The 144,179-nt window shown below is 44.2% G+C and overlaps 1 protein-coding gene across 1 annotated transcript; it reads left to right on the forward strand.

The window, feature by feature from the left end:
- The first annotated feature begins 31,747 nt into the window (after positions 1 to 31,747).
- SLC38A1 (solute carrier family 38 member 1) lies at positions 31,748 to 94,419 on the forward strand. The gene is made up of 16 exons (XM_074942165.1): positions 31,748 to 32,427; positions 58,043 to 58,254; positions 68,194 to 68,269; positions 68,719 to 68,834; positions 77,175 to 77,248; positions 78,888 to 78,980; positions 79,306 to 79,387; positions 80,996 to 81,078; positions 82,888 to 82,946; positions 83,060 to 83,188; positions 84,297 to 84,376; positions 85,887 to 85,987; positions 90,891 to 91,009; positions 92,014 to 92,155; positions 92,248 to 92,345; positions 93,604 to 94,419. The coding sequence occupies exons 2-16, from the start codon at positions 58,136 to 58,138 to the stop codon at positions 93,703 to 93,705; spliced, it is 1,473 nt and encodes a 490-aa protein (XP_074798266.1). The 5' UTR covers positions 31,748 to 32,427; positions 58,043 to 58,135; the 3' UTR covers positions 93,706 to 94,419.
- The last annotated feature ends 49,760 nt before the right edge of the window (positions 94,420 to 144,179 follow it).

Here is a 144,179-nt window from a genome sequence, read left to right on the forward strand (position 1 = left end):
TCTTCTGATGAAGGACTGGCCCGTATGGGAGTCACAATGGAACATAAAATCAAAAAGGTTGCAGAAGGTTTTTTAAACAAAGGGCTGGGGGAAAGCCAAAAAGGTGTGGAGGAGCACATGGTTCAGGGAGAGAAGTCTGTTAGGAATGAATTTACTAAAGAGAGAACTCTATATCCTAGTAAAGAGGACAGAAAAAAACTTGGTAAAGTACAGGTAGGAGCTAGTGAGGAACAGTCAAACAAACTAAAGTCCCATTTAAAAATAACACATGAAGGCAAACAACTGAATATTGACCAAAATGTACCTGTACTTATATACAAATGCTAGAAGTCTAAATACTACTCGAGGTGAACTAGACTGCCTGGCACTAAATGAGGATATTGATATAATAGGCATCAGAGAAACTTGGTGGAATGAGGATAATCAATGGGGGGCAGTAATACCAGAGTATAAAATATTATTGGAATGAGAGAGTAGGTCACCCTGGTGGGAGAGTGACACTATATATAAAAGGAAGCATATAGTCAAAATCAGGAAAAAAAATCTTAAATGAAACAAAGTGTACCATAGGATCGCTATGGTTAGAAATTCCATGTGTGAATAAAAAGAGTACAGCAATAGGATTATATTACTGACCACCTCACCAGGAAATGCTGAGGGAGGTTAGAGAGGCTACAAAAGTAGAAAGTCCAATAATCAGAAGTGATTTCCACTATCCTCATATTGACCGGGTAAATGTCACTTCAGGGTGTGATGGCGAGATAACATTTCTAGACACCATAAATGGGTGCCTCTTGGAGCAGCTAGTCCTGCAATCCACAAGGGGAGAGGCAATTCTTGAGTTAGTCCTAAATGGAGTACAGGATCTGATCCAAAAGGTAACCATAGCTGAACTGCTCGGTAACAGAGTCCATAATGTAATTAAATTCAAAATCCTTCTGGGGGGATTAATACCAAAAAACCCCACCACAGTAACATTTAACTTTAAAAAGGGGAACTACACAAAAATGAGGCTGTTTGTTAGGTGGAAATTAACAGGAGCTGTCACAAGAGTTAAATGCCCACAAGCAGCCTAGGAGCTATTTAAAAACTCCATAATAGAGTCTGAGACTAAATGTATACCCCAAATCAGAAAAGACAGGAGGAAGACCAAAAAAATGCCCCCATGGGTAAACAGTAGAGTAATGGAGGCCATGAGAGGCAAAAAACCCTCATCCTTTAAAATTTGGAAGTCAAAACCTAGTGAGGATAATAGGAAAGAGCACAAATTTTGGCAGATTAAGTGTAAAAATATAATAAGGCCAGCCAAGAAAGAATTTGAGAAGCAACTTGCTAGAGATGCAAAAACTAACAGTCAGAATTTTTTTAAGCACATCAGAAGCAGGAAGCCTGCCAAGCAATGACAAAGGTGCTAAAGGAGCACTCAAGGAAGACAAGGTCATTGCAGAGAAGCTAAATGAATTCTATGCATCAGTCTTCACCTCAGAGGATGTGGGAGATGCCCACATCAGAGCTATTCTTTTTGGATGACAATTCCGAAGTACTGCTTCACACTGATGTGTCAATAGAAGATGTTTTAGAACAAACTGATATATCAAACAGTAATAAGTCACCAGGACCAGATGGTATTCACCCAAGAGTTCTGAAGGAACTCAAATAGGAAATTGCAGAAGGAAAGGTTACTCACCCTTGTGCAGTAAATGTATTTCTTCAAGATGTATGTCCCTGTGAGTGATCCACTTCAAGTGTGCCTATGCCCCAAGCGCCTTCAATCAGAGATTTTCATTAGCAACATCCATTCGGCTCACACATGCACTCTAAACATCCTCATGCCCCGTGCTGAAGCTCTATAGGGCTGCGTGGGTGAACTGCCCTCAGTTTCTTTACTACTGCGAAGTCCCACCAAGAAACTCTGAAGCAGAGGTGAAGGAGGGCGGGTAGTGGAGCAGCCATAGGGACACACATCTTGAAGAACTACAATTACTGCAAAGGGTGAGTAACCTCTCTTTCTTCTTCTTCAAGTAGTGTTGCTTTGGGTGCTCCACTTCAGTGACTATGCCTGGGAGGAGGGAGCTTCAGAACAGAGACTAGTAGAGAAGTCAGAACTGCACAGCCCACTGCCATGTCAGATCTACAGGCATGGACCAAGGCATAGTGTTTGGAGAAGGTATGTACTGAAGACCCATAGCAGTCATGCAGATTTCAGATACTGGAAAGTCCTTCAGTAAGGTCACAGATGTTGTCTGCAACCTAGTAGAGTGGGGCCTGGTCTACACTATAAAGTTAGGTCGACGCATACTGTGTTAGGTTGAGTTAATAATGTACGTGTCTACACTACTGAGTCCCTTCCACCAATCTAAAGGGCTTGTAAAGTTGACTTCTGTATTCCACCTCCGTGAGAGGCGTAGTGGTTCAGTTGACATCCACACATTAACATGGGGATAGTGTAGACACTGCGCTGTGTAATTTGAATGAATTGCTCTTCAGGAGGTGTCCCCCAGTGCTCTGCTGTGACTGCTCTGGAGAGCACTTTCAACTCCACTGCACTTCGGCCAGGTACACAGGAAACAGCCGCCCCCCTGTTAAAGCCCCGGGAACATTTGAATTTTCATTTCCTGTTTTATCGGCACGGAGAGCTCGTCAGCACAGCTGACAATGGATGCTCAGGGCCGCAAACATGCTCCAGCATGGAGCACACAGGAGGTGGTGGATCTTATTTCTGTTTGGGGAGAAGAGTCTGTGCAGGCAGAACTCTGAACCAGCAGAAGAAACACTAACATCTATGCCAAGATTGCGTGGGGCATGGGGGAGAAGGGCTACACCAGGGGGGCACAGCAGTGCCACGTGAAGAAAGAATTTTGGCAAGCTTACCAGAAGACAAGGGAGGTGAACAGTCGCTCTGGTTATGAGCCACAGACATGCCGCTTCTATGAGGAGCTGCATGCAATTCTAGGCGGCAACCCCACCACTACCCCAAAATGCTCCGTGGATACCTCCCAGGAGCCCCAGGCGACCTTGGGCAACAACTAGAAGGACATTGTTGACGATGAACAGGAGGAGGAGGAGAATGCATGGCAGGCAAACGGAGGATCCATTTTCCCCGACAGCCAAGAACTTTTAAAAACGCTGGAGCCCATCCCCTCACAGGACCAACTTTCGGCTGAGTGTGGTGCCAGGGAAGGCACCTCTGGTGAGTACACATTTTCAATCAGACTGTAGGGGTTACATGCTATTATTTTTAATGTTGAATCTGAATTAAAAAATTGGAATAGAAGTTATCGGCGGCCACTCCAGGTACACAGAGGGTGCTCTCTGGAAAAGACTGTTTATGTGCCTGGGGATGGCCCAGGAATCCTCCCTTGAGATCTCTAGGAAGCTTTCGTTGAGGTACTCTGCAATCCTCTGCAGAAGGTTTCTGGGAAGAGCTGCCTTATTTCTTCCACCACGAAAGGACACTTTTCCATGCTACTCCAGTATTAACTCTGCTGGCATCATTGTGGCACACAGCATTGCAGCATAAGGACCAGGTCTGTACACAGACGCTTGCAGCATCTGCTCCCTTTCTGCCTCTGTCACCCTCAGGAGAGCGATATCGCATATGGTCACCTAGGGGAAATGGGAAGGTTTTAAATGCTAGCCCTTAAACTGCAAGCAATTTGATAAGTAATCTGCCCCTGTTAGGTGAATTCTGGTCAAACAACCACACTTTCCCGAGCGTGCCCTGGTTGTGCTTGGAAGGGATCACTGTGTATTGCAGGGGTGGGAGGCATGACGCTGTTCATCTCCCTTCCACCCCAACCCAGTGCCACTTTTGTAACAATCAAACTATTTGTGGGTCTTTACGCTGGTGCCTGTCTTCAAGCACCATCCAGGTTGCTATGGGAAAGGGGGTTGTGCTGAGGTTGCAACCAGTGATCCCAAGGATGTCTTAACAAAAGCTACAGCACAAGACCTCTCGCCCAGGCCTCATGGCCTGATTCACCATGGCTGTAGTGGCAAACCGACTCTTGCAGTAGCCAGCAGTTCTGCTTAAGTTGTGGCTTGCAGGGAAGTGCACTGAGGGTTTTTTCTTTTATAAAAAGATTTAACCTTGCACCAGAAACAATGTATGCACTGTCAATATTACCCTTGTGCTTTGTATTCTTTGCAGCTGAAACCTTGTCCGTAGGCACATCCTCCATGCTGAAACAGAGAGTTTCCCAGATTAGAAGGTGGAAAAGAAGACTCGGGAGGACATGTTCAATGAGTTAATGCGTGCCTCCGAGAGTGACAAGATGGAGCTCAGTGCATAGAGGATTGCGCTGTCAGAGAGCCTGCACAATGACTGCGAGGACAGAATAGCATGCAGGGAACACATGCGTGACACACAGGACAAGATGGTACAGATTATGAGGGAGCAAACCGGTTGAGGTTCAAGAAAGGGAGCTGGACACTAGAGTCCCTCTGCAGCCTGTGCTGAACCTGCTGCCATTGTCGCCAAGTTCCACATCCTCCTCTCTCAGATGTCCTAGGATATGGGGGCGGAAAGTCCGGTATGCCTTGCACTCAACTCCAGGGGAGGGTGGGCGGACCAGAAGGTCCAGAAGGTGCCCATTCCCACACTTTTGATTGTTACTGCAGTGCAACTGTAAGCAAGCTGTCCTTGTTCCTCCTCCCCCCCAGTGTTATCAGCCCTTTTGCCCCAGGTTGTCTTACTTTTCTTTGCTGTTTCTCAAAGTTTGTGAGCATAATAAAAATCAATGGATTGAGGAGAAAAGACTCTTTATTCATTCAGCACACTGTGGTTAGCGGGGGTGTAATTTACAGGGGAGTACATGCAATGAAGGGGACAGCTAGGTAAGGAACAACACACGTAAGTGTCACATTACTGTGGGTCATTGATTAAACTAGTTTTCAAAGCCTCACGGAGACGCAGCGCACCTCGATGTGATCTTCTTATTGCCCTGGTGTCTGGCTGCTCAAAATTGGCTGCCAGGTGATCTGCCTCCACCCCCCACACTGCCAGAAACTTTTCTCCCTTTGTTTCATGGATATTATGGAGCACACAGCACGCAGCAACAATAATGGGAATATTGCTTTCACTGAGGTCTAACCTAGTAAGCAAACTACGCCAGTAGGCTTTTAAACATCCAAAGGCACATTCTACCACCATTCTGCCTTGTTCAACCTATGGTTGAACCACTCCTTACTGCTGTCCAGGCTGCCTCTGTACAGCTTCATGAGCCATGGGAGCAAGGGGTAGGCTGGATCTCTCAGGATCACAACTGGCATTTCAACATCACCCAGGGTTATTTTGCAGTCTGGAAAGAAATTTCCTTCTTGCAGCTTTCTGAACAAACAAGAGTTCCTAAAGATGCGTGCATCATGCACCTTTCCTGACCATCCTACGCTGATGTTGGTGAAATGGCCCCTGTGATCCACCAGCACTTGCAACACAATTAAGAAGTACCCCTTTCAATTTATGTACTCTTTGGCAAGGTGGTCTGCTGCCGAATTAGGGATATACATTCTGTCTATCACCCCACCACAGTTAGGGAACCCCATCATGGCAAAAGCATCCACTATGTCCTGTACATTTCACAGAGTCACTACCCTTCTGAGCAGAAGTCTATTGATTGCCCTGGCAACTTGGATCACAGCAGACCCCATGAAAGATTTACCGACTCCGAATTGATTCCACACTGACCAGTAGCAGTCTGGTGTTGCAAGCTTCCGCAGAGCTATCACCACTCACTTCTCAACTGTCAGAGCAACTCTCATTTTAGTATCGCTGCGCTTCAGGGCTGGGGAAAGCTCTTCACACAGTTCCATGAAAATGGCCTTGCACATTTGAAAGTTCTGCGGCGACTGCTCGTCATCCCATAGCTGCATAACTGTGCATCCCACCAGTCAGTGCTTGTTTCCCGGGCCCAGAAGAGGCACTCCACCATGTCAAGGTGATACACAATTGTTGTCCGCATCTGTGAATTGCTCTGCTGCATGGCTTCCAGCAAGACTGCTTGCATGGCACCACATTTTCCACATGGCGGCTCCTGCTTCAACTGAGCAAATAAGCAGGATAAGGCATGAGGTGTTGGTAATGCTCACAACTACTGTGTACAGCTGAGCAGGGTCCATGCTTGCTGTACTATGGCATCTGCACAGGTAACCCAGGCTTAGGGAAAAGGGCACAAAAAAGGCTTGGTTTGTTTGCCGTTGATTTCAGGGATGGAGGGAAGGAGGAAGGCTAATGCCATGTTCCCATAACCACCCGTGCAAATGTTTTGGTCCCATGGGGCATTGCAAGCCCAACCCAACATTCCACTCACCTCCATGCACTGGGGGATAGCTACCCAGAGTGCAGCGCTCCGTGAGTCGATGCAAGCCTTGCTAGTGAGGATGAGCTCTGCTGATACAATGTGCATAGTGGGGACATGCAGAATCGACTTGCTTAAATCGGAGGCTCAAAGTCAACTTAAATAAAATCGACTTAATTTTGTATTGTAGACATACCCTGGGCCAGAACCCTAGCAGGATATTGGGGGCATTGGCAACCTCATAGCAAGCAATAATACATTCCAAAATTCACTTTGATTGTCTCCAGGTGGAAGTGGTGGAACTCTTTGATCTGTCTGCAATGGATACAAATAGTCTAGGAGACTTCTGAAATAATTTGGTCCTATCAAGTTAGAAAGTCAATGCTCTTCTGACATCTAAGGTAGGGAAAGAAGCTTCCTGACCCAGGTTATGTGGTTTTGGAGAAAAAGGGCAGTAAACACATGGTCTGAGTCAGATGAAACTCAGATGATACCTTAGGAAGGAATTTGGGATCTGGATGTAGAAACTTTATCCTTGAAAAATACTGAAAAGGGAGGACCCCCATCAAGGTCCTGATTTTCCCCAACTCTTTAACCTGATGTAATGGCTAAAAAAATGTTGTCTTCATGGATAAGTATAATAATGAGCAGATCACTAAGGTTCAAAAGGAGGCCCTCCGAGAGCTCTGAGAACTAGTTTAAGATTCCAGATTGAAGTGGGGGCTTTTACTTGAAGGAAGAGGTTCCCCAGTCCTTTAATTAACTTCACACTTGTGCGGTGAAGGAATACTGAGAATCCTTCCACTGGAGAATGGAAGGCTGATGAACTTGATAAGCCTGTTTTCTGCTGTTGTATCAGGTAATCCAGCATAAGTGTCAGCAAGGCAGAATCAGGTGCAATTTGCCAGTATTCACACCAACAGCCAAATCTTTTCCACTTCTGAAGGTAGAACATGGGTAGATTCCTTCCTGCTATAGCTCTACTAAACAGGTGTACTGTAAGCCTGTGAACCATCAATGAGCCATGCTTTGAGGCAGAGAATCTTTAGTCTGGGATGAAGCACTCAGCCCGCATCTTGAGAGAGAAGATGAGGGAAGGATGGAAGATTGATCGCCGGACAAAGACAATCAAAACAAATAAGATACCATGCTTGTCTTAGCCACATAGGGACTATAAGGATAACCTTGTCCTTGTCCTGCCTGATCTTGTTCATCACTTCTAGAATTAGAGGTTTGGGGGGGAAATACATAATACAGCTCCTTCATCTAAGGAAGGAGAAAGCATCTCCCAAGGATTGAAGGCCTACGCATTCCCTTGAACAGATGAGGCAACACTTTTTGTTTGTGGCTGAGGCAAAAAGATCCACCTCTGGACGTTCCCACATTCAAAATATGTCTTCTAGGATCTATGGGTCCAGTGCCATTTGTAGTCTTTGGCGAAGCATCTGCTGAGACCATCAGCTGTGGTGTTTTGTACTCCAGGAAGGTACAGTGTCAAAATGTGAATACGATGGGTTGTGCACCAATTCCATAACTTTTATTGCTTCAGCATACAGAGAGAGGGATCTCGCTCCACCCTGCCAGTTGATATGAAACATGCAGGCCACATTGTCCATCAAGTTCTTTATAGACTTCCCTCTGATGAGAGGTAGAAAGTAGAGACAGGCATTTCTGACTACCCTAGTTCCAGCAGGTTGATGTGAAGACTGGTCTCCTGAAGTGACCATCTGTGCTGGACTACATGAAGACCGAAATGCACCCCCTCTCCCATCCAAGCAGCAATACATCTGTCCCAATCCTTCCATCAGTCTAGGGAATCTTTCACCTGACACAAAACAGAAACTTATTTGTCAAAGCTGTGTCCATTTTGTGAATAGACTGTTCTGAGCTATGCTTGAAAGGAGTAAAGGCATAATCTTGCATGATTATGATTATGATGAAAGTGCAAGCTGCCATGTGACCCAGGTGCTGCAAACAGAACCTCACTGAGGTTTGAGAGCTTGCTTGAATAGTCTTGATGAAGTTTAATAAGGTTACGAATCTCTCCATAACAAGATAGGCCCTAGTAGTTAGTGAATCCAAAGACACCCCTATGAAGTAAATTTTCTGCATGTGGGTCAATGCAGACTTGTTGAAACTGAGCAGGAGGCCTAACTGCAGACAGTAATAGGGCCCTCTAGGTGGCTGACAGCACTTCCTTATAAGACTGACCCTTGAACAGCCAGTTGTTGAGGTATGTAAACATGACAATTGCCTCTCAGTGAAGGGGAGCAGCCACCACTGCCAGAACTTTTGAGAACACTCTTGGAGTTGGGGAGGGTATCACAATATGGAAATAGGCATCTTGGAGGTTGAGGGCTAAAAAATAATCCCCTTGGTCCAATGAAGGAATTATCACTGCCTGAGTCACTATCCTGAAATTTTGGGACTTCACAAATTTGTTTAGTAAGTTTAGACCTAAAATCGGTCTCCACCCTCTGTTTTTCTTTGGTTGAGAAAGTACCTCAAGAACCCCTTTCCCCACTTGTAGAGCTGGGACAAGCTCTAGCACTCCTAATCAAGTTTGTCTCCTGTCTTAGTAGGAGCTCATGAGAGGGGTCCCTGAAGAGGGGGAAGAAGGGTGGGAAGGAGGGCGGATGTGAAGTAGATGACATAGTCCAGTGTAACAATCTCCAAAATTCATTTGCCTGTGGTAACGTGCTCTCATGCATGCCGTAAATCAGAGAGCTAGCTTCCAAATGGCGGGAGAAGGCAAACATTTGTAGTTGGCAGGCTAAAAAGCGTGGGAGGCTTCAAACTCTTAACCAGTCTGTCAAAACTGATGCTTTGAAGATGAAACTGTGTACCTGAACCAGATAGTTTTGTGTTTCCCTTCCTCTGGAACCTGTGCTTCTTTCTGGGGTTCGGTAGGTCTCTGGAACATGGAGAAATATATCACGTGGAAATCTCTGGGCAGTAGGAGATCTATTAAACCTTCTCTTGCTTGCAAGAATATAGATTCCCAGCAATAACAGAGTGGATCTGTAGTTTTTCAGAGTATGAAGGGACTAACCCATGTTCTCTGCAAACAACTTAGGCCTGTTGAAGGGAAGGTCCTCCATGGTACTCTGGAGCTTCTTTAGAAAGAAGCCACAATGAGCTGTACATGACTACTGCTGTAGAGATGGAACAGGCTGTTGTGTCTCCAGCATCCAAGGATGCTTGGAGGGATGTCCAGGCTAATAATTGTCCTCCAGCAACAATAGTTTGGAATTGCTCTCTTTGTTCTGGAAGAAGGTGCTCAAAAAACTCATTAAACTATATAGTTCATGTGATTGTGTTTGGACATAAAGGCCTGATAATTAGTGTCCCAAAATTGTAGGGTCACTGATGAATAGGACTTCCGTCCAAAAAGATGGAGATTCTTCTATTCCTTGTTTTATACGGCTGCCTTGGCATGCTGTAGTTTTCTCTGCTCATTTATTGCCTCTACCACCAGGGAATAGGAAACAAATGGGAGAACAAAAATTCAGAGCCTTGGTGGGAACATAGTCTTTACTATCAGACCTCTTGCAAGTTGGTGGCACTTTAGCTGGGGTCTGCCGAACCATCCTCATGAGATCCAAGATCACCTCATTAATTAGAATGGTGACTCTGGTTGGTGTTGCTGATTGGAGGATATCTAATAACTTGTGTTGCAATTCTTTGACCTCTTCAAGCAGTATCTGAAGGGAGTCTGCCATGCTATTTGAAGAAGAACTATTAACTGAAGTATGTAACCTCTCGCTGAAACAAGCCTCTGTGCCAGAGGACTGGAGAGTAGCTAACGTAACATCGATTTTTAAACATGTCTCTAGAGGCAATCCTGGCAATTAATGGCTGGTGAACCTAACTTCAGTACCGGACAAACTGGTAGAAACTGTAGTAAAGAACAGATCTATCAGACACCTAGATGAACATGATTTGTTGGGGAAGAGTCATCTTGGCTTTTGTAAAGGGAACTCATGTCTTTGAGAGTGTCGACAAGCATGTGGACAAGGGCGATCAAGTGGATATAATGTACTTGGACTTTCATAAAGCCTTTGGCAAGGTCCCTCACCAAAGGCTCTTAAGCAAAGGAAGTAGTCATGAGATAAGAGGGAAAGTCCATTCATGAATCAGTAGCTGGTAAAAGATAGGAATCAAAAGATAGGAACTAATTATCAGTTTTCACAATGGAGAGAGGTAAACAGCAAGATCCCCCAAGGATCTACACTGGGACCTGTGCTGTTCAACATATTCATTAATGATCTGGAAAAAAGAGTGAATAGTGAAGTGGCAAAGTTCGCAGATGGTACAAAATTATTCAAGATAGTTAAGTCCAAAGCTGACTGTGAAGAGTTCCAAAGGATCTCACTAAACTGGATGACTGGGCAACAAAATGGCAGATGAAATTCAACACTGGTAAGTGCAAAGTAACGCACACTGAAAAAAATAATCCCAACTACACGTGTACAATGATGAGTTCTAAATGAGCTGTTACCACTCAAACCATTAGGAAAGAGAAAATAAGACAGAAAATATCATAATGCCAGTATAAAAATCGATGGTGCATCCACACCTGGAATAGTGTCCAGTTCTTCCCATCTCAAAAAGAATACAGTGGAACTGGAAAAGGTTCAGAGAAAGGCAACAAAGAGTATCAAGAGTATGGAACGGCTTCCATACGAGGAGAGATTAAAAAGATTAGGGCTGTTCAGTTTAGAAAAGGTATGATGAAGGAGGGACATGACAGAGATATTAAAATCATGAATGGTGTGGAAAAAGTGAATAGAGAAGTGTTATTTACCCTTTCTACCATACAAAAACCAGGGGTCAACTAATGAAATTAAAAGGCAGCAGGTTTAAAACAAACAAGAGAAAGTGTTTTTTTCATACAATGTACAATTAACCTGTGGAACTCGTTGCCATGGGATGTTGTGATGGCCAAATGTATAACTGGGTTAAAAAAAGAACTAATAAATTCAGAGAGGATAGGTCCATCAGTGCCTCTTAATCAAGATGGTCAGGGACGTAACCCCATGCTCGGGGTGATCCTAAACCAGGAGGGGAAGTGTGACAGTATCCCCGGGGTACAACCTGGAACTGGGTTACCATTGTTCCCCCTTAACTCTCCAGCCTGGGCTGTTTCTCACAATGTTTTGTTAGTGACAAGCAGCAAACCCTCCAGGTGCTGTTATCACTCAGCACAACAACATGTGGAACCCCACACCCAGCTAGATTGCATGAAAGCTCCCAGAGCCACTCATGAATCACACAGAGAAAGGCACCAGAAAATCTCCCAAGCCCCCAGACTTGCACTCCAGAACTGTACTGTCTTGCCCTGGTCAGAAGCTTGACCAGTGTAAGTTTATTACCCAGTCTGCCCCTCCGTCAATGTGGAGAGGAAATACACAAGCCTTTGTAAACTAAGCTGAGATTTCCCAAGCACTTCAACCACGTAAAATATAAAACAAATGTATTAACTACAGAAAGATAGATTTTAAGTGATTATAAGTGGTAGGCACAAAAGATCAGAGATAGTTACCAAAGGAAATAAAAGGTAAGTGCACAGTCTAAATCTTAAACCTTATTACACTGGGCAGTGTTTGGATCAAGCAGTTTTCTCACCCCAGTGGATTTTATATTTCTTTATACACAGGCTTCTCCCTTAAGCCTTGGATCAGTCTCCTCAGTTGAAGTCTTTGTCTTCCCAGCGTTCTTGTTGCTTCCTGTGTAGGTGAAGGAGGAGAAAGGCAAAGGCATGATGCTACTGTCCTTTAATTTATACCCTCAGTCCATGTGCTGGGAAAATACTAGCCTAGACATGTTCTGGTGGGCTTTGCTGAGACAGAGTTGAGCAATCCCCCTGGTGTGGTCTTGTGCAACTGAGTCACAGAGTTGAGAAGTCCCCATTGTATGGTGCCTGTACAACAACTCCCTGCTCATTAACAGTGATTTAACAACCTTCTGGCCAGGGGTCACCACCCTTGTAGTGGAGACTACAAGTGAATATACTTACAACATATTTCACTAAAATCATATAGCAAAATATCATAACTTCATATACACTAATGAAATACATATTTTGACAGAACAATGTGTTTCGGCAGATCATGACCTTTCACATGATATCCTTCATGGCATGCTTTGTATGAAATATATCATAATTATATATGAATGATAAATATAGGGGTTACAGGGTGCTGCTCTGAGGTACAGAGTGCCACAGAAGACAGGAGTGGAGTGCTCCAAAATTTTACTGTTTTGTAGACTCTCCTTGAACCTCTGGTACTGGCCACTGTCGGAGACAGGAGACTGGGATAGACAGACCATTGGTCTGACCCAGTATGACAGTTCTTATGTTCCAATCATTAATTGGTGTCATCTTAGAAACTGATTACTATCGTTGTTGGCAGCATGCTCAGTACTTTACAAGACACAAAAGTGGAGATGGACTACGCTCTGAGGCATTTTTAGTCTAAAGTGTAGCTATACAGTCTAATCTTTGCATTAGCTGGACCACACATATTTCACTTCCAATCATTTTTATTAAAAATAACATATATTTTACAGTACTACCTGAAGTGACAATAAAAAATCCATAAAACACTGATAACTACTCTGATTAAACTTTCCACAGAGAAGAAGTAATGGCCATAGATTATTAAAAAGGTCTAAAAGTCAGACACCATTATTGTAAGTTTCATTATTACAGTCTGAGCTTGTTTTATTGCAATGTAAATATTTGTTCTCAATGGTACAGTTGATTGTGATGAAAAAAATCTAAGCAAATGTGGGCAGACCCAGCTCCCAGCTCCTACTACAAACCACTGGAGGCTTCTCCACAGCAAACAAAAGGAAATATAAACCTCATTCTCAGGGTAAGCCTTCACAGCAGAGGTAACTTGGGTGATCTGCACACAGGTCTGAGCACCAGGATTAGCCTATCCCAGGTGTGAGCAGACACAATGCAAAGTAGTACTTGAGTTACTGTCTCTTCACTGGTGCTCACTCAGGGGTGTCACTAGGATTTCTGGGGGCATATCCCCTGGTTCTTTGTGCTGCAGATAGCTGAGCTGCTCTATGATTCTTTCCCAGTGAATTGGGGAAGAATTTGTCCATTTTTCTGGGTACACCCGGGGGACTGTGGGAAGGCACTGGAGACTATCAGCACTCAAATGATTCAGCCTGCATCCTCACTACAAAGTGGGCAGGATATTAGCTCGAATGAAAGCAGAACCCAGGCTCTAACCCTAACCCACGCCCCCAGCTATGCCAGCTAGCCCAGGTTCAAAGCAGACATGCCAAACCTGCAAAAAAAAAATGCAGAAATTGGGCTTATTTTTGGCTTAATTGGCTTGTAAGTTGCTTGTTGGCTAGTTTTTGGCTTGTAGCTTGTTGCTTGTTTGGCTTGTAGCTTGTTGTAGCCTGTTGTTTCTTTTTTTGATTGGCTCCCGGCAAGGGAGGGCAAGAAGGAGCAAGGTGGGGAGAGAGTCATGGGTGCACAGCAGACCCACGACAGTCCCAGATTGCACGCCGGGGGATCTAGTCATATAGGGTGTTGGGGTTCTTAGGGATTGGCTTGTTTTGGCCTTGTTTTGAAATGGGATTAGCTTGATTTTTGGCTTATTGTGAAAGTCGGGGGTGCTTATTTACCGTGTGAAAATTGGCAACTGTGGTTCAAAGCTCCACTTTGAATGTTTTTTGTGTGTGGACAGGAGAGGAGTTAGGGGCAACACCCAAGTAAGAGCCCAGTGCAGTCTCTGCAGTGAAGACATTGCTTGAGAGTGACCTCACTTAGTTGTAGATATCACAAGACCAAAGGAATTGACTTTCAAATGCCCTGGTGATGGATCTGCTAAGTTGGGGATTATAACTCCAATCAGCCTCTTCAATGTACTTCCCCTTCTCCTGGGCAGGTAATGAGATGGGAAAGGTCCTGAACCAGCAAGTTGCCATGCTCTGGGGTGCAGCAAGTGCATAGCTAGCTAGGAGCAGCAGGGAAGCTGGATGCAGGGGCCGCATGCCTAGCCAGGAGCTCCAAGGAATCTGGAGGCAGCAAAGATTCTCCACGAACGATATGCAGAGCCATGTATGAAACAGGAGGTGGCTGACAGATATTACAGCTGTGTGCAGGTTTGTGTGGGACTTTTGGGGGAGAAGTAACAGTTGGGGAGGGAACAACTACAGAGGGGCCCCAATGAGAGACAGTAACTTAACCTGACCTAGTAAGTCATAGTAAGTTTTGGGGAGTTCAGTTTATATGTCACCAGTGCTTGAACCTGCTCCCTTTGAAGTTAATGGCAAAATTCACATCGACTTCAACTGCCTCAGGTTTGGACTCTAAAGCCCCAAACTAGCAAAGCATGTAAGCACATGCTTAACTTTAAGCAGGTAAGCACTCCTTTGACTTCAATGCGTGTGTTTAAGTGTTTCCTGGACTGGGGCCTAAATTAGGGATCATCTTCTATGCAAGTCATCTTACACACACATATGTAAGGAATGTATGTTAAAGTTTTATAAAACAAGGGTCCAAGTGCTTCCTCCAGTGCCTAGCAAGTAACCCAGCCAGCTGCTGCAGAACTCCACAGGGCAAAGCGAGAGTTGGGGAGAACCCTTCCTCAAAGAATGTAGTGGGTCACTACTCCATGGCCACTACTCCTGCCTAGCACTATTACAGAATTATGTCTGGATGATTACCAAAAGATCTGTGTGTGTGTGGTGTCTGTCTGTCTGTCTGTGTGTTGTATCACAACATGGTTAAAAGAACTGCTAATCCATGCAGGATACCTAACTTCCAACTGGCCAAATCAGACCAACCATGGAAAACCACGTTAAATCACGAGAATGCATTTAACAGGGACTGGGTGACCTAACCTCTCAGAACAAGCTGCGTTTTCAGTTTTTAATGACTCTTATAAATATTACCAGACATTACGCCAGCTGTGCCAGTAAAAGAATTCCTCACAAGATGGTCTTTAACAGTGAACATTTGCTTCTGAGATTGCCAAAATGAATATATTTATAGAAACATCTTCTCACTCTTAGAGGTTGAGCGTTCAGAACAGGGTTGAGCCTTAATGGCAGGATAGTGTCAGAAAGACTAAGACTATGATTATTATGATTTATTTGTATTATCATAGTGCCTAGGAGCCCAAAATATGGATGAGGATACCATGATGCTAGGTGCTGTACAAATACAGAACACAGAGAGTCCCTGCCCAAAGAGTTTACAATCTATCTGAACCTCAGTCTCCAGGACTAACCATCCATATCCTTCATGATTGCAGACAACAGTGATCTGGGGAGCTGGATAATTTGATAAAGAATAACAACATGTGCTATGTTTCAGAGTAGCAGCCGTGTTAGTCTGTATTCGCAAAAAGAAAAGGAGTACTTGTGGCACCTTAGAGACTAACCAATTTATTTGAGCATAAGCTTTCGTGAGCTACAGCTCACTTCAGCGGATGTGTGAGATGGAATCATATGATGTAATAATGTTCACAGTGCCTCTTGCAGTGCTTACTTACTGCTTGGCTTCACAGTCAGTGGCCAACTAAGATATTTCTATTCATATCTCAGAACAGATTTTAATAATTCCTGTATAATTATTAAGTAGTATGAATATGTAAAAATAATCACGAAATTTTCTGTCAGCTAACTTTCTCTTCTACATAGGAGACACTGTCTTGATATGCAGTATTAAGCATTAAAAAGGATCAAACGAAAAAAGATCAAAAATTCAAATGTTAGTCTTATTACAGTCCACTTCAGGGTTATTTTCTTGATTTTCATTTCCTGTCAGAACTTGATTCTCAGATGAATTTGACATATGCAAACTCTCTACACATGCAGTAATCAGATTTAGATTTATGATTAGGATTAGTGGGTGGAACTGGGGCTAGATTGGGATCATCAGGACTTTGGTTGCTAGTCTCCTTAACTCTGGGCTTTGAAGAAAGATCTGGAAGCAATACATATTTGATAGCTATTATAATTCTGTACCACAGAAGTATTATTGAAATAACACATCACTATTAAAAATGAAAGCATTTCTGTTTTCCTGAAAAGTATATAATTATCTCCTGGAAAAAAAGGAAACTCAATGCATGTTACATTGAATGTACACCAAAACTGATATGGAAAATTCCCTTGTATACTAACAGAACGTTCATTTTGAAGGGAAAAAAGCCCCCCAAAACTGCCATCTTTCTGCAACTTCTGAACAGGACTGTTTCAAAATTGCAGTATAGTATAGGGTCCCATACTTGCAGAAAAGGCCATTCTGAAGTCTGCAGGGTCCCTTTGGGAAACAATGGTTTTATTTAACAACTTGCCTTGGTGAACTTCAGAACAAGGATATTTTTTTCTCACACCATTTGTTTTTAAATCATATAGGATGAAAGACTGGAATGTGCCATCAAAACTATGTCATATTCAGTATGTACTTAAAGTCTGTTGACATCTCCTAAATCCATTTTACCAGCATGAATTGTGTTGCACAGTATTAATTAGCATTCTGTGTAACATATGGACTCAAATCATCCCAATGGATGGAAGCCAGAGGGCAAGATTTTCTGTTCCTAAGTGACAAAAAGTATTGATGCTCAAGTATAAATATAATTAACTTTGTGCTGATGTGAGTTATTAAATCCACTCCGTGTCCCTGGTATAAGAGAAAATAAATAATAGTTTAATCCCAAGAATTAATTTCTTTATAACTGAAGTACTATGATGCAAAACAGTGTACCTGCAAAATGCATATTATTGAAATCTTACATTGCCCAGTAAATTCAGTGTTCTGGAACCAGTTTTGTTAGTAACATAATAACTTTGAGATTAGGAATGCCAAAGTTAGGATAGTGCTATAAGAGACAAAGTCAGTGAAAGTGTTAAACATCATAAACAGCATATTCAAATTAAGTAACAAATATTCAGGATGCATTGATTTCTCTATATATATAAATCAATGCATATATAGACCATAGAATCATGGAAGTGTAGGACTGGAAGGGACCTCGAGAGGTCTTCTAGTCCGGTCCCCTGCACTCAAGGCAGGACTAAGTATTATCTAGATCTATTGATTATATAGCTCAGTCAATGCAAATATATACATTTGGTTAGCTTGTTACAAATATATTAATTAATTGTTACTACTCCCTCTAATTCTCACACACACACAGACAAATCTATATATATATTTGAATTTACTCTCCCAACGACAACATTTAGGATAGACTGTAACTTGGACTCCACATTTGCAAAGAAGTGTAAGAGAGAGTAAGAGCCCTCACTTACAACCCTGTGTGAGCTCACTAAATCTTGGGTCTGGGCCCACAGGGGTGCTGCACAAATTCCACTCCCACCTCCCAAGCAGGTAGATGAGATGTTGTGGGTGGAACCTTGCCTCTGCCTGCCTAATACGCTGGACAGCACAATTATTCAGACATGCAGACAAATCAGAGAAACTATTGCAGCTCTTGGACACAAATCTCTGATGTGGTCCAGATCTGCTCTCATATATTGTATGAGGTGCCCTGAAGCAAGAGAAAACAAGGAGGAAATTATGCCTGCTTTTGTGGTGGTGCAGTTTATGCTTCGCCCTTGCTAAGGATTATGCCTAAAGGTACAATCTAGCCCTTAGCAAAAAAAGAACACTGGGTTAAGAAAAATCAAGGAAGTTCCAAGGGGTAATTACAGGAGGATGGAGAGATGTGAAGAAACTCTCTGTTTAGGGCCAGTCTTGAAAGTCCTGATACAGGCATTTTTGCTTGTGAAAGGACTGTAAAACCAGATCGTTAGCAGGGTTCTCTTCAGGTTCTCTTTCTATTGCACTGTGTGTAAGATGAGTTTGTTGCTGCTTTTCCAGATAGCTAATTACCTAATTCTGAAATATGACACAGTGAATCACATGAATTTGTTAGAGGAAGTAGTAACAATTAATTAATGTATTTGTAACAAGCTGACCAATTACTGACAAGCATTAGTTCCTGTTTAACAACAGCTGTATATCAAGGAGAAAAGTAAACAGATATAGAAATACTGTATTAAACTTTGGCAACACGTATTCCTGCTTCCAGGAAAAATGAAAAGCAAACAAGTAGGGTGGAACTCTTATGACTATACAAGCTACATACGCACATGTAGGCAAAACAATGAGCTGTACAACTGAGAGCAACTATATACTCAGCATAAAAAAAATTACTTGGATTGTAATAATTATATAATGTTGGAAATATCTGGCTTCCAGGCCTTTTAAATTATTTATGGCAATTACATCTTCCCTGTAGAAGGTTTAGTAAGAGTAGGGTCAGGTTTTTGTTTGTTTGTTTGTTTTTATTATCACCTCTGGTGATATTGGTTAAATATATGTACATTTTTCATAAAATTTTATAGAGTGAAAGGTGTACGATCCGTCCGTGTGTACTATTTGTGTGTTTGGGTTTAAGATTTGCAGCTATTAGAAAGATTAAACCAGTTTTTATTTTCTTATTTTGTTGTTGCTGTTACATGCTTGATGCTTTTCTCATTATTATAGGTGACATAGGTATAGTTAAAGTTGTCCATGGTTTCCATTTGATTGCTCTATTTTCAATTCCTTAAAACGGCATAAAACTTTTACTGTTCAGGATGAAATTTTCCATGGAGGTTTCTGCCTCAAGCTGATTTTTTTCCCTGAAGTTTCAGCTAAAATAGTTCAGCCATTTTCAAGCACAAAGTTAGGGAAAAAATACTTTGAAATTTGCCTAAACTAAAAAACTTCTTACACCTGTTTCATTGAGAAACTCTAGCACCTCCATGCATTGGAACAGGGTTTTAAAATTTGGCAGGGGAGTAGCCCTGGTGTCAGAGATGTGTCTTTTGCTGTTCCTGTGAAAATTCTCCTCCAAATCATACAAGGTCTCTTTCTGTTCTGCAGCCAGCTTCTCCTTCTGCTCTTTCCACAGAATAGCCAGTGAGAGTCTTTTCTTTTATAACCTTCAACGTCTTCTTTGTCAGGTGACCCCGACCAGCTTCATCAGGTGATCAAAGTCCCCCACCAAGTGATCTATTGCTTAGTTATCAGCTCACAGGGGCAGAACCAGTTTTCTTGATTTTTTTTAATCATAGTCAGTGTCAAAAACCTATGTTAGTGCAGAGTCAAGGTTGCTTGGTGGTATGTTTGCAGAACATTGAGTTGAGCAAAACTCAAACGTCTTTAAAACCAGGAAATGCACAGTTAAGGTTGCCCATGCAAATTAACACACACACCCCCACACACTCCCCGCAAGCAGGGAATGCATCCCTCTGAAGTCTTTGCTCCCTGGTATACAAACATTTCTATTGGTCTTACTTCCCTCCCTCCTATAACTGGACTCACATGCAGTGCCTGTAGCAAAGGATGATTATCTTACAGTGGATTGGTGTTCCTGCTCATGTTTCATAATGGTTGGATGGTGAAGTTTGTGGCAAGGATGGCCTTCTGTTTCAAAATACTTAGTTTTACTTTTGAGAGAAAGATCCTCTGACCCCTGATCCAGGAATCGCTCAAAATCCACACAATGGCAAGACAGGGCACACATATTCCTTTTCCACCAGTGGTCAAAGTACCTGCACTGTCAGTTCCAAACCTCCATCCAAGGCACCTTTGGAAACATCACATTCACCTGCCCCAAAATCAGGAAGTAGCCACTCTATTTCCCCCTCTCCTGCCCATCCCATTTCTGCAAAGGCTAGTAAAATGCATTTTTCTCAAACAACAAACGCAAGGCTTGCCTACCACCTGTTCTCATTTCCCGTACCCTCCACAGCTGTAACCCTTCTTCAAGTCCCTGTTCCTCCAACACACACAAAGTCCTGTTCTCTGATTCCTCTGCACCCAAAATAACAAAATTGTTGGCTAGACCACCTGCTGACTAATCTGCTGTGTTCACAGTAAACCTACCCACAAAATAAAACATGTTATATTATAACAGAGACAACTTTCTGTAAGCAACATGAGCTATTAAATCTTTATTGCATAGGTAAACAAAGGTTCAGACTAGAAACATCAGTGGCAAGGTGTTCACCAGGAGTAATGGTGTTGGTATATTCCCTTGGACTACGCAGGCAATCATAAAGTGGCTGCATAGAAACCCTCTCATTTTTTTACTTTACTGGTGCATGTGCACTGTAATCCTTCCAGATGGCACATCTACACAAGCAAAGAAGTGAGCATGTTTTTAAATACTATTCTCATTTGGATTTCCCAAAGATTTAGTGGGTAAAACTTGACAGAATGAGACCATTTTGACCCATATCAGATCAATAATTTGATGTCTAGCTCTGCTTAAATAACAACTGACAACTATAACAACAACCCTAGAAACTTTTTTGAAAAATGGCTATTTTGGGCTAGAGGACATATATCTCCACAACCCCTAACTCAAATGAGGCTACATTTGGGTCACTAATCCTACTCCACACCTGCCTGAGGTATACCAAAATTCAGAGGAATCCAACAAAGTTAGGTAGATGTAATTCGACTTGCGTCGACCTATTCGTGCATGTGTCTATGCTAAAATTTGTCTCCCGCTGATGTAAGCACCCTGTCACAGTGATGCTGTGAAACCACCTCCCCGAACAGCGTGAAGCTATGGTTGACCTACTCACGTCAACACACTTAAAGTGTAGACACAGTGCAACTTGTGTCGACCCTAATAGTCATCTAGCTGCTGTCCTATAATGCCCCATTCCTTGCAACAGTGACTGTTCTGGTCACATTTATAAACTCCTCTGCTCAGAGGTCATGGAGACCAGAAAACTTCACTCCTTTGAACTCCACCCCATCCCCATTTTTTAAATGCATTTTTCTGATTGCCCGCCTTGGCGAGCACACCTAGCAACTCTCCCTTCTTGTGTGCAACTACTCAATTGACCATGCCAGCTCCACACCAGGCATGCCAAACCTGCGGGAAAAAATGCAGAAATTTGGCTTGTTTTTGGTTTAATTGGCTTGCGAGTTGCTTGTTGGCTAGTTTTTTGCTTCTAGCTTGCTGCTTCTTTTTTGTGATCGGCTCCCGGCAAGTGGGGCAAGGAGGGGCAAACAGGGGCAAGGGTGGGAGAGAGTCAGGGGTGCACAGCAGGCCCACCACAGTCCCAGATTGCACGCCGGGGGGATCTACTCACATAGAATGTTGGGGTTCTTAGGGATTGGCTTGTTTTGGCCTTGTTTTGAAATGGGATTAGTTTGATTTTTGGCTTATTGTCAAAGTCAGGGTGCATATTTACCGTATGAAAGTTGGCAACTGTGATCCACGAATTAAACATGCTCCTACCTGGAATAAGTGGGAGGTATTGGATCTCCTGGGCCTGTGAGGAGAAGTGGCTGTGCAAGCACAGCTACAGACCAGTCACAGAAACGTGGACATCTGCGAAAAGATTGCATGGGGATTCAAGCAAAGGCATACAACAGGAATCAGCAATAGTGCTACGTGAAAGTGAAGAAACTGAGCCAGGAAGACCTGCCACTTTTACAACAAGCTGCACACAACCAGCATCCTGCAAACCACCAGGGATACCTTGGAAGAGCCTAAGACGAAGACCCTTACTGTGAACAGCAAGGCAGGGGAGGAGAGAGTCACCTTGTGTTGTGCATCTTTCTGTTGTGACTGTAAATCCAATGATACATCTGTCTGTTTTTTTCCAGCAGCTGCTGCTGTTACAGCCTTGAAGGATCCACCTCCGTGCTTGCTGAATGTCTAACTCTGCTGAGGAGGAGAAAGAAAAGGAGTAGGGAGGACATGTTCGCTGAGATCTTACAAGCCTGTGCTGCATCAGACTGCAAATATACGGCCTGAAGTGCCAACATGACAGCATGGAGAGGGAAAGATCAGACAGGAGAAAGGCCCAGGAAAAAGTAAGGGAGATGCAAGATGACGCAGTGGGTCTTCTCAGGCAGCAAACGCAAATGCTGCAGACCCTGGCTGCCCTACAGGTCCAAAAATCCCAGACTTCCCACCCTCTGTTCTCCTTAGAGAACTCCATGGTAGCAACTCCCTGCAGCCCCCAATATTCTATGTGGCACCAAGGGCTACATCAACACCCCTACCATTCCCTGCGATGGGTCACCATGGAAGACTACAGTTTCTCATGAAGTGACCTGTGAGAGCCACAGTTGTAGTTGCATGGAGTGGAAAATACAGTAGGCAGGTATAAATACACAGCACATGAAAAGATGGGAGCTGCCTTACTAAGTGAGGGGTCAGTGCTAATGAGCCAATTCAATTAAGGTGGAAGTGGCCTATTCCCAACTCTGTCCACATATCTATTCAAGGGACACCATAACCACATCAGCTACACCATCAGGGGCTCGTTCATCTGCACATCTACCGTTGTGATATATGCCATCATGTGCCTGCAATGCCCCTCTGCCATGTACATTGGCCAAACTGGACAGTCTCTACGTAAAAGAATGGACACAAATCAGACGTCAAGAATTATAACATTCAAAAACCAGTCGGAGAACACTTCAATCTCTTTGGTCACTTGATTACAGACCTGAAAGTGGCAATTCTTCAACAAAAAAACTTCAGAAACAGACTCCAACGAGAGACTGCTGAATTGGAATTAATTTGCAAATTGGATACAATTAACTTAGGCTTGAATAAAGACTGGGAGTGGATGTGTCATTACACAAAGTAAAACTATTTCCCCATGTTTATTTCCCCCGCCCTCTCGCTGCTGTTCCTCACATGTTCTTGTCAACTGCTGAAAATGGCCCACCTTGATTATCACTACAAAAGGTTCCCCCCCTCAGCTCTCCTGCTGGTAATAGCTCACCTTACCTGATCACTCTTGTTACAGTGTGTATGGTAACACCCATTGTTTCATGTTCTCTGTGTATATAAAATCTCTCCACTGTATTTTCCACTGCATGCATCCGACAAAGTGAGCTGTAGCTCACAAAAGCTTATGCTCAAATAAATTGGTTAGTCTCTAAAGTGCAACAAGTACTCCTTTTCTTTTTGCGGATACAGACTAACACGGCTGCTACTGTGAAAGGTGGCCAGTGTATGGTTTCATGAGCCAGGAGAGCCAGAAGTAGGCTAGATCCCATGGAATCACTATTGGCATATCAGCATCACCAATGGTAATCTGCTGGTCAGAAAAGAACGTCCCTGCTTGAAGCTTTCTGAACAGTGCTGTGTTCTTAAAAATGTGAGTGTCATGTACCTTCCCTAACCTGCCACACTGATACTGGTGAAGCGTCCCTGGGGATCCATCAATGCTTGCCTAATCAGTTGATGTTATCAGGGTTCATGGGTTCCCTGATGAATGTGGGCAGATATTTTCAGAAAACCATACTAGCCAAATCATGCTGTAGACTACCACATTCAGCATGTTTTTATAACTCCACTTGTTAGACCAAAAACCCTTATATATAAAAGTCAAGGAACCCATGTTAAAATGCTGGTAGCAACAGCAGTGTTTTAACATCAGTATAGCAAGCGCAGTTCTGTCAGCCCTTAGTTTAATACTCCATATTAAAGAGCAATACCTCAAACTAAAGTCAGTATTGTAGATTTTCTGATAATGTAATTGATCTTCCAGATGAGAGTGTCTTACATAATAAGGCAATGTATTGTGATAACGTAGCCAACAAAAGAATTATAAAGTATGTTTTCATTTTTCAAAGTATAGTTTTTATTATGCATTTATAGTTTTAGATAGATAAGATAGACAGATGTGAAAGCCAGTTTTAAAAGAAATTTTTAGGAGCTGTGAGGAAAACAATTATATTTCAGAATGTAACTCTGAAATTAATTTGGATGCTAAGTTTCTCACACTTCTAAAATATAAATAGGGCAGATCTAAAGATAACCCTCAGATTATGGGCTTCAATAACAGGAAAGATGGGAGTGTTGTCATTAGTGACATAGAACAGCGAGTAGGGAATGTTTCAGAGGAAAGATGAGAAGTGCAATTACAGTTAGGTAAGTTTAAACTGATGGATGGTTGGAATTCAAGAGGAGGTGTCAGAGAGAGACAGGCCTAGATATGAAATTGGAGAGAGGGAAACAGGATTAGAGTAGAGAGGTAGATTTGTGAATCATAAGAATAATGAAGCCATATTTGAGGATGAGATCATACAGGAAAGGAATATAGACAGAGAGAAGAGTGGGGCCAAAGAGGGAGTGGGAGAGAAGCAGACTTTTTGAAAGAAACGCTGAAGGAATGAGAAAAAGGTAGGAAAACCGGGAGAAGATTTGGTCACAAAAGACAAGGTTAACACAATATCAAGGAGAATATGATTAACAATGTCAAAAACATGAGAGAGATCAAGTAGGGTTAGGGTTGACAACTTGGTAATATTTAAAAACCAGACATTCCAACAGGAGTGCTGGAACCTCCCCTGCTCTACCTCTTCCCCTGAGGCCTCGCCCCTATCATGCTTCTTCCCCCGAGGTCCCACCCCTACTCCCAAGGCCCTGCCCCCTCCACTCCTCTTTCCCTCTCCCCCAGTCGCTCACTGCTTTTTTCCTCCCCTTTCCCCTCCCCCTCCTGGATCAGGAGCCAGGGCTGGGAGCTGGGAACTGCAGCCACCCGATTCAAGTAGAAGGCAGACCCAGCTGAGTAGGGGCTGGTGTGGACCATGACCCAGTGCCTCCCTGCCTCCCTCACCCACAGTAACCAGACTTTGGGTGTCCGGTCAGTAGATATGACTGGGCTCTGTCAGGTCCCCTTTTTGACGGGACTTTCCAGTCAAAAACTGGGCACCTGGCCACCCTAAGTAGCATAAGAATAGAATGGAGACCCTGAGGCCCTATTTATGGCATGATATGAGATCAGGCATTCAAACAAGCATACTATGTATATCTAGGCTTGCATGTGGATATGTGTATCTGGAACTCCAAACCCGATTATGTTGTTTAAAGGTTAATGGGAAGAATTCTGACATTTATAACCTAGTTTTCTTGACCTTATGAAAGGAACTGAGTCTGCAGCAAAGCTGAGGTAAGGTTTTATAAAGAAGTTGTTCTCCTAGGGTAAAACATGTTAGCCTTGTCCCAAAAATTCATATGAAAAATGTCTTAATTGGTAAAACGTATTATTATTTTTGCCCAGCTGCGTTAAGATATGATGAACAGAATTTTACCAAACTTTATAAAAATTAATCACCTTGAGTTCCAAGAATAGCTCTGAAAATTTAAGACTCAATTTTTAAAAAATTATAATTGCCTTCTCCAGATAACTTACACGTTTGGTAGCACAATGATATAAAACAGTAACCTGATACCTGATACCTAACCTGATATGTCTGAGTTTTCATTTATAAAAATGAAGTAAAGCATTCTTATTCTTCACAATATCAGTTGGATCTGATCATGCACACTGTGTAATCTGTGTTTCTGTTGAGTAGATTTCTTACTTCCTTGAAGTTCTTTTCAATTCACGTTTTAAAAGAAACATGGATTAAAGTCTAATTAAATAAAAGAATAAATTAAAAATATTTTCTTATCTGCTTTTGGCAGGGACCATGGTCTGGTACTTTTAGCACAGGACTGAGTCAGGAGTTCTGCCCATGACTTGGAACCTGGCCCCTCATTATGAGATTTCAATGGGGCTACATACATTACCCATGGAAGTAGTTGTGATAAAGAGGTCTACTGGTGGTTCAGCACTCTGTTTCAACAACTTGTCAGGCCTAACATACTCTCTACACCTAACACACCGTTGCAATAATCTGTATCTAAAGGGTGTCATGTAAGGCAGTGTTTCCCAACCAGTGTGCCGCATAATTTTTTGAAAAACTACATGTGAGAACTAATATTTCCCTTGTATTTTAATTAGTGTCAGAGCCAGACTGCATTCTGTACTTTTGTTCTCCAGAATGAGGCCCCTTTCAAATATTATGCATGTGTCACATTCCATTCCCCAAAGCAATGCTAAGAGGGATAAAAAGTAAACAAAGATGATGTGCCCTGATGAATGCAATGTGCTGCAATGAGCCTTTGATGATGATGTACATAAAAAAGACATAGAATTCAAGCCTAAGTTTTATATTTACATTTGACTTGGGATAAAAGCCAGAACAAGCCGGACCTGGAATGAATTATAATTAATTATATTGCATTTAAAAGCAGCGGAGAAAGTTATATACACTTGGGAAAACTATTTTGGGAATGAGAAGAAATTATTAATTATTAATTGCTTGTTATCCCAAAATATTATTCTCAAGTGTGTGCCACTTTCTCCACTGAGTATGCTTTTGTCCAGAGTTCTTATATTTAGCTTTAATGTTAGTTTCCACTGTTGAAAATGTTAATTCTAACACAAAAGATAGATCACAATCTAATGTTAGCCACCATGGTTGTTTTGATTTTAACCCTACCAGCTTCCTTCTGGATTGGCTCATGAATATTCATGAGACAAAATTAAAAGTGGCCTGTGAAAGGCGCAACACTACGCTCAAATGAACTTGATGTTACTGGAGTCATGTGGTGGTCAGTGTGTTTTCCAAATCTCACAAATCTCAAAAGTTACAGCAGTGAATTTCAAATTTATGACCCAAAAATTGACAAATATTTGAAGAAAAAAGATTTTTGCAGTTCCACATGAACTTGTAGTGGTGAAGCTGAACACAAAATTAAGAAAGTGAAAGTGGTGAACCGACACTTCTGTGACAGCTATCTACAATATGGATATTCATCTACGGGGAACCATCTTGCTGTCTTCCACAATGTTCCATGTGTGGGGAGAAACTCTCAAACCATGCCATGGTGCCAAGTAAGTTAAAATGACACTTTACAAGCAAACATTCATTCCTTGCCAAGAAGGACATCATTTTTTTTAAGCGTCTGAGGGATCAGAATGAAAAGCAAGTCTGACCGATGATAGACTGTGCAACTGTTTCTGACAAAGCACTGGAAGCAAGCGACGTGGTCGCTGAGCTTGTAACAAAGGCAAAAAAGCCACCTACAATCTTAGAAACATTAATTTTACCAGCATGAATAGAAATCATGAGAGTAACATTAGGTGCACACAAAGTCAATGAAATTGAAAAACTTCCCCTTTCAGATTCAGTGCTAGGCTTGGATCTCAGACTTGGAGTTTGGCATTTGACATTGCCCACTTCCAAAGCCATACAAAAAAGAAGTGCCTCAAAGATGAAAAGGTAATATCATAAGTCTTGATACATAATAATACTGTTAGTTTATGTTTCTCGATTGGTACAATTTTTGTATTATTTGTTGTTCATCATATAATAAAATTTGATGTCTTGTTGGTGTGCATGTGTGAATTGACTGAAAATACTTGTCACAGTGAATGGCAAGAGCAGTAAACAACTGAAACTGAGGCGATAAGAGGGTGAGTTCATTTGGAGACAATTTGGTGGTGTTCCTCACAATAATTAAAGGTATCAAGGTGTGCTCTGGCAGAGAAAAGGTTGGGAACCACTGCTGTAAGGTATCATATACAAACTGGTAACATGCTGGTCCTGAAAATCATTGTGTGGTGTATATACAGTGTGTACACAAAGACTTATAAATATGTGCTAAAATTATGTTTCTAAAATGTGTTTGGCAAGCAATACATAAGGCCAGTCTGTCCTAGACAAAGGAATGTGTATTTACTTGTCTGACCAGCCTGGCCATCAGCCAGAGGACAAGGAAGGTATATTTACATAAAACGTAAACAAAGCCATCAAACTAACAAGTGGGGAAGTTTATTGTCTCGATGGGTGATGAAGACTGCACCCCCAGGAAGCCTTCCTGCCTCTTGAAGCAGAGTCAATGAATTTTGGGAAGAAAGAAGGAGAGAGAAAAGGCCATTTTGGCATCCATCACTGGGGGAACTAAAGAGGCGAGAGCTCTTGAAATCAAAGAACATTACTTGGCTCCTTCAACCAAGTGGGTGAAGTCTCTGGAAACTGACAATAATTGAAAAACCTGCTTAGTCAAAGATTATAACTGACTGAAATTAAGTTTTAGTATTAGAAATGTATTTTTACTTTTGTTTGCTTGTAACCCTTTCTGTCTTTATTCCTTATACTTGGTATCACTTAAATCTATGCCTTTTTGATTAATAAGCTTGCTTTACTTTTAATAATAACCAATACATTGCTGTGATTGAAATAAGAATGTTTTTCAAACCACAATTACATTAATGAGCTGCTGTTTACTGTCTCTTTATAGGAGCAGTAAACAACTTATGTCAGTGTTCAGAAAAGAAGCTGGACACTGCAGGGAAATGTCTGTAGGGAATTTGGGAGTTAGAGTTCACTATTTCTTACCTGCAAGACTAGGTTTGGACTGCAAGAGTCCTGATGAGTTTGCCAGTAAGGCAGACAAGTTGGTGTGTCAAGGAGTTGTCACATAGCTCAGCAGTAGCAAAATTTTCACTTGCTGAGGTTGAGGCGTAATATAGTAACTCACAGTTCTGGGAACTCCAGCAGGTCATCACAGTAGTGAGTGAGGTTACTCACATAAGGGCTTCTAGACTGCCCCCTTGTTTTGTGACTTTGGGCAAGCCACTTATTCTCTAACCTCAGTTTCCCTATCTGGAAAATGGGGACCATAATGTGTATCTGCCTCAGAGGATACTGTGAGGCTTAATTAGTGAATGTTTGTAAAGCACATTGCAGAAGTAAAGTAGTAAGTGTTATTTTTAATTTATATAAAGTAGTTTGGGCCCCATTGATGAAAAATGTTACATGCATAGAAAATATTATTATTTTAAAGCCACAGTCCTGCAAGTTTGACAGCCACCATCTTAGCTGACACACACAGGGTTAAACTGGGGACCTCCAGAACTAAAAGCATGAGGTGCTACAGCCTGAGCTAAAGCGCCAAAGCCTCTGTTGCTGTAATAACAACGAGGAGTCCTTGTGGCACCTTAGAGACTAACGAATTTATTTGGGCATAAGCTTTCATGGACTAGAACCCACTTCATCAGATGCATGGAGTGGAAAATACAGGAGCAGGTATAAATACATGAAAAGATGTGAGTTGCCTTACCAAGTGTGAAGTCAGTCTAATGAGACAATTCAATTGACAGCAGGATACCAGAGGAGGAAAAATAACTTTTGAAGTGGTAATGAGAGTGGCCCATTTCAGACATTTGAAAGGTGTGAATAACAGTAGGGAGAAATTAGTATTGGGGAAATTTGGTTTAGGTTTTGTAATGACCCAACCACTCCCAGTCTTTATTCAGGCCTAATCTGATGGTATCCAGTTTGCAAATTAATTCCAGTTCTGCAGTTTCACGCTGGAGTCTGTTTTTGAAGTTTTTTTGTTGAAGGATTACCACTTTTAGGTCTGTTATTGAGTGACCAGGGAGACTGAAGTGTTCTCCTACTGGTGTTTGAATGTTATGGTTCCTGATGTCAGATTTGTGTCCATTTATTCTTTTGCGTAGAGACTGTCCAGTTTGGCCAATGTACATGGCAGAGGGGCATTGCAGGCACATGATGGCATATATCACAATGGTAGATGTGCAGGTGAACGAGCCCCTGATGATGTGACTGATGTAGTTAGGTCCTATCATGGTGTCCCTTGAATAGATATGTGGACAGAGTTGGCACTGGGGTTTGTTGCAGGGTTTGGTTCCTAGGTTGGTGTTTTTGTTGGGTGGTGTGTAGTTGCTGGTGAGTATTTGCTTCAGGTTGGGGGGCTGTCCGTAAGCGAGGACTGGCCTGTCCCTCAAGGTCTGTGAGAGTGAGGGACCATCCTTCAGGATAGGTTGTAGATCCTTGACGATGAGCTGGAGAGGTTTTAGTTGGGGGCTGTAAGTGACGGCTAGTGGCGTTCTGTTATTTTCTTTGTTGGGCCTGTCTTGTAGTAGGTGACTTCTGGGTACCCATCTGGCTCTGTCAATCTGTTTCTTCACTTCACCAGGTGGGTACTGTAGTTGTAAGAATGCTTGATAGAGATCCTGTTGGTGTTTGTCTCTGTCTGAGGGATCAGAGCAAATGCGGTTGTATCTTAGAGCTTGGCTGTAGACAATGGGTCGTGTGATGTGGTCTGGATGAAAGCTGGAGGCATATAGGTAAGTATAGCGGTCAGCAGATTTCCAGTATAGGGTGGTGTTTATGTGACCATTGCTTATTAGCACTGTATTGTCTAGGAAGTGGACCTCTTGTGTGGACTGGTCCAGGCTGAGGTTGATAGTGGGGTAGAAATTGTTGAAATTGTATTTATACCTGCTCCTGTATTTTCCACTCCATGCGTCTGATGAAGTGGGTTCTAGCCCATGAAAACTTATGCCCAAATAAATTTGTTAGTCTCTAAAGTGCCATCAGGACTCCTCATTGCTTTTGCTGGTACAGGCTAATACGGCTGCCCCTCTGAAACCTGTAGCTGCAATAACTCAGATCCTCTGTGGAACATCACAGCAGGCAATGGAGATGGACCTGTAATGTGAATGGGTTACATATGAACACTCTTACACATAAGCTTAACTTCCAGCCTGTGAGTGGCCACACTGAAATCAATGGGACTACATGCCTAAAGGTATGCATGGTTGCAGTGAATATAGGATCTGGGTCTAAATTTGTTAATGGTGATGAAATTTTATTTCTGCTTTATTCCTTAAGTATTTTTCAGGCTGAGAAACTACTGAAATGAGCGGATACAATAGTTTATAAAGAGCATCTGTGAGGTATCCAAGTATGTCATGCCAACTGTATATTTAATATACATATTATTTCTCCTAAATGTGTTAGCATTTCAAGAAAAAGGGAAACTTTTAGTATGTAGTTTGGTAGAATGAGTTGGGAAATTGGTTTCAGCACATGTTGAATTTTCTGTAGCTATTTTGGGGATTTGAAACTAATCTTTATATAAATTAGTTTCTTCTTGCAAGAAGCGGTTCCTCTTGAAAGAAAACTGTCACAGCACCAAAAATTCAAGAAAAGCAAAGAAAGCATAAAACATAGGGGAAGAAGAGCTTTCACTTAAGACGTTTCTTTGCAGTTAGTATTTACTGAAGAGCTAGGTCAATGAAACCAGATAACGTACACAGATTAAATGCTCTCCCACTGCTCTGTATTAGAAATTAGTATGAACATTTGGATATGAACAGTATTACAATTTATTACTCAATGCACTCTCTTATTTTGTAGAAGCCAATAAAAACACTGATGGAATCATGGAGATTTCCTTTATCTCTGTGTATCATCCCTGGTGTACAGTGGGATCAATTCTATAGTGGAGCAGGAAGGGCTACAATTATTAAGTCCCAAGATAGGGAAACCAGACAAAGGGTTTGTCTGTTTTTCAGAACATGACTGTCTGCTATTGTAGCAAGGACAGTGGGCTACATCTCTAGGCTAAGCCACAGAGCCCACCTGCGGGTGCAGCCCTACAAGCACAGATCCAGCCCATATACTCACTCCTTGTTGCAGCGGTAGACAAAGGCAGCCTGAATTCGCTCCAAGGCCCGGCTGTTCCTCCCATCACCATCATCCTCCCACAATGCAGTTCCACCTGTGTCATCGTTCGCCCCTGGAGGGTGGGGCTGGCGGGTGGGCTCTCTCTGCCTCTAAGACCTGCAGCCGCTGGCGGCAATTAACACCGCCCGGGGTCTGGGAGCGCACAGACACAAAAGCTGCCTCTCCCTTCGGACAACACACCGCTGCGGCTCTCTTGGCGTGGCCCCTGGGGCAGGCCAGGAGATGCTCTGGGCTCGGCCCGCAGCACCTCGCAGGAGGCGGCGGTAGCTGCCTGTGAGCCGCAGTGACGTGCGCACAAAGGGGGAGAGGAGCCGGAGCCCTCGCTCCTGTCTGAAGCCGGCTGGACTCCGGAGGGGCCGGGTTTTAATACGATGAATACAGACACACGCAGCTCGGCCGCGTGGGTGGGTTATTTGGTGCGTGGCTCGTAGCTCTGATGCAAGCTGCTCAGCAGTGCAACAGCCCATAGGGGGAAGAAGAGGAGGAAGCGGCTTTCTCTGGTCCACGCTGCAGCTGAAGGTCGCGTCTAAGCATCTCCCGCCCGCTCCGCTTGCCCGCCTCGCTGCGAGGAGAAGGCGCCGCTTTGACCCTTCCTCCCTAGCGGGACACAACCCACGGGGCCTTCTCCGCACGCGACGGAGCCCGCGGTGGCCAGCGCCTGCCACGAAGGACAGCGGCGGGGACACCTTGAAGGCGAAGCCCATCCTGGCTGCGGAGGTGAGATGCGTGGCTGCGGCGCGCACTGCTCGGCGGGTAGGGGTGGGCCCCAGAATCGGAACGATCCCGATAAAACCGGGACACGTGGGGTCGCCCTGTCTGAGGATGGCTGGGACTCATGGCCCTGCGGTGGGGGAGCTCGCCGATGGCGCCGCAGCCGAGAGGAGCCCCTGTGGACAGAGCGCAGCAGCGTGGTCCCCGCTCTGCCGCGCGCGGGTGGCGGGGCTGGGTTTTGCTGCGGCCCGTGGCGGGGCTGGTCGCGGGCAGGGAGTAAAGAGGAGCACGTTTCCCACCCCCCTGGCTCTCCCCAGGATGTCTGACCCGGCGGGCGGGAGGCGAACGTGCCGCGGGCACATTTCGCGCTCACTCTCCGTTTCCTTTCCGTTCCCGCCCGCGGGTCGGGCTGCAGCTTTTAAATGAAAAGGACAACAATGGGGAGAAGAGATGCAGTCCGGGGGAGGGGCCCTTTGGGGAGAGACATTCTTCGTCCCTCACGGTCACTGCACAAAGGCTGCCCCCCCCCAATGGCCCTTGCCCGCACCCCCACCCGCTTTCATTTGTAATTTGACTTCTGATTTCAGTTTCTATAGCTCCCGCCAACATTTGAAAGCTATAAATAGGGACATTGGGTAGTAAAATAGGGATACATCTTTTAACTCTTATTGAAATTCATTGGGCTAGGGGAGATTTGGGAGCAGAAACATAATCAGAGTATTCTCCTGAAAAGCAGAGACATCTCTGCCTGGACAGGGACAGTTGGATTGTGAGTATTTGCATTTTAATTCTGCCAGATGTTCATTTTGAATGAAATGTTGGGACGGGAGGGGTTGATTTTATCTTTTGGTTACAGCCACTGCAGTCGTGTATAATACCCTGGTAGGGTTGCTGCTTTAACAATAAACCAGACTTTGTGTTTGTTTTTAAATATGGCCATTGATTAATAACCCTGCTGGTAGATTGCAGCAGTAACATTTTAAAATTAAGTCTTGGGGGGAAAACGAGTATCAATCACCTGGGAAGAAACTAAAAATATGATGACAGGTTTCAGAGTAACAGCCGTGTTAGTCTGTATTCGCAAAAAGAAAAGGAGTACTTGTGGCACCTTAGAGACTAACCAATTTATTTGAGCATGAGCTTTCGTGAGCTACAGCTCACTTCCTTTATTTGAGAGCTCATTCTTCATCTTTCCCTGTTTGCTGTAGAGGATGTTGATCAGGTGATTCCGCAGTTTCTTTGAGAGCGTGTGGCACAAGCTGTCAGCATAGTCTGTGTGGTATGTAGATTGTAATGGATTTTTTACCTTCAGTCCTTTTGGTACGATGTCCATCTGTAGCTCACGAAAGCTCATGCTGAAATAAATTGGTTAGTCTCTAAGGTGCCACAAGTACTCCTTTTCTTTTTAAAAATATGATGTGAATGTGTGTGTGTCGGGTAGATCTGAAACACACTCATATGCATAAATCAAAACCCACAATTACTGGCTTTTTGTCTAATCCTGCATTTCAATCATGCCCAATAGTCTTATTCGGTTCAGTGAGAGTTTTGTGTAGGCAAGAAATGTAGGCTGAGCCCACTATATGTAAATAAATCTAGCACCTTTGCTTTCATCACCATTAAAAGGGAGAAGCTTAGTTGGTATTGTTTTGGGCTGTTTTGTTGGCCTAGTTTCTCTTATCCCATACTTGGTTTCCTCGAGACCAAAGGTTTTTGTTCCAGGTGTTTTTAAAGTAGAGGTTGTAAATTGAAGCAAACTGTAATTATAATTTATCACCTTCATGAAAAAAGAGAGGTGGCATATGTAAAACCCTGTGCTTTGTTTATCTGATATTAGAAGGACAATTGAAATCAAATCCATCCTTTCCAGCTGCTAGCATGATGGTCATACAGTATGAACCTGCCAGATATAATTAGATTATTCAATTTCCCACTGTGCTCATATTGCTCTTAGGCATTTCTACTAACCTATATTTCAAAATATAGTGACTGCTGTTATATGGTGCTCATTCATTTTTTGTGAGGGGTAGTATTACTTGAAAGGCAACATAAAATGAACCTATCATTGTTCTGAAGTTAAAGCACTGGTCAGAATGAGAGACACCCTTAATTAATCCTTTTAACTCAGAAGTGTTTTTTAATTTAACAAATGTTTTTGCAAAAAGAACATTGTACTATAAATCCAAACTTTTACCAATTTCAAAATAATCTGGGAAGAAGTGTCATCTGTCAATGAAAAATAAATAAGTAATAATCAAAAGGGATCAGATTCAGACCTGGGGCTTGTTCCTCTCACTAAAATCGAATGAGAGAACTTCATTACATCTCAGGAATCACTTCAGTTGGAGCAATGGACCCTTGATGTAAAGTGGTGCAGTTCCACTAAGTAGTTCTGATTTGACTCAAACACTTTCTGTGTAAAAACATGTGAGAAAGGAACACTCACCCGAACCATTACACACCAAGGAGGGTGGCTGAAACCAGTACATTTTCTCTCCTGTACAGTGGACCAGTTTTGGTATGGATGGGACAAAGGGGACTCTCAAGACTGAATAGTGCCCAGGGATCTGTGGGTAGCCAAAAGCAAGACCCCATGAACCCCTGAGAAGAAGTGCAGAAAACCGTCATCCCACGGTGTCTCTCAGAACCCTTTCTCCTGGATGTCATAGAGCATGGAGGATGATCTATGCTTTATTACCTAATCCTATTTTTTACAAGGACATTAATGCACATAGGAGGAGGAACAGGTCATTTAGAGAGGTTGCTCCTTGACTCCTCCATTCTGTGTCCTTGCCACTCCCCTTTTTTCCCCACTTCTTTTTCCCATAGGGTAAAGTGGTGACTGAGCAGAGAGTGGGATTGTCCTGTGATACCACATTTTCACCGCATTTTTGCAGTTCTAAGGTGGTTTTGCTCATTCCTTCACAGCAGAAGCTAGCATATAAGCCTAAGTAAATATGATCTTTTAAAATATACATTATGCAGGAAAACATTATTTTAAGTAAAAAGTGTTTTAATTTATTTTTAAGGGACTCTCTTGCACATGATTGACCTTCAGTCCCGTTTACATAAAGTAGTATTGTGAACCAAAGAATCATTGGATGGAAAGCAAATTTGGTCTGTTGCGTAGGTTGCAAGGCATCTGGTTTTCAACTGGAACACCAGGTCGAAAAGAGCCCCCAGCAGCTCTGGTCAGCTCTGCTGACCAGGCTGCTAAAAGTCTGGTCAGCAGGGCTAAGGCAAGCTCCTTGCCTGCCCTGGCTTTGTGCGGCTCCTGGAAGTGGCAGGCACATTTGGCTCCTAGGTGCAGAGGTGGCCATGGGGGCTCCGCACACTGCCCCCGCCCCAAGCGCAAGTGCTGGCTCCACAGCTCCCATTGGCTAGGAACTATGGCCAATGGGAGCTGCAGGGGTGGTGCCTGCAGGCGCAGGCAGTGCACAGAGCCCCTTGGCCCCTCCACCTTGAAGCCGGACATGCTGGCTGCTTCCAGGAGCCTCCTGAGGTAAGCACCTTCTGGCCAGAGCCTGCTCTCCAAACCCCGTCCTGCACCCCAACTCCCTGCCCCAGCCCTGAGCCCCCTCCCACACCCAAACTTCCTCCTGGAGCCCGCATCCCATCCTGCACCCTAACCCCCAGCCCTGAGCCCCCTCCAGCACCCCAAACTCCTCAGCCACAGCCCAGGGCCCACACCCCCAACCAGAGCTCGCACCCCAGCCCCCTGCCCCAGCCCAGAGTTCCCTTCCACATTCTGAACCCCTCGGCTCCATCCCAGAGCCCCCTCTTACACCCCAAACCCCTCATCCCCAGCCCCACCCCAGGGCCCACACCCCCAGCTGGAGCCCACACCCCACCCCCTGCCCCAGCCCTGAGCCCCCTCCCACACTCCAAAATTCCTCGGCCCCAGCCCAGACCCTGCACCCCCAGTCAGAGCCCTCACCTCCTCCCACACCCCAACCCCCTGCCCCAGTCCAGTGAAAATGAGTGAGGGTGCGGGAGAGCAAGTGACAGAGGGAGGGGGGATGGAGTGAGCAGGGGCGGGGTCTCAGAGAAGGGCCTCGGGGCAGGGGCGGGGCAAGGGTGTTTGGTTTTGTGCAATTAGAAAGTTGACAACCCTACTGTTGGGTCAGCTAGTAGAACCTTCTGTGGTGTGGAAAGATTTAAATATTCTAAATCTAAATGAAAAGCTAAAGTTACATTTTCTTACATATCTTGTATTATTATAATCTAAATCCAATACAAGAAGTTTGAACAGCTGATCTTCTTTGTGATGATCTTTTCATTTTCAAAATGCCTTCGAGGCATTTTCCAATTAACCCTCACACTATCTCTGTGAGATCGGCATATAAAAATTATTTTTCCTATATTACAGATGAGGAAACTGATAGAAAGAAGATACAGGTGTACTACAAAAAGAAAACAAAAAATTGAATTAAGAACAGATTTCTGTGCAGACAGATCCTTACTAAAGAGTCTATCAGCACATTTAGCAGCAAATTAAATTTTAAATAACTTTTTCCCCTTTGTGAATCCTCTTGGTACTTACTTCATGTTTTATTGGTGGTATTCCACAATTTATCATTCTGTAATTTCACAATTATTATGGAATCCATGGTTTGAAATGAGATTTTAGAGATTTGTGAGGTTGCATTCTGAGATCTCTTCAGCAAAATGGAAATATTAAGAGGATTTCACAGGAAACAATAATGAGAAAAAAGTTAAAATGTATTTCTGTGCTGAATGCTCCTTATAGCTTGATTGCTGAGGGCTCAGAACTAATCTGTACCTAAATCTATTTTCCCTTTTTTGATTTATCTTTCAATCAGTTGCCTCAGGCCAAGCCATAAGTTAGTGAGAGAGTCAGAAATAGAACTTGGTGATTTTTTAGTTACAGTCCTGTGCTCAAATCTGCAGACCATGGTTTCTCAGTTTGGTGGGGGAAGGTTGCAACCAGACTTCAGGAAGTCATGACCATCCTCCTTTTCTTTATTGCTGGATGAGAAGGAGGCATCCCAAAAATTACGGAGCAGGGGAACCTGAAAGTTTTTCCTGTTGTAACACAAGGTCACAATATGGCAAAGGTTGAGAACCACTTCACTAGTCATAGAGTTTAGGCCCAGAAAGGACCACCAGATCACTGAGTCTGACCTGTATATCACAAGCTACGTACACCACCAGCACCCCCACACTAAACGCAACAACTGAAATTAGATCAAGGTATTACAGTCCATGGGAGTCTAGACGATTATGTGACACAGGCAAAGAATAGTCTCTATACCTCTGTTCCTCATTATAGCATCTCTTTCCAAACTTCGTTATCATGTCCTCCATACATACAACTTAAAACTCATTGTTTCATTATTTATATCCTTGGACTCTTACTGGTCATATTGCTGTTCCTTTCAAAGAACACCCAAAGGTATGGGCAAAAGGAAAAACACATATCACATCTCAAGTCTTTTTGTACATGAAGCAATTTGTGTGAAACTCAAGCTCTGGATTCTAATAGCTTTAGTAAACTTCACAGAGGAATTCTTCACAAGATTACCAACCATATCTATGAACAGAAAAGTGAATCAAATTTCAGCTTTCAAGCAAATTATCTTGAGTTCTGTAGTTAAAACTACTAATTGTATCTTAGAGGTTTAATGTCCTATCACAACACTAAAGGACAATTTGATTACTGGGAACTCCACAATGAATCTGTGCAAGACCATGTGACTGTGAAGAAAGTCCTGTCCAGAGGTGAAAGCACACAAGCCACTCAGCTGCAAATACCTCTCAAATACCTCGCCTGCTTCTCAGGAAGTAGGCTCTGAGGTCACCATTTTGAATTATGTTATTTGAGGAAGAACTGTCAGTTAAAGGAGTATTTCAGTGAATGATGCCACAGCATCAAGCAATCACTTTTATCTCTTGCTGTGGTGACATTAATGCCAAAAGTGCCACTTTCAGGAGAGGTATTTTCTGAAATACATAATTTAGAAGAACCACTAGAGCTGGTTCATGCTTCTGTTGGGTAGTGAGATACAATGGGACTCTTTACATTGGGTTTTGTTTTTCCAAATACCTAGACTTTTCAGAAGAGTTAAACCCATCTCTAGTGTTATGATATTTAGACAATCCAGGAAACTGGAGTTGCAGGGATTCTGTTAGAAGACAGTAAAGAAAGTGGCTTGGATTCTTTGCCTGACAGGTTTTGACAGTCTGTGAGGTTCTCAATATCCTTGAGAAAAAGAAGGGCATATCCACTCATGCTCATTTGTCAATCCTGCTTTTAAAATCTGACAAATTATAATCCTTTTCTATAATTTTCAAGGCAATGGTGTTCTTCTGTGAGCAGCAAAGTGTAAGCAAATTATCCGTAATAGGTTTTTCAAGATATGTCATGGGATGTCTAAAGACAAAGGCAAGCTTCCAGTCCAATCACATAGAGACTTCAGGATACAAGTCAGAGGATATGTCTACACTACGAAATTAGGTCGAATTTATAGAAGTCAGTTTTTTAGAAATCGTTTTTATATAGTCGATTGTGTGTGTCCCCACACAAAATGCTCTAAGTGCATTAAGTGCATTAACTCAGCGGAGTGCTTTCAGAGTACCGAGGCTAGCGTCGACTTACGGAGCGTTGCACTGTGGGTAGCTTTCCCGCAGTCTCCGCCGCCCGTTGGAATTCTGGGTTGAGATCCCAATGCCTAGTGGGGCAAAAACATTGTCACGGGTGGTTCTGGGTACATGTTGTCAGGCCGTCCCTCCCTCCCTCCGTGAAAGCAACGGCAGACAATCGTTTTGTGCCTTTTTTCCTGGGTTACCTGTGCAGACGCCATACCACGGCAAGCATGGAGCCCGCTCAGCTCACTGTCACCGTATGTCTCCTGGGTGCTGGCAGACGCGGTCCAGCATTGCTACACAGCAGCAGCTCATTGCCTTGTGGCAGCAGACGGTGCAATAGACCTGATAACCATCATCTTCATGTCCTAGGTGCTCTTGGACGCCTTGGTAAGGTCGGTCAGGAGCACGTGGGCAGACATGGGCGCAGGGACTGAAATAGGAGTGACTCGACCAGGTCATTCTCTTTAGTCCTACTGACAGTCCTATTGCACCATCTTCTGGCAAGCAGCCAGGAGATGAGGATGGCTAGCAGTCCTACTGCACCGTCTGCTGCCAGCCAAAGATGTAAAAGATAGATGGAGTGGATCAAAACAAGAAATAGACCAGATTTGTTTTGTATTCATTTGCTCCCCCCTCCTTCCCTTCCTCCCTCCGTGAAATCAATGGCCGACAATCGTTTCGGTGAGGTCTGTCAGGGGCACCTTGAAAAGTTTAATGGAGACTCAGTCCTGCCTGGAATATGGGGGGAAGGGGTAGCTCAGTGGGTTGAACAATGGCCTGCTAAACCCCGGATTTTGAGTTCAATCCTTGAGTGGGCCATTCTGTGTGACAGTTGTTTTTGTTTCTCCTTGATGTAAAGCCACCCCTTTTGTTGATTTTAATTCCCTGTAAGCCAACCCTGTAAGCCATGTCATCAGTCTCCCCTCCCTCCATCAGACCAACGGCAGACAATCGTTCTGCGCCTTTTTTCCTTGCAGACGCCATACCACGCCAAGCATGGAGCCTGCTTAGATCACTTTGGCAATTAGGAGCACATTAAACACCACGTGCATTATCCAGCAGTATATGCAGCACCAGAACCAGCCAAAGCGAAACCGGGCGAGTAGGCAATGTCAGTGCGGTGACAAGAGTGATGAGGACATGGACACAGACTTCTCTCAAAGCACGGGCCCTGGCAATGGGGCATCATGGTGCTAATGGGGCAGGTTCATGCCGTGGAACGCCAATTCTGGGCCCGGGAAACAAGCACAGACTGGTGGGACCGCATAGTGTTGCAGGTCTGGGACGATTCCCAGTGGCTGCGAAACTTTCGCATGCGTAAGGGCACTTTCATGGAACTTTGTGACTTGCTTTCCCCTGCCCTGAAGCACCAGAATACCAAGATGAGAGCAGCCCTCACAATTGAGAAGTGAGTGGCAATAGCCCTTTGGAAGTTTGCAATGCCAGACAGCTACCGGTCAGTTGGGAATCAATTTGGAGTGGGCAAATCTATTGTGGGGGCTGCTGTGATGCAAGTAGCCAACACAATCAAAGATCTGCTGATATCAACGGTAGTGACTCTGGGAAATGTGCAGGTCATAGTGGATGGCTTTGCTGCAGTGGGATTCCCTAACTGTGGTGGGGCCATAGACAGAACCCATATCCCTATCTTGGCACCGGAGCACCAAGCTGGAGAGTACATAAACTGCAAGGGGTACTTTTCAATAGTGCTGCGAGCACTGGTGGATCACACGGGACGTTTCACCAACATCAACGTGGGATGGCCGGGAAAGGTACATGACGCTCGCATCTTCAGGAACTCTGGTCTGTTTCAAAAGCTGCAGGAAGGGACTTTCTTTCCAGACCAGAAAATAACCGTTGGGGGTATTGTAATGCCAATAGTTATCCTTGGGGACCCAGCCTACCCCTTAATGCCATGGCTTATGAAGTCATACACAGGCAGCCTGGACAGTAGTCAGGAGCTGTTCAACTACAGGCTGAGCAAGTGCAGAATGGTGGTAGAATGTGCATTTGGATGTTTAAAAGTGTGCTGGCGCAGTATACTGACTCGCTTTGACCTCAGCGAAACCAATATTCCCATTGACAGGTTTCACAGTAACAACCGTGTTAGCCTGTATTCGCAAAAAGAAAAGGAGTACTTGTGGCACCTTAGAGACTAACCAATTTATTTGAGCATACGCTTTCGTGAGCTATAGCTCACTTCATCGGATGCATACTGTGGAAAGTATAGAAGATCTTTTTATACACACAAAGCATGAAAAAATGGGTGTTTACCACTACAAAAGGTTTTCTCTCCCCCCACTCCACTCTCCTGCTGGTAATAGCTTATCTAAAGTGATCACTCTCCTTACAATGTGTATGATAATCAAGTTGGGCCATTTCCAGCACAAATCCAGGGTTGAACAAGAACGTCTGAGGTGAGGGGGGGTGCTGGAAATGGCCCACCTTGATTATCATACACATTGTAAGGAGAGTGATCACTTTAGATAAGCTATTACCAACAGGAGAGTGGGTCTGTGTGCGGGGGGGGAGGGGGAGAAAACCTGGATTTGTGCTGGAAATGGCCCAACTTGATTATCATACACATTGTAAGGAGAGTGATCACTTTAGATAAGCTATTACCAGCAGGAGAGTGGAGTGAGGGGAGAGAAAACCTTTTGTAGTGGTAAACACCCATTTTTTCATGCTTTGAGTGTATAAAAAGATCTTCTATACTTTCCACAGTATGCATCCGATGAAGTGAGCTGTAGCTCACGAAAGCTTATGCTCAAATAAATTGGTTAGTCTCTAAGGTGCCACAAGTACTCCTTTTCTTTTTGCGAATATTCCCATTGTTATTACTGCTTGCTGTGTGCTCCACAATATCTGTGAGAGTAAGGGGGAGACGTTTATGGCGGGGTCGGAGGTTGAGGCAAATCTCCTGGCCACTGGTTACGTGCAGCCAGATTCCAGGGCGGTTAGAAGAGCAGAGGAGGGCGCGGTGTACATCAGAGAAGCTTTGAAGACCAGTTTCATGACTGGCCAGGCTACGGTGTGAAAGTTCTGTTTGTTTCTCCTTGATGAAACCCCTCCCTCCCCCCCGTTGGTTCACTCTACTTCCCTGTAAGCTAACCACCCTCCCCTCCCCCATTCTGTAACCGCTTGCAGAGGCAATAAAGTCATTGTTGCTTCACATTCATGCATTCTTTATTAATTCATCACACAAATAGGGGGATAACTGTCAAGGTAGCCCGAGAGGGGTGGTGGAGGAGGGAAGCACCGGGTGGGGTGGTGGAGGAGGGAAGGACAAGGCCACACAGCACTTTTAAACTTTAAAACTTATTGAATGCCAGCCTTCTGTTGCTTGGGCAATCCCCTGGGGTGGAGTGGCTGGGTGGCCGGAGGCCCCCCCACCGCGTTCTTGGGCATCTGGGTGTGGAGGCTATGGAACTTGGGGAGGAGGGCGGTTGGTTACACAGGGGCTGTAGCGGCGGTCTGTGCTCCAACTGACTTTCCTGCAGCTCAACCACACACTGGAGCATATTAGTTTGATCCTCCAGCAGCCTCAGCATTGAATCCTGCCTCCTTTTATCACGCTGCCGCCACCTATCATCTTCAGCCCGCCACTTACTCTCTTCAGCCCGCCACCTCTCCTCGCGTTCATTTTGTGCTTTCCTGCACTGTGACATTGTCTGCCTCCATGCATTCGTCTGTGCTCTGTCAGTGTGGGAGGACAGCATGAGCTCAGAGAACATTTCATCGCGAGTGCGTTTTTTTCGCCTTCTAATCTTCGCTAGCTTCCGAGAAGGAGAAGATCCTGTGATTCTTGAAACACATGCAGCCGGTGGAGGGAAAAAAAAGGGACAGTGGTATTTAAAAAGACACATTTTATAGAACAATGGGTACACTCTTTCACGGTAAACCTTGCAGTTAACATTACATACATAGCACATGTGCTTTCATTACAAGGTCACATTTTGCCCCCTCCCTCCTCCGTGTGGCCAACCCCTCCCCCCACCGCATGGCTAACAGCAGGGAACATTTCTGTTCAGCCACAGGCAAACAGCCCAGCAGGAACGGCCACCTCTGAATGTCCCCTTAAGAAAAGCACCCTATTTCAACCAGGTGACCATGAATGATATCACTCTCCTGAGGATAGCACAGAGAGATAAAGAACGGATGTTGTTTGAACACCAGCAAACATACGCTGCAATGCTTTGTTCTGCAATGATTCCCGACAACGTGCTACTGGCCTGGCATGGTAAGGTGTCCTACCATGGTGGATGGAATAAGGCTGCCCTCCCCAGAAACCTTTTGATAAGACTTTGGGAGTACATCCAGGAGAGCTTTATGGAGATGTCCCTGGAGGATTTCCGCTCCATTCCCATACACGTTAACAGACTTTTCCAGTAGCTGTACTGGCTGCGAATGCCAGGGCAAATTAATCATTAAACACGCTTGCTTTTAAACCATGTATACTGTTTAAAAAGGTATGCTCACCAGAGGTCCCTTCTCTGCCTGGCGGGTCTGGGAGGCAGCCTTGGGTGGGTTCAGGGGGTCCTGGCTCCAGATCCAGGGTGAGAAACAGTTCCTGGCTGTCAGGAAAACCGGTTTCTCTGCTTGCTTGCTGTGAGCTATCTACAACCTCCTCATCATCATCTTCCTCATCCCCAAAACCTGCTTCCGTGTTGCCTCCCTCTCCATTGAAGGAGTCAAAGCACACGGTTGGGGTAGTGGTGGCTGAACCCCCTAAAATGGCATGCAGCTCATCATAGGAGCGGCATGTTTGGGGCTCTGATCCGGAGCGGCCGTTTGCCTCTCTGGTTTTCTTGCCTCAGCTCCTTAAGTTTCACATGGCACTGCTTCGGGTCCCTGTTATGGCCTCTGTCCTTCATGCCCTGGGAGATTTTGACAAATGTTTTGGCATTTCCAAAACTGGAACGGAGTTCTGATAGCACGGATTCCTCTCCCCATACAGCGATCAGATCCCGTACCTCCCGTTCAGTCCATGCTGGAGCTCTTTTGCAATTCTGGGACTCCATCATGGTCACCTCTGCTGATGAGCTCTGCATGGCCACCTCTGCTGATGAGCTCTGCATGGTCACCTGCAGCTTGCCACGCTGGCCAAACAGGAAATGAGATTCAAAAGTTCACGGGCCTTTTCCTGTCTATCTGGCCAGTGCATCTGAGTTGAGAGTGCTGTCCAGAGCGGTCACAATGGAGCACTCTGGGATAGCTCCTGGAGGCCAATACTGTCGAATTGCATCCACACTACCCCAAATTCGATCCGTGAAGGCCGATTTCAGCACTAATCCCCTTGTCGGGGGTGGAGTAAGGAAATCGATTTTAAGAGCCCTTTAAGTCGAAAAAAAGGGCTTCGTCGTATGGACGGGTGCAGGGTTAAATCGATTTAACGCTGCTAAATTTGACCTCAACTCCTATTGTAGATCAGGGCTTACTCTCAGAGTCAATTACACCACAGAGGATTGTTTTATTCAGGAGGGTGGAAGAGTGCCATGTGAAGGGAAGAAATCTTATTTCTTGGGCTAATTTTCTTTTTTCTTTTTAATTTTCATTAGTACCAATTAGAACACTGCTTTACTTTTTTTGGAGGTTAGGCATGGAGTGGGAACATAGGTAATGGCTGGAATTTGGAATTGGAATTGCTTAGTTACCAATTGGATTATTGTTCATATCTTTGAGAGTTAAGAAAAAGGCCAGGTCTACACTAGACATTTATGCCAGTTTAGCAATGTTGATTAGCTATGTGAGTTTTGGATATTTGTATGCTAGCTAAAATCCTAGTGTGGATGCAGTTATACCAGCATAAAAGTATTTTGCCAGTATTTCACTCTCCAAACCAGTATAAGATATATCAGCAAAAACACTTTTTTGCTGATATAAGCCATGTCTACCCTAGGAAGATTTTGCTAGTATAACTGTACTGGGATTGCTATACCACCAGCAAAATTTTTAAGCATAGACTAGTCTTACGTTTCCTTGGTTATTTAACAAGGAAGTTCTGGAGTTTGCTTGGGAGAATAATAATACTTTGCCCTTATAGAGCATCTTTCAACTGTGGATCGCAAAGCACTTTACAAAGCTGAATAAGTGTTAGTATTATCCCCATTTTATAGATAGAGATACTAAGGATTAGATAGTTGTCACTTGCCCAAAGACTCACAATGAGTTAATGGCAGTCAGGCCAAGAATCCAGGTCTCCAGACTTCCAGTTCTTATCTGTCCTCTAGAGTCCATAGTGCCTCATAACTCTTGTTTGAAAATTCATGTATTTGTTTGTTCTGATGAAAGAAATAGCCCCTTGTCTGAGTTGGAATGAATGACTCTATTTCTGTTGAGTTATTTTGTTGATGTTAATGTGAATTTTTATATACTTAAGAATGAACTTCTTGATGAGATACTGTGGTCTTATAAGCATTATGGCCCCAATCCTGCAAGTTACAGCCTGGGGTGGACCCTGCACCCATGGGGAGCGCCATGAGGTGCAAGTATATGCCCATATACACAATGTTGCAGGATTAGGGTCTCTGGGTGAAATTCTGACCCCTCTGAAGTCAACTGATTTCATTGGGGCCAGAATTTCACCCTATATTGTTAAATCAATTTTCCATATAATCTAAATATCCATTTTAAAAAGGTTCTCGGCTTTTTCATTACTAAGAGAACCTTCACAAATCAATCAATGCACTTCTGCCCTGTTAGTCCTGATTTGCAGCTCTTTAGCTCAACACTAGCAGAAGCAAGGAATGTGAGCTTTACCTCAGTGATCTGTGAATTCTGTTCCCCAGCACTCTGTTCATCTCAGTGAAGTTTTAATTTCATCACTTAGTTGGGATTATTAAATGCTAACTTTATAAAGCACAGGCAATGTAAAGGCAATTCTGCAAATGCTTCAGTGGGACTACTCAGGGTACTGTGGTCTGGGCTGGTTAACTAGTATTTGCAGAACAGGCCTTAAGGTCATGTCTCCATGAGAATGTTGCACCAATTTAATGTAAATCCGTTTTTAAATTGATTTTAGTCAAACTTGGGCAAACCTTTGTGTGGACACTTTTCACTTTCAAGATCTTCGTGGCCTATCCCTACCCTACCTGTCATCTCTCATTCAGGATCAGTAGGTTGACTCCTTTCTCCAGTAGGCCCATGGAATAAGGATGTCAACCTCCATTGTCCGCTTGTCAGACTTTCAAACAAGCATCTTTGTGCTTTCTCCTATGCTGCTCCACCCACAAATGTCCCTGTAAACATCTGCAAAGCACTGCACTGTTCTCCTTCAAATCCCTACTTAAACATTCTTCTTTGCCATGATGTCTACCAAAATTCACAATGGTTAGGCTTCTGTTGTGCTGAGACCAATGTCTATCATGCTTACCAATATTGACTCATTGGTGCCTTGTACTTCCCCGTCTGTCTCCATCTGTTGCCTCTGATTTTATCCTTAGGGTATGTCTACACTGGCAGAGTTACATCTCCGGCAGTTACAGCGCCACTCAGAGAGCGCTGAAGGGAAACCACTGTTGTGTGTTCACACTGTCAGCTGCCTGCGCAATAGCGTGTTCACACTTGTGGCACTTGCAGTGATATTCAGAGCGGTGCACACTGGGCAGCTATCCCACAGAGCACCTCTTCCTCTTCTGCCGCTATGAGTTGTGGGAAGGCGGAGGGGGTCACAGGGCATCCTGGATCCTGTCCCAATACCCCGTAATGCATTGCTTCGCATTCCAACAATCCTTGTTCTTCCGTTTGCATTTGGCACCATCTTTCAATGGTTTGTGTACTGCATGCTCTGCCTCTTCAGTCTACAAGAATGGATCCCGCACTGTTGACCAATATGCTGCTCGCTCTCACTAACACGTCATGAGTGCCAGTAGAGTTATTCCTTAAACTGCAAAGGCAAGGGGAGTGCGATATTGATCTCGCCACGCGTAGTAGCTACGACATGAGATTGCTTGTGGCATTCACGGAGGTGCTTACCACAGTGGAACACCGCTTTTGGGCTTGGGAAACAAGCACTGAGTGGTGGGATCACATCGTCATGCATGTCTGGGATGAAGAGCAGTGGCTGCAGAACTTTCGGATGAGGAAAGCCACATTCATGGGACTGTGTGTTGAGCTCACCCCAGCAACTACAGCACAAGGACACGAGAATGAGAGCTGCCCTGTCGCTGGAGAAGCGCATGGCGATTGCACTGTGGAAGCTGGCTACTCCAGACTGCTACCGATCAGTCGCTAACCAGTTCGGAGTGGGAAAGTCGACCATTTGACTCGTGTTGACGGAAGTGTGCAGGGCCATTAATTGCATCCTGCTCCGAAAGACCGTGACTCTGGGCAACGTGCATGAGATTGTGGATGGCTTTGCACAAATGGGCTTCCCTAACTGCAGAGGGGCGATAGATGGCACGCATATTCCAATTCTGGCATCAAACCACCTAGCCCCCGAGTACATTAATCGGAAGGGGTATTTCTCTATGGTTCTCCAGGTGCTTGTAGATCACTGTGCACATTTCATGGGTATTAACGCAGGCTGGTCAGGAAAGGTGCATGACACATGCATCTTTCGGAAAACTGGCCTGTTCAGGAAGCTGCAAGCTGCAAGTAAGAATTTTCTTCCTGGACCAGATGATCACCGTAGGAGGAAGTCGATCCTGGGAGACCCTGCCTACCCCTTAATGCCATGGCTTATGAAGCCATTCACAGGGCATGTCATAAATATAAAGGGAAGGGTAACCACCTTTCTGTATACAGTGCTATAAAATCCCTCCTGGCCAGAGGCAAAACCCTTTCACCTGTAAAGGGTAAGGAGGTAAGGTAACCTCACTGGCACCTGACCCAAAATGACCAATGAGGGGACAAGATACTTTCAAATCTGGAGGGGATGGAACAGTTCTGTCTGTCTGTGTGATGCTTTTGCCGGGAACAGATCAGAAATGCAAGCCTTCCAACTCCTGTTAAGTTAGTAAGTAATCTAGCTAGAAAATGCGTTAGATTTTCTTTTGTTTAATGGCTTGTAAAATAAGCTGTGCTGGAGGGAATGTATATTCCTGTTTTTGTATCTTTTTGTAATTTAAGTTTTTGCCTAGAGGGATTCTCTGTGTTTTGAATCTGATTACCCTGTAAGGTATTTACCATCCTGATTTTACAGAGGTGATTCTTTTACCTTTTCTTTAATTAAAATTCTTCTTTTAAGAACCTGATTGATTTTTCACTGTTCTTAAGATCCAAGGGTTTGGGTCTGTGTTCACCTGTACCAATTGGTGAGGATTATTATCAAGTCTTCCCCAGGAAACGGGGTGTAGGGCTTGGGGGGGGATGTTTTGGGGGAAGACGTCTCCAAGTGGTCTCTTTCCCTGTTCTTTGTTTGAAATGCTTGGTGGTGGCATTCATACTGTTCAAGGACAAGGCAAAGTTTGTACCTTGGGGAAGTTTTTAACCTAAGCTGGTAAGAATAAGCTTAGGGGGTTTTTCATGCAGTTCCCCACATCTGTACCCTAGAGTTCAGAGTGGGGAAGGAACCTTGACAGGGCACCTTGACAGCAGCAAGGAGCGGTTCAACAAAAGGCTGAGTAAGTGCAGAATGGCTGTTGAGTGTGCTTTTGGCCGTTTAAAGGCCCACTGACGCTGCCTATATGGGAGGCTGGACCTGGCTGATGACAATATTCCTATGCTTATAGCCGTGTGCTGTATGGTCCATAACATTTGTGAAGGGAAGGGTGAAAGCTTCACTCAGGGCTGAACCTCTGCGGCTCAGAGCCTGGAGGCTTAATTTGAACAGCCAGAGACCAGGGTTATTAGAGGGGCACAGCACAGGGCCATAAGGATCAGGGATGCCTTGAGGTAACAATTTGAAGCTGAGAGCCACTAATATTTGTTGCTATGCTCGGGAGTGCAGTGCTTGTAATGCTAGGAGGGGATTGTGATTGGTGCAGATAATGCACTGTGAAGGTTTAAGAAAATTGCCTGTTGCTTTGCAGGGCTCTGCTTGCTTTCAATTAATGGAATAAAGAATGCTTTCAAACCAAAACAATTCTTTTATTAAAAATCAACAACCGGAGGAGAGAGACAACCAAAAAAACACATCAGCACTGAGGGGGATGGGGGAAGTGAGGCTCCCAGGAGGAGGTGGGGTCCTGGGACGGTTAAAGATTTGTGTATGTCGACTTATCATATCCAGCCTTCTCCTTTGGAGTACAGTACAGAGGGGTGTTGAGTGCAGTGGGTACTGAGAGTCCGCAGGGCTGGACTGTGATGGGGGAGGAGTGGCATGCAGTGGGTACAGACTGGAAACAGGAGGTTGATAAGAGTGTGTGTGGGGGCGAATGGGAAAGAGTTTTGCGACAGCGGCTGCAGGGGAGGGTGGGCGCGGAGCTGCTCTATTCGAAGTGCTATTAGTGTCTGGAGTATGTCCGCTTAATGCTCCATAATGTTTAAGAGCCGCTCTGTGGCTTCATTCTGGTGCGCCATGTTCTCCTTTCGGTCCCTCTTCTTGCTGTCCCACCACTCCTTCAGTTCTTGTTTTCCAGCCCCGCAGTGCGTCATGACCTCACGCAGAAAGTCCTTCGTGGCCGCTTTCTAATTCTGCGCAGCCGTTCAGCTGGCGATAATGAAGAGGGAGGCTGGGCTCCCAAGGTCATATCTGTGAAGCCAAAATGCAACATTTTACAGAAGCAGTATTGTTTGCAACACACATGGCCCCTTTCTGTCATGCATCGTGAAATCTGTCCATAGGTATCATAATTCCTATGGCTGGAGTGCAGTTGGGACTGGACAGCCTCCTCTCCCAAAATGCTGATGAGGTCCAGTAGCTCGTTATTGCTCCAAGCGGGGGATCGCCTGGTGTATGGAGTAGGCATGGTCACCTGGAAAGATGCGCTGAGACCACTGCACACGTCACCGAGCAAACAGGAAGGGGACTTTCAAAATTCCCAAGGAATTTAAGGGGAGGGAATGACGGTAGGTCACCTCAGGACAGGGCAGTAGAGTTCAAACTGATGACCGGAGAGGTGAGAACAGGCATTGTGGAACACCTCCCGGAGGCCAATAGTAGCGCTGTAATCGACCAGGGTGTCTACACTGGCACTGCGGCGCTGTAGCCCTGGTGCAGAAAGCTCTACGCCTCTTGTTGGGGTAGTTTTGTTACAATGCTGCAACTGTGCAGTTTCTGCGCACTAAGTGGCTTGGCAGAGTGTACACCTCAGGAGTTATAACACAGAAAGATGCTTTACTGCGCAGAAACTTGCAAGTGTAGACAGGTCCTTAGATTGTAAGTTCTTTGGGGCAGGACACTCTTTTTGTTCTGTTTTTGTACAGCTCCTAACACAGTGGGGCCCTGAGCCATTACTGGGGCTCCTACATGCTATGATAACACAAACAATGAATAATAATAACTCCTTTTAAGAGTGGTTAATTTCATTTTAGCATAAACCTATTTCCAATCTATTTCAGCGAAACTGGAGCGAGAGGGGAAAAAAGAGCCTGTTTTAAACCAAAATAAAAGGGTCCACACATGGTTATATGGGTTTAAGTAAATCACTTTAAATTCACACTTTAGGCTGTAACTGATGCAACTTTCTCACACAGATGGAAATTTATTGGCATATTTATAATAGAGGAAGGATGGTTCAGTGGTAAGAGCACCACCCTCAGATTTGTGAGATGCTGGTTCAATTCCCTGCTCCACCACTGACTTCATGGGTGACCATAGGCAAGTCACTTAGCCTCTCTGTACCTCAGTTCCTTATCTGTAAAATGGGAATAATAGTACTGCCTCAAAGGGGTGTTTTGAGGTTAAATCCATTAAGGAGCGTGAGGTGCTCAGATACTGTGTGGCAGGGGCCATATAAGTACCTTTGATAGATACAAGTATAATTATAAGAGTGTCCACAGAGTGAGTTATACCCGTGTAACTACAGAGATATAATTATATTGGTATATTTCCCTGTGTAGACAAGCCTAAAAAAACAACTCAGCTGGAGTTGAGGTGCTTTCTTTCTAACTATTTTTAGGAGTGTGATTTTTTTTTTTTTCAAATCTGAGATAGTTATACCAATACAGCCCGTAGCATGGAGGTGGTTATACTCATAAAAAGTTTTTCATACTGGTATAGCTTATTCCTCTTTCTGTATGGGAATAGCTATACCAGTATCAAAGTAGCTTGTACTGATATAACTTTAGGTCCATGCTGAGGGGTTTGTACTGCTTTAACTATTGAGTTGGTATACCAGAATAATTAAAGCAGTACAACTTTTGTGTGTAGATGCATTTAGGAGCCTAACTTTAGGCACCCATTTTTTAAACTTTTGGCTTTAGTCTTTTTTATCAGGAATTTTTATAGGTAGATCGTACTGTATTTATTAAGTAGCCCTAATTCATGTTTAAATTGTTTTTACTGTGTCATTGTACATCATGGGATAAATGGGTCTTTCTTTAGAATTAGCAAAAGCTACTTCAGCTAGGCCTGTTTACTTTTTCAAGTGCTTTTTTTCAAGGAAATTTGTTTGAATTAGGGGGATTCCTTGGTTTTTTTTAATCTTAAACTTTGCTCTTGAAAATTCAAAAGGCAGATTTTCAAAACCCCAGGGATAAGAAAATTATCTGTCTAATGACACCTGTGAAACTCAATATAAGATTTTATTATACCTTTGAAGAGATTTTGAGAGATTATTTAAAGTGAAGCTGCCAACCTCTGCTAAGTGTTTTCAAATACAATGAGGATGTAGGGTAAGCAGCAGCCTTGGATTCTGTTTATTTGATATAGATAGGAGGCAGTCATAGTTGGACAGGAATTGAAATAGGGCCTCACATATTCATGTAGGGTCCTGCAAAAACTAGGGACAGCCCTGATTCCTTAGTTATGCCTGAATATTCTGAAGGTTGCTTTTTTTCTTTTTTTTGAGGCAGCTCTGACGGCTTCAGCGATCCCGCCCCCAATATCCTGAGGTTAGTCTGGTATCGTCAGTAACCCTAAAGTTTTGAAAACCTCTCATTACAGAAAAATTGCTGGGTTTAGAGAAGTTGCACAACATATCAGCCATTTACTGGAACTGTTTCTTAATGACACTTTATCTTCAAAAGCTTGTTGGGATGGTGGGGCAGTTGAGTTCCAGAGTTCTTTGATTCTCAAATACATATGGTCCTGGGGTGATGAATTGTAATCATAGAGGCGAAACTATGGCCTTTCAAATTATCCACATTTCTGAAGAGGAAATGTATTTTATTGTAGTGGATTAAACCAATTCCACACAGGTGTTCTTTTTAGTTGCCTCAGGTGCTGCATCTTCTCCCAGTGGAGAGACTGATTTATTTCTCTCAGTTGATAGCTTAACAATTGCTGGATACAAGACACAGATTATTCTCTCTTCAGACTGTCCATGAATGTAGGGATTTGATTTCTCAATCAGAGGAGTGTTTGTGGTCTGAATCTTTATCTCCAGATAGTAGCGTACTCAAATAACTGGAATGAAGCTATTTCATGGAAAGAAAACTGCAATAATGATATCCCTGTGTTGCCTTCATTTGGTACTAATGTGGGCACTAAATAATGAAAATTATATTGAATGGGACCTTTTATATGTATATTAAAAGCAGGAGAGAGACAACATGAGAAAAACACAAAGGCGTGACAACTAGCTGGGGCTCGAACTAGCACACTAAGAGTAAGTCTACAGTATGAAATTAGGTCAAATTTATAGAAGTCGGTTTTTTAGAAATTGGTTTTATATATTCGAGTGTGTGTGTCCCCACAGAAAATGCTCTAAGTGCATTAAGTGCATTAACTCGGCAGAGTGCTTCCACAGTACCGACACTAGAGTCGACTTCCGGAGTGTTGCACTGTGGGTAGCTATCCCACAGTTCCCGCAGTCTCTGCTGCCCATTGGAATTCTGGGTTGAGATCCCAATGCCTGATGGGGCTACAACATTGTCGTGGGTGGTTCTGGGTACATATCGTCAGGCCCCCGTTCCCTCCCTCCCTCTTTGAAAGCAAGGGCAGACAATCGTTTCGCGCCTTTTTTCCTGAGTTACCTGTGCAGACGCCATACCACGGCAAGCATGGAGCCCGCTAAGGTAACCGTCACCGTATGTCTCCTGGGTGCTGGCAGACGTGGTACTGCATTGCTACACAGCAGCATCAACCCATTGCCTTGTGGCAGCAGACGGTACGGTATGACTGGTAGCCGTCATCGTCATGTCCGAGGTGCTCCTGGCCACGTCGGCCAGGAGTGCGTGGGCAGACATGGGTGCAGGGACTAAATTTGGAGTGACTTGACCAGGTCATTCTCTTTAGTCCTGCAGTCAGTCCTATTGAACCATCTTATGGTGAGCAGGCAGGCGATACGGATTGCTAGCAGTCCTCCTGTACCATCTTCTTCCAGTCAGGCAAGAGATGAGGATGGCTAGCAGTCCTACTGCACCGTCTTCTGCCAAGCAGCCATGAGATGTGGATGGCTTGCAGTCCTTCTGCACTGTCTGCTGCCAGCCAAAGATGTAAAAGATAGATGGAATGGATCAAAACAAGAAATAGACCAGATTTGTTTTGTACTCATTTGCTTCTCCCCCTCCCCCGTCTAGGGGACTCATTCCTCTAGGTCACACTGCAGTCACTCACAGAGAAGGTGCAGCGAGGTAAATCCAGCCATGTATTAATCAGAGGCCAGACCAACCTGCTTGTTCCAATAAGAACAATTACTTAGGTGCACCATTTCTTATTGGAACCCTCCGTGAAGTCCTGCCTGAAATACTCATTGATGTAAAGCCACCCCCTTTGTTGATTTTAATTCCCTGTAAGCCAACCCTGTAAGCCATGTCATCAGTCGCCCCTCCCTCCGTCAGAGCAACGGCAGACAATCGTTCCGCACCTTTTTTCTGTGTGGACGCCATACCAAGGCAAGCATGGAGGCCGCTCAGCTCACTTTGGCAATTAGGAGCACATTAAACACCACACGCATTATCCAGCAGTATATGCAGCACCAGAACCTGGCAGAGCGATACCGGGCGAGGAGGCGACGTCAGCGCGGTCACGTGCGTGATCAGGACACGGACACAGATTTCTCTGAAAGCATGGGCCCTGCCAATGCATGCATCATGGTGCTAATGGGGCAGGTTCATGCTGTGGAACGCCGATTCTGGGCTCAGGAAACAAGCACAGACTGGTGGGACTGCATAGTGTTGCAGGTCTGGGGCGATTCCCAGTGGCTGCGAAACTTTCGCATGCGTAAGGGCACTTTCATGGAACTTTGTGACTTGCTTTCCCCTGCCCTGAAGTGCATGAATACCAAGATGAGAGCAGCCCTCACAGTTGAGAAGCGAGTGGCGATAGCCCTGTGGAAGTTTGCAACGCCAGACAGCTACCGGTCAGTTGGGAATCAATTTGGAGTGGGCAAATCTACTGTGGGGGCTGCTGTGATGCAAGTAGCCCATGCAATCAAAGATCTGCTGATATCAAGGGTAGTGACCCTGGGAAATGTGCAGGTCATAGTGGATGGCTTTGCTGCAATGGGATTCCCTAACTGTGGTGGGGCCATAGACGGAACCCATATCCCTATCTTGGCACCGGAGCACCAAGCCAGCGAGTACATAAACCTCAAGGGGTACTTTTCAATAGTGCTGCAAGCTCTGGTGGATCACACGGGACGTTTCACCAACATCAACGTGGGATGGCTGGGAAAGGTACATGACGCTCGCATCTTCAGGAACTCTGGTCTGTTTCAAAAGCTGCAGGAAGGGACTTTCTTTCCAGACCAGAAAATAACCGTTGGGGGTATTGTAATGTCAATAGTTATCCTTGGGGACCCAGCCTACCCCTTAATGCCATGGCTTATGAAGTCATACACAGGCAGCCTGGACAGTAGTCAGGAGCTGTTCAACTACAGGCTGAGCAAGTGCAGAATGGTGGTAGAATGTGCATTTGGATGTTTAAAAGTGTGCTGGCGCAGTATACTGACTCGCTTTGACCTCAGCGAAACCAATATTCCCACTGTTATTACTGCTTGCTGTGTGCTCCACAATATCTGTGAGAGTAAGGGGGAGATGTTTATGGCGGGGTGGGAGGTTGAGGCAAATCGCCTGGCTGCTGGTTACGCGCAGCCAGACACCAGGGCAGTTAGAAGAGCACAGGAGGGCGCGGTACGCATCAGAGAAGCTTTGAAAACCAGTTTCATGACTGGCCAGGCTACTGTGTGAAAGTTCTGTTTGTTTCTCCTTGATGAAACCTCCCGCCCCTTGGTTCACTCTACTTCCCTGTAAGCTAACCACCCTCCCCTCCTCCCTTCGATCACCGCTTGCAGAGGCAATAAAGTCATTGTTGCTTCACATTCATGCATTCTTTATTCATTCATCACACAAATAGGGGGATGACTACAACGGTAGCCCAGGAGGGGTGGTGGAGGAGGGAAGGAAAATGCCACACAGCACTTTAAAAGTTTACAACTTTAAAATTTATTGAATGCCAGCCTTCTGTTTTTTGGGTAATCCTCTGTGGTGGAGTGGCTGGTTGGCTGGAGGCCCCCCACCGCGTTCTTGGGTGTCTGGGTGTGGAGGCTATGGAACTTGGGGAGGAGGGCGGTTGGTTACACAGGGGCTGTAGTGGCAGTCTGTGCTCCAGCTGCCTTTGCTGCAGCTCAACCATACACTGGAGCATACTGGTTTGATCCTCCAGCAGCCTCAGCATTGAATCCTGCCTCCTCTCATCACGCTGCCGCCACATTTGAGCTTCAGCCCTGTCTTCAGCCCGCCACTTACTCTCTTCAGCCCGCCACTTACTCTCTTCAGCCCGCCACCTCTCCTCCCGGTCATTTTGTGCTTTCCTGCACTCTGACATTATTTGCCTCCACACATTCGTCTGTGCTCTGTCAGTGTGGGAGGACAGCATGAGCTCAGAGAACATTTCATCACGAGTGCATTTTTTTTTCTTTCTAATCTTCACTAGCCTCTGGGAAGGAGAAGATCCTGTGATCATTGAAACACATGCAGCTGGTGGAGAAAAAAAAAGGGACAGCGGTATTTAAAAAGACACATTTTATAAAACAGTGGCTACACTCTTTCAGGGTAAACCTTGCTGTTAACATTACATACATAGCACATGTGCTTTCGTTACAAGGTCGCATTTTGCCTCCCCCCACCGCATGGCTACTCCCTCAACTCTCCCCCCTCCCCGTGGCTAATAGCGGGGAACATTTCTGTTCAGCCACAGGCAAACAGCCCAGCAGGAACGGGCACCTCTGAGTGTCCCCTGAAGAAAAGCACCCTATTTCAACCAGGTGACCATGAATGATATCTCACTCTCCTGAGGATAACACAGAGAGATAAAGAACGGATGTTGTTTGAACGCCAGCAAACCTACACTGCAATGCTTTGTTGTACAATGATTCCCAAGTACGTGTTACTGGCCTGGAGTGGTAAAGTGTCCTACCATGGAGGACACAATAAGGCTGCCCTCCCCAGAAACCTTTTGCAAAGACTTCGGGAGTACATCCAGGAGAGCCGCGAATGCCATGGCAAATTAATCCTTTCACATGCTTGCTTTTAAATCATGTATAGTATTTTAAAAGGTACACTCACCGGAGGTCCCTTCTCCACCTGCCGGGTCCAGGAGGCAGCCTTGGGTGGGGTCGGGGGGTACTGGCTCCAGGTCCAGGGTGAGAAACAGTTCCTGGCTGTCGGGAAAACCAGTTTCTCCGCTTGCTTGCTGTGAGCTATCTACAACCTCCTCCTCATCATCATCTTCTTCTTCGTCCCCAAAACCTGCTTCCGTGTTGCCTCCATCTCCATTGAAGGAGTCAAACAACACGGCTGGGGTAGTGGTGGCTGAACCCCCTAAAATGGCATGCAGCTCATCATAGGAGCGGCATGTTTGGGGCTCTGATCCGGAGCGGCCGTTTGCCTCTCTGGTTTTCTTGCCTCAGCTCCTTAAGTTTCACATGGCACTGCTTCGGGTCCCTGTTATGGCCTCTGTCCTTCATGCCCTGGGAGATTTTGACAAAGGTTTTGGCGTTTCGAAAACTGGAACGGAGTTCTGATAACACGGATTCCTCTCCCCATAAAGCGATCAGATCCCGTACTTCCCGTTCGGTCCATGCTGGAGCTCTTTTGCGATTCTGGGACTCCATTATGGTCACCTCTGCTGACGAGCTCTGCATGGCCACCTCTGCTGATGAGCTCTGCACTCACCTGCAGCTTGCTACGCTGGCCAAACATGAAATGAGATTCAAAAGTTCACGGGCCTTTTCCTGTCTACCTGGCCAGTGCATCTGAGTTGAGAGTGCTGTCCAGAGCGGTCACAATGGAGCATTCTGGGATAGCTCCTGGAGGCCAATACCGTCGAATTGTGTCCACAGTACCCCAAATTCGACCCGGCAAGGCCAATTTAAGCGCTAATCCCCTTGTCAGGGGTGGAGTAAGGAAATCGATTTTAAGAGCCCTTTAAGTCGAAATAAAGGGCTTCATCGTGTGGACGGGTGCAGGTTTACATCGATTTAACGTTGCTAAATTCGACCTAAAGTCCTAGTATAGACCAGGGCTAGAACTTTTTCCTTGACTATTAGGTTATAAACCTATTTTTTGAAGTTGTGTTTTACTAATTTGTTCACTATTTTATAAATGTAAACACAGCCAAACCTGTCACAAGCAGTCAGTGGGATTGACAAAATGTTGTTACTTAAAGAGAGGTTCAGTGCTTAATTTGTAATGAAAGAGGTGTCAGGGCTCAAGCAATTAGGTGCTGGGGCTCAAGCAAAATTTTTACTTTTATAACTGATGTGGCAAGTCCAGAGATGCCGGGGCTGTGAACTGCCAAGCCTAGAGGTGCTTGGGCTAAGCCTTGGCACAAATTAAGCAGTGGAGGTGTACTTCTAATTAAGATGGAGGAACCTTTTACTCCACCTATACAATACATTTGGGATATAGTATGGGTTGGTTCCTGCGGACATGAGGTTGCTTGATAAAGGCATTCTTTTGTATAGATTTCACTCTAATCTTATTAGAATACTGCATACATCTTGTTTTTCTTACTGCATTTTAGGTTTGTCGAGCTCACGTTGTGGCTACTGTCTACCTACAAAATATACACTATTATTTGGATAAACATTTGGATACTTATACTTCCTAGCTCACGATGCCTTTCAAAAGCGGATTAGAATTAACTGAGTTGCAGAATATGACTGTCCCTGAGGATGATAACATCAGCAATGATTCAAATGATTTTACAGAGGTAGAAAATGGCCAGATAAATAGGTGAGTATTTTTCCACTGATGCTGACTATCCTGTGAAACACACTGTTTAAAAACAGCATTCTAATTTTCAGTATCTCTCTTGCATTATTCATTACCGAGTCATGCTCCATTTGAAGATGTAATTTGAATTTCTTATGTGACATCTGTTGGGCATAGGTTGCAACAGCAGATATAGCAAACAGAGTAGCAATTTATTCATCGTTTTGAATTTTTCAAATGAGTCTAATAAAATGCATAAAATGTTAAAATTTCAAAATATCTACATATACAATACAAAAAATAAAATAATAACATTAGACCGACAGAAACATTTTGGGCAAAGATATAGGATTTTCAATAAAGGTTGTTCCACAGTCTGATGTATGTAACCACAATGGCCACAAAAATGTTTTTTAGGCTTCTGTGAATTTATAACTCATGCTGTTGACAAGAAATGTAGATCATATCTTCCTGTCTATGTTTAAAACCCTCTGCAAATGAGAATGTATATCAAACCTTTGCTCCTAAGTCTAATAGAAAATGCACTTTTAGAAAAAGTGACCGATTTGTAACTAATGTTCAAATTTAAATGTGAAAAAAATATTCTCTGCTCAGCAATTAAAGTAAAATGCAATTATTACATGATTGCTTAAAAATTATTATAGCATCTATTTTTTTATAAACTTTTTGTTAATTTAGTAAAATAGAACAATATTGTTTCCGTCATAATAAACCCTTCCAAGCTTATTGCAAAGTAAAGAGTTAAATTTTCAGGTTCTGAATAGCCTTCATATTTATGGTAAGGATCTGCTGTTGGACTAGAGTGGCTGGCTGTTTCTGTGGGGTTTTTGAGCTGGAAACAAGAAGTTACCCTCTTCCTCTGAAACTTCATTCAAATTTTGCAGAACAAAGGTGGTGTGAGAGAAAGAAAAGGAGCAGTTGAAGGTTCCCAAATTTCCCAAGTAACTAGGTTAGTGTGGACCCCTGTGCCCACATACCGTCCTGTTGACTGTAATGGGACTCTGCTGGAGTACTTTCAGGTGTCCACTTTCATGGATCTACTTACAGGATCTGGACCAAAAACTGCCTTATTCTGCCACCCTACTGACAGACAATAGGTAGCAAACATTTGCAGGAACAGGCACTTAGAGGCTGATTTTACTGCTTAGATCTGCATGGGGAGGAGATTGACCCCGGTGTGAAAAGGGTGTCAGCTGCCTCTGTGGAAGAGTTTTTTCTTTCCCCATACCTTGCCAAAAGCCTTCCCAGTGCTGAGATCAATGCAGGAGGAGGGATCAGGCTGGGGGAAGAGTGGGCAGGCTAGTGGGGGATGCACACTGTCAGCCAGCCCTTCCTGTGAAGCTCAGGGTGCAAAGACAATGCAGTCCTGGGTGTCTTATCTTTCTGTGCCATCCACCACCACAGTGGATATACCCCTTTAACGGGAAGTGCTTGGGGCAGCAGCTGCCAGCTGTGAGAGCTCTGTCAGTGTGACTTCTGCAGGTGCAGTCATGCGAGATACCAGTGATCCAGAGTCTTCACACAGAAGTCCCTGGCCTCCTACTTATTCCCTGGGGTTCTTGGGCCCACCGCTGTTCCACAGTGTAGTGCAAACTCCTCTACCAATGGTGGGGGAAGTCTCTGTGAAGAGAATCTTATGCATGTTTTAAACAGCAGTAGTAGTGAGAGCTGACATTGACCATCAAAGCATATGCTGCAGCTGGAAGGGCAGCAAAGCTCAGGGTGGGGATGGAGGTGGGAAGGAGGAGTTCAAATGGTGCAGGGTGCCTGAGGGGAAAAAAGAATAGTTGGGTCAGAGTGGGGGCAAATTAACAAAAAAAAGATGTAATTAAGAACAGAAAAGATTTCCCCTACTTTTCTCAGCCTTCTTCTGCCTCTCATAGTAGATTGAAGCATTCCAGAAACCAGCTCACAGGGCGTGGGGGCGGGTTCCAAAATGAAAAATCTTTGAGACATGGCTCAGAGGGGTAGCCGTGTTACTCAGTATCCACAAAAACAACGAGGAGTCCAGTGGCACCTTAAAGACTAACAGATTTATTTGGGCATAAGCTTGCATGGGTAAAAAACCCACTTCTTCAGATGCATGGAGATGCATGGGTGTAAGCTCGGCCAGGGGATGCATTCGTAGACAGGTATCCAGAGAGGGCCCTAACAGAAGACGAATGCTACTGTATCGCTACAGTGCTTGCATCCCTCACCTCTTCTAAGAGCATGAGTTTCCAAGAGTTCCACTCTTAACAAATGTTGGCCTACCACATTGACACTAAAACCCCAGCCTGCTCCTGCTGGAGTCAGTGGCAAAACTCCCTCTGACTTCAGTGGAAGCGGGATTGGGCCCCACCCTATAAGGGTGGTTTATTAGTTTCTATTTATATAAATGACATGTAGATAGCATTCCATTCAGCAATGCTGTTTTCATGCTTCTTGATAGAGGAATCATTCCCCTTCTGTTTCATAGAATCATAGAATATCAGGGTTGGAAGGGACCTCAGAAGGTCATCTAGTCCAACGCCCTGTTTAAAGCAGGACCAATCCCCAACTAAATCATCCCAGCCAGGGCTTTGTCAAGCCTGACCTCAAAAACTTCTAAGGAAGGAGATTCCACCACCTCCCTAGGTAACGCATTCCAGTGTTTCACCACCCTCCTAGTGAAAAAGTTTTTCCTAATATCCAACCTAAACCTCCCCCACTGCAACTTGAGACCATTACTCCTCGTTCGGTCATCTGCTACCACTGAGAACAGGCTAGATCCATCCTCTTTAGAACCCCCTTTCAGGTAGTTGAAAGCAGCTATCAAATCCCCCCTCATTCTTCTCTTCCGCAGACTAAACAATCCCAGTTCCCTCAGCCTCTCCTCATAAGTCATGTGTTCCAGTCCCCTAATCATTTTTGTTGCCCTCCGCTGGACATTTTCCAATTTTTCCACATCCTTCTTGTAGTGTGGGGCCCAAAACTGGACACAGTACTCCAGATGAGGCCTCACCAATGTCGAATAGAGGGGAACGATCACGTCCCTCTATCTGCTGGCAATGCCCCTACTTATACATCCCAAAATGCCATTGGCCTTCTTGGCAACAAGGGCACACTGTTGACGCATATCCAGCTTCTCGTCCACTGTAACCCCTAGGTCCTTTTCTGCAGAACTGCTGCCGAGCCATTCGGTCCCTAATCTGTAGCGGTGCATGGGATTCTTCCGTCCTAAGTGCAGGACTCTGCGCTTGTCCTTGTTGAACCTCATCAGATTTCTTTTGGCCCAATCCTCCAATTTGTGTAGGGCCCTCTGTATCCTATTCCTACCCTCCAGTGTATCTACCTCTCCTCCCAGTTTAGTGTCATCTGCAAACTTGCTGAGGGTGCAATCCACACCATCCTCCAGATCATTAATGAAGATATTGAACAAAACCGGCCCGAGGACCGACCCTTGGGGCACTCCACTTGATGCCAGCTGCCAACTAAACATGGAGCCATTGATCACTACCCGTTGAGCCCGACAATCTAGCCAGCTTTCTATCCATCTTATCGTCCATTTGTCCAGCCCATACTTCTTTAACTTACTGGCAAGAATACTGTGGGAGACCATGTCAAAAGCTTTGCTAAAGTCACGGAACAACATGTCCACTGCTTTCCCCTCATCCACAGAGCCAGTTATCTCGTCATAGAAGGCAATTAGATTAGTCAGGCATGACTTTCCCTTGGTGAATCCATGCTGACTGTTCCTGATCACTTTCCTCTTCTCTGAGTGCTTCAGAATTGATTCCTTGAGGACCTGCTCCATGAGTTTTCCAGGGACTGAGGTGAGGCTGTTTGTCCCTTCCAATCACCATTATGACTCATGCATTTCTCCTGTATACTAGCAGGCTGATGGCTATATCTGGTGCCACCTTTGGTGCCATCTCACATGTGACCTAGGGCTAAGTGAATCTCTAAAGCCCTCGGAAGTCAGTAGGTGTTTTTCCATTGACTTTAACAGGCTTTGGATCAGACCTATCATTTTCCACAATTTTTTTGTTTTTGGTTTTTTTGGTTGTTTTGGCTTATTGGTTTTGCACCCTACATTTCACATTAAGCCTGAGTTACTTACAGCTCTTTGCAGGGCATATGTTTTCATGAGGGTTCAACACAAAGCAAGGTTTAGTGATTTTTGAGGGAAGATCTGCCTGAGAGGCAACAGACACTAGTGTCTGTTTTTAAACCAAAACAAAATCACAAAATTCCACTTGAAAAATTCTCCAGACACAGCCAAACATTGCTTTGGGCTTCAACTAAAGGTTTGTAGGCCTAAAAATAAAATCTCATATAAACTTGGATAGGTTTATTCTGTGTTTGAACTTGAAACTAACCACCTGCATTATGACACTGAGAGCTTGTCTACAAATTAAGTTGTTCCTGGTTCTCATTAACCCCATGTGTGGACATTCTTACTCTGAAATAAGAGTGCCAAGTACTTGTTTAGCGTAACCCACCAGAAGTTAATCAGGAACAACTCCATGTGTAGACAAGCCCTGAGTTTCCTAGTGAAAGGTCTGTACAGAAATATTCATTACTGCCAACTATCCCCACTTCCAAGCATCCCCTTATTGGTGCTCCATTAACCATGCACGTGGTCTGTATTACAGCACATTACTGTGTCTGAACACAATTGCTAGCCAGTGTGTTAGTTGGCATGATGTTGAACACAGCTTGGGCTGTGTAGACAAGAAAAAGTTGTGTTTCGCCTCTTATCACTAACTGTGATTAAACCCTCAATGAGGTAGCTGGGTTAGCTGACACAATGCTGAATGCAGTTTGTCCTGGTCTATGCCAACCAATAAACCATGGTCATCCACAGGCCAGCTAACATGATAGTTGTGCTCAGACATGGTTGTTTTGTAGTGGGAGCCAGCACAAAGAGTCTTATGAATTCTTGTCTCTGCTCACATTGGAGATCTTTATCAGTGTCTATGCTAGACATCAATTTAGGAGGATGCAGCATGATACAGGATTGTCACCTTTGTATAAGTTAGAAACCCTTGCCAAGCAATTAAGGCACTGTCTAAAAACACTTCTGACTAATTAGATTTAACACAGTGGAGTCAGCCATTTTGTTTAAGCAGGCTTTAAAACCAGTTTAGCTAAGGGCTTGTCTACATGGTGAGGCAATATGCGCTAACGTGTTGCTCATTAATTGGCCCTTGTAAACCTTACTGGTGCACACTAAAGGTTCCCTACACTACTCACGAAAGCTTATGCTCAAATAAATTTGTTAGTCTCTAAGTTGCCACAAGTACTCCTTTTCTTTTTAGAGAACCTTTAGTGCACACCAGCAGGGTCTACATGAACCAATTCTTGGCGACATATTAGTGCACCTTAGAAATCACACCCCTGTAATACACACTGCTGAACCATGTAGGCAAGCACTAACTCAGTTAAAGGGACATCACTTTTACCAAATGACCACAGTCTAAGCTGTTTTTAAAACTCCAAATGAAGACCATGTTTACATGCGGTCCTTTAAACTTCGTTTGAGCCCCAAAATGGATGGAGCCTAAGCTTTAGCACAGTGATAGAAAAAAAATGGGTTAAGACCTTCTTTGTGAGCCATATACAAATATGGACCTACTACAAGTATGAGCTGATTATTTTTAAGTTGACAGATTCTTTTGTAAATATATAGAGTTTTATAAAATCTGTTCATGTGCAGTTGTAATGCACTAAGTGTTAAAATGAAGAATGAAAGAGGAGCAGGAATATACAGCAATCAGTGGTGTCTTTTGACAATGAACAAACTGCTTGAAACAAAGAATTCCAAGCAGGTTAACAAGTCATAAAGGCGTTAAGAACATGGACTGTCTTACTATGTGTTTGTGTAGCACTTTGCACTATGGTCTCCACTCTCTGTGGGAGCTAATTATCACATTTTATGTTATGGTTCTATTTATAAAGTTTCCAGTTATAAAGGGTTAATAAAAGACTAATAGATGTCTTAAGAAATGAATACTCAATTGTTATAAAATCCAAAAGGTCAGTTGCTTATAACTACGGCTTATAGTTAGCACTGAGGACAAATAGGAATTTTTATCCAGTGGGAAATTCCAGTATTTCAACATTTGTTTTCATCCCAAATTGGGACAAAAAATTGAACTACCGATTTTTTTCAGAGAATCAAATATTCTGAAAAATTTCAAATCAGTTTGTTGAACTGACCTAAAGTGTTTCATTTCAACTCAGTTCAACATTAAACTACATTTTCTGATGGTGCCACATTGCCTCGTCAGAGTAGTTCGGAAACTCGATGCCCTCATTCTGCCCTAAGGGTCAGGCTCCCTGGCCTGACTACTACTCCCATGATGCACCTACTGTCATGTGATCCCATGATGTACAAACAGCTTGGTCAGAGTCTTAGAGGAGTCTGTGTTGCGTCATGGGAGATGTAGGCCAGGCCAGGAGCCCAGCCTATGAGGAAGAATTGGGGCCTGCACTTCAACTCCCTTGAGGCAATGTGGCACAGGAGAAAAATGAAGTTATTGTAGAACTGACTCTAAACAAAACATTTTGAGCCAATTCACCAAACCAAAAATATTTCAATTGTGGGCCAACAGACCTTAAACAAAATAATTAATTTTGATTTTTCCCAATTAAAATTTGCAAAATTTTGGTAAAACTGAAATTTGCATGTGGAGGATTTCATTTTTTATGGGAACTGCATCTTCCATCAAAAAAAAAATCTCTTATATGGAAAATTCCCACCAAGCAGTTCTGCTTATAACTATCTGTAACATCTTCAGTTGACGTGCCTATAACCATCTATAATGCATACTATTCAGGTCTGTAACAATCTTAAAATATGTATTACTCATTTATTAACCCTTTATAAATTATTTTAATGGAGTCTTAATATAAAGGATGATAATGATAATAAACCTATAAACGACAGGATTTTTATTTCTATAATTATTAAATGGACTAATCGCTAGGGTTGAGCAGAGGGGGAGGAAAAAGATGATATTATAGGAAATATTGTCTCTGTCTTAACTCTAAGTCTGAAAAAAGGCAGAATCTCTAACTGGCAGAAGCAAGCACACTCCTCAGACATTCCTAGCAACACGTCCAGAGGAAACAAAGCTCCTCTCTGTGCTCCTTATTACACCACATGCAGGGTTTTTCAGTGAGAGCATCTGAGTGCCATGTAAACTCTTCCCATTCAACAGCCTACGTTCAGCAATGTGGCTTAAAAAATACATCGAAAGTATACAAGTTCCAACTCACTAGAAGCCCAGGGCCAGATTCTATTTTAAATGAAAACAAAAAATCTGCATTTTGAGCAGTAAAATGTGGGTTCTCCCTCAGAAAGAGGGTGGCTGATTTGCACCTTGTCTGTAACTGGAAGGGGAATCTGCTGTCTACCCCCAACAGATCTCAGGACTCTTGGCATTGACACTGCAACTGTTTTTCTGTCTTCACTTGCTGTAACTTTCTGAAAATGGATAGTTTGTAAAATGTATGAGAAATGAAATAGTTGATTCAGATGTAGATAAGCCAAGTCAGACCAATCTGATAGATGTAAGTCAAATCTGTAAAACTAGCATTGGGATTGAGTACATTTTAACAGCAATATATGTGTCTAAATTTGTCTGGGTTTAAGGGGTAAACTTAAAAGGGAATTATGTAGGAGAGATGATGACTAAGACTTTTCAAGATATTTTCCATCAGAGGTGTATCCTTCAGAAACCACAGACAGAGCACAGAAAATCATTTTTAAAGAGAACTGTAAAGTTAGTAGACTAAATGCATCCCCCATTTAACACCACTGAAGACAGTGGATATACAGCTATCTGAATATGGCCCATAGTTAAAACAACACCACATTCTCATCATGTATTGCCAGTAAGGAGATCATAGCCAGGGTAGTGAGAAGTTTAATAGAACTTTACATTGAAAGGTGCAGAGGTATAATATACCTAAGGCATCTGATTTAAGACTTTAACCAGTAAACACTGATTAACTCCCCCACCCACACACACACACACACACCCCGGTACTAAAAAAATAAATAAAATGAATAAGTAAAGGAAATCAGTGTTTATCCAATAGATACCAGAAAACCCCCAGAAACGGTTACTCGATTCATGCTGATTTCACCCCATGTGCAGTTTGTTTTATATAGACAATGTCCCTGCTCCCTGGCTTGTATTTAAGGGCCTGCCTACGTGGAGCAGTAATGCAAACCATGGGGTGTGATTTCTAAAGCACACATTAATTGGTTTGTGTAGACTCTGCTGGTGTGCACTAAAGGTTCCCTAGTGTGCTCTAATGTAGTGCTGCTTAAAACAGTACTATGTTAAAATGCACCAGGAAACAAACACTAAATGCTAAACCAGAGGTTCAATAACAAGGATGCAAAGGTTAATCTAACATGTAATTCATTTTTATACATATAATAAAAATGAAAATAGATCCTTTGGGAAATACCTGAAAAAGCTTCTCATTACAGTATCAAAAAGAGCCCCAAAACCCTGGATTTTTGGACATCGACATAGAACTCAAAAATTGTTAAAAATAACTCCCAAAAATGAGCCCCCCAAAAGATAAAGCCCTAAAGATAGCCCACAATACTTTTTGATGTATTAATATAATTCATGGTTTGATTCAGAGTTTATTACATATTTACAGTTAAATTAGAACTGTATGTCCCTGACCTGAGGATGTTAGCTCACTGAATGCCTTGAAATGCAGGGAACTGTTGTGGATGATATTTTTTAAGTAAAGCCACCCAGAGTGGTTTTGGTTTTGGTTTGGTGTTTGTTAAAAGAATCGCCTAAAATTATCTAAAGCAATCTTTGAAAAGGGGTAGGAACACATGGTTAGGAATTAAATTTGCATAATGGTTGATGCAATAGCTAGGGCCCAGAGATCCATGTGTAAGTTAACAAGGAAATTAGGGACACTGGAAAAACTAAACAACCGGGCCAAGGGTTACACAATCTAAAAGATTTCAGCAGAGAAAAGAAGTGGGAGAAAATAAATGCAAGAAATATACTCCAAGATGGTGAAGCACAAAGGCAGGGGATGGACAGAAAAATAGCAGGATGCTTTTGTTGTCCTAGTGGCAATAGATTTCTAATGTGCACATTGTGATGACAAAGCAAAACAGCACGTGTGAAGAGTATGGAGGAAGACAGCTATATCACTCTAAAGAGCAGCTCTTCCGTTAGTGCTTTCCTAAGCTAAACTAAACTGAACTTTACAGGACAATGAGCTAAATCATTGGCTTTGCCAGGGCCATAGAAGATGGCTTTGATGGAAATACTAAAGCCCAGATTCTTGGCTACACCCATGGAACACCCAATGCAGCTCAGGAGGTGGATGTGCTCTCCCCCATCCTGGGCTGTCTGAATTCAAGGCTAATCCCACAGTTTAACTCCAGCTCCTGTTGGCTTCTGTATGGCAGCCTAGGATCTACAGGGCATAGGAACATCCCAGTCATGCTCATTTCCCTCAGCTGTACCCCTTACGCCAAGAGCAGAGAAACTGGGTAGCTATACAACACTAGAAGATCCCCTACAGTGGGATGAGCCTCCCATGACTGGGTTTGTTGTCTTTATAGCTAAAATCTACCAGCAGGCACACCATTCCAGAGAATCTGGACTAATATGTTCTGTTAATGTGTATGCAGATTAATTACCATCCTGTCTACAGAAGCAGTACTTCTCTTTTACTAAAGATCCAGGAATAGCTTTCTATATTTGTTAGGTCTGGTTCTGTTCTCACACTAGTGTAACTCCACTGACTCCTGATTTACACAAGTGTAAATGAAACATCATCAGGCTCATTATAACCCTTTAAATAGCTAAGTTTGACCCCCTTTTGCAGGTATCAAATCATGCTGTGTTTGTAGCATTAAAGTGTATATTCATATTCTATATGTCCTCATGATAGAAAATGTATTCTCTGACTTTTCAGCAAGTTTATTTCGGATCGGGAGAGCCGAAGAAGTCTCACGAACAGTCACTTGGAAAAAAAGAAATGTGATGAATATGTAAGTCTGTCTGTTTGTCTCTCTCTCAATATACTGTCGACTGTGAACTATACAACTCTTAGATCTGCTCTTCAGAGGTGCTGAGCGCCTACAACTCCAGCTGAGCCGGGGGAGCTGCATGTTCTCAGCACCTTTGAAAATCAGCTCCTGTGGTTAATGGAAGGCATTTTTAAAAATACTGAAAATGTTTAAAGCAATATATATTGCCCACACTATTTCTGTTCTATAAGTGCATTTATCCCTTCCATAAGGCAGTAATTGGAATGTCCATGTGAAAAGATTCACTAGGATTTATTCTCTTTCAAATCTTGCTTTGTATTTTTCTACTGTATCTTTGCTGTAGCAGTAATTACTTTTACTTCCTATAACGTGAAACTTGGAATTCACAGTATATGTGCATTGTACAATGAATTCTAAACTATTTATATGTCCATTTTTCCTATGTCCAGATTCCAGGAACAACCTCATTGCGAATGTCTGTCTTTAATCTCAGCAATGCCATTATGGGTAGTGGAATTTTAGGCCTTGCCTTTGCATTAGCCAACACAGGAATCATCCTTTTTGTGTAAGTATCCACACAGTGAATAGCAGGACTAGGCACACTTTCATTTTGATTTTAAAATGTTTGCATTTAGAGAGAATGTGGTTGTTTATAGACCATTCAAAACACAGTGGGCAGTTTTACTAAATGAAGTAGGCTGCATACATAAGTAGCTTGGATTTCATAGGTGCTGGCTTCAGTAGCAGCAGCTAATGCCCAGACCAAAGATTTAGGTAACTAAACATGGACTTGGATATTTAAGTTCGATCATTTTGGTCATGGGTTTCAGATATGAATGTATCACAATGATTAGTAAAAAAGACATGAGGTGTAATCTTGTACCAATTGAATTCAATACAAGTTTAGCCATTGGCTTCAATGAGGCCAGGATTTCACTTGGAGTCTCCAAGCTGTATAAGTATTAGAAAAAGCATTTTTGGACAAGAAATGGTACGAGAAATGTTTGTTTATAAACAAGAGAATAGTCTACCGAATTTATATTTTAATAACTAATTTGTTATCCGACTTCTCCCAGAGCCCTAAAAAACAAAATTTAAAGAATCACACACCTTTGGGTGAATCTTTGGGTGTTCTGTGTCCAGGCCCAGAATCTCACTCCTTTTCTCTACCCATTCCCTGAGTAAGATGCCCAGAAGAGTAGTTTTCTATTAAGACACAAATAGTAGGCTACATTTAGGTATTTTTAATATGTGAGCAGCTAAATGTCAGTGATTATGGACCCGTTCTATTCTCCAAGAATCAATGAGAGTTTTGCCAGTGCCTTCACTGGGAGCAAATCACAAATCCAAACACTTATTATTTTAGTGATTACATAGTGTGAAACTACTTCTGAAAAGCAAAGCAAATTAAAATCCTTCAGCAGAAGCACTCTATGTAATATAATAATGATAACTTACAAATAATGGGCTAGGCTATGCAGTTTGTACAACTTGTTGGAGGCAGTGTAGAACCGCTCCACGCAGGGGGAAGCACTACGACAAATTGTATCTCTCTCAAAACTGCCTGGCGTGTATAGGGATTTACACATGACATTGTCTATAAGTAGGGCCCTACCAAATTCATGGTCCATTTTGGTCAATTTCACGGTCATAGGATTTTTAAAATAGTAAATTTTATGATTTCAGCTAATTAAATCTGAAATTTCACATGTTGTTATTGTAGGGGGTGTCCTGACCCAAAAAGGAGTTGTGGGTGGGGGGTATTGAAAGGGTATTGTAGGGGGTTTGCAGTACTGCTACCCTTACTTCTGCGCTGCTGCTGGCAGCAGTGCTGATTTCAGAGCTGGGCGGCCAGAGAGCAGTGGCTGCTGGCCAGGAGCCCACCTCAGAAGGCAGGGCTGCTACCAGCAGCAGCGCAGAAGCAAGGATGGCATGGTATGGTATTGCCACCCTTACTTCTGCACTGCTGCCTGCAGAGCTGGATGCTCAGCCAACAGCCGCTGCTCTCCGGCTGCCCAGCTCTGAAGTCAGCGCAGAGGTAAGGGCGGCAATACCGTGACCCCCCTAAAATAACCTTGCAACCACCACCACCCCCCCCGCAGCTCCCTTTTGGGTCAGGACCTCCAATTTGAAAAACGCTGGTCTCCTCTGTGAAATCTGTATAATATAGGGTAAAAGCACACAAAAGACCAGATTTCACCGGGGGGAGACCAGATTTCACGGTCTGTGACACATTTTTCATGGCTATGAATTTGGTAGGGCCCATCTATAAGGTCCCACTGGCTGGTATGACGAGAAGCATGACCATGGTTTCTCCTTGTCCCTACCTCCTTTAAGGTGCTTTATTTTCTGCAGTGTGGAGGGAGTAAGTAGTCCTTGCTCTTAGAGACCATTATTGTGCCTATTCTTCAGGTGGATCACACAAGGCATAACCCCCAGCGGCAAGGCAGATCACAATTTGGCCCCAGACACCTGGCTCTTTCAGTATTTGCCCTAAAAACAGGGTAAGGAACAGCTGGACAGACAAAGCTGAAGAGTTCCAGTTGTTCAAATGCATACAATGCAATCCGAAGACTTGGATGTTTAATTTTTATACAGTTAAAATACAGTTCTTTTCAGCCTGCCACACTAGAGTACTAAAAAGCCAAAAAAATACAGCCAGGACTTCAGTTGAAAAAGAGATTTGAGGTAGAATGCCTTGTCTGCACCAAAATGGAGGCATGTTATAAAGTAGGAGAATATTATAGTTTAAAAATGAACCATTGCCACTTACCAACAAATCACTGAGATGTGTTGTTTTGGGTTCCAGAATAATACACTTCATTTTCAAAAGTGACTGAGGTTTAATAAAAAACAGTTGGGAATTATTCATAAATCTTAGTGATACTAATGGGAAATTTAGGGGTGCACTGATGGGAGAAATAGAATAAGCCACATCTGAAAAATGTTCAATACCAGAATTGAATTGGCAACTCATTCTTAGGCGACTTGGTTTGACCTTGAATGGGTTACTACATTTTGGAATTGGTTGTTCTTTTTCATTTTAAGTATTTAACAGAAACTCTGTATTATGGAATGGACTCTAACTGCTCCATAGTGAAGGTTTCATGTAAGGTCTTGCCTACGTTGTAGATTTTTGTACTAGTGTAGCTATACCCATACTTCTGGGATTAGCTGCACTGGTAGAAATCACCGTTCACATAGTTTTCAGACCTGCGTTTTGCAAAATCTAAAATCTACGAAAGCCATCAGATTGGCCTGAAATGTGGTAGCTCAGGTAAAGGACCAGAGTAGAATTTGTTGTGAACATTTGAGGCCATATGATCAAGGGGTGACTAAGATGCAGCATCATACAAAATGAGATCTTTTTCAATGTTGAAGGATTCTTCTGCGGGCTAGTCTACATTAGAATCGCTACAGCGGCACAGCTGTACGGATGTAGCTGCGCCACTGTAGCACTGCTGGTGCAGATGCTCTATGCCAGTGGTTTTCAAACTTCAGATCGTGATCCAGTGCTGGGTCGTGGAATGCAAGGCACTGGGTCGCCTTGCTCAGCACCCAGGGACCCTGGTGGCCGGCCACTAAAAACTAGTAGTCCCTACCTGTTCTGACACCGCGCTGTGCCCCAGAAGCAGCCAGCAGCAGGTCCAGGTCCTAGGCAGGGGGCCCATGGGGCTCCACGCGCTGGTCCCGCCCCAAGCACTGGCTCCACGCTCCCATTGGCTGGGAACCGGCCAATGGGAGCTTGGGTGGCGGTGCCTGCAGGCAAGAGCCACGCAGAGCTGCCTGCATGCCTCCGCCTAGAAGCCAGACCTGCTGCTGCCCACTTCCGGAGCACAGCGCAGTCCACGGTGCCAGGACAGCGGGGAAGCCTGCCTCTGCACCCTGGCTGCACCAGTGACCAGGAGCCGCCGGAGGCAAGCCCATGCCCCAATCCCCTTCCCCAGCCCCTAGCCACCCCCAAACCCAGAGCCCCCTCCTGCACCCCAAACCCATTATCCACAGCCCCATCTAGAGCCTGCACCCCCAGCCCAGAGCCCTGACCCCCCTCCTGCACCTCAAACCCCAGCCCAGAGCCCCTCCCACACCCTGAACCCCTCATTCCCGGCCCCACTCCGCAGCCTTCACCCCCTCACCCCAACCCTCTGCCCCAGCCCTGAGCCCTCTCCCACACCTCAAACCCCTCATCCCCAGCTCCACTGGGTCGCAGGCATCAACAATTTTCTTCAACTGGGTCGCCAGAAAAAAAGTTTGAAAACTACTGGTCTATGCTGACGCGAGAGAGCTCTCCCATTGGCATAATTACTCCCCCTCTCTGAGCGGCGGTAGCTATGTCGGTGGGAGAGCTTCTTCCGTTGATATAGCACTGTCCACACCAGCTCTTAGGTCAGTGTCTTACATCACTCCAGGGGGATGCCGTTCCACACCCTGAGTGACTTAAGTTATGCTGAAGTAACCGCTAGTGCGTACAAGCCCTCATACTTTTTTGTGCACAGTGGGGCGGGGGTGGGTGGGGGGGGGAAGCACATGAGATTTGTTTCCTCGATTTTCCTTTCTGAGATCTAGCACATGGTACCAAGACACAGATCTGAAACTTAAAATATGAAAAGATACAAATCAGTTCAGGATGTTTTGAACTGCTTTGCTACTGCAGCACTGACAAACATTTCATTAAAAATAAACTCACTAGCTTATATGTCAAATTAAAAACGGAAGTGGACAGAGCTATTGCTACATCAGTGATTTCTAATTAACATGATAAAAGTGCTTCAAATTTTTATATCAGTTTGCAAATATCTGTTTTATGTATGTGCAGTATAAGATTGCCCTGTAATCTGAAACCCACTGAAAAGAGAAAATCATTCTGATTTTCACTCTGGGAATTGATTTGCTTTGGAGAGTTCAGGGTCCTGTCTACCCTACAACTGTAACCAAATTAGGAATCAGCTCCTGGTCCAGTTACGCTTTAAAAGTTAGTATGGATGGGAACTATCTGTGTCACAGTGACTGGGTTAAAACCCTGGAACAGTCCAAAGCATTAGTCTAATTACATTCTGATTCCACTGAAACTTTAGTTCTTTGTAAACTCTCACAGCCTTCTCTGCTCCTCTCATCAACACACATACTGCTATTGAACTCATTAGCACTAACAAGAAGCTAACACCACATTCTGTAAAGTATTCTGTTTCCAGGGTTCAGTTGAGAGATGTGTATCTCCTGAATGCTTACATTTCTCTAAACGAGATAAAAGCAGTTTTATCAGAAGTAGATCACATACATGATACTGAACCCTAGAGAGGCTTATAATGATCTTTGATAGTAGTTGGACTTGTCCTGAATCAAATACTGGGTAGATCTGTGGAGTTACCCATGTTGAACAAAGTATTTAGCTAAGGTGAATGCTGAGTACATTTTTTGTACTATAAAGAACAGAATTATTCTCTACTTAATTAACTGTGCAGATTTAATAGCAGATATTTATTTTAATAGCCATGCATTTGTTAGCTCTGTCATGGTTTTCAGTCATGTTAGCACTGTCATAGACAAAGCCATTAAGACCAAAGATGAAGTAGCTAGTAACAAGTTAGAGAGTGAGAGGCAAGTTAGCAGGGAATGAGCCATCAAACCAGTCTTTGAGATACAAAATCCTAATGTGACTTCTGGAGCTCTGTGGCAAATAAAGAGCACCGTTTAAAATGTTCCTATGTCCTGCAATGCAGAGTTGAATCCAGTCGGTCAAGAATACATTTTTTTCCTCACAACTTGATCAAATGAATCTTTCCAACAAATATATAGGGCTATCTTTATCACACGTTGCTTTACAAGTGATTAAAGACAGAGACCATGTATTATTATTTTTGCATTTTGAACAGAGGGCCTTGCTGTATTCATTACTTATAAATTACACAGGTCTAAAATGTTTCTAAGCCTGCTTTGATCTGCGTAAACTTTGGTTACCAAAGAGAACCATGCACTGTGATCTAAAAGTAAAAAGCAAAGATGGAAAAGGAAACCTGTGTGTTAAAAAGCTAATTAAGCAAATGAAGGCCTGCTTTTCCACCAGCATGACTCCACTAACTCCAGTAGAATCAAACCTGATTTACCCCCTGCACAACTGAGGTCAGAATCAGGATCATATAGTCTTTGCATACTGAATTCAAAATAAACAAAACAACAAAAACACTATTGTTATGTATTATTTGTGTAACTTAACGCCATAGGTAGGTATGATGCTTTGCAGGTGTAAAATAAGATGAGAGCCCATAGGTGCTTACAGTCTAATATGGCTAATAACTCTGAGCTATGCCATAGAAAGACTCTTCCATATCAGCAACAGGGGAGAAAATCCTCATGGCTGCAGAATGTTTGGAAGGCTGCACATGAGCCAGGCCACAGAGAGACCTTTGGAGGAAGATTCTGCAGACTTTGGCACTGGTTGAGCCGAGCTCTGCTGTGTCCTGATCCCCAGTGAAATGCCAAGGGGGTTTGTGTGGCAGTGCTAGCGAGTGGCAGATGTGTGGCCTGTTAATCCACCAACTTCACAGATTCTCTGATCACAAAGCCCAGGCCTCTGCAGTGCAATGGGCCGCAGTAGTTGCTACAGTTGATGAGTGAAGGAAGCAGCTGTGGACAGACAGCATACCTTCCCAGGGTGGGAGGTAGGATTCTGTTCCCCCTAGCTCTGCGTCAGTCCTTTGCAAATAGCTATACACTTGGCTTGGACTGGGGATGAGAATTTTGCCCAGATTTCTTATGTGGTTGCCAGCACTTTTTTAAACTGGACAAAATGTGAAACATGAGAACAATTTTGATACTATAGGGTTGCCAAAGCTTCACTGCTTATGTTTTGAGTTTGCAAAAAGTGAGGGGAACTAATATTTTCATTCCATTCTATGGGATGCTACTAGCACTAGTCTGTCTAAACCACAGCCCTCACACAGAGGCTTTTCATATGGCTTTACTGAAAAAGGACATGTTTCTCATAGCAACTTGTGAGACTCCCGAGGGGAAGTAAGGAAACAGATCAGATCACCACCTGGCTGGCTTGCAGCTGTTATTTTTACCTCCATGAAAACGCCCTTTGCTTGGTGTCAGCAAATTAGGAGTTTAATGTTAAGGGCTCAGTTATGGCTTGCTTCAACAGCCAAGCAATGACTAGCCAAGTGACTAGCTTCAACAGCCAAGCAATAATGGCTGGAGACATTATGCCCACATAGTGCAAAAACATGCATGATGTCTCTGGAGGGAGCATGCTCAGCAGCAGCACTTACTCCACCTTATGAAAAGGTTCAGTGTGGGCTCTCCCAGCACTGCCCTCGAGGCATTACAATGTACAATGCAGGCAAGGTGGACAAGTTCCTTTGGGAAGTGCAGTGCCATTTGTGTTTGATGCCCCCTTAAGATCGAGTAATGCTGTCTGTATCATTGTGGCATGTTCTGTACAGTTATACTGAGAAGAATGGGGCTTCTTGTGCCCTCTTCCACTCTACGCCACTCCCCAGGCCATGCAATCATGGCAAGAGCAGGCATAATTTTGGCCCCGAAATATATCTAGTCTAAGGAAGAAAACATTGTTTTCAAACTGTCATTCCCACATGTTCCTTTCAGTGAAAAGACTTGTTTTTGTCATCTATTGTAGCAGCTTGTTTTCTGTTTAATTTTAGATTTGTTTAGATGGTGTCCTAAGACATTTTGTCATGATAGAAATGATAGAAATTCCAACAGATTGTTTTAATACTCTTTACACATATCATGAAAATGTGTTGTCAATCAGCCTGTGTAACTGTACACGGAGAAAAGGAACACACAGTGCTTGAATTGTTCCCTGGTCTACAGGAGATGGATCATTGAGCAAAGGTAGTGTTGTGCACTTGGCCCATGGTACTGCCTTGTTATCAGGCGTGCTGCTCAGCCCTTTGCAAGTATCGACTAAGCATTCATTCCCACTTTAATTCCCGAGTTTTTCTGCAAACCAGTGATTACAGTCCAGGGGCCAAATGATGGATGCCCCATCGCAGGAAGTACCAACTGTAATGCAGGATGCAGCTAACCCTTCAGCCTCTGCTTCTCTCAGTGCAAGGACAGGGACTGGAGTTGCCAGTGCCATGCAGTACCTCAGAGGAGGGGTGTCTCTGCTGTCTCCCCTGCTCAACATCTGTACCTCAGAGACCACCACTCTGGGGAGCACACAGTGTGAGGCTAGTGTCAACAGGGATGCTAGTGTCAGGGAAAAGAACCACATCTCCTTCCACTCCAGAGCAGAGCTGAAATGGTGCACAGATTGGGGGAGATCACTCTGCATCCTCTACAATAGGCTGGCAGGGCTACTTGGGGCAGTGCTGTCCCTGCTTTCCCAGTGGCACTGTCAGAATCAGGCACAACAATATCAGTAGATACCGTTAATATCCACTGGAACTTGGCTTGGGAAAGAACATTGGGATATGGCCCTCATGTCCTTAGATAAACAGATAAAATTCTGTGCCTCAGATTTTAGAAAGATCATTAGACTAAGTAGTCGGGAGCATAGGGCTCACAGCTGCTCTGACTAGATCATCTTGCTTTGATGGTAGGAGATTTTTATTTTGGGTTAGATTAAAAGTGGGAGGGGTTACTAATTAATAGGCTATAAACTTTGAGCACCATAAGTCGATCTCTGCAGGCCTTCAATATAAGACTTAATGGGCCAGAGCCTCATTTATACTAGGTCCCCTTTTTACACTATAGCAACGTAAAGAAGCCATAAAGCATGTGTCAGTTATATTTATACTTACTTTAGGGCCCCTTTGCACTGCCAGAAATTATGAAGGTGGCTTAGTGTAAATGAGAATCTGTCCCAATATGTACAAAATTGCAACACCAAGGAATTATTTTATTATAATACATTTTATTTTTCACTCTCTTCTAGGTTTCTGTTGACTTCAGTGACATTTCTGTCTATTTATTCAATAAATCTCCTGTTGATATGTTCAAAGGAAACAGGTAATTTGAGATGATAATGTATCAATTTAGTAGGCGGGAAAAGAACAAGAGGTGAAAGATGTTCAGAATAAAGCAAGATGGCTGGGTTTTTTTCTCAGTTTGAAAAAGAAAAGAGAAACTGGGCCAGAAGCCATCAAATTTACTCCAGATTTATACTGGTATAACTGAGACCAGAATCTGGCCCATTGCTATAAAGAAAAGATATAGTCAAACCAATTCACAGAGAATTCTGATACAGTGAAATTTCATTTAGTGAAGTAGAAGGAAAGACTCAAACTGTTTTATTGCATTACAATCTGCAGATTGCAATTCGAGGTATAATGAAACTCTGTAAAGTGAAGCTTATCTGGGATAAGATGACATCACTAAAATAGAGTTGATGTTCCCAACAGTACCCATGGTATAATAATAGGTACTTTCCATATAGGGAAGAAGCCCCAAGAATCTCACAATATATAACTCTAAATACGTATATAAAAGTGTGCCATTGTAATGTTAAACTCTTCACTGTACATAGGCTAAGAATAATGTCCTGAGGTTATAACCTTTTAGTCCAAACTTTCAAAATTACCCATGCATGAGAATGCTTCCACATTTGAACACCTAATTTGTGTACACAATTATCATGACTGTGTATACAATGGCAGCAATTGCATATTCAAATTAGGCATGCAGATGCACACACATTTGTGTCCTTGAAACGCAAAAAATTTGGGTCCTGGGCTTTAGGCTGCTAAGGAAGACATTGCATTAAAACTCAAACAGCATTTTATTCTTGTTCATGTGAGTTTTAAAGAGAAAATGTCAACCAGGAGAGAATGTGAGGAACCCAAACTGAGAGACATCTCTTTTGGATAATCTGTGCACTGTAACACCTGAAATATTTATCTTTCATTCTCACTGCATATCCTCTTGCGTTCTTAATGCTATACCTTTTCTGTCAGCCCAAGCCACAACTGGGGGAAAAAATTGCTAAATTCAACTGGAACATCTTGCAATTAGTAGACAGTCTAGCTACTAGTTGAATTTGACAGACTTTAAACAAAGAATATTTAATTATAGTTCTCATACTTTCCTTCTTTCACAGGAAGTATAGGAGAATGAGAACTCAAATTAATATATTATCATAAGGAAATAAAAATAATAATTTAAATGAACAGTCTGGCCTCTCTGCATTAATCTAGTCAGTTAGTCAAACTGTATAAAATTAGAGCATTGCAGTGTTGTGTCTCTCTAGCTTGTCTGCCAAAGCCTTGGCTTGCAGATCCCTGCTGTGTTGAATATTATCTTCCGTTAAATCTTATATTATTCCTACTGAGGGAGCAAATTTAAGACGTCAGGATGCCAGGTTTTTAAATGTCATGAGGACACTTACATTAAAGGGATATAATAGTCTCATTGTGAGTTCCAACTTTCAAAAAGTGATTGGTAGCCACTCCTGACATTTAAAAATGTGAGGAGGATATTTCCAAATAAGCTTGCTTGACTCCTGTCAGTTACAATAGAGACCCATATTTGTGTGAAAAGGGAAGAAATAGCAGCATGGATGGGGAAATTAGCTGAATGAAGAGGAATCTTAAATGTTTTGACTTGACAGTTGCTTGTCACTCCTGATTTCTCCTCCAATTGGTTTACGCAGGCTGCATGGTGTATGAAAAGCTTGGCGAGCAGGTCTTTGGCACCCCAGGAAAAATGATTGTTTTTGGATCCACTTCTCTCCAGAATACTGGAGGTAAAGGGAGTATAAAAGACAAGAGCAAACAAAGGAATGCACATACATTTATGCGTGTCAGATTTGTCATTCTCCCAATGATGTTTTGGGGGCCCTCGTGTTCTGTTGTGCAGTTCAAAGTAATATTCTCTGTGTAGTCTGTTGAAATGACATATCAGGGAAAACCCAGCTTGGATCAGTATCTTAGAATCAATGAAACTTCTTTGCCTTAGATCAGCTTGTATTTACTTCGGATTGGCATGAGAACCCGTGTCCAGTATCCTTCTATGTGCTCATTCCACAAGATATCATGTCTACTTTCTAAAATTGTCTCATTTTCCCCCAGCAATGCTGAGCTATCTCTTCATAGTAAAAAATGAGCTGCCCTCTGCCATAAAGTTTCTTATGGGAAAAGAAGAAGCATTTTCGTAAGTTTAATACTATTTTGCTTACTTGACTTCAGAGTCTAAACTTCATGTAGATAAACTACAGTATGGGTTTATAAAAGCACTAATTATTGGCTGTTCCTTATGTTAGTGTCAGATCTTCACAGCAGGGTCCCTAATGGGATTGTAAAGCGTGGGAGGGGAAGAGAAAAGAAAAAATAAATTAGCCTTTGTGATCACTGTCTAGATTTTCCTTCAGAAGAATGATTTCTACAACATTCTTATCATATGGTCTGATCCCACAACATCCTGAGCGATACCTGCGTCTATTAAACACCTTCAACACCTATTGAAACCAATGGGCATTGAAGGCACTCAGCACCTCCAGGAGTTCTGATCACCTTGTAGCAGTCAATCTGTAAAGAACTCCCCAAAGTGCAGGGGAGGCCAAACTTACTGACCCTCCAAGCCACATATGACAGTCTTCAGAAGTTCGAGGGCCGGGGTGCAGCTGCTGGGGCTTGGGGCTTCAGCCCCATGGGAGTCGCCTGATGGTGCTTGGGGCTTCAGCCCTGCTCCTGCTGAAGCCCCCAGCCCTGGCAGATGCACTCCACGAGGCTGAAGCCCTGAAACCCCCTTCCCCGTTGTGGAGAAGCCCCTACCCCACCACCCCACTGCAAGGGAGAAGTCCTGAGCTCTCACCCCCATACCCCTATCTGGTAGGTGGAGAATGGAGGGGGGTGTTGGGCGCTCAGCGAGCTGCACTTTAACTGTAAAAGAGCCACATGTGGCTCACGAGCTACAGTTTGGCCACCCCTGCCACAGTGCCCCAATACTAAAACATGACAGGAGTGGAATACCTAGGGTAGATTTCTGCCACTTGTTACTGCTTGATGGCATCTACCGTCACCTTAAACAAAACAAAAAGGGATATTTCTTTACATTGGTACATGTCTTGTTTGTTACATCAAGTTATATGATGTCTTGTAACTTAGCTAAAAAGTGGAAACACCATCCTGAAGATGTTTCATACAAGACTGGACAGAACACTTTAAAATATGTTGTAGAGAACAATCCTGCATTTCTCCCCTTTCCCTGCAAACCACCAGGAGAGGATTCTAACCACAGACTATGGGAAGGGGTCAAGTGACTGGGGGCTGGTGTATCCCAGCCCCCAGTAGCATGGTCTGTCATTTAGGGCATGTGACTAGGCCCTCAGTAGGTTAAGCGGGTATACTGCTGTGTGCAGTATATGCTGCACGGCACTGTCTGACCGCTTGATCTGTCTTTTCCTGTGCTGGCAGGAGAGCTTCTATCTAATGCCAACTGGTATTGCTCCATCCCTTCACCCAGGCCACCACTCCTACCAGTAAGGGCAACATTTTGCCCTCTAACTATGAAAATCCGTTGTGGCTCAGATTCCAAAGAGTGCCACTTTTTAAGCAATTACTGATAAACTATTCATTTTACTACCATATGTAACCAGTACCCTAGGAAGTTCAGAAATTGTCCCAGTATTTGCTTGTACTTGAGCTTACAACATATGGAAGCCAGAGAAAATGCTGTAATTCTGGATGGCTGATCCAATGTTAAAAAACAGTGATAGTGCTTTAAGAAGAGATTTCACTGTATCTTTGAAATGTTTTACAGGGCATGGTATGTGGATGGGCGAATTCTTGTTGTAGCCGTAACATTTACTATAATCCTCCCCTTGTGTCTTCTTAAGAACTTAGGTAAGACTCAAATATTGTTAGAATAAAGTGGGGGTACCCAAATTTTGCTCCCCTCTAGGTCGTATTGGCCATTCAGATATAATGTAGAGGGCAGTGCTCAGTCATGAATAAAGTGGCCTTAGCACAGGAATAAGCTATGTATTAGGCATCCTGAAACAAGCCAGGCTAAATTAAAAGCTAGTAACATGACATATGAGCATAGTATAACTAAATTGATTCAAAATAATGTATTCGTTATCTCTTCCATTTGCTGGTAGCAACTGATTACAGTTTTTATGACCACCTGCGTGTTTATTCCATTAGGTAAATTAATATTACATAGAACTAGTAATTTTTTTAACTGCAACAGAATTGTCAAAAAATGTTTTTTCCATCAAAATTCAAAATTTCAATAACAATTCTCATTGAAAATTTTTGACTAGTTCTGTCTAGGTCAGAGGTGGGCAAACTACGGCCCGCAGGACCGTCCTGCCCGGCCTCTGAGCTCCCGGCCGGGGAGGCTCACCCCTGGCTCCTCCCCTGCTGTCCCCCTTCCCTGTAGTGACACTGCCACGTGGGCAGCGCAGTTTGCACCCGCCCACCTCCCAGGCTTTCCAATAAGGCTCTCCTGCCACTCTGAGCGGCATGGTAAGGGGGCGGGGGGGGGGGGTTGGATAAGGGGCAGGAGGTCCCGGGGGGCAGTCAGGGGACAGGGGGTGGTTGGATGGGGCAGAGGTTTTCAGGGGGGCGGTCAGGAGACAGGAGCAGGGGGCATTGGATAGGGGGTGAGGGACCAGGTGGGTCCCGGGAGGGGGGGACAGGGAGCAGGGGGGTTGGGTAGGTGGTGGGGTCCTGGGAGGCAGTTAGGGATGGGGGTCCTGGCAGGGGGCACTCAGGAGACAAGGAGTGGTGGGGGGTTGGATGGGTCAGGGGTCCCGGGGGGCCTGTCAGAGGGCTGGGGGCGTGGATGGGGGCGGGGCAGTCAGGGGACAGGGAGCAGGGGGGGTTGGATAGGGGGTGGGGGGTGGTTAGGGGCGGGGGGTCCTGGGAGGGAGCGGTCACAGGACAAGGAGCAGGGTGGGCTGGATGGGGCAGGGGTTCTGAGGGGGGCAGTCAGGGGGCGGGAAGTGGAAGGGGACAAGGGCCAGGCTGGTTGGGGAGGCACAGCCTTCCCTACCCAGCCCTCCATACTGTTTCGCAACCCCCATGTGGCCCTCGGGCCAAAAAGTTTGCCCACCGCTGGTCTAGGTAATATGTGTATATGGATATGGATATTCCTTAGATTCCACTAGGCACCTCTCACCCTATATGGCCAGATTTTCAAAGGTATTTAGGTGCCTAATGTTGCTAATAGGCATCTGTTGAAATTTCCAAAAGCACCTAGGGGGGTTAGGCACCTAACTGCCCTTGAAATAAAAATAAAAATCCTTTGGAAAATCTAATCCATAGTAACTTTTAACATTTAAGCACTTCATTATTTGCGGCATATTTTCCTATTACCAAGTTTACGTCCATTGTGAAAGTCATTCTCAAGAAGTCAAAGTCAAACTGCCATATAGATGATCTGCAAGGAGGCAGGAGAGGAATATTAAATGAGGGTCAGACATATCAGAACAGAGTTTTAATATGTCTGAAATGTAGCAACCTTGTGAAATGACAGATTTACAGAAAAATGAGAAGCACTTTTATACTATCCTGAAGTTCATGGTGCATGTTATATGTAATAATTTTAACTATGTTATAAAGTAACAAGCTATAAAAAGAACAAAAACAAAATAAATGTGACCACTAAATGAGTTATTGATTTTATTTCTTTTGTATTTCTTTTAGGGTATCTTGGATATACTAGTGGATTTTCCCTTGGTTGCATGGTTTTTTTCCTCATAGTGGTAAGTTCTGCTTGCTGTTTTGGTTGGATTAGAGTTGCTCCTATAGTGTCTTCAGTATGCATTTTTATTTTAATAATAGTTTTTACAGTTTACCATGTGACACTTTATTCCAGGTTATCTACAAGAAATTTCAACTTTCCTGCCCAGTACTGGAGCCAAATGCAACATCACCTATCATATCAAATGTTAGCTCAGCACATGAAGATATGTGTCAACCAAAGTATGTTACCTTTAATTCCAAGGTATGTTTCTTTCTATGATATTTATTTTTAATTCAGATAATTTGATATCATACTCCATATTCCTAGTCAATTAGACACATCATTTAGATCCAGTCTCCATGGGCCTTTCACAGATGCGCTGTGATGGAGAGGGCATAATGAACCTTCTCCCTCAGCTTGTGTAAGGGGCAGGTTCCATTGGACTTCAAGGAGTTGAGGCTCTGCCTCTCTTTGCACCAGGCAGCAGATAGGGCCAGCTTCAAAGAGGGAATGAACTACACTATCAATCAATACCCAGAGGTTGTAATGCCTGGGAACTCCAGCAGGCATTTGCCTCCCTGAAACAGAATGTGTCCCAGTACTCCCTCTGGGACAGTGACCCTCTGCACTGCTCCTTACTATGGGCTGAGCCTAAATATCACAATCCAGCTCTTATCTATCATGATCAGACACCTCTGAGCATCCATTCTATGTCACTGAAATAATTTTCCTCCTCATGGCACGTAAAGATCAAACATTTGCCTCTCTCACACAAGAGTGTGTTTGGCAGCAATAGTAGAGGATGTGAAAGTGTCTTATTCAAGGGAACAAACCCGGTGGTAGCAGGGCCGCACAGAGGATTCAGGGGACCTGGGGTCTTCGGTGGCGGGGGTCCTTCCACTCCGGGTCTTTGGGGCACTTTGCCAAAGACCCAGAGCGGAAGAAGCAGCGGCGGGTCCTTCACTCTGGGTGTGTTCGACGGCACTGAAGGACCCGCCACCGAAGTGCCGCCGAAAACTCTCATGGGGGCCCCTGTGGGGCCTAGGGCCTGGGGCAAATTGCCCCACTTCCCCCCCCCCCCCCCCCCGGTGGCCCTGGGTGGTAGCAGCAGCTACACGACTGCTGTCTCTGAACTGAGTCCAAAATATTTGCAAGAAAAATGCATAGATTGTGTCCTCACATTGAAAAGTTATTGTTCCTGATGTTTTGTTAAATACGAGTTATTTGACAGGCGCTCTGCCTTCCCTGCAAGGACTCTCAGTGTTCAGTTGAAGAGCTCAGAGAGTTGGGAGATGAAGTAGTTGAAACACTAATGATTTCTTAATATGTATTTTTCCTAACTGGATTTTCTTCAATTATGTTCAAACAGACTGTTTATGCTTTGCCCACCCTTGCATTTGCATTTGTGTGCCACCCATCGGTCCTTCCAATCTACAGCGAACTTAAAGAGTAAGATGTTTTTTATTGTTTGATTGTTTAAAATGGACTGTTTAGAGTGTAAAATGTTAGTGCAGAGTTGCTCCACATCACCCTTGTAATTCAAACGAAAGATAGTTTAATGAAATCAGAAAACAAAGGAGCACTGCTTGAAGCTAGGTAAATCTGGGTTCCCTATGGGGTAACATGACATCCCAGGGGTTTTCTTTAGAATGACACAGCTATTTTGAAGAGCCAAGCAGTGCAAATTATTATAGTTTACAAGATAGTCTAGTACTTCAGCTAATGCCATTGATTCCAGTGTAGCAAAAAGCCTGTGACAGTAACAAGTTATGCTTTTTATGTACAGGCTTTCACCCCAATGTGTTTTTAAACCACATCAAGTGTAGTTAAATGATGTGACTGGCACCAATAACTTTTCTTTGTGTAAGAAAGATGAAGAGGAGCCTCCCACACCAGCCACTGTACCTCTGTCCCTAGCATAAGGGGAGCAAAGGGGCATGAGCAGGCAGTAGGTGTGGTGACTTGATTTGCACTGGTGCAAGTTACAGTAGCCCCCCTGCTGCTCTAACATCCATCAAGGCTGAGCAGCCAATGATCAGGGATCTGCAGCTGGCTCCTTGCAACTGCTCCCTCCAGCATAGCTCAGATCGAGTGGAGAATCAGGGCTGATATTTTTATACCTTAGATGAAAACATTTTTTGCCATGAAGCAAAATCTGCTCCTAAATGTCTGTTTGCCATTTTCTCTCTTTACTCTATATTAATGTCTTTGCATTAGTTCTTCAAAGCCAAAAGAGTTCAGCTCCTATTTAAGTACCTAAAAGAAGTTACTGGAATTTCAGCAATGCTCAGCCTGCTGCAGTTCCCATCCTTGTCAAAGGATCTGCTGTTTGTTGAAATGCTGGCCACTTAATAAGGTGTCTAACTGGGAGCTGTTGGGCACTTTCAGCTTCCATTGACTTCAGTGGGATTTTTGGGTGCTCGGCTCTTCTAGAAATCTGGGTGTTTCTATTTTGGGATCAAAATATGGATTAAGAGCCCAACTTTAGGCACCCAGGTTTAAGCATTTCAAAATAAGTGTCAAAAATGAAATGTTTATGTTTAACCAATTTTTTTTTAAACTACAGCGGTTCTCCTTACCAGAGGACACAGACCATTTTTTGCAAACATTTAGGATGTTAACAGTCTGTTGTTTTACTGGTCCTTTAATTTGCACACAGAAGCAGTTCCAAGCTGACCCCTTCTCTGCTAGGGGCCATAGCCACCCGTTGTGATTTGGGGAGGGCAGTATTCACAGAATGGTCATTATGTTCCCTTGACTTAAAATCCTAGCAAAACTGGGAGGCTAGCAATGGCTTTTGGGAGACTTAGTCCCCCAGTCATTTTCCTCCTTCAATACAGCTATTGGGGATCACTGATTTAAATGAAGAAAGACACACTCTGGAGTCTCTCCGATGCTAGTTAATTTTGTTTGTGCAAAGATTTATACAGCCATTTATTATTTTTCCTTCTTTTTCCAGTCGCACACAGAAGAGAATGCAAATGGTTTCAAATACCTCATTTTTTGCCATGTTCGTTATGTACTTCATGACTGCCATTTTTGGCTATTTAACTTTCTATGGTAAGTAAGCAGTTTTTGCTGATCTAACATATCTGTCAGAAAGAATCCAGGTGAAATCAATAACATTTACCTGCTGAAAAAGGAGAATCCCACTCACTTACCTTACTAGAATTTTGAAAACAATTTCCCTAAATTTTTCCATAAAGATACAAATCTCTTCTTTGCCGGTGCTCTGAGTGACTACACACAGTAGGTATAAGCAGCATTTGCTAATTTAACTTCAAAAATGAAAGAGAAAGGAGCAAAGGCACAAGTTTAATGTAAACTAGTTTTATTTTGGGTAACTGGAGCTTAGCAGCGTCATATCAGTAACTTTCAGTTACTAGTTTCAATTCAGCTCAGATCAGTAATGACCTAAAGTGATTAAGTGATATCTGATTGGCTATTCAATTGCCTGTGTAAAATGAGATTGTGATCTTAGGATAGCGCTTAGTGAATAGGTGTCAAAATCATCACCACAGTAATTGGCAGCCTTATTGCCGTGGCACAGAGGCAATGGATGTGGAGACTGTACTCCCTCTGTTAGCAAGAACTGGTCCCTACCCATTCAAGTTAAATACATTGGTGATGCAGTTTAGGTAAGCTTGGAATGCTGCTGCTTGAAATACTTTCGCAGTTCTGAATACTTCAGTGTCCAAGATTTTCAACCCGCCTCCTTTCATGAACACTAATTCACTTTAAAAATACAAAAACCAAGCAAATCTTATTTTTTTTCCTTATTAAAAGGAATATGCAGAATAAATAAAAATCGGAGAACACAGAGACCCTTACACTGGCAGGATGATTGAGAGCTAATGTTCTAAAGCAGTTTGAGTCTTGAAATTTGGTACATTTGTTCGTTACAGGCCACTAAGTCAATCAGAGGGAGATCACAGATTTGACCTGTGAGTTTTCCATCAGGGGCACCAAAAGGTCATCAGTCTTTCTTATTAGATTTCAAGTGCCCTGTCAAGCTACAGCCTTCATGTTTGTTACAGTCATTCATTATGTCAGTGGTTCTCAACCACGGGGACGTGTACCCCTGGGGGTACACAAAGGTCTTCCAGGGGGTACGTCAACTTATCTAGATATTCACCTAGTTCAGTGTTTCTTTACTTGGTGGTTGCAACCCCCAACGGGTTTGCAGGATGGGTTTAGGGGGGTCACAAGTGCAGAGCTGGCATTAGGGGATGGCAAGCATGGCAATTGCCTGGGGCCCCATACCACAGGGGGCCCCATGAAACTAAGTTATAGTCTTCGGCCCCGGGCAGTGGGACTCGGGCTTCAGGTACACTGAACTATAAGTACAGTTTTTCTATTCTAATCAATGTATTTTATAATTACATGGTAAAATGAGAAAGTCAGCAATTTGTCAGTAATAGTGTGTTGTGACACTCTTGTCTTTTTATGTCTGATTTTGTAAGCAAGTAGTTTTTAAGTGAGGTGAAACTTGGGGTACACAAGACAAATCAGACTCCTGAAGGGGGTACAGTAGTCTGGAAAGGTTGGTAACCAATGCATATTTGGATATTGATGGGTAGGAGAAGCAAATTTGAAATTTTACATTTCTGTCATAGACAGATGAACTTTTGGTGACCTAACAACTTACAAAAAATATATTCGTTTCTACCATGAGGCTGTCATGGTGGGTATGAAGCCTCCAATTTGCAGAAAGTAAGATAATTTGAATTCACCATTTCTGTTTAATGGATTTTGCCAAGAAAACTGAGGAAGGCTGCAAGTGCCAAGACTGGTGGCCACTTATCCAACAGTTGGGCTGCTGCTAGCCAGTAAGTTTTCATAGAAAACGACAAACAAAATATTAGAATTAATGATCCAGTTGTATGGTCCTGAAGAAATAGCCACAATGGGCCAGATCTTCAGCTGGTATAAATCAGTAGATCATATTGACTTCAAGAGAGCCAGGCAGATTTACACCAGCTGCAGATCTGATTCCCCAAGAAGTTTGAGGAGGCGAATAAACTCCCCAAGATTCATTTCCTGGAACTTCTTTGAAATTCCCACCTCATGTAGGAGGAGTTTGGAGTCCTGTGATGGGGTTTACAAACCCCGCTCTCAGCAACACAGGGTTAATGAGCCTAGCACACTTGCAGCCCCTCTTCCTGTTCCTCCAGAACCTCTTACTGAGCATCTGGCTGCATTTTTCCTCACATTTCCTGGTCGTGGCACACCTCATCCATGGCCCCAGAAAGTCATGAGGCCTCCTTGTTAATCTCCTCCTGGTGCTTGCCCAAGATTTCCATCCATTATACCAGGAGGGAGAAGCTGAACAGGACTGTGCTCTGTAACTGTGGGGCCTACTTCTGATCCCTCGTATGATCATGCCTCCAGGCAGAGTTCCTCTGAGCAGGGTCCACTGACTCCCTAGACACCTTTGAGGAGCAGTCGGTGTTATCTGGGATTCTCTGTTCAGTGTCATGCTCCAGATCCCTGATTTTCAACCTGTGACCTCACTCCTGCTCCTGTTTCTTTTCTTTTTTTTTTTTTCCCATTTGTTGTCCCCAGAAATCAATTGTGGTCTGGGCTTAGTGGTTACTCTGATTAATTGAGGGGGGCGGGCCTTTTAGTTTTGGGTGGGGCTAGACCTGCCGGCCCCAGTATTACAAATAGTACAGGGTTAATGAGCTATTGTGGACTCACTTGGCTGTGCCTTGCTACACCTGTAGGCGATATCAGAATTGGAGGGAGGAGCTTAAAAGAGAAAAACCCAGCTGAATTGGGGGGCAGACCAATCAGGACAGCAAATCTTCAGTTTTAGCTACTGGACCAAGTTCTGGCTAAAGGCTTCCTTAGCTGATACTGCCTGGAAACCCCTCCTCAAAGGAAGGGAGGACCTGTTGTGGATCCACTTATGATGGGACTAATCTTTGACACTAGTCTGTGAGCCTACTTGGGGCCTGCTGCTTTACAGAAGATGAAGGGGACTCTGACCCCGCACATGGGATGTTTCATTTGCGGTTACTTCATTTGGGTTTATTGACAAACCCTGGAAGGGTTGGACTATCTCTGGTTCAGCTGAAGGATCTGAGCCTCTTAAGACCAAACTAATGCACCAAAACTCCCAGATACCACAGAACAGATATCTGGCTGAGTGCTGGGACTGGGTCCAGGGGGCGACCTGGAGCAGGAACCCTGGAGACAAGTCCACACAGGAGGCAAATCTAACCCTACAGATTGCGTGAATCTGTGAGGAAAGGAAACCCAATTCTTTTCTACTTTACCATGTGTCTGAATATTAATAGTGTGTGGATAATGCTGCATCTGCGAGAGCCCCCCTCCCCAATGTTTGCCTGCACACTATCAGTTGTAGAATCGGGGCGTGGAAGGGCAGCATTACTTTTCTTCTTCCCCATGGATCATTATTTGAGACTGACAGGAACATGCCTTTTTTAAATGCACTTTTTTTCCTGTAACCGTTTCCACCATCCTTTCATAGACCAGAATAGCATGTTTATTTTGGCCTTCTCTTTTTTAAACCAACACCACTTGTCTGTTTGCTCAGGGTGTCGCGTTATTGCCATAGGTACACTACAAGAGTACAGTTACAAAAAATTAGGTGTTGCTAAAGGTCACTTGCTTGGGCTGTGTGGTATTTCGTGGTCAGGCTGAGTGGGAGACCAGAGGTACAGGGGCAGCAGCCTGGGCTTCTAATGGCAGAATGTGCCTCATGTGGTATAAGCCAGGTACAAGAAGAGGCTATGCCAGCCCCCTTTTAAAATTGCACCCTCAAACTGAAGAAGTTTGGGATGATTTCAGGCTTTTTCTGTGTATTGATAAGTGATTCTTGCCAGAGAGGGTTTATCCTTTAGGGTCAAATCTTTCTGACAAGCAATATTTTTGCCTTTAGGAATAGACCCGATTGCACCAAATGGCAGGTATTTTAAAACTATATATCCCCAATGAGCCCCCTGCAAGGTCTTTACCCTCCTGCCTCTCCACTTCAGATTACACAGGCTGACCACTGTTCTGTGCTATCAGTTTTTTCAGGACACCTTTTAGAAACAAAGTCTGAACACCTCCAGAAAAGGGCAAATTAATATACTTTTTTTGTGCCCAGTGCATTTGCTTCCTTTGGTTACAGTTATGTGAATTTTTTAAAGGTGCGGAAACAAACAAATGAATTCTATGTTCTTCCTGTCTGCCAGCATGCGTACACCTGGTCCATAGCATTTCTCACTGGTTAAGGGAGATAGATGCTTTTGTGGGAGGCCTTGTTAAAATACTGTCAGTACACCAGCATGTGGCACTCCCAGTGACCCATATCAGCAGCATTGAGAATGGATCACTTCCTCCAGGAGGTGGTCACTGAGGTGCAGGGGCTGTGAGTGTTGCTGAGAGAGGAGGGTAAGTTCAAGGGGGAAAATGGGGATGTTGGGGTAGCCTCCAGAAGTAGCTGGATGGCAGTTTGTGTGGTTGGAGAAACCTCATGTTGCATGGGGAAAGGGTTGACCTAAAACGGGGTTTGTTCTTCAAGAGAAGCTGTTCTGTTTTCTCCTAGCACTCTATTTGCTATTTGGACTTTAGTGAAACCTAATAATTTAGTATAAATTCAGCAGAGACAGTGTATGTGGTTATTTTTATATAAGTTTAAGCTGCCAAAAAGTCCCCAGTAGCTATGCTATGCCTCCCTGTAGTCTTCCTGCAATGGACTTTAGCTTAGAGTTAACCTTGTGCTTTCTTGACTAGGGATGCTTTTCGGAAACAGGGCCCCAAAGAGTTAATCTTGAAAAATGGAATCACTAGATTATGGTTTAAAACCTATTTTAACTCAAGAATGTTTCATTTCCTGCCCTTTTGTTTGTTGATACATCACTTATTGCACAAGAAGGCCCTTGTTTAGTGACGGTTTCTATAAATTAATTGCTTATTTGCAGGAACACTTACATTATTGTCTTCTCTGCAGACAATGTGCACTCAGATCTGCTTCACAACTACCAGAGTAGAGATGACATCCTTATCCTGACAGTGCGTGTGGCTGTCATTTTTGCAGTCATACTCACAGTGCCAGTGCTGTTTTTCACTGTAAGTATCAGGCTCCTTGCAATTTGGAAACAGCTAAGATCTGTAGTAGGTGCACTCTCCCAAAGCAAGGCTGGCTTGTGTGTGGGGCCTGGTTTCTGAATCAGTGGCAGACTACAGCGAGTACTTGATCCTGCAGTCAGTCTTTCCACATACTAAACTCCCATTGGCTTCGTTGGGAGTTTGGATGGGAGAATAAGAAACTATCATACAATTAAAATAAATTATTCTCTCTTGGAACTGGAAGGTGTTAAGTCGATTTAAAATGAAAATACATAAGGGCCCCGTCCTACCCTATTGATCTCAATAGGGGCAGAATCAAGGATGAAATTCATCCAAGAACAGAGGAACCACAGAAATCCCTTTCAGTAACCCCGTTGTAGTAGGGCTCTTCATGAGAGGGTGAGATGGACTGACCATGAGGGCAGCCTCCACTTCCCGGTGTGTTGCAGGGATCAAGGAGCTCTGTACAACATTTGAAGAGTCTGACACAGAAAGGGGCATTGTGGGCAGGCTGGGGGAGGAGTCACTAAATCTGAAATTATGCAGATCCAGTGGATTCAATACCTCCCTGCCCACATGGGTGACATTCCATTGTGTAGGCTGAAATGGCAGCCACAGAGTGGCTGTGTTGCAGCATTGGATGTAGGTGAATCCCATTCCTTCCCTTCGCTGTTTAATTCCACACACAAAGCCGATTACATGAGCTTTCAACCTAGCAGAACAGCAGTTAATTTTGAACTAAAATGTACATGTCAACATACTCCCCCACCTCTGTCAAGAAATATAATCTGGGGGAAAATACACTCGTACAGACACATAGAAATCCGGTTCTCAGATTTTGAATTAAATTTAATCCTTATTCCAAAGGCAGTACATTTGAGTCCTCCAGAATCACTGGGGCATCTATGCAAATCTCATTGTCATGCACAGAGTCAATAAAAATTAGTATATGGGCTTGAATGTTGAATGCTCCTCCTAATAGAGAACTCTTCCTTTTCCTACAGGTGCGTTCTTCTTTATTTGAGCTGGCTAAAAAAACAAAATATGACTTATGTCGTCATGTTGTGGTTACTCTTGTCCTCCTGGTTATCATCAACCTGTTAGTAATTTTTATCCCCTCAATGAAGGATATTTTTGGAGTTGTAGGTACAGTATTCTGGTTTTATATAATAATAATAAATAGCTGTTGGCAGATGTGAAATTCTACAATAACTAACATATTTATTTGAATGTTACAGGAGTAACTTCTGCCAATATGTTGATTTTCATTCTTCCTTCATCGCTGTATTTAAAAATCACACATCAGGATACAGAAAAATTTACTCAGAGGATTTGGGTATGTTTTTCTGTAGATCAATTTAGTGCTTTGCGTGTTACTCATTAAAATGTATTAGGTTGAGAACAGATCTAATATGGTTGTCTGAACATACGTGAACCTGCTGCTGTTACCCTTGTCCTCCCTCCCTCTGTCACACTCCTGTGCAGTGTTTTGTCTTAAATTAGATTGTAAGACCTTTGGTGTGGGGACTCTTACCTTCTTATGTGTTTGTACAGCACCTAGCACACTGAGGCCTTGATCTGATTGGGGCCTCAAATCTAATTGGGGGCCTTCTGGAAGTACCACAGTTTAAATAGTAATAATCCCTAGCAAGGTTCTGAGTCCCTTGAAGTTTGGTAGCAAAGGAACTGCCACCATAGCCACAACTTATTTTCCACAGCAACATATTACCTGAAAGAACCTGCAGTGTGTCATGTTTGCAGCGCTTTACATTTGTTTTAAGGGATCACAGTCAAATTTTGGGCGCCCCCTGCAAAAGGAGCCAGCTCTTCACTGTTTGTAAGCATACAGGACTGTGACAACTTGATCTCAGCAGGGCTTTACAAGTTTTTACTGAATATCAAGGGAGGTTTGCAGTTCAGAAGATGTCACAATCCTTCCCATACTGAGATTAGAATAAAAAACTTCTTTGATAAAGGTCAAGGATCCTGTTAATTTCCCAGTTGTGAACAGAGTCATGTAAGATTCTGAATAGTCCCTGTGGTTTGCTGAGTGCACTCAGTGCACTACCAAACCAGCCCTTCTGTCATCATGCCTTTGGTTTTGTTCATATTACAGTAGTGATTTGGATTAATTTTATTTAATTCCTCCATAATCAAGAACTTCATTTGGGCCAGGCTCGTGATTCCATAGTTATTTCTCTGCACTAACATGCAAAAATCTTACATAACATATGTGGGTTAATTCATTAGCTCCATAAGGTGACAATGGCTGAAATACTGTGCAAGTAAACCCGCATGGGATGACTCAGTGCATGTGCTTTATTTCATTCTGCCATGAGCCCTTTAGCTAGTTAAAGAGCAGAGCTGATGGGTACCAAAGGAGAACCCATTCAGTCCTCTTCAGATAGTCACTGAAATGAGCACTTAAGGCGGAGGTTGTGAACGGAGGATAGAGGAAAATTTCATTCTCAGTGCTTAAAAGGAATTCAGAGCTTTGTTTTCATTTGTAATTTTGAAACCCAGTATCAATTTGTAAGTCTCTGTAAGGAAAAAAGTTACCTTAGTTGAAAGACTCCTTTCCTTTTTTCTTTCAGGCTTCTCTTTTCATGGCATTGGGAATATTGTTTTCCCTCGTGAGCATTCCTTTGGTCATCTATGACTGGGTGCACTCAGGAGACAATGCTGAAGGCAACTGAAATCAACATCATGCTGAAAAGGATACATCCCTGTTTGCTACTCATCAGAATCACAACCATTCTGTTTTGTTATCTATCCCATCCGTTATGAGTTTACTCAAATCAAATCCAAATAATGAAATACTGCTATAGATGGTATTTTCTTGAAGAAAATGCCCATTTTCCCCAACAGCAGTATCAGCTTCTCCAATTCCATTGAGTTATCAAATCAATGTTAAGGTTGTGTTGACTGTCTGCAAGGGTTTACATGGCTTTGCCACTTGGTTCCAATCATAATTAATTTTTACTCTTCTGGTCATGAATTAGATTGTTCTAGTACTAGTCTTAAAACTTCCGAACCATAATATTTAGTCCTTTGGAGCAAGCACTGTATTTGTTTTTGTTTTACAAATCCAAATTCTAGAATAGTTTCCACAAATGATGTTCTGTTCTCACCATCTCTTTTTTTTTAACCAAAACTCTACTCTTAAATTGCATACATTTGATCTGGCTTTTCATTACTATTTTGTAAACCATTTCCCCTCGTTTAGTAAGTGTAGCATTCTGGAGTGTTTACATGAAGGGCACCATGAAAGCATCAGTTGGTATTAGATAAGAGTATGTCCTACACTTGGTGCTGCTCTTCGTTTAAAAAAAAAAAAAAAAAGGTTATGGGAGCAGCCAGCCCAAATGGTTGAGCTGATAGCACATCAAACCACCATGCAGAGACACATACTCAACCATGAGTTACCTTAGACCAAGAGGAATATCAAATAGCACTAACCCTTTTGAAACTGACCAGTAATAGACTTGGTATAGAGCACTGAACATTTGAAACCAACCAGGAGAAGGCAGAGCTGATTTCGGTGTGAAAGGAAAGATTCAGAAATATGCATTTTCTTCCATATAAACCAATATTTACTAAATACATCTACGCTTTTCAAGAAAAAATGAAAAATTCCAGTTATATCGAAAACACCATCTTTAGTCATACTTAATGCCTTTTCCATCCTAGGATAGTTTTGCATATACCTAAGGCTGACCTTGTAAAGAAGTTAACTTACTCTTTTAGGGTCAGCCCTCCTCCGATTGAAGTCAGTATGAGTTTTGACTCCAGTGGGAACAGGATCAGGCCCTTATGCAAAACTGGATTCTTAATTGGAATCAAGCCAGATTTTTATTTTTAACACCTCTTTAAATAGAACACTTTTTTATATTTAAAAAGCCGATTTCTGTTTCTTCAGGATCAAACAAAAATAGCTATAAATTATTTGCAGAGGCACTCTAACTTTGCATTTATATTGTGGCATATTGTCAGTTTGGAGAATGGCTCAGGTTAGAGATTCAGGTACTAAACAGGTGATCTTTATCGTCAAATACTGAATCATTTTTAGTAATAATGTACTGCCAGGGGGACACATTTGTTCATGTTGTATTGTTCTTGATGTGTGAATTAGAGAGAGTCTGAATTCTGCTGTCAAACATGCGTGCTAGGGATCGGCAACCTTTGGCACACGGCCCGCCAGGGTAATCCCCCTGGCAGGCCGGGCTGGTTTGTTTACCTGCTGCATCCACAGGTTCGGCCAATCGCAGCTCCCACTGGCCGTGGTTTGTCGCTCCAGGCTAATGGGGGCGGCGGGAAGCAGCGTGGGCCGAGGGATGTGCCGGCTGCCACTTCCCACAGCCTCCTGGTGGGCTGCCTGCCAAAGGTTGCTGATCCCTGTCCTAGCGTAAGCAGAGTGTGAATGAGCTCTCCCCTGACATCTAGTGGTGAGCTGTGGAAAAAGACATCAGAAGCTGATCTTGTTTGCATGGACACACCCACCCTGTCTAGGTGCTCAGCATGATGGGATTGCTTGCCCAAATGATCACTTGTGGTTGGTGTTGGATCCCCAGTCTCCTTGTTTTTGGGCAAGAGTAATAAAGGGTTGTTATCCTTGTTGTGTGAACAGAGGGCAGCAGAACTGTACCTGGCATTCCCCGATGAAGGGACTCACCCTCAACTGAATGGCACTTGCTAGGCAGGGGACATGGGTTCCAAAGCCCAATGACCTGAGAGAGGATGGGTCTTGTTTAAGGGTCCTAGACACTGTTTGACCCTCCCTCTCTCCATGGTATAATAAAAGAGCTAATTTAGATTCAATTGAGAGTCTTGTTACATGCTGCAGAGCTGAAATCACTGATACTTAGGTCTAAGTATTAGATCTACTTTAGGACAGCGTCTCTGTTGTAAGACACTGCCCAGTGTGCACCAGCAGTGTGGCTCCCCAACTAACAGTTGAAGTCACTGAGAGACATCTTGGTGAGTGGCCAGCAGGGTGGCTGATGGAGAGGGCTAGAGCAGAGCCCCACAGAGCGGCGTGGCAATTGGTTGTTGGGGTAACAAGCAAGTGCCCGAGCAGCAAAGCGTGTAAGGTGCCTCCTTACACCACACCCCCCACTTCCACACAGCGTGGGAGCTGAACTCTGCGAATGAACCACTGAACTCTGGGGCTGCACTGGCCAAGGACAGCAACTGTGAGTGGGGTACAGAGAAGGGACGGGCACGTTAAAGGGACTTGGGTTTCTGGATTAAGAACCTGAGGTGAAAAGGACACTGCCCAACTTACAGCCCAAAGAGCATGGGTCTTTTGCTCATGGTTTGCGTTTATGAACTCTAGTTGCAGTGTTTTCTCAAATTAATTCTGAGTTCCCTCCTTTTATTAAAAAGTTTTTACTACACTCAGACTCTGTGCTTGCGAGAGGGGAAGTATTGCCTCTTAGAGGCACCCAGGGGGGTTGTGTGTAATTGTCCTAGGTCACTGGGTGGGGGCTCGAGCCGGTTTTGTGTTGTATTGTTGCAAAGGAACCCCTAGATACTGAACCCGGCCCTTGCTGCTGCTGGCTCCACCTGGCAGAAGGGTTACACTAGCAATGGAACTAATGGCTAACAGGAGTCCAGGTGCACATTCAGGGGTTGAACGATGCCCTTCATAAGTTCAAGTGTACCTGCCAATTTGTGAGGACTCTCATTTTCAGTGGCAGATTCATTTTACACACACACACACACTCTATAACTAAGGAAAAAGACTAGGATTAGCAATTGTATGTATGGATATTATGTGTCACCGCAGCTTTTTCTTTTTACAGACCTGATAGTTCAAGATATTGAACTTCCTGTGAGCTGTTGAATTGCCTTCACTCCTATTGCCTTGTCCTTACATTGCTTGAAGTCACTGAGAGTTGAGGTCACTTAGCAACTTGCAGGAGGTGCTCAGGACCTGTAAGGTTCTAGCCCTATGGGCTAGTCTACGCTACACAGTTAGGTCAACATAAGGCAGCTTATGTCGACCTAATTATGTCAGTGTACATGCTACAGCCTTGACCCACCGATATAAGTGCCGTACTACGCTGACATAATAACTCCACCTCCACGAGAGGCATAAGGCTTATGTCGGAGTAGTTAGTGCAATGCAGTGTTTGTGTAGACACTGTATCTCTTACATTAGCTTTCTTGTCAGTTTCACAACAGGAGCCCTGCTGGGAGTCAGGGTGAGAAGCCCAAGCAGCCCTGCACCAGTTGCCAGCAGGGGGAGGGGTGAGAAGCCCCGGGTGGCTTCCCCTGGCTCCCTGTGGAGAATGTGGGGGCAAAAAGCCTCAAACAGCTTTGTCCCGCTCCCAGTGAGGACTGGGCAGCAAAGAGGGGGACAGCCCGCTGGGAGCCTGTGGGGCAGCTGGGCTCCAGGCAGGGAGCTGCCAGAGGAGCTCAGAGAGCAGGCTCTCAGCTCCCCACACTGCCCCTCTTAGGTCAGCAGAAGTGCTCCTCATGAGGACGTGCATCACCAACCCAAAGAGGGTAGTGTGGACCTGCACTACCACATTAAATTACTATGGTGGCTGTAAATTGACCTAATATAGGTCGACTTTGGTTTGTAGTGCAGACACCCTAAAAGACTAACTTTAACCTGTGAAAATTTCATAGGTGACTGTGTTATCCTACAAGTACTCTGAGGTTGTCCTCCTTCCCATTCCCTTTTCGTTCTCTCTTCTACTTCTGACAGCATAGATTACTGAGTTGATGGGACTGTGACAGAGGAGATATTGAGGGGGACTTTCAAAGGCACAAATGAATTAGGTGCCCAACTCCCATTGATATTCAATGGGAGTTGGGCACTCTCCCTCTTTACTTCTTCCTCACCCGCTTTGTCCCCTTCTTCAATTTGCATACTGCAGTCTTATTGGATAAAATAAAATGAATTAGCAGGATTTATGCACTGAGTGCAATTTCCCTTAGGCATAGGACCATCATCATTTCTGTCCTGAAAGGGTGCAAGATGAGTTCAGTCCTTAAACAGGCTGTGTGCTGGCCCTGTACACAGGGTGGGGGGGAGGATTTCACTCAGACTGATTTACTGGCATCATATATATATAGCTATTTATGCAAAAGAATAATATGTATGTTGATGTCTGTAGTACAGACTGTGAAATAATATGCTTTTTTATTTTCTCATCAGGTTTATACATTCTTAACAGAATGCAATAGACCCTGCTGTAACTGTCAGAATCACTGTATGAGGTTATCTGTAAAATGTGCTGCTTTTATTCAGTTTGTTTGGAATAGTGAACTTGTAGCTAACAAAAGTATGAGTCCCACATTTTAGCTAGGCTTTTAAGAGCACTGTAAAATGCTATAGGAGTTCCTCTGTTAAATAAGTAGGATCCAGAGTACTGTATCTACTTAGTAGGTGGCAGCATGCTTTCCTGTTCTAGAGAGCTTGTCACTATTGTGGACACTGCAAATTCATAGACTGGTCGTGAACCTAGTTAAACTATTCTGTTATAGTTATTGGAAAGTGGTGGGAGAAGGGGGGGGGGGGGGGAGTAGTTCCAAGCAGGAGTTCCTAATAAGGTTTTAGGAATAGATCATGAGCTAGTGTTATGTTGACTGACACCAGCTACAGATCTGGCCTATAAAATCCTTTACTTTTGGCTTTTGATCTTGACTAGCATTTCACTTACAGTGATCTGTGGAGAGAAATGAAGAAGCTCTCTCTCCTCCTGCCTGTTTATAAACATAAACAAATAAATTACATTACAATTTTGGACCTAGAATCTTGGAAGTAACACTGTTTTGGGATGAAGTGTACAGATGGGCCTGCACAAGACCTGTGTGCCACATAAGCCGTAATTTGAGGATGTAAGTGGGATCTCAGTGGTGCACAGCCCTTGTATTGGCCCCTTGCAGAAGGGTAATTCCTACCCTTCAGGATATCCATCCACTCCAGAAGGTTGATTTTGTGAGCTTAATAAGGATGTGTGTGTGTTCTGTTTTGACCGGTCACACATCTAAATGAAACTTTGAAAACATGTTTGGGGACAGCATGGGATTCGTCTGTACGTCTGCCTCACAACACAAAACACCATACGTATTTATGGTGCTGTACGAATAATTAATTATATATAATAGTATCTATAGCCCATCCTAAATCAGCAAAAACTAATTGCTTTAATCTTATATTAAGACTAAAGAGCACCTTGGCAAAAAGCCTTCTGATTTTGAATGACCCCAATCCAGTTCCACAATCCTATCACTGGTATCCTTAGGACCAACCCACAACAGTATGTATTCTATTCCATCAACAATACCAATAAATGGCTCTTATTTCCTGCTACCAAGAAGCTCACACAAAAGTTCCCAAGAGCACTTTGCATCAGGAAAACCTTTTTCCTATAACATATACAAAGAATGTTTTATTTGTATCAAAAAAAAGGCTTTCTGTTACAAACTGTGAAAATGGTAGCAAATTAATAAATACAGGGCGGAAATGGTCTGAACATTCACATACTGTGCATATGTTTGTTTCTAAAGAAGAATCTATGCATTGTGTGGTATTGTATGAAATGTTTCATTTTTATGTATATATATTGTAAATAAATAGGATGCTGTATATTTTTGCTATTGTTTATCCCCTATGAAATAGATGTGTTAGTCACTGCGTATTAACAAAAATAGGTGTTTGTATCCAAATTTGAACAGAAACGTGAATACCTTAGCTTCTCACGTAGTAAAATGTACATCCCCTCCCCTCTACCCTTTATCATGGTTGCCTCAGTAAACTTTAAACCTAAAACTATAATTATATTGATGAATGTAGCAAGAAAATGGCTGCATTTTTTCCAATATAATCCAATGAATTTGCTAGAATTCAGTTCTAATGCCTGTATTCGTATTTTCTCAATAGCAAATTATTCAAACAATGCTCACAATGGGTGAAATTAGTCCCTGTGCAAAGGACCCATACAATGCCTAGTCAGCTCCTAGGTTGTTGATAGGGATCAAGTGGAACTAATATCTTGAACAGGCCTTGTGAAGGCTGCTACACCAGGTGAATTTCACTCACTGAAATAATCATGCTTTAGAAACAGGTGCTAGAGACAAAGCGATCAAGTATATTCCATACCATGTTAACTCCGTACAATATAGTGTTCAGTATTTATGAAAAATAGAAGTTGAGAAACGGGTCTAAAAATAAATATTTATTTTCCAAGCTTGCTTTGTAGCCTAGGATAAGGACAGGTCTTGAAGTAATATTTGTTTTAAACATGAGCACAAATTTGAATGAAAATGTATTAGTCGCTTTTACAGAGCTTTTCAAACTGCTGCATGTTTACAGTGTTTCAGCCAAGACACAGACTGTAAAAGGTATTTTTTCATAAGGCTTGAACTTCAGATTGTTTATACTAAATCCATTTTCTAGAGTCCCTATGTAAGTTAAGGTTCACCCAGCTGCAGTACAAACACTACAGTGTGATGTACACTTGATACCAGGTAATTTCCAATGGGGTGTTCAAATGAGTCATGACTCATGGGTGATATTTTGCTCCTGCTAACGTCACTATACTTTGTGCTGTTCATATTAAACATAAGCAAATAGATTACATTGTTTCCCAGTTTGTGTGTAAATAAATAAAAAATAATAAGTTCTATAATCTGTTACCAATATAGTTTTTAAACATTAAAAACGTGATCTAAAAGAACGAGAATGTTACATTCATTCTTTCAAGGGGACAAATATTTATTTGTTACAATCTGTTAAACAGCATGAGCTAGCAACTCTTACTCATGTTGAGTAGTACTTATGCAAATAATCCCATTGAACTCAAGGCTTGCAGCCCTAGGTACCCAGTTGTACTAGACTCTCAGGGAATTGAGAAGTGGGATTGGATAACATTTTCAAAGTCAACTGAATCCCACTGACCTCCAATGACACCTAGGTGCTTTGAAAAAATTCTTTTTCACCTTTAAGTCACTAGTATAACTATAGCTCTGGTCACAGTGAACAGTGCTTGTGGAATGAATTGGTGGCTACAATCCCACCCTCAGGCTAAAATCTTCTCCCTGAATAACTCAACTGAATGAAAGGGAACTATGTGGGGAGGTTTAAAATAAAAAGGAATCTTTTCCTAGCACCCATCCATCCACCTCAGGAGGGAGGGAAAAGGACCAGAGGAGCCATGCATTAAAAAGTTCCTTGACCAACCTCTGCCCTGTCTCCAAGCCCTCTCCGTGCACAGTAGCCCAGGGAGCCCTCATGGAGCAGGATCCCATGCAACATATATGCCTCTATTCAGCCTCTGCTAACCTATCCCCCCTTGTTTGGCAGAAATGCACCATGTCCACTTTCAGAGGGAATTCTGAATTACCATCTTTGCTCCATACATTATTGGGTAGGGGAGTGTGAATTGGTGAAACTGAAAATTTAAACAGAGGAGACGTTTTCTCTCCATCTCTCTCCCACCCCTTTTCTTTCCTCATTTGGAGAAACCAGGGCAGGAACATATTCACTCTTGCTCCTCAGGCTGTAGCATAGAATCATAGAATATCAGGGTTGGAAGGGACTTCAGGAGGTCATCTAGTCCAACCCCCTGCTCAAAGCAGGACCGATCCCCAATTAAATCATCCCAGCCAGGGTTTTGTCAAGCCTGACCTTAAAAACTTCTAAGGAAGGAAATTCCACCACCTCCCTAGGTAACGCAGTCCAGTGTTTCACCACCCTCCTAGTGAAAAAGTTTTTCCTAATATCCAACCTAAATCTCCCCCACTGCAACTTGAGACCATTACTCCTCGTTTGGTCATCTGCTACCACTGAGAACAGTCTAGAGCCGTCCTCTTTGGAACCCCCTTTCAGGTAGTTGAAAGCAGCTATCAAATCCCCCCTCATTCTTCTCTTCCGTAGACTAAACATCCCTAGTTCCCTCAGCCTCTCCTCATAACTCACGTGTTCCAGTCCCCTAATCATTTTTGTCGCCCTCTGCTGGACTCTTTCCAATTTTTCCACATCCTTCTTGTAGTGTGGGGCCCAAAACTGGACACAGTACTCCAGATGAGGCCTCACCAGTGTTGAATAGAGGGGAACGATCACGTCCCTCGATCTGCTGGCAATGCCCCTACTTATACATCCCAAAATGCCATTGGCCTTCTTGGCAACAAGGGCACACTGTTGACTCATATCCAGCTTCTTGTCCACTGTAACCCGTAGGTCCTTTTCTGCAGAACTGCTGCCGAGCCATTCAGTCCCTAGTCTGTAGCGATGCATTGGATTCTTCCATCCTAAGTGCAGCACTCCACTTGTCCTTGTTGAACCTCATCAGATTTCTTTTGGCCCAATCCTCTAATTTGTCTAGGGCCCTCTGTATCCTATCCCTACCCTCCAGCGTATCCACCTCTCCTCCCAGTTTAGTGTCATCTGCAAACTTGCTGAGGGTGCAATCCACACCATCCTCCAGATCATTTATGAAGATATTGAACAAAACCAGCCCCAGGACCGACCCTTGGGACACTCCACTTGATACCGGCTGCCAACTAGACATGGAGCCATTGATCACTACCCGTTGAGCCCGACAATCTAGCCAGCTTTGTTATGACCACTGCAAGAGGCGCTGGAGATTGGGAGCAATAAGGAGGAGTGACAAGCACTTCCAAGCATGGCTCCATGATACAGGATTTTGACTCCTTGTTGTCCTATAACCTGTCCTCTCCCGCATTGCCATGCAGTGGAGCAGCATCAGTTGTGCTGCATAATTCAAAGCTGCCAGCAGTCCCCACTTAGACCATGGGATTTGTGCTAGAGTGCTTTGTGGCAAAAGCAGATGTCCCTGAAGGGTGTGTATCATGGGCTACAGAATTGTTAAATAGAAGCTTTTAGTCTGGCATTCATCACAAGCATTAAAATCAAACACCATGTCTTTCTGTTTCAACTTAGAGAAACTACAGTTTTACTAAAGCAGTTCATATTAAATTTGTAAATGTCATAGCTTTGGCTAGAAACAGCAGTCTTCTTATTGGTTTAATAGTCCTTGGCTTTGCCAAGGTATTTGCTCATCAGGGTTTATTGCTTAAAAAATAGGGGGGTTACCAGAATGCTCAGGAAAAGGAGTTGCTCGAGTTAGATTTAGATAATATGGCAACAAAATGAATTGGAATGGGCAGGAGTAAGAGATGCTCCTGAGGAAGGCCACTGTGCAATCCAGTCCACTGACCAAGGTAGCTTTATAGGCTTGACTTGGTTCCTTATTGATCAAAGTCCACTTCAGAACTTCACTGAACTGATTCTCCAAGACCTGCAGGCTATTGGCCCAGCTACTAAAAAGATCACCCCTTCTTCCACAACCATGACGACATCTTCACTCCATTAGAAAATAAAACTTGAAAGTCTCATACTGCAGAAACAGAATATTCCTAGATTATATAGCCCCAAGAACATCCTCACTCCTGTATTATGCCCTGCCACTTTTCTCTGCTCAACCCTATATCCCAAGCCTGGTAGGAAAGTGCTAACTCTACCTGTCTATCGGTCTCCAACTCTCTCTCAACTCTTCATTTAGGAGTGTGTTCCCCTAGCGTCCATCATCCATCTCAGACAGTGACTTGCTGCTGTACGTTAACTTCAGCCTGGTGAGTTAGTCATGGCCTGGTCATGACTAGAGCAGCACCTGGTCAGGCATGTGGACAGGTTTTGTGCCTTTCTGAAAAAATCTAGCTTGAGGGCTCCAGGCTACACTTGCCCCTACCCATCTGATCCCCTCTCTCACAAGCAGGGGACTTGTGTTCAGCTAACAGACCCTTTTTGAAAATGTGTACCAAATGTGTCCCTGCGATTTTGCCAGCATGTTTTGCTACATGCACCCACTAAAGCTTTAGAAAATTTTGGCCATGGTACTAAGGCTTGGTACTAGCTTTATTGGTAGAGGGATACAGAGAATAGTACCAATGGTGTGGTCTGGCATGAAGGATCCACTGGGACTCGTTGGCCATGACCTATACAACTCATTAGTGGTTTTGCCACTGATGAATAATGCATCCAGCTCAAATTCATGCTGAAAGAACCTTTATAGCACGCCATTCTGTATTCCCTACGTAACATGCATAGAATGTTTCCAGGCTCTTAGGAATACTGCAGCCAATTCTGCATTTTATGGGTGCCTCTTACAAATGCCAAAGAAACAGCAAAATCTTCAGATAAAATCTCCCACAAGCTTGTCAGTTTTGCTGCAGGAACCGACACTGAACTGCAGCAAAATTAATGAGGCCTCCCTTCCCTCCCGCCCACCCCTCCTGACAGAAAACAACTTTATAGTTTGTAGCACCATAGAAATGGCCATCAAGCAAATCATCACCTGTGAGACAACGTTCCAAAGAGGTGACAGAAGGTACTGCCAGGCAAGGAGGCTAGCATGAGAGCTCAACTAAGCTGTAGTGGGGAAGGTATGAGCAGATAGAACTCAAACTGAAATGGGTTTTAATACAGTTCAAGAGGAGCACCTTGAAGTAAATACAATGTAATTCCAAGCCAGAATGGAACTGTGTGAACACTCCACTCAGAATCATAGCAGGAGCAATTTTAACCATTCAAGGAATTGGTGACTGCATCTGGATAAGACATAAGGAAATAACTTCATATAATCTCCGAAGACCCATACCCTGGACACGCCCTATTTTCTGTGAACAGTTCTCTGCATGCACTGATTATTGGGGGCAGCTTCCACATGGTCTAGTCCAGTAAGTTTGCATCTTTTTCTTGGGTGCCTGACAGTCAATGGAAGTTTTGCTTGTGTAAGCAATGCAGAACCAAGCTCTAAAGTTGTACATAATATTGAAAAAATAAATTACAAGCTTTGGCCAAGATTTTCAGAAGTGACCAGTGATTTTGGCTGCCTCGGTGTTTGGGTTCCTGACTTGAAACACTCAGTGAGATTCGATTTTCAGAAAGAGCCTCTGAAAAATCAGACTCCTATGGGTGCCTCAAGTTAGCCACCCAAAACACTGAGGTAGCCAAAGTCACAGGTTGCTTTTGAAAATCTTGGCCTGTTTTCCTAGCTCATTAAATATTTTACAAGCCAGTGAATTGTATAGAAAGTGACAAGTAAGATGTGAAGAGCATGAACTAAATTGTTCCCCCTGTTCAGCCCCACTGAAGTCACATGTTTGACCCCATAAAGTCAATGGGACTGTACAGATGTACCTGGGGGAGAATACATCCCCACATCTGCAGGTCTTTCAGAAGTTTACAGCTTCTTTGTAAGTAAATCTCTAATTAAATAGAATTGCTCTGGCTACTTCTTAACTCTGCTTGTCTGCACTAAACATGACGGACTCAGCCCTCTCCCCTGTTCAATTGGCTTTGAGCAGGTGGGTTTGATAGTGGCTGGAGGCGGGGGCAGGTGGACACAAGTAGTCAGGATGCAGTAGTCTTTGTAGTTGCTGTCTGCCTGCCCTCTTCTAGTGGGGGAGAGGAGGTAGGGTTGTGCCAGCAGGATCAGAATAGACATCTCCACTCCAAGCTGCTCCGATCACAGCGCCATGACACACAGGATGTGGATTCCTTATAGCTCTCTACAACCTGCCCTTCTCTCCGTCCCCATGCAGTGGAACAGCCCCATTTGTGCTGCACGTGGAGCCTTCTGCAATCCTCACTTGGGCCACAGGATTTGTGCTAATGGAAGCCAAATTTAAAATACTCTGTGCCCCAGGGTTGGTAGCAGTTATTCTTCCAATATTGAGATGTTAGTAAAAGATTGCAATAGCCTTTGTGGGCCTCTGACACTCTCTCTCAGCGTTTCCGCTCTTGTTTCTATAGAAACAAATCTCACTTTTGTTCACTATTAGCAAGGACACAAAGCTACCAAAGGCAGTGGCTGACAAAACCCAATACCGCTATACGGTGTCAATACATTACTGTCTTGTGGGTCATGTGCTCCCCCTCCTAATGAAAATCAGCAGTTTCATGACCCTTACTGAGCACCCTTGCTGAGTGGGGATGAGGGCATGTTAGAATGACCACTATACAGCACACTGGGAATCTGAACATATGCAACTGATGGTATTTAAATAGCACATGAAAGTTTGGTAACAGTAAATGAATAGAAGTGTATTTTGTGTATACTCATCTAAGGTATCCTTAGCTCACTCTTGCCATTCTGGTTATGTCTGATACAATGGTAGCTGAAGAAAAACTTAAGTACAACTCTTTGCAGAACCAAATGCTGCTCTCAGTTACACTGATGTCACAGAATAACTCCAAGGAGGCCTTTTGTATGTATGTCTATAGCCCTTATTTTCCCATGAATGATTAGTAGAATGACCACACATAGGAAATCTCCATTCTTCTTTGAGCGATTGCTCATGTGTATTCCACACTGTTTGGGGAAAACCCATCTCAACAATCGCTGCAAGATTTGCAAGTCATTTAAGCCTCGGACCAAGAGAGAAAAGGACATTAGGCTCCAGGCTATCCTGATGGAGTCGGCGCTAACCCCGGCTCTGGTGTGCCGCTCCGAGTCGGCACTGGGCACCGTAGTGGCGGTGCCTGGCAACCCTTGGGCGCCATCAACTAGTCAGCACCGCTCCCCGTCCCTGTGTCGCACCAAGGCGGCTAGGAAGAGGCCTTCTTCACTGCGGCACTGGAGTAAACCTGGGATAGAGGCTAGACCCATGTCGGGCAGTCCTTGATCTCCACTGGCCTCTAGGCCTCCAACTCAATTCGAGTGTAGTAGCCTGGCCCATTCGGAACAGGCCTCCCCAGATGTCTGGATGCCCTCCACGCTGGAGGCTCTGCAAGCGGCCCGGGATGTTATATCCAGGCTGGTACTAGGAGCACCGCCGATGTCAGCCCTGCGCTCCAGAGGCAAGCCTCAGCTGGGATCTCCACAGTCGCCCCCAGCTCAGTACTGGTCTCAGTCGAGGGAATGTTCCCAATGCTGTTTGCCGCCCAGCAACCGTTCAGAGCAAAGTCCACATGGATCGCCCTCAACCCCCACCAGGCTTTCTGGTTGGGTTCCGTCCCATCAGGACTCTTGGCACCACTCCGCCTTGAGGAGCAAACTCCAGCAGGACTGAGGCAGACAATGCCAAAAGTCCTCGCCTAGGAGGGGCTATCGCAGCTGGTCACGGCACAGACGTTGACATCGTTGCCATTTGTCGTCCTGCTCCAGGGCCCCATCTTGGCACTGCCTCCACAGCCCCGGGCCTCTATCACCGGTGTCTCGCCGTCGCAGGTCCACCCGCTGGAGCAGATTGTGGTGCAGCTGTTACCAATGGTACTGGTCCTCCACGTCGGGTTCACAGTCGGCACTGCCACTCCTCCCAGTCCAGGGACAGCGGCAGGTCATATGTCAGCCCAGCCTCCCTTCGTAGTTGTCCATCGAGGGCCAGGCCAGTCAGGCCGATCAGCCGGCTCCGCCTGTGCCGCAGCAGGAGCGGTGGCACTGGGCCCCGTGGCCAGCCCAATGGTACCAGTGGGCACCGCGGCCCCCGGTGCAGCTGGGGCTCGCTCGGTGGCCGGAGCCTCAGAAGGACCATTGGCCTCTGTCTCTCCAGACCCCAAGGAAGGAGTCGGTGGGACGTACATCCTCGGCACCATGCCCAGAGACTGACCAGGTGGTGGACCCTCCGGTGCTGGTGGACACACAAAGTACCGCACTGGCCTCCTTGCCCTCCCCGGATGAGGCGATTACGGCCCCTCCTCCCTCTGTCCCACAGGAGGACTTTAGGGGCCACCCTTTTTAAGAGTTCTTGGTGGGATCGAGCCTCCACCTCCAAGCAGAGAAGATAGAGGAGCCCTCCGACTCCCCATTTAACATGCTGTCCTCCTTGGCACCGGGCAGGGTGGCCTTGCCTCTCCACGAAGGGGTGGTGAAAATTTCAAATGCACTGTGGCAAACCCCGGCCTCATTGGCCCCCATCTCTAAGAGAGCAGAATGCAAGTATTTTGTACCTTCCAACAGGCATGAATACTTATACACCCACCCTGCTCCTAACTCCTGGTGGTTGAGTAGGTCAACCACAGTGAACGGCAGGGCCAACCGGCTCCTACCCCGAAAAATAAAGATTCAAGGAGGCTGGACTCATTTGGAAGGAAAATGTATTCGTCCTCGAGCTTCCAATTACGGGGTGGCGAACCACCAGGCTCTCCTGGGCCAGTATGAGTTCAATCTGTGGGGCTCCCTGCCCAAGTTCGAGGACTCCCTCCAGGACCGCGACAGGAAGGACTTCAAAGCGCTGGTGCAGGAGGGCACAGCGGCTGCCAGGACAACCCTGCAGGCAGCTTTGGATGCAGCAGACATGGCCGTGCAGTCCATGGCCTCTGCGGTGTCCATGAGATGGGCGTCATGGGTCCTGCTCTCGGGGCTGTCCAGTGAGGCGCAGACCTCCCTGCAGGACCTCCAGTTTGACGGCAAAGCTCTGTTTGCAGAACGGATACAAAGCTGCATGGCCTAAAAGACTCCCGCACGACTCTTCAGACTCTGGGTCTCTATGTTCCGGCTCTGGCTAAACTTAAGTTTAAGCTGCAGCAGACTCCCACTCAGGACACCCATTCAAAATATGAGACTGCTTATAAGAAGTCGCGGGACTATATGAGGCGCCCGCAGAGGCAGTCTCGGCCTGCCCCCCAGCCTGGGTCCTCAAAGGCAAGCAGGCAGGGAAAAGGCAGTTTTGACGGAACGCCCAGGGGTGCCTTGCCAGCTCTCATTAGGAATCCACCCTCAATAAAGCTTCCCTTCTCCAATTGGTTGTGTACTTTCCTCTCAGAGTGGTTGCGGCTGAGCTTGGACCGATGGGTCCTCAACACCATCTCCCGGGGCTATATCCTCCAGTTTACTTCCTCCCTGCCCAACCATCCCTCACCCCTGTCCCTCCTGGGGTACCCCTCACATAAGGCTCTGCTCGAGCAGGAGGTGGGGTGGCTCCTGGGCCTAGGAGCTGTGGAAGTGGTACCGGGGGAGTTCAAAGGCAAGGGGTACTACTCCCTCTATTTCCTTATCCCAAAGGCCAAAGGGGGGCTCAGGCTGATCTTAGACGTGCGAGGCCTGAACCAGTACATGGTGAAGCTCGAGTTCCGCATGGTCTCCTTGGCCTCCATCATCCCCTCCCTGGATCCTGGGGACTGGTACATCGCCCTCGATCTGCAGGACGCATACTTCCACGTTCGTATATTTGAGGGGCACAGACACTTCCTGCATTTCACGGTGGGGCAGGAGCACTACCAATTTACGGTCCTCCTGTTTGGCCTGTCCAGTGCCCCCAGGATATTCATGAAATGTATGTCGGTGATGGTGGCCAACCTCAGACGTTGTGGGGTCCAGATCTTCCCCTATCTGGACGACTGGTTGGTCAAGGACAGCTCCCAGACGCAAGTGCAGGATCATGTGGTGCTCCTTCTGTCCACGTGCACCACTTTGGGCCAGTTGGTTACCACCACCAAGTCCACGTTAGTCCTGGTACAACGCATAGGGTTTATCGGGGCGGTCCTGGACACCTCGTTGGCCAGAACCTCCCTCCCACCGGACAGTTTTGAGACCCTGAAGGGGCTCATCGACATGGTCACAAGGTTTCCGGTGACAAAAGCCAGAGCATGCCTCCAGCTCTTGGGTCACATGTAGGCATGCACGTATGTGGTCCGTCACGCCAGACTCAGGATGATGCACCTCCAGCTCTCGTTGGCTTTGGAGTTCTCCCAGACCAGGGACAGGATGGACAAAGTTCTCATGGTGCCCAAGTCAGTGATCACCTCCCTAAGGTGGGGGTCCTCCCCGAGAAATATGCTCAAAGCGGTCCTGTTCAGGGGCAGGGCCCCATTGCTGGACCTGGTGTCCAATGTGTCGGACCTGAATGGGGGGCCCATGTGGGGAGCGTTCAGACCCAAGGTCTGTGGTTGGCTCAGGGCTTGACACTCCACATAAATGTCAAGGAGCTCAGGGCAGTATGGCTGGCATGCATGGCCTTCCGCTCGCACCTGGCGGGCCAGGTGGTCAGGGTCCTCACGGAAAACATGGCCTCAAGTTCTACATCAACAGGCAAGGCGGGGCCAGAGCCTCTGCTGCGAAGCCCTCAGGCTGGGGGACTTTTGTCTAACCCACTACATCTGCCTACAGGACTTCCATCTGCCGGGTGCCCAGAACGTGCGGGCAGATCACTTGAGCGGGGACTTCTCCTCTCAGCACGAGTGATCACTCCACCCAGAAGTGGTGCACTTTTCCATATGTGGGGAACTCCCCAGGTGGACCTGTTCACGACCCCAGCGCAGAACTGTAGCTGTCCCCAGTTCTGCTCCAGGGCGGGGACTGGGATGGGGCGCTATCTCCGATGCCTTCCTCCTGTCCTGGTCAAGCCAGTTCCTCTATGCCTCGTTCCCGCTGATTGGCAGGGTCCTGGAAAAGAAAGACAGACAAGGCCCGGGTCCTTCTGATTGCCCCGACATGGCCCAGGCAGCACTGGTACGGGACTCTCACAGGTCTGGCAGTCGCCCCACTGTGGCCATTGCCGTCCTGCCCAGACCTGCTCTCCCTGGACCGCCTCCTCCACCCCAGGGCTGCCTCCTCCACCCCAACCTAGCGGCACTCCACCTCACAGCGTGGCTGCTCAATGGTTAAGTAGGGAGGAAAGAATGTGCTCGGAAGGGGTTCAGCACGCCCGCCTGGAAAGCTGGCGACCCTCCACACGCCGAGCCTACTTGGTAAAGTGGTCTCAGTTTTCCAGATGGGTGGACAAGCGGGGAGTTTCCCTGGTGGCCGCCCCAATCCAATTTATTCTGGACTACCTCCTTCACCTTAGAGCCCAGGGCCTGGTGCCCCCATCAGTCAAGGTGCACCTGGCAGCCATATCGGCCTTCCATCTGCCAGTGCAGGGCCACATGGTATTCTGCCATGCTATGACTGGCCAATTTCTTAAGGGGTTGGATCGTCTCTTCCCATATATTAGGCCCCCAGTCCCACAACGGGACCTAAAACTGGTGTTGGCCTGTCTCACGGGGCCCCCGTTTGAGCCACTAGCCACATGCTCCTGGTCACACTTTTGTGGAAGGTGGCCTTCCTGGTTGTGATCATGTCAGCTATGCAAGTCTTGGAGCTCAGGGCCCTGACTTCCGAGCCCCCGTACATGGTGTTTCATAAAGATAAGGTCCTGCTCCACCCACACCCTTCGTTCCTTCTGAAGGTGGTTTTCCCCTATCACGTGGGTCAGGACATTTTTCTGCCGGTCCTCTGCCCCATGCATCCAGTGAGGAGCGCCGCCTCCACACGCTGGATGTGAGACGGGCTCTGGCTTTCTACCTGGAGCAGACTAAGCCATTCAGGAAGTCCTCACAGCTGTTCATCACCTCAGCCGAGCACATGAAAGGTCAGCTGATCTCCACTCAGCGGCTCTCCAACTGGATCACCTCGTGCATCTGTACCTGTTATGACCTGGCGGGACTCCCTTGGCCACCAATTGTGAGGGCACACTCGACTAGGGCACAGGCCTCGTCAGCTGCCTTTTTGGCCCACGTCCCCATTCAGGACATATGTAGGGCTGCCACACGGTCTTCAGTTCACACATTCACCTCGCATTATGCGATCGTCTTCCAAACCAGGGAGGATGCCGGGTTCGGCAGGCCTGTCCTCCGTCCCAAGAGTTTGTGAACTCCTACCCACCTCCAACAGATATAGCTTGGAATCACCTATTGTGGAATACACATGAAGAATCACTCAAAGAAGAAAAAGACAGTTACCTTTTCCGTAACTGGTGTTCTTCGAGATTTGTTGCTTATGTCTATTTCACATCCCGCCCTCCTTCCCCTCTGTCGGAGTTGTCTGGCAAGAAGGAACGGAGGGTGGGGGGAGCACGCAGTGCCCCTTATACCGCTCCATGGAGGTACAACTCCAGAGGTCACTAGGGGCGCGCCCCTACGGGTACTGCTGGGGGAAAAACTTCTGGCACCGGTACACATGGCGAGTATGCACACCTATTGTGGAATAGACATGAGCAACACATCTCGAAGAACACCAGTTACAGAAAAGGTAACTGTCTTTTTCTCAGTGGGAACAGACTTCTGTGCTACCAAGATTTCAAACCAGGTCAAGAGCAAAGAGTCTGTTGGCCGTATGTTTTGCCTGTCTCCAATACTAACTCTCTAAAATTCCCAGTTGTGTTTCTGGCTGTTCAATTTACCACCGAAATGGGAAGAATAGGATATCTATAATACCATTTGAGAGAACCAAACATGTTAAATAGCACAAAGTTGTTGTTTTATCTACGGCAATTAGAAAGGAGTGTGATGCAGTCAGGGGCCAAAATACTGCAAAGTGTTACAATAACAAAGAAACTTATAAAGAGGATGCAGAGATTTTTATGATGTCAGATCAGATTAATGACTTGCACATGGACCACAGTAAAAGTAGCAGAATACAGATGTCATGACATTTGTAGAACACATTTTTTGAAACCATAATCAAAGCTTGCAATGGAGCTGGCTTTTGCAGAGCACCAAGTCTTTTGTAGATCGATGTATGCAGTGGTTCCCAGTAGTATTTTTATGCTAAAGCTGATGCTCCTAGTAATTCTCCAATTCTGTGTCTAGATAAATCGGAAAAGTACCAGATGCTGAGGAAATGGCTTCACAGGCATAACAAGGAATTATATATCTCTTGCAATTAGATCATCATAAAATAAAAAGAAAACAAACATCAGTCTATATCGTTCTTCTATTCAGTGGCATTTAGACAATAGAAGCAGTTCCTTTTTATTACTCCTGGCAGACTTCCAGCAGCACTTTCAAAAGGCAGTGTGGCCCTGATGTAAATTGATAAACAATCTTGTTGAGCAACAAGCACAGGAACATTCAGGCCTAACCCATCTTTGTTAAATTTTGACTACAGTGGAGAGTTAACTGGCATCCTTCCGGTATTAACAGAAAAGGGTCAAATTCCTCACTTCACATAGGCCGATTATTTTAATCAGAATCTACAATCATCACAGTTGATGCAACAAAGCCCAGGAATAGGGACATTGAGAGGCAAACATTATTTGCTTTATTACAGCCTTCTGGTTACTATAACAATCAAACTTTGTTCCTGGAAAATCTTTAGCAATTGGGTCTATTTTAGTTTTTGGTTTCACCGCAGCATTGCTATTAGAATCATCGACTTTAAGGTACAAAGGGACCATTATGATCATCTAGTCTGACCTCTTGCACAACGCAGGCCACAGAATCTCACCCACCAACTCCTATAACAAACCCTAACTTATGTCTGAGCTGTTGAAGTCCTCAAATCATGGTTTAAAGACTTCAAGGAGCAGAGAATCCTCCAGCAGGTGATCCATGCCCCATGCTACAGAGGAAAGCAAAAACCCCCCAGGGCCTGTGCCAATCTGCCCTGGAGGAAAATTCCTTCCCGACCCCAAATATGGCAATCAGCTAAACCCTGAGCATGTGGGCAAGACTCACCAGCCAGACACCCAGGAAAGAATTCTCTGTAGTAACTCAGATCCCACCCCATCTAACATCCCATCACAGGCCATTGGGCATACCTACCACTAATAGTCGAAGATCAATTAATTGCCAAAATTAGGCTATCCAATCATATCATCTCCTCCATAAACTTATCAAGCTTAGTCTTGAAGCCAGACATGTCCTTTGCCCCCACTGCTTCCCTTGGAAGGCTGTTCCAGAATTTCACTCCTCTGATGGTTAGAAACCTTTGTCTAATTTCAAGTCTAAACTTCCCGATGGCCAGTTTATATCCATTTGTTCTTGTGTCCACATTGGTACTGAGCTTAAATAATTCCTCTCCCTCCGTGGTATTTATCCCTCTGATATATTTATAGAGAGCAATCATATCTCCTCTCAGCCTTCTTTTGGTTAGGCTAAACAAGCCAAGCTCTTTGAGTCTCCTTTCATAAGGCAGGTTTTCCATTCCTATCAACCTAGTAGCCCTTCTCTGTACCTGTTCCAGTTTGAATTCATCCTTCTTAAATATGGCAGGCCAGAACTGCACACAATATTCCAGATGAGGTCTCACCAGTGCCTTGAATAACCATACTAACACCTCATCATCTCTACTGGAAATACCTCACCTGATGCATCCCAAGACCGCATTAGCTTTTTTCACGGCCATATCACATTGGTAGCTCATAGTCATCCTGAGATCAACCAATACTCTGAGGTCTTTCTCCTCCTCTGTTGCTTCCAAGTGATGCGTCCCAAGTTTATAACAGAAATTCTTGTTATAAATCCCTAAATGCATGACCTTGCACTTTTCACTATTAAATTTCATCCTATTACTATTACTCCAGTTTACAAGGTCATCCAGATCTTCCCGTATGATATCCTGGACCTTCTCTGTTATTGGCAATATCTCCCAGCTTTGTGTCATCCGCAAACTTTATTAGCACATTCCCGTTTTTTGTGCCAAGGTAATAAAAAGATTAAATAAGACTGCTCCCAAAACCAATCCCTGAGGAACTCCACTAGTAATCTCCTTCCAGCCTGACAGTTCACCTTTCAGTGTGACCCATTGTAGTCTCCCCTTTAACCAATTCCTTATCCACCTTTCAATTTTCATATTGATCCCCATCTTTTCCAATTTAGCTAATAATTCTCCATGTGGAACTGTATCAAATGCCTTACTGAAATCGAGGTATATTAGATCCACTGTGTTCCCTTTGTCTAAAAAAATCTGTTACCTTCTCAAAGAAGGAGATCAAGTTGGTTTGACATGATCTACCTTTTGTAAAGCCATGTTCTATTTTGTCCCAATTACTATTGGCCTCCATGTCCTTAACTACGTTCTCCTTCAAATTTTTTTCCAAGACCTTGCATACTACAGATGTCAACTAACAGGCCTGTAGTTACCCGAATCACTTTTTTTTACCTTTCTTAAAAATAGGAACTATGTTAGCAATTCTCCAGTCATCCGGTACAACCCCTGAGTTTACAGATTGATTAAAAATTCTTACTAATGGGCTTGGAATTTCATGTGCCAGTTCCTTTAATATTCTTGGATGAAGATTATCCAGGCCCCCCTGATTTAGTCCCATTAAGCTGTTCGCGTTTGGCTTCTATCTTAGATGTGGTAATATCTACCTCCATATCCTCATTCCCATTTGCCGTCCTACCATTATCCCTAAGCTCCTCATTAGCCTCATTAAAGACTGAGGCAAAGTATTTGTTTAGATACTGGGCCATGCCTAGATTATCCTTAACCTCCACTCCATCCTCAGTGTTTAGCGGTCCCACTTCTTTCTTTGTTTTCTTCTTATTTATATGGCTACAGAACCTTTTACTATTGCTTTTAATTCCCTTTGCAAGGTCCAACTCTACATGGCTTTTGGCCTTTCTCACTTTATCCCTACACGTTCTGACCTCAATAAGGTAGCTTTCCTTGCTAATCCCTCCAATCTTCCACTCCTTGAAGGCTTTCTGCTTTTTCTTAATCACCTCTCTGAGATGCTTGCTCATCCAGCTTGATCTACAACTCCTGCCTATGAATTCTGTCCCCTTTCTTGGGATGCAGGCTTCTGATAGTTTCTGCAACTTTGACTTCCATGCCTTCTCTGCCTTTAGAGTCACAAGTTTCAGTCCAATCCACTTCCCTAACTAATTTCCTTAATTTTTTAAAGTTAGCCTTTTTGAAATCAAAAACCCTAGTCACAGATCCATTTTTGTTTATCCTTCCATTTAGTTTGAACTGAATTAGCTCATGATCGCTCGAACCAAGGTTGTCCCCTACAACCATTTCTTCTATGAGGTCCTCACTGCTCACCAAAACCAAATCTAAAATGGCATCCCCTCTTGTCGGTTCAGCAACTACTTGGTGAAGGAATCCATCAGCTATCGTATCCAGGAAAATCTGAGCCCTATTATTATTACTAGCACTTGTCCTCCAGTTGTACGGGGAGACTTTGGCAAACCAGTAAAGTGCCTGAAACTACTATGGCTTATTGCTAAAAGCAGCCAAGTCAGCAGGCTTAGCTTAACCAAGGCAGGAGGGGAGGGGGGGTTTTGGATGCCACAGAAAGGGCAGCTTGACCCCGCGTCCTTCCCAGTAAGACTTGTCTTGAAGTTGCTGACACATACATCTTAGAAGAGCAGGATGTGCCCCAGGAAGGGCTATTGGGGCCTCAAGGCTGCAAACTCTGGAAAAACCCACACCTGGTTAATCAATAATCAGAAGGAGCCTCTTGCTTGCCCATTGGAACTGCTTGCTTAACAAGTTTTCTTTAAGGGACATGTCATTCTATTACTAATGTATAAATAAGGGGGAAAAGTTTGAGGTAGGGGGACTCTTCAGGACTGGACTCTGCCTCTGGATGCATCTTGTGTTCCCCACTAGCAGACGGGCTGCCATTGTGCCACTTGAGAGCCACACTCAGCTTTGGTAATTATCAAGGGTTGGGGGTGTTTTACTAACCTGTTGCAGACATGTGTATAAGTGCTTGAGACTAAGTAAAGTTTAGCTTTAAGTGAAAGCACTCTTGTGTTGTCCTGTTTGTGCCAGCCATCTATCGGATGGATGGCGGTGTCTCCCCTGATTTATTTCCTGACACCACCTCACACAGAGTAAAAGTTACCAAGAGCTTTGGGCTGAAAGAACCCTGGGTAACACAGTATATAATCTGGGAAGTTAAAGTCTCCCATGATCACACTAGTGATCCCATTAGTATTTACTTCTTTAAAAACATTAAAGAGGTCTCTATCAATATCCAAATCAGATCCCGGCGGTCTATAGCACACCCCAAACACTATCCCAGGGGAGGCTCTAGTAGTTTTCTCCCGCAATGTGATTTTTGCCTAGACAGACTCAGTCTTATCCATTCCATCACTTTGTATTTCTTTACGGTCTACCTCATCATTGATATACAATGCTACTCCACCACCTTTGCCTTTATTTCTGTCTTTCCTAAACAGCACATACCCTTCAATACCCGTACTCCAGTCATGACTACTATTCCATCACGTTTCTATTATCCCTATAATATCTGGGATCACCTCCTGCACCAGCAGCTCTAGTTCCTCCATTTTGTTACCTAGGCTCCTCGCATTAGTGTACAAACATCTTAATTTTTGCTATTTGGCTTCGCTCACAGTCTTTACCTGATTAGGCACAGACATTCTACCGCCAATATTACCTATTAGATTGGACATAAGGAGGAAGGGCAGCATGGATACCATTCTCCTACCCACGGCTGTATCCTTTCTTACTTCGTTTTCTTCCCTCTCAAAGAGAAAAATCTGGCATGGAGATTACTTGGATATCTCCCAACCATCTCCCCTGAATACCAAGTTTAAAACTTTCTTAATCAGTTGTGCCAGCCTCCATCCTAGAAGTCTATTTCCTTCCCTGCTCAGATGAAGCCCATCCCGAAAGAACTGTCCTCTCTCCATGAATGCCTCCCAGTGGCCATACATCCCAAAGCCCTCCTTATAGCAGCACCACTGCCTGAGCCATCTGTTGATAGTCTATCTTGTCACACCTTTGTGGCCCTTCTCTAGGAACAGGCAGAATCCCACTGAAGATCACCTGAGCCTCGATTTCCTTAAGCGTCTTCCCCAGCCTGACATAGTCTCCCTTGATACGTTCCAGCAAGAATCTAGCCATATCCTTTGTTCCCACATGAAGAATAATCAATGGATTCTTTCCCGCTCTCATTAGGATCCTCTTCAGCCTCAGGTCCACATCCCGTATCTTAGTACCCGGCAGACAGCACACCCTTCTTTTCTCTGGATCAGTTTTTGTTTCAGGCCTGTCTATTCTTCTCAGTAAGGAGTCCCCAATCACTTAGCCCAGCCTTAGACTGGAGAATCGCACCATCACCAGGAGATCTCCTGTTCCCTCTGGCCACAAGTCCTCTTGATTCCTATTGTCCCTTGCAATCCTCTGCAACCCATCCCATATTCTCCTGGGGCTCATATTTGGTGTTCTCTCCATTGACTCTTGCCCTCTTCCTATAAGACTATCTGCTCTTGTCTTCTTCCTTGCCCTCTCACCTTCAGTGACTACCTGCTGTGCCCCTTCTTCATTTTCCAACTCTGCAAACCTGTTTCTGAGCTCTATTTCTCCTTCACTGGCCCGTCTTTTCCTCTGCCTGGTTCTCTTAGTTACCTGCTTCCACTGTCCACTTTCCTCACCCAGGAGTATCCCCTCAGAGTTCTTCGGTCCTGCTTCCATCTGCAAGTCTGAGCTTTTCTCTTCAGCCTCCTCATGTCTTTGCACCATCATCCACTCAAACCCCATTCTAAACTCAACCAGAGTCTCCACCTGCATCTTCTCTTCCATCAGCTGTATCAGGCGGCACTTCATGCAGATGAAACTCTTTTCAGGTATCCCCTCCAGGATCATGTACATGCCACAGCTTCTACATCCAGTCATCTTCGTTGTGCCTTCCACTGCTGCCTCTGTGTCTGTCATAGCCTTCTCACTTAAGACCTGTTAGTCCGGGAAACACAAACCAAACCACGACCCCCACAGCAAAACAAACCCCCAATGAGCACCAAAACACTGCCAGACCACCACACACTCCCTTCACTAGCCCGTCTGTTCCTTGGCCTGGCTCTTATTCTTTCCCCCAAACTCCCCTTGCAAACTCCCCTGTTTACAGCTCTGTTTGCTAGCTCCTGGACCGCTGCAGCTGTTTGTACTGCTGCCTGACTGGCTGGCTACCTTTAATAGGACCCCTAGTCAGAGAGGCTCCGCCCCTAATCAGGGCTCAGCTTCTCTACCAGCACACTGCCCCTATTACTCAGAACAGAGCTATCACATTCATGGGGGAACCAATAACCTAGAGTAGCGTTTTAAAAATCTGTTATAGACAGGAATGGATTCTCATCAACGTCAAGCAGCACGAAACAACTTGAAAATTGCCCTGCAGGGACAGGGCATATCCCTGATGTAGAGGAATCCTTGGGAAGCATAAAGCTGACATAGAGGGATCTATGCCACCTGTCCATCTTTCTTTTGTACAGTGCTTCAGCTTAATTTTGCCTATTCTAAGAGTATAACCTACATTTAAAACGCTACAGCGGGCAGCTTCACTGCTGTACCACTTCAGTGTAGACGCACCAACAGGAGGGGTTTTCCTATCAGCATAGATAATCTACCTCCCCAAGAAGCAGTAGCTAGGTTGATGGGGTGGGGGGGGGGGAGAAATCTACACTGGGGATTTCAGTTGGTTTAACTAAGCCACTTAGGAGTGTGGATTTTTCACACCTCTGACTGACATAGTTAAGACAACCTAATTTTCTATTTTAGCTCAGGCTAAGCTAGAGCGGGGGCTGTTTCAGCTGCTGGCCAGCTGCAGGACCCGTGAACCAAAAGGAAGCTTAGAGCCATCTCTCCGTCTCGCCTCTTCCCAACCACACTGAGCATGAACTCTGCACAACTAAGGAGACGTCCTAAAGGGATGGCCAAACCCAGCGGAGCAACAAAACTACAGTACTAGTTGAGTGGAACCAAAATGAACCAGACAAATGTTGGATCTGTGTAGAACAGGAAGACTCTATTCTGTAGATTCTTTAATCGTCCTATGGAAAACATTAAACCTCTTCAAACAAGTCCACACCTGTGTGTTGGTTCAATGCTCTCTGTATGGGACACAGAGTCAGCCTTGTTTGCCAGGGCTAGAAATAACCTGCACTTCCCTTCAGGGAATCTGGATGCCAACTAGACTCAGGACAGTTATATAAGAAGGAAAGAATCTTGGCTATAGGTATTTTATGAAATAATTCAGACCTAGTAAACAAAATTGTTCCAAATTGTAGAAAACAGCTTTGGCCATAATGTTTTTCTTTATACTTTTTTGACAGCTGTGAATACACTGTGGTCAGTGCAATCCAACAATATTCACTGAAGCAGCCACAGAGAGGTGAACATTACACCACCCTGTGCCAGGTGAGGCTCCTTGCAGCACAGGGGCATTTACCCAGAAGAGGGCCATGCAGTGATTCTGCCACCACCTCTCCTTGGAGATCCCCCTGAGGGCAGCAGCTGTGACTCTCTTCAGAGGTCCATCAAAGTTCCATGCATAGACACACAACCACTGCACTTCAAGCCACCCTTCCTGGTCAGAATCCTGCTTTTAGGGCGTGCACCCACCCCCTATCACTCCCAGGTGCAAAGAAGATTTCAGTGGCTGTGTGCCACTGAAACCTCCCCCTAGCAAATTTTCTGTCTTGGGGGCCTTCTATGTCCAGCAGAAACCAGTATACACTTTCCATGAATCTAGCCCTGTAACTGTAAACCAGATTAGCTAAGCAAGTGTTTGTATAAAAATATGCTGCATTTTGAAGACACATGGACTAACCCACAGCTAACAAGGGTACCAGGTGGGGTGTTGGATTTTTTTTAAGTGTGGAAAATTATCCAGTAATGACTTGGACAACTAACTTATTTCACATAGGACACTAAACAGCCATCAACTGGTTAGCACTTTCAGTCCTTACTGGCCTGCACAAGAGATAAACTAGTGAATCGAAGGTAAAATGCTAGTACCTTAAGAGCAGTCCCCCAAAGTCTCCAAGCCCTAAAAGCATTGGGGGAAAAAGCACTATGCAGTGCTCCAAACTTTCTAACGCAGGAATGGTAACACTGATCTATGGAAAAGCTGAAGGGCCAGATCCTCAGCTGGTGCAAATTGGCATAGTTCTATTTAATAACTTTATTCATACTACCTGAGGACCTGGTCTATGTGTTTGAAATGAAACAGCAAACCTACTCAGGATTTCCTTTGTGAATTATTTTGAAGGCAATATCTTGAAGCTTTCAACTCTTGCTCCATTTTATCATTACTAGAGAATTAGTACTTCACTAGTGCAAGCCTTTGAAAGAAATGAAAAATTAACTAAGCTGCCTTTGCAACAGACATGGAGAATCAACAAGCAAGCAGGGACATAAAAAGCAATGAAGAGGAAGGTTACTATAGTATGGAAAACATAAGGAAAAAAACTGCTGCTTTGTGGTTATAGCAAAGAAAAAACTTCCACAGTAGTTCTGGGTTGTTTATGTCTATTTCCCACCAAAGCTCAAACTGGGGAAAAATAAAATTAAAGTCAAGCCCAGGTAAGTAGTAACAAGTAGTTAGTGATGACTATTTAGGGGATGGTGTGAAAAAGGCTTGTGACCTTAGTTTAATTTTGTGTGTCCGTAATACAAAAACTCCCTTATAGCGGACAGTCAGTCATTCTGGCAGACTCAGAAGAGAGGCCAGGAAATGACTGAGCATAAAGTTCTCCAGATCAGTATTGACAGAAGTGTGAAGGGATGGTTTGAATATAGCTACCTATGCTGTACCCAGTTAGGCAAAACGCCCACTGAAGTGCATGGGAATTACAAGATTGGGCCTCCTAGGTTTTTATGGTCTTTAGTTAACATTATCTCAAGTGTATCCCATGTTTCTAAGTGCCATTTTTGTTGTCACTTCTTCTTTCTTCTCTTTGATCTGTCAGGCAAAAACAACAACAAAGCCCTCCATGTGACTTTCTCTTCCACGCTTGTTGTACATCTAATCCCGGACACAAATTAACTGTCCTTCCTGAGATGAAAGGGCAATTCAAACATGTCAACATGGGGCTTTTGTCAAAGGCGCCAGAGTTTTTGCACTAAACCAAGCCACACGGATTCACGGGGGAGTTGCTGTCAAATACTCCATGCTAGATAATGTAGATCTGTACCTAGCTTTGATAAAACCAGGTCACACAAACAATATTTCCTCCTTATGTATCATTTCACATCTGCACACTTTAGACCCTTACATGTTACTTCACACTGTAGGCTTTAATGATAAATGAAAAAAATTAGTCTTTTCCAGTAATGAAGGTTTACAAGTGAGCTCTGTCTGAACAACACACATAGCATCTTTCACAGTATGCACAAAAGTAGGTCAAAGAGAAAACAGATCTAGGAGATCAGCTAATATTAGCTGGAGTAAAGACTGAAGGTAGGTCATAAAGCTACTTATATTAAAATATGGACTCTTTGATGAGTTGCGCTTTTGTTTTTAGTAACGAGCTGCTACCTATCTGTCTTAGGTTTTTATACTTCTGCCTATCACTGTACTATCTGAGCACCTTCCACATAAAATCAGTAGCAATAACTAAGGCCTGGTCTACACTAAAAGGTTATGTTGACCTAGCTACTTCACATGGGGTATGAAAAATCCACACCCCAGGGCAACATAGTTAAGTCAATCTAATGCCTGGTGAAGACTTTGTCACAATAAAACTGGGCTTTTAAAGGGAATTTTCAGTCATTTCCTTTGTATCTTTGAAGGATTAGTGTAAGACATCTGAAACCCAGTATGTAGTGTGGCATGTTCCTATTAATAAATAAGACAACTGCATTATACATGTACTTGCAATTGATATTAAATGGTTATTTAATAACTTCTCTTCTCCACCGAGAACTAACATAAGTACCAATCAAATATCTGCTCAAGCAAAGCTGTTACAGTTTTTAGGCAAATACAGAAAATATTTTAGCTAATGAGAACAAGTTCTGCAGCAGTTTCTCACTGTTTTACTTGTTCTACAAGAGGAATGGTGTCAATGGCATTTCAATTTTAGTCTGGCCACTCTTTTTTAGTTTTTTTTTTCTTTTTTTTTTTTTTTTTTTTGAAAGAATGATTCATAAGTCTAGCAAGATCAGAGCACCTGGAGTCAAATACTGGAGTGTTCACTGGATGGTAATACAAAGAGAAAATCATTGCTAGTTATTAAAAGCCCTATAAGCTGGCCAATATGTCCTACTTGGTATATTGCCACAGAAAAATACAATAGAAAATTGGTACCATGCAGAAGATTGTGCTGTTTGGAGATCTTTTGCTAATGGGGTTTGGCTCTTTACAATGAGTTTTTTAGCCAGGCCTCCTGCAGTTTGTTATAACATCAGTTTCTCATGGAAGCAGATGGTATGGGACGTATCAATTTACTATGCCTCTCTTTTGCAGATTTTTTTTTCAGCTTCTTCTGTGCATTTTTAGTCAAAATGGGGACCATATGGCCTGTTGTGAGATAGTTTATAAATAGTTGTATATTTACAGTAGCAATTGACATAGAGTCAAAAAACACACCTTAAAGAAAGCAGCTAAAAGTGGTAGGGTAGTGTAGGATTTTAAATTATTTCCTGACTATAGCCCAGTGATGTACAATGAACAATTAAACAGTAACTGATTTCTTGTGCCTTCCTAATTGTACTCATCTTGCTGTTGCTGAAAAACACAGGGTGTCTAATCAATGCTGGTAAGAAGAGCTTGGGTTGCAAGCATCCTGAGGGCATTTTTGCCATTCCAACTGGAACAATGGGCCCATTCCTTGGCTCTGTCTGAGCTGTGCTTGATACAGGTCATTGGCAAAGAACGGTACTTGGTATAAGAAGGGGTAAGGGAAGATGGCTTTATGTCACTGTGACAGGGTCTGACTCTATGGTGACCCCTTTTGGCCCAAGGGGGCAATACTTCCCTGGTTGAGGCATCTCCGACAGTCAGTTGCCACCTCTTATGGGTCAAGTACACACTTTGACCCACGCCTTCTGAGTTATTAAAATCCAAAAATAAAGGAAAATGTTTAACTCAAAACAGGGTTGTTTGAACAGTCTTTGGCAGGACCCTGATCTTCTAAGCAGGGCTTGTCTTCGTGCAGCTAGTCCCTTTAGTCAGTCTTCCTGCGCCCAGTCACCCCATGCCCTGGAAGGCTTGTCCAAGTAGCAAGCTATCTCCAGCTCTTGGCTGAAACCAGGCTTTCAGCCCCAAACTGAGCTTGGCCTTCTTTTAACTGCCCGTCCCACACCTGACAGTTGATGAATTAAGCCTCTCAACATCCCTGAGATGTGAATATTACTGTCCTCATTTTGCAGATGAAGAATCAAAAGCACAGAAAGACCCCACAGCTGCACCCAGTGAATTTAGAATGAAGTCACCACTCAGGCCAGATTTTCCAGTGCTGAGCACCAATGACAGGGTGATTTTCAGAAGAGCTCAGCTCCTGTTTAAACACCTAAATAAGGGCTAGATTATCCAAGGTGCTCAACGTCCAGCAAAGCCCGCTGGGACATTTACGGCCAGAGTTCTGAGAGACCTCAGCGCCTAACATAGCCGGCTCTTTGGAAATTCTAGCCACTTATTTTTGGTGCCTGAAGAGGAGCTGAGCACTTTTGAAAATCTGGCCCTAAGGTCACAGAGGAAGCTTGTCACAGAGCCGGTCTCATAAAACCAGTCTTCTTGCATATGCACAAACCTCTGTATTTCAGTTCTCCCCACTTCCCTCCATTAGTGTAAAGACTTATTAGCCTTATTTTCTCTGAGAAATAATACCCTATACAATTGAACACACACAATTGAACCAGCTTTTTAGTTATAATTTTCTCTACTTTCTGCCATGTATCACTTCTGCCACTGATCTGTAATTTATGTGCAGTTAGTTACCAGTATTTCCAATAGAACTGCTTCAAGAAGCAGTTATGTTGTTTTAAAAATAGTGTGGCCTTTTGCAATAATGCAATAAAGGCCGTGCATGTGTGTGTTTTTACACACGCACACATATGTTACTCCTGGGGAAATTCCGCACCACTGCACATGCGCAGAATCTATGTCCCCTCGCAGATTTCTTTGCTTCCCTGCAGAAAAATGTCTTTCTGACAGGGAAGCAAAGGGAAGTCACAAGAGTGGTCCTGAGCCCCTCCCCAGCAGTGTGTTTTGGGTGCCCAGAGCAGTCGGCAGAAAAGTAAATCACTGTGGGGCAGAGGGTGAGACTGGGAAGACCTGGCTGATGGTTCCTACCCTGTGCCGGGCTCAGCTGCTAGTCCCAGCTGGGCTGGGGAAGACAGGACTTCCTCTTCCCCTGTACAGCATCCGGGTCTGGGTCAGACCCACCCCCAGATTTTTCCCCTGGCTGTAGGAAGCTCTGCAAACTCCCCCCTGCCCCCAGTGCTTCCTGCACCCATTGCTCTTCAGCTGGGGGTGGGGGGGGGAGGAGAAGAGAGAGATCATATTGTGTGTGTGTGGGGGGGGCAGATTATTGTACAGGCTTCCCCATCTGCCCAACCCCTATGCATCCAGATCCCCTCATACCCAAACTCTTCCACCGAGCCTCACTCCCCCCACACCCAGAACTCCCCCCCAATGAGCCCCAGTCACACTCCCCCAGCACCACCCCGACGAGCCCCCCGCACCCAGATCTCCCCCCAACACACACACCTAGCCCCAAACCAGCTGCACCTGGATCATCATCACTTCGCTAAGCCCCACTCCCCCAGCATCTGGACCCCTCGCTGAGTGCCCCATACCGAGATCCTCCTGCTGAGCTCTATGCCCCCCAACCCACACCCCCCACACACACTGAGCCCCACGCATCTTCACCTGGACCCCCCTGCAGAGTCCCATTGCCATTGCACCCAGAACCCTCCCCCCAAACAAGCCCCTGTACATCCAAATCCCCACATGCCTGGATCCCCCACGGAGCTTGCCTGCACCCAGACTGCCCCACACAGAAACTTCTCAACCCACACCTGGAACCCCCACACTTGGATCTTGCCTTGCTGAGCCTGCCTGCCTGCTCACACCTGGTGCACCTGGCAGAGAGGGGCAGAGCCCTGAGGTGTTTCTGGGGTAGGCCTCGTCCTTGAGCCTCACCACTGAGTCCATGTCCAGTGGGCATTGGGGGATGGGGGAGAGACGGGGAGCTGCACAGTGATCTCCCACCTCTGTGCAGCAAGTGGTCTGTGCTCCCCAATGCCATTCTGGAGCATCCACATTTATTTGACAAATAAAATTTGCAGAATTTTAAAATAGTGTGCATAACTTAATTTTTTGGCACATAATGCCCTCAGGAATAATATGTACAGTGTGAATGAAACGATAACACAAATTAGACATAATGGAAGATCCAGAATGAAGCCTAAGATTTTTTTGCTGTTGATTTTTCACGCCGGATGAGAGCCCCCATTTAAGTTGAAATGGGTTAACATTTGTATACAGTGCTGAAGTGAGTTTTCATAAGGCATTTAAATGGGGGTGATCAGTTCTACGCAGTGATATATCAGTTCTTTCCAGGTGTATTTTTGGAGAAAGTCCATTTTATGGTTACTTTCAGTGGTTTTCAAAAAAAGTCATGGATTGACAGAACTGAAGAAGACTTTAACTACCACCTGTCTACACAACACACATGGCATGAGGAGAGCAATATCAGCTTCCTCAACCTGTCCTGGCAATGTGCCTCACTCTTGGCTTGGTGGAATTAAATCTTGGCGAGTTCATTGTCCCTGTGTACTCAGTTTTTCTGGATTCTTTGAAAGCACCAAAAAACATTCCCATTATTGTGAACAACAATGTAGAAACCTATAAGCTAGGAATGTGACTGACATTTTGCTTGGAATACCAGATGTCTAGACAGTATCAGTCCACTTTTCATGCATTTCTTAATATTTTTAATTTTCAGTCAAAATATGAGGGATTGTTTTTAAGAGTGTGACATTAATGAGACTATTCACATGAGTAAAGTTATGCACGCACTTAAAATGTTTGCAAGATCAAGAACTGATTATACAGGAAAAACAGTGAAACTGATTATACTCAAAGGATTGTCAAATGCATAAAACAAACAGAATAAAAATAGAAAGATTACTTTTTTCGATCTCTTTCAGCGATAGAAACCTTTGGTGCTATTTATAATAATAGTAGGTAGAAGAATTCAAAGAGTTATTTTTTTCCATCTTATAATATTCCTTTAAATGTTCCAGTGCAGTATTGGCAACAGATATACAGTGGAACAGTACTGTGTTTCTACAAGAAATCCAGATAGTAAAACTGAAGCAATCTAGTAATCTAGCAAACTGTTAGCAATCTAGTTTCTTGGTCTAAAAACTGATTGAAATTGATAAAATAAGCAAAGAAAGAGTATTAGATTAAAAATTCTGTTTTAATAATATAAAGTATTATTAGTACTGTACAAGTAAAGGAAATAGATCTGTTTTTTTAAACAAGTAAGGTCACACCACCCTCAGTGGGGGTAAATTGACATGGTTCAATTGACTTCAGTGGAGCTAGGCTGATTTGTATCAGCTGAGGATCTGGCCCAAGGTTGGTTGGTTTGTTTGTATATATTCTGATAATGTCTCTTAAATTCTGTTTGTGGTCTACTCCTTTTTCCTTCTGCAACAGCAAAACTATGTGCCTGGCATAGTAACATGGCACCTTCCTCAAAGACCAGAAATTCAGTGACCTCACATTGCAAACAAGCCATTGTTGAAGTAAACTGAGTCTCTTAACTTGTCTTTATTAAGGCCATAGTCAGTCAGAAGTAACTGACCCTTGTGGGTAGGACGTTAATTATGCTTTTGTGTTTCAGAGGGTGTAGAACTATAAACAGACTGTTAGTCACATGCCAAAAGTTCCACCAACTGTTTGACAATTGCTGGAAAATATGCACATCCCAATTTATGATACTTATGTTAAATATGTAGGGTCATAGTGGGCTCAATCCTGCAAGGTTATGAGCACAGCACCCCCAACTCTTATTGGGAATTAAAGGTACTCCTATTGAATTTATGTTTTCCTGACTATTTTCAGGTTTTCTATAATCCTCATGCCTGTAACATATAGGTCCTTCCTATGTAAATATTTTAAGAGGCTAGAATTATTCTGTAATGGAAGAAACTTTGATTGCTAACATCCAATTACAAACTCACTTATGTCTATTTAGACATGGCACCATGTAACATAATTTACTAAGCTACTTAAAATCAACATGTAACTGATTCAAAAGCAAAGGACAGCTACCAATCAAAATGGTACAAAAATGGTAATGTACAATGGGTCTGCCTTCAGCAAACAGAATGAAACTACAATATGAGTAGCAGACAACTGTTTCATGCTGCCACAGTAATTTTAAAAGGAAAAAGTATTATTTGTCTATTATATATTAAATGTTATTATAATTTAGAAAAAAATATTAGTAATAAAAATTTTCAGGTTGTGTAGTGATTTACACCCTGTGCAAACACATTGATTTGAATGCGGAGTTGGACCATAAGGGGTCAATTTACCAATTTATCTAAATGCTCTTCCCCTGCAGTAATCTGTATCAAAAACGCCTATCCCTACTGTATCAAAGAATGATGTGCTGCCACCTACTGGTTACATATAATACTGCTGAACTGTGGTTTTCAAAAGTCATTCATACAGGACTGGTTTCAGAGTAGCAACCGTGTTAGTCTGTATTCATAAAAAGAAAAGGAGTACTTGTGGCACCTTAGAGACTAACCAATTTATTTGAGCATAAGCTTTCGTGAGCTACAGCTCACTTCATCCGATGCATTCAGAAGAAAATGCAGTGGGGAGATTTATATACATAGAGAACATGAAACACTGGGTGTTACCATACACACTGTAACCAGAGTGATCACTTAAGGTGAGCTATTACCAGCAGGAGAGCAGGGGAGGGCGGGAACGGGGACCCTTTTGTAATGATAATCAAGGTGGGCCATTTCCAGCAGTTGACAAGAATGTCTGAGGAACAGTGGGGGTGGGGGGGGGGAGGAGAGAGATAAACATGGGGAAATAGTTTTACTGTGTGTAATGACACATCCACTCCCAGTCTCTATTCAAGCCTAAGTTAATTGTATCCAGTTTGCAAATTAATTCCAATTCAGCAGTCTCTCATTGGAGTCTGTTTTTGAAGTTTTTTTATTGAAGTATTGCCACTTTTAGGTCTGTAATCGATTTTATGATAGGAAAGCCTAAATATAAGACTAACTCGGTTGCAATAATTTTTCTGTACTGAAATATGCCACTAAATTAAAGTGTCTGCCAAGGCAGAAAATTAAGATTGTTCGTTATGTTTTGTTCTAGTTGGAGCAATAGCAACCACCAACGGTTAAGGTGAAACAAGTGCTTGCATTTTAACCCCCTCATTTTAATCACTTATAGCCTGCTGAATCTTTTCCCTGTTTAACTGCTGGAACAATTTACCAACAGTCGTGGTGGATTCTCCATCACTGACCATTTTAAAATCAAGATTGGATGTCATGAAGAGAATTGCTGTTTTTCAATCAACGAGCAGTTGAAATTTTTGGAAAATTAAAAGTGTAGATTAAAAATGTAATTTTTTTCTAAAATTATTTTGCATATATCTACCCGTTTTAATTACTAGGAATCCAATGGAACTGGGGGGGGGGGGGGGAAAGGTATCAAACCCCATAGCTCCTTGGAAAAGCATTTCAATAGCATTTTTTCAAAATGGAGGCCAGGATGAATGGGCAAAACCAAAAATCAGTGCCTGTGACTAATAATGACTATATATGTTCACGCCGCAGAAACACAGCTTTATATTTTATTAAAACTTTATATTTTCTACTTAATTTATGGGGGAGACATTTAAATTATCTACCCATCTCTCCAGCCTACAGCTGTGGACTTTATAGAGCGACGCACCTATTATTTTCTTTTCCCTTTATTGCATACTCTGATTCTGTACAACAAATGACGTCATAGCCATTCTATCGCCCTGCCTGTTTAATGTGCTTATGGGGCTGTTAGGAGGGCTAGTAGGGAGGCATGGGGTGCAATGTTTAGAGTATGCTGATGACAACCAACTGGATGTCTCCATCTCGTCCTACTTATTTCAGCGCCTGAGCCAATGTCTAGTTAAGACTGGGGTATGGATGACAGCGGGCTGGCTGAAGTTCAACCCAGACAAGACAGATGATGGTGGGAGTGGGGGAAGCAATCAGAGGAGATGGTGGAGGTTATATCAGTCCCTTTGATTGAGGGAGTATGTCCACCATTTGTTATGTGGATTCACAACTCACAAGTGATTTTAGAGCCCCAGATGCTGTTTGACAATCATATTACAGTGACTCAGTCAGCTTTTTACCACTTGTATCTGGCTTGGAAGTCGCAGACTTTCCTTTGGGACGTGGACCTTGCCATTATTATCCATGCTTTTGCTATCTTGGAGCTATGCCTTACAACCATTCAGAGACTGAAACTGGTGCAGAATGCTGCAGCTCACTTATCGAGCAGGAAGAGGCAGATTAAGGTTTCCTAGGGCAATGAGCAAGTGGGGGGGCCCCTCCCCACCCCTTCTGCCTGCAGCCCCAACCACGGCCCCACCCTAATCTGCCTCTACCCCTGTGGCCCCACCCCATTCCAGCCCCTGACTGCGGCCTTAAGATGAGAGAAGCTCTGTCCCCTCGTTGTGACCACCAGCCCTGAGGCTGCAATGAGAGAGAGAGCTCCTCCAGTCCCAGAGCTGCAGCGGCGGTCCGGGTGCTGGTGCTTCCTCTGCTGCCCAGCGCTTCTGCTGGGGACCAGGGGTGGTGTGCAGAGACTTCCGCCATAAGGTTGCCAACTTTCTAATTGCACAAAACCAAACACCCTTGCCCCGACCCTTCTCCGAGACCTTCCCCCCACTCACTCCATCCCCCCCCCCGTCACTCACAATCCCCCACCCTCATTTACTTTCACCGGGCTGGGGCAGAGGGTTGGGATGCAGGAGGGGATGAGGGCTCTGGCTGAGGATGTGGGCTCCAGGTTGGGGCAGGATGTCGGGGTGCAGGAGGGGGTGAGGGCTCCGGCTGGGGGTGCAGGCTCTGGGGTGGGGCTGGGAATGCAGGAGTTTGGGGAATGCAGTTAGGGGTTTGGGGTGCAGGAGGGGCTTTGACCTGGCGCAGGGTGTTGGGGTGCAGGAGGGGGTTGAGGGTGCGGGCTACAACCAGACGGCACTTACCTCAGGCAGCTCCCGGAAGCAGCTGGCATGTCCCTCCAGGCGGCTCCTAGGCGGAGGTGTGGCCAGGTGGCTTTGCGCACTACCCCCATCTGTAGGTACTGGCCCCGCAGCTCCTATTGGCTGCGATTCCCTGCCAATGGGATCTGTGGGGGCAGCGCTGGCGCTCGGGGCAGGGGCAGCGCATGGAGCCTGTGGCTGCCCCTGCACCTAGGAGCTGGGCATGCCGGCCACTTCCAGGAGCCATGCAGAGCCAGGGCAGGCAGGGAGCCTGCCTTAGCTCCGCTGCACCGCTGGACTGGACTTTTAATGGCCCCATCAGTGGTGCTGACCGATGCTGCCGCTTGTCAGGGTCCCTTTTTGACTGGACATTCCAGTCGAAAACCGGAAGCCTCGCAACCCTATTCCACCACCCTGTGTCAGATTTCTGCTGGGGACAGGGCACCCATTTTTTTGGGGCTCCCCAATTGGCCAGGGCCCCTGCACATGGGCCCCATTGGCCCATTAGATAATCCACCACTGTGAGCAGGGCATCTTCTGGGAGCATATAACTAGTGCTCCTGGATCTGCACTGGCTGCCCACTGGTCTCCAGGTAGAGTTTAAGGTGTTGGTTATAATCTATAAAGCCCTAAATGACCTGGGACTGGCCTACCTAAGGGGCTGCCTCTCACCCTGTGCCATACTGCCAAAGCTGCAGTCAGCAGGGGAGACTGAGCGGGATCCCCTCACTACAAAACAAACAGAGAAGGTGGCTGGCAAGGTGTTGCTCCCCTGGGTCAGAAATAGCCTGAATTTGGTGATGGTGCATTAGCTGCCGAATTCTGGGCTGCTGCATAACACATTTGTTGGATGGGGTTTTTGGAGAGAGCTGAGAGTATAGTTCCCAAACCGATGAAAGGGTGGGAAAAGAGTTTCTGTAGGCTTATGGCTGGCTGAGTTCCCGCTGGAATGATTATTTTAATTTCGCTGGGATTTCACTGTATTGTATAATTAATTAATGTGATAGGGTGCCTAGAACATTGGATAGATGTCCTTTTTATTATCTTAAATCTAAATAAATCAAACAGTATTAATAATTTTCAGCAGTACTGGTAAAATTCAAACAATGAAAAATTATGAGCCTCTAGTGGAAAGTATTCTTGATTATCCACTTGAATGGAATTTTTATTATTAGTTACCCATGAGAGAACAAAATAAAACAAAACCACCAAGAAAAGCCTCAAGTCCCACAAATATAGGCCCAGATACGGGAAACAATTATTTACACGGTTCATTGTCATGCACTGCAAGTAGTTCCAGTGGCTTCATTGGAACTCATGGTGTGTAAAGTTAATCATAGAATATCAGGATTTGAAGGGACCTTAGGAGGTCATCTAGTCCAACCCCCTGCTCAAAGCAGGACCAATCTCCAATTGTTGCCCCAGATCCCTAAATGGCTCCCTCAAGGATTGAACTCACAACTCAGGGTTTAGCAGGCCAATGCTAAAACCACCTAGCTATCCCTCTCCCGCATGCACAAGTCTTTTTAGGATTGGGCTCACATTCAGAATGAATACCATGTTTCATTTCCAATCCTTTTACTCACATGCACTCTCCATAAAGCCAACACAAATACAGACAAGGAGACAAAATGTATTTTTATGAATTTAGGAGGCATGTTGAAATGACATTTTTGGGTCTGTGCCAACAATTATTTACGAACCAGACAAATACACAGACAATGTATTGTAATTTTTACAGTATATTAAATGCATTACACTTAAATTTAATGGAGTGGATATTTAGTTCTCGTTAAAGAAGAGACTGATTATTAGCCACTAAAAAGACACTATTCATTATATAAATCACCGATGAATGTTTGTGTCAGTGATGCCCTCATGTAAATCTGCCATTACTACTATGAAAATTAGTTTGTTAGATTGCTAACAGCACTTCACTTTGCATTGGACCATTAGCTAACAACCTCACTGTTGACTCTAAAGCTATTATTTTGTGGTTGCTTAGGGATTATTGCCAAGGAACTATAATAATGCAACCAAGTTTTGCTGCAGTAAATTTGTTGATATCCAAAGTTCATCATCAATCTAAACTTGTACTTTTATATTCAAATACAATACAATATAAAAGAAACCATCTACAAAAGGGGGGAAAAATTGGCTTTGATGCAACTCACATGAACTCTTATGCAAACATGTTGATGTGTGACCATAATTTTTTATCTAACATTATGGCCAACTTTTGGCTACACTCTAATCTTTAGGAGTTTTGCTCATTGTAACAGGAATTTGGTCCTATATGTGCTGAAATTATTGTTATATATTTATCTAAAGTGGCCTACTTAACTTGAAATCTAATTCATTTAAATAAATGTAAGTTAAAAGTACTTTCAGGTGCTACACCTCCCGTTGAGTCCTCCAGATAGCGGCTGTACATCAGCAATCACATTTTCCTGTTATCTGGGTTTTCCCGTTTAAAACTCTTTAACACAAAAGAGTGGAAAAATATATTCACAAAAACAGAAGAAACTGACTGTACAGCGGAAACAGTCAAACTGACTAGATAAAAATAGGCCTGTCAAAATACATAAACTAAAAAAAAGTAGAGAAATACTCTAGTAGAATCTCTCACAGTCGTTATCACTTCTGCAGCTCCACCAGTGCTATCAACGCTGAAAGTGGATCCACTCCTGATGTCTTAACTACCAAGTTGTGTAACCTAGTTCAGAACAGGTCTACATGATAAGGTAGTTAAAATGGCAGTGACTCCTATTTGCACTCCAGCTCCTACTATTTATAACTGATGGAGTTAGCAGTAAAGTTTCACAGCTGGTGATGGAATTACAACAGCAAGAAAATTTGAGAAAAAAGTATAGTGTAGACAAGGGTTCTAGTAAGTGGAGAACTCATGAGATGAGGACTTCAAAAGAAACAAGAGAGTGAATGTTGATCAATGGAGATGGGGAGGGATTTTTAGTTGAACTGCTTAAAACTTCATTTTTTGTTAATACCATCTAACTGCAATGACTAAATAACGTTCTGGAAAAAAGATGTCTTGTAAAGATCCAGCCTTCCCAGCACTTCAAATAAGGTGCGAGAGGCGTCCCTAGAACAAAACCAGGGAAGGCCAAAATTTTATATTCCCAATATTTTTAAGGAAATAAAATTCTGGAAATAAAAGAAAAAACATTCTGGCCTACTTTATAAGTCATAAAGAAGCAAAAAGGAGCACAAACCTAATTTAAAAAAAAAAAATCCACTGCACATCAGCTTTCAGACCATGGGTTAGAATCATAGATCATCAGGGTTGGAAGGGACCTCAGGAGGTCATCTAGTCCAACCCCCTGCTCAAAGCAGGGCCAATCCCCAATTAAATCAAACCAGCAAGGGCTTTGTCAAGCCTAACCTTAAAAACTTCTAAGGAAGGAGATTCCACCACCTCCCTAGGTAACGCAGTCCAGTGTTTCACCACCCTCCTAGTGAAAAAGTTTTTCCTAATATCCAACCTAAATCTCCCCCACTGCAACTTGAGACCATTACTCCTCGTTTGGTCATCTGCTACCACTGAGAACAGTCTAGAGCCGTCCTCTTTGGAACCCCCTTTCAGGTAGTTGAAAGCAGCTATCAAATCCCCCCTCATTCTTCTCTTCCGTAGACTAAACATCCCTAGTTCCCTCAGCCTCTCCTCATAACTCACGTGTTCCAGTCCCCTAATAATTTTTTTTGCCCTCCGCTGGATGCTTTCCAATTTTTCCACATCCTTCTTGTAGTGTGGGGCCCAAACTGGATACAGTACTCCAGATGAGGCCTCACCAATGTCGAATAGAGGGGAACAATCTCATCCCTCAATCTGCTGGCAATGCCCCTACTTATACATCCCAAAATGCCATTGGCCTTCTTGGCAACAAGGGCACACTGTTGACTCATATCCAGCTTCTTGTCCACTGTAACCCCTAGGTCCTTTTCTGCAGAACTGCTGCCGAGCCATTCGGTCCGTAGTCTGTAGCGGTGCATGGGATTCTTCCGTCCTAAGTGCAGGACTTTGCACTTGTCCTTGTTGAACCTCATCAGATTTCTTTTGGCCCAATCCTCTAATTTGTCTAGGGCCCTCTGTATCCTACCCCTACCCTCCAGCGTATCTACCTCTCCTCCCAGTTTAGTGTCATCTGTAAACTTGCTGAGGGTGCAATCCACACCATCCTCCAGATCATTAATGAAGATATTGAACAAAACCAGCCCAAGGACCGACCCTTGGGGCACTCCGCTTGATACCGGCTGCCAGCTAGACACGGAGCCATTGATCACTACCCGTTGAGCCCGACAATCTAGCCAGCTTTCTATCCACCTTATCGTACATTTGTCCAGCCCATACTTCTTTAACTTACTGGCAAGAATACTGTGGGAGACCGTGTCAAAAGCTTTGCTAAAGTCAAGAAACAACATGTCCACTGCTTTCCCCTCATCCACAAAGCCAGTTATCTCGTCATGGAAGGCAATTAGATTAGTCAGGCATGACTTTCCCTTGGTGAATCCATGCTGACTGTTCCTGATCACTTTCCTCTCCTTTAAGTGCTTCAGAATTGATTCCTTGAGGACCTGCTCCATGATTTTTCCAGGGACTGAGGTAAGGCTGACTGGCCTGTAGTTCCCAGGATCCTCCTCCTTCCCCTTTTTTTTTTTTTTTTTTAAAAAGATGGGCACTACATTAACCTTTTTCCAGTCGTCCGGGATCTCCCCCAATTGCCATGAGTTTTCAAAGATAATGGCCAATGGCTCTGCAATCACATCTGCCAACTGCTTTAGCACTCTCAGATGCAGTGCATTCGACCCCATGGGCTTGGGCTCGGGCTCGTCCAGCTTTTCTAAATAGTCCCGAACCACTTTTCTTCACAGAGGGCTGGTCACCTCCTTCCCATGCTGTGCTGCCCAGTGCAGCAGTCTGGGAGCTGACCTTGTTCATGAAGACAGAGGCAAAAAAAGCATTGAGTACATTAGCTTTTTCCACATCCTCTGTCACTAGGTTGCCTCCCTCATTCAGTAAGGGGCCCACACTTTCCTTGACTTTCTTCTTGTTGCTAACATACCTGAAGAAACCCTTCTTGTTACTCGTAACATCTCTTGCTAGCTGCAACTCCAGGTGTGATTTGGCCTTCCTGATTTCACTCCTGCATCCCCGAGCAATATTTTTATACTCTTCCCTGGTCATTTGTCCAGTCTTCCACTTCTTGTAAACTTCTTTTTTGTGTTCAAGATCAGCAAGGATTTCACTGTTAAGCCAAGCTGGTCGCTTGCCATATTTACTACTCTTTCTACACATCGGGATGGTTTGTCCCTGTAACCTCAATCAGGATTCTTTAAAATACAGCCAGCTCTCCTGGACTCCTTTCCCCCTCATGTTATTCTCCCAGGGGATCCTGCCCATCAGTTCCCTGAGGGAGTCAAAGTCTGCTTTTCTGAAGTCCGGGGTCCGTATTCTGCTGCTCTCCTTTCTTCCCTATGTCAGGATCCTGAACTTGACCATCTTATGATCACTGCCTCCCAGGTTCCCATCCACTTTTGCTTCCCCTACTAATTCTTCCCAGTTTGTGAGCAGCAGGTCAAGAAGAGCTCTGCCCCTAGTTGGTTCCTTCAGCATTTGCACCAGGAAATTGTCCCCTACACTTTCCAAAAACTTCCTGGATTGTCTGTGCACCGCTGTATTGCTCTCCCAGCAGATATCAGGGTGACTGAAGTCTCCCATGAGAACCAGGGCCTGCGATCTAGTAACTTCTGTTAGTTGCTGGAAGAAAGCCTCGTCCACCTCATCCCCCTCGTCCGGTGGTCTATAGCAGACTCCCACCAAGACATCACCCTTGTTGCTCATGCTTCTAAACTTAATCCAGAGATACTCAGGTTTTTCCTGCAGTTTCATACTGGAGCTCTGAGCAGTCATACTGCTCTCTTACAGACAATGCAACTCCCCCAACTTTTTTGTCCTGCCTGTCCTTCCTGAACAGTTTATATCCATCCATGACAGTGCTCCAGTCATGTGAGTTATCCCACCAAGTCTCTGTTATTCCAATCACATCATAATTCCTTGACTGTGCCAGGACTTCCAGTTCTCCCTGCTTGTTTCCCAGGCTTCTTGCATTTATGTACAGGCACTTGAGATAACTTGCTGTTTGTCCTGCTTTCTTAGTATGAGGCAGGAGCCCTCCCCTTTTGCGTTCTCCTGCTTATGCTTTCTCCCAGTATCCCACGTCCCCACTTACCTCAGGGCTTTGGTCTCCTTCCCCTGGTGAACCTAGTTTAAAACCCTCCTCACTAGGTTAGCCAGCTGGCTTGCGAAGATGCTCTTCCCTCTCTTCATTAGGTGGAGTCTGTCTCTGTCTAGCACTCCTTCTTGGAACACCATCCCATGGTCAAAGAATCCAAAGCCTTCTCTCCGACACCACCTGCATAGCCATTCATTGAGTTCCACGATTCAACGATCTCTACCCAGGCCTTTTCCTTCCACGGGGAGGATGGACGAGAACACCACTTGCGCCTCAAACTCCTTTATCCTTCTTCCCAGAGCCATGTAGTCCGCAGTGATCCGTGCAAGGTCATTCTTGGGGTTCTCAAACGTCATTGCACTGCAACCCCTCCTGACAACAAAATTACTACACGACCCCAGGATGGGGGACCGAAGCCTGAGCCTGCCTGCGCCCCATCAGCCCGGGGTGGGGGGGGCGCAAAGCCAGAGACCCACCACCCTGGGTGGGCGGCCCAAAGCCCAAGGGCTTCAGCCCCAGGCAGGGGGCCTGTAACCTGAACTCCGCTGCCCAGGGCTTCAGCCCTGCATGGTGGGCTCAGGCTTCAGCCCTGGGCCCCAGCAAGTCTAAACCAGCCCATGTGACCCAATTAAAATGGAGTAGCAACCCACTTTGGGGTCCCTACCCAAAGTTTGAGAGCTGCTGTTTTAGACACTCAGATGAAAAAAACAATATTGATTCAAAAGATATTATTAAATTACATTACAGTATTATAATATTCTACACTAATGGTTCAAAATGCCATAAAACCGCTGTAAGCTGTCATGGTTTGGTCCATCACTTTAAAAAAATAAAAAAGACTTATGTTTGATAAACAAGAGATTATTTCTATTTTAAAAGTATATTCATATAGGAGGCTGCTGCATTCTAATTTTTCTAGCAGTTCCATCCCACTAGGATCAAAACAGCGGTGAAAGTCAGGGGCTCAGGCTGATATAACTCCTGTCACCCCCCCTGTTGCCCCCCAAAAAAGTTTGTTTGTAGTCAACATCTTACCTACTATTATAATCCAGCTGGCCTCATAAAGGATTAATTGCACAGGACTCCATTGTTTCCACTATAACCTCTGGACATACCTAATTATCTCTACCATATCTGTAATAGACACATGGGCTAGGGAATAACTGCTTTATCCAACTGAATTACTTTAAAATAGATCAGGTAGATTTCCACTTACTATCTACCATTGACCAAGTAGTGCCCAGACTGAAACAGGTATATTTCTATGTCAAAAACAACACAACTTCTTCGTCGGGCTCAATGGGTAGTGATCAATGGCTCAATATCTAGTTGGCAGCCGGTATCAAGTGGAGTGCCCGAAGGGTCGTTCCTGGGGCTGGTTTTGTTCAGCATCTTCATTAATGATCTGGATGGTGGGATGGATTGCACCCTCAGCAAGTTTGCAGATGACACTAACCTGGGGGGAGAGGTAGATACGCTGGATGGTAGGGATAGGGTCCAGAGTGACCTAGACAAATTGGAGGATTGGGCCAAAAGAAATCTGATGAGGTTCAACAAGGACAAGTGCAGAGTTCTGCACTTCGGATGGAAGAATCCCATGCTGGGGACCGAATGGCTAGGCAGCAGTTCTGCAGAAAAGGACCTAGGGGTTACAGTGGACGAGAAGCTGGATATGAGTCAACAGCGTGCCCTTGTTGCCAAGAAGGCTAAAGGCATACTGGGCTGCATTAGTAGGAACATTGCCAGCAGATCGAGGGAAGTGATTATTCCCCTCTATTTGGCATTGTGAGGCCACATCTGGAGTCTTGCATCCAGTTTTGGGTCATCCCCCCCCCCCACTACAGAAAAGATGCAGACAAATTGGAGAGAGTCCAGCGGAGGGCAATGGAAATGATTAGGGGTCTGGAGCACATGACTTATGAGGAGAGGCTGAGGGAACTGGGCTTATTTAGTCTGCAGAAAAGAAGCATGAGGGGGGATTTGATAGCAGTCTTCATCTACCTGAAGGGGGGTTCTAAAGAAGATGGAGCTAGGCTGTTCTCAGTGGTGGCAGATGACAGAACAAGGAGCAGTGGTCTCAAGTTGCAGTGGAGGAGCTCTAGGTTGGATATTAGGAAAAACTTTTTCACTAGGAGGGTGGTGAAGCACTGGAATGGGTTACCTGGCGGACAGAGGTGTGGAATCTCCATCCTTAAAGGTTTTTAAGACCTGGCTGGACAAAGCCCTGGCTGGGATGATTTAATTGGGGTTCATCCTGCTTTGAGCAGCGGGTTGGACTAGATGACCTCCTGAGGTCTCTTCCAACCTTAATCTTCTATGATTTTTTTTAAATTAACTGTTGTAGGGACCAGCCATTTAAACACTGGCATGCCTTTTTTTAAACAGTATTTTCACTGGGGTCATGGGTGAAAAATGTAAATTATTTTCACTTACATACACCAGGAGGAAGCAATTTTTCCTACCATGTCCAGGTTCTGCTAATGCCACAGTTTGCTATTTTTCAAGCACTTCTTTTCGTTGGTGCCACCAAGAGGAACGTTAATGAACTAATATTTCATTTCAGTCCAGAGTTCACTAAATCATCCAACAGGCATAAGTTATGATTGGATTAAAAAAAACAAACAAACAAACAAACAGAACATTTTCAATGGAGTGAAATAGAGGCATTAAAGGTTGGGCCTCACCGGGGAGCATATTTATAAGCGCAAATAAATATAAAATGGATAAATATATGAAAATGGGGAAAAAGGAGTGCAGAGTATTCCAATTTAGGAAACCAGTGCTTTTGTATTCAGTATTTGCATACTATGCGCATACTGGCCATCAGTGTTAAAAGCTCCAAGCATTTCCCCTTTAGTACTTGTAATTTTAGTATACTCAAATTAATGTAATATCTCGTAGCTTAGCGCTAGGATAAAAATAAAGTGCTAATGGGAACTCCTGTAGAAATAACTGGAGAATGGTGTCTCCATGAAGGAGTAAAACCCATCCCATTTCTTCCTGAGGAGACAACATGGTTATACTGTATAACACAAATTATGGCTCTTTATCTCACATCCTGTTTCCTTTGTGCTCTAAAGACAGGAAACCTTTTCTTCTCCATGATATTCAACCTTGTTATTAATAACGCCTTTGATTTGTATAGTGCCTTTCATCCCGAAGGAGTCAGAACTATATTCATTCAGCACAACTGAAATGCAGCCTCTAACTAGCCTGGTTAGGAAAAAAAAGAAATGTTGTCCAAGGCCATGACATAAGCCCCCCATATCATATGAAAAGATTATATAAAGGATCTTTGCTACTCACAAAGAGCAGAGGGAGTCTCATTTTTGATGGTCTTATCTAAGAGCCGGCCACACAGTTTGTCTACTTTGAATACACGAAGGATTGCCAGGAATTGATATTGTAGTTTCAGGATATCTAGATGTTATGAACCTAAAATTTCTCTTCTCTGACAAGGGTTGTGAATGGTCTAATCACACAAACCCAAAAACACCCTTGCCCTGCCCTTCTCTGAGGCCCTGCCCCGGCTCACTCCAGCTCCCTTCCTTCCATCACTCACTCTCCCCCACCCTAACTCATTTTCACTGGGCTGGGGCAGAGGGTTAGGGTGCAGGAGGGGGTGCAGGCTCTGGGAGGTAGTTTGAGTGCAGGAGGGGGCTCAGGTCTGGAGTAGGGGCTTGGGCTCTGGGAGGGGGTTTGGGGTGCAGGCTCCAGGAAGGCAGCGCTTATCTCAGGTGGCTCCAGGAAGCACCAGCATGTCCAGCAGCAGCTCAGTCTCCAGGGAAGCCAGGTGGCTCTGCATGCTGCCCCTCCCTGCAGGCACTGCCCCCACAGCTCCCCCTTGCCAGCCAATGGGCACTGCAGAGTCGGTGCTCTGGCCGGGGGCCACGCGCGGAGACCCTCTGGTCACGCCTCCGCCTAGTAGCCACTGCCGGACATACTAGCCACTTCCGGGAGCAGCATGGAGCCAGGGCAGGCAAGGAGCCTGCCTTAGCCCCACTGGACTTTGTGAGATTTTAGGCTCCTAAGATTGGCTTCAACAGCCTCCAGGAATCGAGCCCGATTCCAGGAGACTCCTAGCCAAACCAGGAGCGCTGGCAACCCTCTCTCTAATCTGATTGCTCATTCAAACATTGTCCGCTGAAGTGCGGTTGTATTTCCTCTGAAAAAGTAACACTATAAAAGAGTATTGTGGGGTTTGCTTCAGCCTTATTGTTTTTCCATTACCTCACATCAAATTTATTCAGCTCGCAAGGCAAAACATTTTTTTACAACTGCCATCTCCTGCAAACTCACCCAAGAAACTGACAGTCAAGTGGGATTCTTTCCCTCTCAGGCATTATCACCAGTAAAAAAAAAAAAAAAAAAAAGTCTCGTAGACCATAACCTTCTCTCAGTTATATCTGTGAAGCCCCATTAGCATTTAGGCACCCATCACTCTTTTATCTAAGATAGATGTTTGAAGTAATAGCCTACTACTGAAGCAAATTCCCACATTGCCTTTTTGAAATCAACAATCAAGGGGCTGCACTGTAGTTAAATTGTACATTTGTCCTCTTAAACAACAGTGGGAAGTAGATTCTGATGTATAAAAATGCAGCTGACATTAACCCTGACCGAATGACCAAATAAGGGTGCCTCACTGAGTGACAGCCTAAGTGAATTTTAAAACTAACCTTTTGACTTGCCGTTTGGGAAATCTGTGCTTATGGATAGATTAGGCCAAAACAAATGGTGTTATACCTATACTTTTCCTATTTGGGAAAGAAAGGGGACTTTGAAACAAGTTATTTGCAGGTGCAAACTGTAAAGTTGAGTGCTCAATTATTTTAATTGTGCAACCCAAAATTTTCATGTATAGGCTGGAATGAGGCCGCCTATTGTTTCTGATGTGACAGTTCTATTTCAGACCAATAGGCTGGTGCTTCAAAGGTTAAAAAAGGTTATAATGCAAGGACCTTGACAACTGTGCCTTTCTATGGTGGACAGAATGAAAAGGTTCCTTCCTGACACCCAGAAACAATCACGTTATGCAGGGTCAGATCTCCCATTAGGCACAGGCCTAGGGGCACAAGTATTCTAGGGACACCTAAAAATTCAAATGTTGCTGCTCCTGGGTTCCGGCAGAGGGCAGGGCCAGCTGAGGGTGTTCACAGGGCCGAAGGTGAGAAGATTTGTCCCCCTAATCCTGCATTTATCATCAGGTTGTTACAGTCCCAAATGAAAACATACAATGGGAGTAAGAAAGATTTATTAAACTAAGGATTACTAAAATGTCACTATACCATATCAGATGACAGGAACAATGGATGCTCACAGACACAGCAGGACAGGAGGCAACAGGATCCTGAAGATGGGACTACAGACAGGTAGCTGCTCTTTCCCTGGCTGGCCTTCCTCATGAAGACAATTGCTCCGAACAGATATATCGGTCTTCTCCCTCTCTAGTGTCATGCGTGTGTAGTGCACGCACTGCGGATCTTAAGGACAGCCAATGGGCTGCTATCCTTGTGTGCAGGTAAGTATCCCTACCCCTCAGACCAGAGCTATTATGGCCTAGCCTACCTTTCTAAAAGACTTGTGTGAAGAAATATTTCCTTTTGTTTGTTTTAAACCTGCTGCCTATTAATTTCATTTGGTGACTCCTAGTTCTTGTGTTATGAGAAGGAGTAAACAACACTTCCTTATTTACTTTTTCCACACCAGTCATGATTTTATAGATCTCAATCATATCCCCCCTTAATCATCTCTTTTCTACGCTTAAAAAAAAAAAAAACCTCAGTTTTATGACTCTCCTCATATGGCAGCTGTACCATACCCCTAATAATTTTTGTTGCCCTTTTCTGTACCTTTACAGAATCTCTCTTTTGTGAGAAGGGGTGACATCTGTACGCAGTATTCAAGATGTGGGTGTACCATGGATTTATATAGACAATATCATATTGCCTCTGTCTTACTATCTATCCTTTTCCTAATGATTCCCAACACATTTAGCTTTTTTGACTGCTGCTGCACATTGTAAACAGCAGGAGGGGATCCTGTTTAGGAGTAAAGACAATGGATGTTTGGCGGGGGGGGGGGGGTGGGAAAAGGGGCAGCATAACTGCATGCATAGGTACATCCAGGATCTTTTCACTGATGGAGCAAACTGACAGCATGACTTGTCTCAACAGAAAAATCACACCCAAGCATGGCTGTAAATCACTGGAAGGATCTGGGGTCAGATTTGCTTTTTATAAGACATGACAGGAACTAGTTAAGTCTCGGTGCCAGAATGAGTGTTATGGTTTTAGTTATATGTAACCATTTGTTTCCATATTTCCACTTGCATCTCTGTACTTTGTGAAATAATCTTCTACATAATTTCAATATAAACATATCTGAGGGCTGTGAGTTAAGCAGAGCAGTGATCTGCGATGTAACTGGTAAGCTGGGGTGTGTTGTTCCTTTGGGAGTGTTCAGGGGATCAGCAGCTGGACACTCCAGAGCGATGCTTGGAGGACGCAGGGGTTGGAGTACGCCTGTAGAGAGACAGCAGAGGCCTAGAGGGGAGTGCTTGTGTTGCCTGTGACCAGCAGAGTCAGGAAGGGTGTAAGGCTGGATTCATCTGCAGCACTAAAGGGAGACACCGGAATGGAAACTGGCCTTTCATCCTCCCAGCTAGAGGAAAATTGTCACACAATGTGTGGAGGAAGAATCAAGAAAAGAATAGGAATGACAGTGTTCTAGAAGAAGAGAGAAATAGTAGATCACACTTAAGTATTTGTTGGCTCTCCAGATAGAAAAATATAATTATTTCCTTGTTTTAGTAATAATGTAATGAAGATCTGATTCCTGGACACAACTTAGCTTACAGCATGAATTGGTGCTGACAGTACTTTTAGATGCCATTCTATATATATTTAATACAGCTTTTTGTTTTCCTTACTCCTTCGCTCAACATTTTTCCCTTGGCTTGTTAATATCTGTACTACATACAGAAGCAATTTTAGAGACCAGAAAAAGCCCATCTTTTCACCAGGGCAGTGAAGAGGTTGGAAACAGAGGGAAGCAACTATTTATAAGGGATCTAATTTTGGTGGAGAAGATCCTATCCATTCAGCTTTATTGAGTTGGAGCTTTGCTGATGCTTTCCCGGCTCCCCCCCCGCCAGCTCTTCTTCTTCTATTGTACTGTTGTTTAAAAAAAACATCAAGGTACCCAAAGTAGCAGCTGAGAATCTTCTAGTGTGTTTTTA

Source organism: Natator depressus, chromosome 1 (assembly GCF_965152275.1).
Source record: "Natator depressus isolate rNatDep1 chromosome 1, rNatDep2.hap1, whole genome shotgun sequence".
Lineage (NCBI taxonomy): Eukaryota > Metazoa > Chordata > Testudines > Cheloniidae > Natator > Natator depressus.

Bases quoted from the DNA above. Each gene is read 5' to 3' on its own strand.
- SLC38A1 (XM_074942165.1), top strand. From the start codon at position 58,136: ATGCCTTTCAAAAGCGGATTAGAATTAACTGAGTTGCAGAATATGACT. The intron at 79,388-80,995 runs GTAAGTTTAATA...AATGTTTTACAG, and splicing joins GGAAAAGAAGAAGCATTTTC to GGCATGGTATGTGGATGGGC. The intron at 84,377-85,886 runs GTAAGATGTTTT...TTCTTTTTCCAG, and splicing joins ATCTACAGCGAACTTAAAGA to TCGCACACAGAAGAGAATGC.